Below are 144179 nucleotides of genomic sequence, written 5' to 3'. Positions count from 1 at the left end.
CTTTTACAGAAATATTTGTGTGGAAACCAGAAGTAGCCAGTCATACTTAATCAAGCAGGTAAATGAGAGGAATGGGTCGGTGAAAGTTTAAATGAATTCCGATTAAAGATAAGATTTTATTTTGTTTAAGTTGCAAACTCCCCTCCCTTCTACTCTGTACTAAAAATCAGAAATCTTTATTTTCCTTAGACAAAATTTTCAGTTATACATGCACCCTAAATATACTATTTCAAATGTGTTTTCCTATCCAATCCTTGTATGGAAGAAATCTATTCCGTCATCAACAACGAAGAGAATTAAGTTGATTACATTTTCTGAGCAAATTGGAGAGGAGTGCGGATACGCCACAATGTTATCGATAATGTAATGTCATTATTATTACTGAAAATATTATTAATGACAATTTTAATATTTTCCTTCTTAAAGCGTCTGGTAGACGCCGTAATAGAAAATGAGGAAAATAAAAGAAAATAATTGATTACATTTTTGTTTCCTACTTCATAAATGGAAGGGGTTGAGCTCTAAATCTTTCAGAGTATTGTTCAAAAATTGTATTGCATATCACAAGCCATCTGCAGAAAAAATCTCATCGAGATTTTGAGGGCTTGCAAATGTGTGATACTATCTTTAAAGACAAAATTTGGAAAATTAGCTACATTAATGCCTTTGCTTAATTGTAGTGAGACTGTCAAATTGATGATTTGTCAGCTCTGAATGCGAACACCATGCACACCCATCGATGACCTCCTGTTACCCTGCTTAACATCCGTTAGTTCATGGATGACTGATCACAAGTTAAAGAACAAAATAATCACAATTCTAACTTCAGGTCAGCGAAAATGAACAAAAAATAACATTAACAACAAAAACAAATCTTAATATCTCTATTTCATTTAATATTGACAGAAATTAAACTTGGTATATCTTGTCAGTTACTTTTATCATATTGGACCTATATGTCATGTTTGACTGTGCACAAATTAAAGACAAAATAACCATGTTTATTCCTAAAATGTATGTCATTGCTTCCTTTATTGTAGAACAATGTTTTTCAGAAGGTCGTTGACCTCCATCCATTACTTCATAATAATATTAATAATGGTGGCTTCTTATATAGCGGACATGTCTGTCACGTTGTGACGCTCCTGGCGCTGCCCCGATTATTACCCTTGCTTTAGCAAGGCGGCCACTGCGGCGCTCTAGCATTTCAACGAATTAATTCCTACCAGGTACTCATTTACATCACCTTTGAAATGTGGCTATTCCTCTCTTGTTTGTGTGTTTGTGTGATTGTATGTTTTTCCCTTAATAAACATGCTGGCTCGGAGTGTAACCTCACTAGTCATAAGGACCGCGATTTATTACGTGGAACTTCCGATACGTGAAGAACCGCTATTCATAAAACGGAAAGAGGGCCACTATTCACAAAAGCGTGAGGACTGTTATTCTTGAGGACCGCTATTCATAAAGTGAGATAAGGGTCGCTATTCATAATTCATATCTAGGGGTCATTAATCTTAAGGACCGCTATTCATAATACGAAATCGGGGTCGCTATTCATAAACAAATTGATGTCCTTTATTGTTTAATATGACATTGCATTTTTTGTATTCTATCTTTAATTTGTGCTCACTCAAGCATAACCTAATAAATACGATGTGGGGGGAAGTAACTGACTAGCTTGCCGTCTTTAGTTTCTTTCAACAACAAGAAGTAAAGAAATACCTTTATGACTTAATAATTTTTTTCCTCTGTTTGTGCTCAGTCAACCATGAAATGATGGAAACATCGTCACTGAAAAGTGGGGTGGCAACGCATATTACGGAAAATGTTTGCGTTTTAGGCCGGTCTCCAAATTTTAAGTAATATTTTAATGTGGTTATTTGTTTAATCTTGTGCTCAGCTATAACCGTTACGTAATTGATTACGATCTCAGTAGATCATTAATAAGCTTACGGTTCCTCTATGAACTGAAGCAACGACACTAATTTCATGAAGTTTAAACTGTGATTCTTATTTTATCCCCTTTACCTTGTGCTTATGGTAGGCAATGCCAGCCCACCCCCTCCCCTCCTCTGAAAATACCACTGCAAGGAGGTCCTCTCCGAGTGTGATGTTTGCATATAGTGCGGAAAATCATCAATTTGGCTGTCCTTAGCTACAGCAATGACATTGATCTTGCGAATCATTTATTTTTCGGTCTTTAAAGGGACTTGGTAACATTGTTTATATGAGAGAAAATGGTGCTAAGGCAGTGACTTCATTGCTAGATGTACAATTAAAGATAATCTGAAAGTTTGAGTGAAAACGGACCATTATTAATGATAACCATTGGGAAAAACTGATCTCACTGATCGATTCCTTAATTCTCCCAACTATATTATCACAATTTAATTACATTTCAGGTGAAAGTACATCGTCTTGTGACGATTGCAACAAACTGGCTCTTCATAACATTCCAGACATTTTAGTGTTGAAAGATTTTAAAAAGCCTGTCTTATGTCTTATTTTCATGGAAAAACGGTTTGGAAAATTCAAAAATGGTTGGGAGAATTTACTGTTAATCACTGTTAAAGGGTGTTACTCAGTGTCCGCTTCAAAGAAAACCGTGCATTTATTTGTGGTTTAAGAATTTTCTCAGGATTTTTTGCCTGTAAGTACAGTAAAAGGAATATAATAAGTAAGATTTCATACAAAAATTACACCGTTTTTTAATCAACCTTCAACAATGTTACCGAATCACTTTTTGAGTTCTTAATACGGCCGGGGGGGGGGTGATTATGCCCCCTTAAGATCGCTGCCGTGAAACGGCCGATCTCCGCGAAAATTTGCACGCATGTCAAGTGAAGTGTATTATACAATACTATGATAATTTCAATTTTTTGAAAAATTCACTTATTTGCATATTTATGGTAATTTATGCAAATAAGGTCATAAATCACATTTTACCCATAAATCATATATTATTCATATTTAAGCATCCGATTTTCAAAAACATTCTTTTAAAGATGCGCAAGACTCGAAAGAAAAAGGTCAGCGAGCGTCGGGGCGCCATCCATATGCGTTCCCGAACAATTAGAAAATCGTGGAGGGGGGGGGGCATAATGCCCAGGGGCGGATCCAGGAATTTCTTCCCGGGTGCGTATATGGGGGGCACACGGGGAGGGGGGGGGGGGGGTAAGAGAACATATAAATATTTTTGTTTTAGTCCCCCAAAACGCAACGACTCAGCCAGCCGCTGAATAAACGGGGGGAGGGGGGGGGGGGTGGTAAGCGGAGATAACTTTTTTTTGGGTACCATAAAAATTGCTGAATAAGCGGGGGGGGGTGGTAAGCGGACCCCACTTTTTTTTTGGTCCCATAAAAATCGCAGAAAAAGCGGGGGGGGGGGTTGGTAAGCGGACACTTTTTTTTTTGGTCACGAAAATTGTAAATTTGACATTTTGTTTCGTTGGAGTCAACTTTTTAGGTCAGGCATTTGTATATATATATATATATATATATATATATTTTTTTTTTTTAATTTATATATTTTTTATTACAAACAATTATTGAATTTTGGGGCCCGTGGGGCACGTCCCTGTTTTTCAGTACATTTTGGCGAATTTAGGGCTGATTTTAACATATTTTTGAGCGGCCGGGGGGGGGGGGACGTGCCCCCTCTGCCCCCCCCCCCCGGCCTTATTAGGGTTAAGGTGTGTTGAGTCAATTATGACTCAATGGCGACCTCTGATTTTTATGGAAACGTTACGTAAGAAAAACGGACACAGTTGTGTCTCGGTGAATTCGTTTAAAAGTTTGCAGTTAAGAATTTATAAGGAGCTGTTTAGGGGAACAACCCTTTTGAGCCGACTGTCCATTAATTATATTGACCAAAGAGATCACTGGTCCTAGGAAGCCGTGCGTCTAAAGTTTTAACTTAAATTTATGCTATGCTAGTGTCCATTTAAAAAAAATTGAAATTATTATATGAATTGTTAGGCTCTGTTCAACCTTAATCATTTTCATATTGGTAATATATTAGACAATGGGCTGTGGCGTAGAACCAATAGGCTCTGGGACTTATGTATTGTAATAAACGGTTGGTACAAGTCATTTACTCCACAATATGTTGGTACGTTTGATGCTTACCTTAATTTTTGCTCTGCATTGTCGTGTGTTCCTTCGTAGCTCACATTCAAAGCCCTCGTACCCATCTGCCAAATCTTTTTGCTTGACGTACATGTATCCTCCCAGGAGGAGCTTTCGCCCACCCCTCTCGCTCTGTATCCATTCCATCTTTGTGAAGTTTGACTTAATATGCCACGAGTATTGAATCAAATTCAATTGCCAGAAGACGCATGTATCAAATCGAATTCAATTGCCAGAAGACGCATGTATCAAATCGAATTCAATTGCCAGAAGACGCATGTATCAAATCAAAGTACGGAATTTACATTTCTTAGAAATTTAACAATACATTGCGCGCAGATGAGTACGCGTTACAGCTAGTCTCCCCCAAAATGGCCCAACAAAGAAATTAGGATGTAAGATTTCATTATTTATGCATCCTCTGTAACTTTTCTAATCAGCTGATAGTATATTTGTCTTTGTATGCATAATAGGCCCTCATCCACGATCTATTCCAAACTAAAGGTTCTCTTCATGTTTATAAATGTAATGTAATATATATATTTATATATATATATATATTTCTGTTGTCATGGTGAACTCAAATATGTTTTCTTGTACTGTAATTTATTTTGAAATAAAAATTGCCTTCAAGTTAAATATATGGTATGTACGGTGCCATATTAAAAGAAAATAAGTATGTCTTGTCCTTTTTTTTCTTGCTCGTTCACTAAATCAAGAAACAAATGTGCCCATACGTGTGTACATAGCTCTTGACGAATGCCAGAGTGATGCAAAATAAATAGTTTGTGAAGAATTTAAGATTGGGCGAAACTTTTCATTTCTTAAGAGGGCACTGTGTCTAACAAAAATTTGAAATAACGCTGCTCAAGAGAAATCCTTCGTAGAAAACAGCAACCACAGTGGTGTTGCATACATTATAGTTAAAGAAAAATGTGTAGTAATGAGAGGAACATCACGCGCAAGTATTTGAACGAATGTGGGTTCATGCACGGGATTTTATGGGCTCGTAGCCTTCACAACATCTCTCAATGTGTCAAATCGTCTTTTGCTATTGAATCCTGATTGTCTTCGGGGGGGGGGGTAGTTGTCCTCAGGCGTAGTTATCCATGGGGGCGGGTAATTGTCCTCGGGGGGTAATTCCTCAGGGGGTAGTTTTCCGGGGGGTAATTGTCCTCGGGGGGTTGTTTTCCGGGGGGTAATTGTCCTTGGGGGGTAATTGTCCTCGGGGGGTAATTGTCCTCGGGGGTAGTTGTCCTCGGGGGGTAGTTTTCCGGGGGGTAATTGTCCTTGGGGGGTAATTGTCCTCGGGGGGTAATTGTCCTCGGGGGTAGTTGTCCTCGGGGGGTAGTTTTCCGGGGGGTAAATTTCCGGGGGGTAATTGTCCTTGGGGGGTAATTGTCCTCGGGGGGTAATTCTCCGGGGGGTAAATTTCCGGGGGGTAATTGTCCTTAGGGGGTTATTGTCCTCGGGGGGTAATTCTCCGGGGGGTAATTTTCCGGGGGGTAATTGTCCTTAGGGGGTTATTGTCCTCGGGGGGTAATTCTCCGGGGGGTAATTTTCCGGGGGGTAATTGTCCTTGGGGGGTAGTTTTCCGGGGGGTAATTTTCCGGGGGGTGATTGCCCAGGGGGTAATTGTCCTAGAACCGCTTCCAAGACCAAATAATTACGTATTTATCGCCACCATCGGTTAACGGACAAAAAACTCGTTGCTTGGTCAAGTGGTTATTTGGTCATAAACAATTGATTTACAGAGGTAAATGGAATCACGTTACTCCAGTTGCGTGATAAACTGGTGGTTTTTAGGTTAGATGAAAACGTGAACAGGAGTACCTTTTTTGTTTAAATGAAGGCACGTGTCGATAACGTTTAAATCTAGTTCAAAAGGCACTATACTTTAAAATCACTTAAAATACACTCCCAAAAGAGGTTACTTTTTAGTGTTCTGTTTATTGGGTTATGAAGAAAAAAATATATAACAAGAATATATGGCCTACACACAGAGAAATAAAAGGTGTTCTTGGGGAGTAAAACGTAATTGGAAAAATAGGGCGCCTCTATTACAGCTATTAGGGAGTAAAACACGGAAATACGCAAGAGTGTTTATTTGAGGGATGTAATTTCATACCCTATTTTAGTCGGACGAGCTCTGATTGGTCAGTGCATATGCACATGCGCTACAGCAATGGCGCATCGTGTTAATAGAGGTACTGCCAAATGAAGAAAAATTAGCATAATTCACACATTTTAGTCATGTTAGGGGAATTATCATGTTTCATTTGGGCATATTATTTGTGTGAAAGCTACCCAATCAAGAATAAGGGGTTGTACCGAAGGTTATATTTGGTAATTTAATGAAATTAGCAGAAGTTTTTTTTACTAACTAGTACATAATTGTCTTCTTATACGTGTAAGTACAGGGAAGATATTCGGTTAGGCAGGATTGAGTATTAAGGTAATTCCATTATATTTGAACCGATACGTCCAGCCATAAGTTAGTTCTTACAGTCTGCACTTGTGTTGAGTTCACACTAATTGTTGTTTAGGTAAGCATTAAAGCCTTTCAACATATAACTCGACATTCTGGTCTGATTTCTTTAGAGGAGTGAAACGTAGACAAAAGGGTGAGAATCGGTGACTGTTGGGTGATTACACTCTAAAAATAGAGTGCAAAATTTTGCAGTGCAAAATCGCTGTTTAAAAAAGTTGGGTAAAGTATTACCCAACCTTGTGCCAAACACCAAGTCCCTTCGAAATGTCATTACACTTGCCATAGTGTCATATCAACATTCGACTGTGCGCATTTCTGGGGTAAGAAAGTAACGATGCAGATTGATATTTGAACCACGCGTTGGGTAAACACAAGTTTTGACACCTAAACGTTGGTATTATGACACAACGGATGTTAAAAACTATGATTGAAGCGCTAGCGTGGTCGGTCGTTCCGAATCAGCTGTTCGTCGAATTAATCGTGTTCAAGATCGACAGAAGATGGACGACTTTGTTCGAAATAGACTACGATCATGCACTTGTGTCTTTCCGCAGCATTTATTTGCATGAATGCGTGTAAATCTTCTCAATATGGACATGAAATTCCTCATAATTCTGGACAGTACATTATTCGTATGGAGAATGTCATCCGTGATGCAGTCACCTACTGCGAGCACGCCAAGCGAAAGACTGTCTAGCCAAGAGAGAGAGAGAGGTCTGCTACTTATACATTACACTACATATAACATGTACCTTTCCAGCCAACTCCTCGGAAAAAAATCATACAATAAGGTTGGGTTAAAATTTTACCCAACTTTGGGGTAAAAAAATACACAAGAACAAAGTAAACGAGTACCCAGGATGAGTTGGGTAAGAATTACCCAATGTTGTGTCAAAAAGGGAACATGGTTGTCGTTGGGTAACATTTTACCTTTTATATTGGGTCAAATATATTGCACATCAGTTGGGTAAAACATTAAACATTTGCTGAGTAAATTTTTACCCAACCAACCCTGTGTCAAATTTTACCCAACAAACATGCATGTTCCCTTTTTACCCAATATTGGGTATCTTTTTTTTAGAGTGTACGAAGCATGACTGATTGCTCGGGGGATGATCAATTGGTTGATGCTGTGCATAAAAAGGGTGTAGATTTACTCCCCACAGGGTGTGGAATCGATCATAAAGGGTATAAAATTCAACCCCACGGGTGTAAATTTGAACCCATTTTTCATGAAAATGGAACCAAAAGGTGTTAAATGAGCACCATTGGGTTCAAATTTCACTCGTTAAAGGGAGTACAATCATAACCTTGGGGTGCAAATTTACACCTTCTTACGAAAAAAAAAAAATTACCCCCTACATTGGGAAGTAAATTTACTCCCTGAGGGGTGTCACTTATGTGGCAAGCAGTTATTCCCTATAGGGAGTCAATTTACACCTACTTTTCTCTGTGTGAACGTTCAAATAGTGTATTATTAAAGCATTAACAGAAAAATGTAAAAACACGTTTAAATGCATCCTTCTCTAGAGCTAATATTTATCTACCATTCAGTATTAGTCGAGACATTTTTTAGTCAAATACCTCCCCATCCCTCTCCCTTCCCGAAGTACCCATGGCAACATTGTCTACGAATATAGTACACAATGTTGCCCTGAATTGATGAATTCCTCCAGGATTGTTGATCTTAACAAGAGAGCGAAAATATCAGAAAAAACTTTTGTTGAACGAGCCACACCTGCCCTTGCATGTACCTTCGATTTCGGGTGAATCTTGAAAAATTGAAATGAAAAAAAAAATGGTTAAAGTAAGCATTTATTATGAACGTCACGAGGCCCAATATCGCAACATCATCTGTCGGCAATCACTATTGCCATCCTTGTTATCAACCCCCCCCCCCCCCCCCCCCCCCCCCTCCTTCCCCACTCCGGAAACGGAGGGATCGCATCCATGTTCGCAAAATCTCCGGAAAAAGATCTGCCCGTATTCACTTTACACACCGGACTTATGGGGTGCTGAAAAGGGAGGGAACATGCATATGCGTACCCAAAATAACACTAAGTGTGTGTGGGGGGGGGGGGGGGTCATCAACACCATCATCGTCATTACAGTCACTATACCCATGTAACCCGTCGACTTGAAATCGACTATAGAGATATAAAAGAACTCGCGTGAAAAAAATATATGGGGGGCTGCTAAGGCTACCAAACACATTTCAAATTTACAAATCATGACGACTATTTACATACATACGTGGAATAAACTAAATACATTCAAATCCGTATATTGATGCTCTCCTGAGGGAAATAGAGAAAGCGACACCTTGAGTGCGATTCACAAAGCCTTTTTTCAATGACAAAAAATCGGCGGCCTTTATAGAAGATGGCCCATAAAGAGGTTTTACTATTTTCACCAACTTGCATTTAGAAAAGGCAGCAGCTTTGAAACTCATTAAGCCTGGCAAAGCTACGGAGCAAGATAGTATTCACTCAGAATTCATCCGCCATGCAGGAATTGCAGCAACAAACTGGCTTTTTGAATTTCTGTCATTCTGTATGAAGCGTGGATAGATTCCAAGGATCTGTCGAAAGGCAACGGTGAAACCACTGCCTAAAACAAACAAGGCGAAGGGTGATCCCAAAAGCTACCGTCCCATCTCACTACTTTGTATCCCTTCAAGGTACTTAAGCACCTGATTCACAGCCGCATCAACCCCATCAACCCCAGCAGGCGACAGCAGAACAGACCACCCTCCTCACTCAAGACATAGAGGACAGTTTCGAAGAAAAAGGGAAGGCATTTGTTTGTTGATCTGACAACAGATTATGACACTGTGTGGCACAGGGGTGGGGGCCTACAAGCTCCTAAAGCTCCTCTCAGAGAGGCACGCGGTGTCCTTCATCCTCCAGCTCATCTCCTACCGTAGCTTTGTCCTAAAGACCTATGACGGAAAACAAAGTAGACCCCGCCGTCTGAGAAATGGTGTTCCCCAGGGTTCTGTTCTAGCACATCAACTCTTCAACATCTATATTCATGACCTGCCAGATCTCAAAGGAGTATAGAGAAGCAGATGATATGGGATGTAATGCCGGAGAACTTTTTCCCATTTTGAAAATGACTAAAATATGAATATTTTAAAATGTATGACTAAGGCCAAGAGTTTTTATCTTTTTTTAGTAGTGTCCCTAATGGAACTGTTTATAGCTTATGAGAATTATATTTTAAAAATACAGTTTTGCACGCAACAAACGGGAGAGTTATTTGGTTCATGGCTACATCGCAATCCACAAATTGCAAATTTGAGATTCGCATAGATTTAGTGATCTCATATTTTGTAACATTCATATCTTTCATATCATTGGTGGGATTTATTTGAAACTTTCTCCATTCTGTTTCTCATGTTTGTCTGCTTTCAGTCAATTGAAGTTATTACAAGGGTTGGATTGCGCTAAAAAATGATAACAATCATAACCATTTTTTCTATTTTCTAAAGTATGCATTCTTACCACAAAAGTCGCGATAGTCATTGCAGCAATCTTTTAATCTTCTCTTTACGCATTCTTTGTTACACTGACATGACTTGCTTGCGTTGTACTGGCGGCCACACCTTCCCTCGCATGTACCATTGAGTTCGGGTGAATCTTGAAAAATAAAAATGAAGAAAAAGTGGTTAAAGTAAGCATTTATTATAAACGTCACGTAACAAGCGAGGCCTTATGTTGCAATATTATCTGTCCTTATTGTCAACATCATCATCTTCGATCATCATCGTCATCGTCATTACAATCACTATAGCCATGTAATCCGTCGACTTTAAATCCACTATAGAGATATAAAAGAACTCGCGTGAAGAAAAAATAGGAGACTGCTGTTGCTACTAAATGCATCTAAACATTTACAATTACAAATCTTGACCACTTTTAACATGCATAAGTGGTACAAACTATTTACATTCAAACCCGTCTATTGATGCTCCCCTAAGGGAAATAGAGAAAGTGACAACTGATGACGTACATGTGGCCATTGTTAACAGGTTCTATGACACAAATTTCTTTCTCGAGGGAGACAAAATACATGGCCACAGGTGGCCTTTATAAAAAGATGGCCCCTAAACAGGTTTGACTATATTCACCAACTTGCGTTTAGAAATGGAAGCAGCTTTGAAACTCCTTAAGCCTCGCAAGGATTCGGGGCAAGATAGTATTTACTCAGAATTCCTCCGCCACGCTGGAATTGCAGCAATTAATAAACTGGCTTTGTGAATTCCTGTCATCCTGTATTAAGAGTGAATATATTCCAAGGATCTGGCGAAAGGAAACTGGGAGCACTGCCTAAACCAAACAAGGCGAAGGATGATCACAAAAGCTACCGTCCCATCTCACTACTTTGTATCCCCTTCAAGCTACCTGAGCGCCTAATTCACAGCCGCATCAACCACATCATCGACTCGATCCCAGCTACCTCGCGAACAGGCTTTTCGTCGCGGCAGATCGACAGCAGACCAGGTCACCCTTCTCACTCAAGAAATGGAGGACAGTTTCGAAGAAAAACGGAAGGCAGGCGTTTGTTGATCTGACAACAGCGTATGACACCGTGTGGCACAGAGGGACCTACAAGCTCCTGAAGCTCCTCCCAAAGAGGCACGCGGTGTTCTTCATCCTCCAGCTCATCTCCTACCGTAGCTTTGTTCCAAAGACCTGTGACGAAAAACGGAGTAGATCACGCCGTCTGAGAAATGGTGTACCTCAGGGTTCTGTCTTAGCACCTCTACTCTTCAACCTCTATATTCATGACCTGTCAGATCTCAAAGGAGTATGGACATGCAGATGATCTGGCCATACTGATGACATACACAACATGGGACTCACTTGAGACCGCACTAATTAGTCAAGAGAGAGTCACACTGGCTACCTACTTACGGCATTGCAGACTGAAGCTCAGCGTGGGCAAGAACGTCTTCGCTACTTTTCACTTATACAACAGGGAGACAAAGCGAGAATTGAATGTCACCATTCGACACACACTTCGACACGGAGTGAAACTTGACAGAGCACTCAACTCCAGACAACACCTTGAAAACTTAGATATTTGTAAAAATGCAAAAGAAAAAGAAAATCAAACAGAAATAAATAAATCAAATCAAATCAAAGTCACTGCAAGAGGTGCCCTAATCTGCCGTCTAGCTGGCACTATATAGTTGGGGAGCAAGCACCTAAACCCTCCGCATGTCGACCCTGGCCCCCGTCTATGCCCAGCAGAATACTGCTCTGGAGTAGAAGCCGCCACACAGATTGGACAATAAATACATGGATAGACCAGTGGAACAAATCTTCATCCTCACTGCAGCGCTTCATCTTTGGTAAGTCACAGCCTGGCATATAGCTCCGTTTAGTCTCATTTGACAACGCCCCCTATCGTCAGAGTCCAGCAGCCTATAAACATGTTAGCCTATGGACTTTCCCCTCCCCCCCCCCCAAAAAAAAGTTTAAAATTCTTCTCTTTTTTTAAAACAAAAAGCACATCCACCCCGACGTACGTTATCACGAGCTCTTTCATTGGAACCCTCATGTCCCATTGACCTTTGAAAGTTTACCCACCACCGTAATTTGATCAAAATATGTCGCCAGCTCGTCATTGCCTATATAACACATGTGTAACAAGTCGAACTTTGGACGCAATTTGCCACTCGATTTTTACCCTAATAAGGCCCCCCCCCCCCTTCACGATTTTTCAGATTGTTCGGAAACGCATATGGATGGCGCCCCGCCGCTCGCTGACTTTTTTTTTTAGAGTCTTGCGCAACTTCTAGAATAATGTTTTTGAAAATCGGACCTATGGTTACAAGGTCACGTGACCTTTTGTCTATGCATGTCAGCCCGAAAATCGCTCATTTTCGTGATTTGTGTACAAAACATGTGAAAAAGTGATTTTTCCTAAAAATAGATCAAGCATGGGTTATTGGGTCTTGTTTAAAGTTTAGATGATTGTTTTGGGAGTCAAAATACTTGAATTGTAGTTAGAAATGAAATAAAACAACAAAAACAATAAAATACATAAGTAAAAAAAACAATGAAATACATAAGAAATTATCAAAACAAGAGATAACATAAGGAATAAGCTTGCTCTTCCAAAAATGTTGTCGTATTATTATTCCAAATGGTCTAATGAATATATATAGTGAAAAAGAATGCTTAAATATGAATAATATATGATTTATGGGTAAATATGTGATTTTTATGAACTTATTTGCATAAATCACCATAAATATGCAAATGAGTGATTTTTTCAAAAAATTGAAATTACCATAGTATTCTATACACTTCACTTGACATGCGTGCAAATTTTCGCAGAGATCGGCCGAGATCTTATGGGGGGCCATGATGCCCCCCCCCCCCCCCCCCCCCCCCCCCGCCGTACTAAGACCTCAAATAGCCCGGCCTTTTTAGGGTTAAGGTTATAAGTCAAGCACACGAAGGATAACATGCATGAATTATCATAGATCAGTTCTGATTTGTTCATTATGTCCATTTCAGCCAACCCCATCACCGCAATTTTTCCATTAAGTATAGGCAAGCATTTTGCCGAGGAAAGCAAAAACATGAATATTCATGAACACCATGGACTATTCGATTATTAACAGAGGGGTGCGATTGTGCACCACATCAAACTCCCCTACTTTCAGTCAAGTATTTCATTGTATAATGTAGTTTGGTAGGTTTATTTTACTCACTGTTTGTCTCGTCTCGGCATCTGTCTGTCTCGAAAGACAATAGAATATTGCGCTATATAGTTGTACTAGTCAGTTTCTTGGTGTGCAGCTCCTGCTGTGACTGAACAGTCCAATCCTAGAGAGGCAGGTCCTGTTGCAGTTGCTGCAGATAAAAGTCATTTGTGGCTGTGCTGTTGAAGCCGTAGCTAGCTACTGTCTTTGTTGTTGTTGTTGTCTTTTCTCCTCCCACTGTTCTACTCTCCTCTGCTCACTCCTCTGTATACCCGTCTTTACAACGCGTCTCCATTCAGGACGGTCTGAAGCATATGCTTCCCAGTTTGTAAGGTTGATTTCACTGGCCTTCATATCCCTCTTGCACACATCCTTGAAGCGAAGGACAGGTCTTCCAACAGCCCTGGTCCCGGTCGCTAACTTTCCATACATTATGTCTTTTGGAATGCGGCCGTCTTCCATTCGACTGACATGACCAAGCCATCTCAGTCGTCGTTGTGATAGAAGAGCATAGATGGTCATCATGCCTCCTTTCTTGAGGACATCCTTGTTTGGAATGTGGTCCTGCCATTTGATGCCTAGAATTCGCCTCAAGCAGCGGAGATGGAAAACGTTCAAACGGCGCTCCTGACGTGCATACAGGGTCCACGACTCACTGCCATACAGAAGAGTGCTGAGCACACAGGCCTGGTAGATCTTCATTTTTGAGTTGGTAGTTAGTAAAGTGTTCTTCCAGGCACGCTTTGAAAGTCTAGCCATCATGGTTGCTGCCTTGCCAATACGTACGTTGAGCTCGGGATCGAGGGAGAGGCTGCTGGATATCACGGAGCCGAGGTAGGTGAAGTTTTCAACCACTTGGAGGGTGTAGTTTCCAATGGAGATGTCGGGAACGCTGCGTACATCCTGGCCCATGATGTTTGTTTTCTTTAGGCTGATGGTCAGGCCAAAGTCTTCACATGCTTCTGAAAAACAGTTAATCAGCCTTTGTAGAGCTTCCTCAGACTGGGATGCCAAAGCTGCATCATCTGCAAATAGCATCTCTCTAATCAGGATGCTCCTCACTTTCGTCTTCGCCCGAAGTCGTGCAAGATTAAACAGTTTTCCATCGCTTCGTGTGTGTATGTACACGCCGTCTTGAGATGACCTGAAAGCGTGTGATAGCAGCACAGAGAAGAAGATCCCGAAGAGCGTGGGAGCAAGCACACATCCCTGCTTCACTCCGTTCTTGATTGGGAAGGGGGCCGATGTGGAGCCGTCATACTGGATGGTGCCCTGCATATTGTCATGGAAGGATACAATCAACCTTAGCAGTGTAGGTGGACATCCTATCTTCTGTAGCAGATTGAAGAGGATCTTTCTGCTGACTAGGTCAAAGGCCTTTGTAAGATCGATGAAGGCAATGTACAGTGGCTGTCTCTGCTCCCGGCTTTTCTCCTGCAGTTGTCGAATGGAGAATATCATATCGATTATTGATCTTCCAGCCCGAAAACCACACTGCGATTCTGGGTATACACGGGCTGCAAGCGTTTGCAGTCTGCTCAGGATCACACGGGCAAACGTCTTCCCAACAGTGCTTAGGAGGGATATTCCACGATAGTTATTGCACTCAGTGCGATCCCCTTTGTTCTTGTACAAGGTAATGATGTTAGCATCACGCATATCATGTGGAATCGTTCCCTCTTTCCAGCATTGGCAGAGAAGCTCATAGAGATGGCGTAGAAGATCTGTGTCCTTTCCGACTTTGATTATGTCTGAGGGTATGCCATCTTTTCCTGGGGCCTTACCCGAGGAAAGGAAGTTCACAGCCTTTTTCAGCTCTTCTAAGGAGGGTTCACTATCAAGATCTTCCATGACAGGTAAGCTTTCAATACTCTCAATGGTAGCTTCATTGACCTCAATCTCCCGTGAGTACAGCTCTTGATAGTGCTCAATCCATCTTTCCATTTGAAGCTTTTTGTCTGTGATAACCTCCCCTGTGGATGCTTTGAGTTGTAATGTCTTCTTGATGGTTGGTCCAAAGACCTTTTTTATGCCTGCGTACATACCCCGGGTGTTGCCGTTATCTGCAGCCAGTTGGATGCTCTGGCAAAGGCTCAACCAGTAATCGTTGGCACAGCGTCTAGCAACCCGTTTGGCATCCATCCTTGCTGTTCGTAGAGCTGTGAGTGTCTTCACAGATGGATCACTCTTGTAGTAAGCGAGTGCTGCTCGCTTTGCTTCGATGACAGGCTCCAATTCTGCGATTCCAGCTACAAACCAATCTGGGTTTTGCTTTTCTCTTTTGCCATATATTTCCATGGCTGAGTGATGGATAGCATCGCGAATGTGATTCCATCTCTCTTCAGCACTAGTAGAAGGACAGTCCTGGAGGGCCTGTTCGATGGAATCGGCGAAGAGATCATGCAAGTCAGGATTCGACATCTTGGCAGTGTTTATGCGGGGGCGACCTTTCTGCTTTGAGCGATGTATTCGCCTGGGCTGAAGGCGCACCCTGCTGGCAATCAGTGAATGATCTGTGTCACAATCAGCGCTGTGGTAACTACGGGTGACTTGGACGCTGTTTAAGGATGAAGTTCGTGTAATAACAAGGTCAAGCTGGTGCCAGTGATGAGACCTGGGATGACTCCAGGATACCTTGTTGCATGGTTTTGTGGAGAAGAACGTGTTCGTAATGCATAGGTCGTGATAGGTGCAGACTTCCAGCAATCTTTGACCATTCTCGTTCAGTTTTCCAATGCCGAAGTGTCCGATGCATTTGGGCCAGGAGTCATGATCCGTGCCCACCCGTGCATTGAAATCTCCTAGTAGGAATAGGTTCTCGTTGGCAGGAATGTTCGCAATGACAGAGTCCAGGTGCTCATAGAATTGATCCTTAGTCTCCACAGAGCTGCAGAGGGTTGGTGCGTAACAGCTCAGGATGTTCACTGGACCTGAGGCGGTTTGCAGTCGAAGTGAGAGGATGCGTTCTGTGCCTCTGCTTGGTGGTTCAATTGAGGAGAGTAAGGAGTTCCTTACTGCAAATCCAACACCATGCTGTCGCCTTTCCTGCGGTTCTCTGCCCTGCCAAAATATAGTGTAGTCTTCCTCTCTAATACTGCCATCTGAAGAGAGTCTTGTCTCTTGCAAAGCAGCAATGTCAATGTTGAGCTTCTTTAGCTCACGGTCGATGATCGCTGTTTTGCGGGTGTCATCAACCTCAAGTAGATTGTCTGTGATGCCAGGACACATGGTCCTAACGTTCCAGCTTGCCAAACGCAAGACTGGTGTTTTCTTTGTATTTCGTTTATTGCTTGGTGCAGTAGTTTCAGTCCGCTTGTCGAGACAATCCTCTAAGCTCCAAGCACCCGATGAAGCAGGCGGCCTGTGGCGGGTCAGCACCTAATTAACTGGGGGCTGCCCAGCTTGAGGTGGGCGGTAGCTGACCAGTGGAACGCGAAGATCCCTCCCACCGTCGAAGGCAACCCGTAGCGCCCATATCCTACGCCAATCGAAAAGGGCTTATAACTCGTAACTGCTGCCTCCCGTGTTGTTTCTGCCACTTTTGACAGTAGCACTGAAGTGTCCTCTCCAGAGCGCAAGCCTGGGCTGGTTATATGGAGATCCTGGGTAGCCCAATCGTCAGAATCCCCCTCTCGGCCTTACTGATGTGGTCCAAAGGAGAGCTGAGCAATACATTTGGCACCAATTTGGCTGCAGGAGTTGCCGGAAGAGTGTGTCGAGTTGAACACCAGACCGCCTGCGGGGCTCCACTCCGGTTTTCAGTCAGGTTTACTCCCTAGCTATTTCTCCATAGCTGGATGTCCGTTACCCTGGACAGGGGCCCATACCGGGTACTGTCAGCCGGAGCCAGCTGAGCCCGGGACTCGTGTCAGGCAGGGTCGTCACGCCCTGAAGTAGTGAACAAAGTCACTACCCACTACTCACTGTTTAATTATCAGATATCAATGATAGTTTAAAGATATGGAAAAGATTCTTGTATTTTATATTTAGCAAAGCAATCTCGCATACAAAATCACTATCAAGTGTCGTCTGATCCGCCGATTGCCGTCTGCTATATAATTACGTTCAAGGCACATTAATCTGTGGACTGTGATATGATGTACACAGTTTACTCGTCATTGTATATTTATGATTAGCCATCTGTCATATATTAGTCTTTAATTGTTGACACACATACAATTACCACACACATGAACACTCTCACTTCCCCTTCCCAACACACCATTTCCGCACACCCGGTTTACACAGCATACCCAATGGCATATACACCCTGCAACATAGTGGAACATTCTAGTTTGGTAGTGACGGCGAACTAGCTACGTTTGTGCTGGCGAAAATGAGACAACCGGAGCTAGACAAGTATCCGTTGGATTGTGACTTGCCAAGGCACGCTTTGACAAAGCTTGACCGTCTGCAAAGTGGTGTCGGCCGTTTCAAGGCCAACATGTTTAGACGGGGATGGCCCAAAGTCCAGCAGAGGAGCAAAAAGCAGACCACATCAGCACAGCCTTCCCCCTGTTTAAACCACCGAACGGCATCCATGGGCTGATGAAAGTGGATGGGACCACTAGCGAGTGACTATTTCACAGAACTCGACATACGCGAGAAAAATTCAAACTGGCGTTGTACCTTACCGCACATGTGTGTCAATTCGCTCGTGGCTGATCTACAAGAGCACATTAACCCAAATGGCTGGTAGCGATATCAATACATTAAGTAGCATCCAACTTTTCCACCCCGAAAAATATATGGTTTCTTCAGGGGCGGATCTAGGGGGGGGGGTTCAGCGGCTTACCCCCCCCCCCCCTCCTGAGCGGCCAAGTGATAAAAAAGGGGGAAAAGAAGAATAAAACAGTTAAACGGCGCGATTTTTGGAAGATCCTGGATCCGCCCCTGTTCTTAACCTTGTTGTTAGAAGCAACTGCACACGTTGTGTTCCTCTCTCGTTAATATATCATCCATGATTGTGCAGACGACTTTATTATAATCAACTTAGTAAGAATAATTCACCAAGAACACACGAATAAAAGTGGCTCGTGATAAGTTTGTACTTCCTGATAACTTAAATATATAGATCATATAGTTGCTATTGTGTAAAAAAAAAAAAAATCTTTTTAAACGCGTCCAATCAGAACTATGTATGAACCTTTAACATGTATAATAAACTACACAACTACCATTGCGCTTATAATCGTACTTGAAATGTAATTTATCTTCATTGTTTTTGTGTTTAATCGTTTGTGGAGATTTCAAAGATAAGTGATGTGTGAGAACAACTGACGAAACTGAAAACAATTTTATCATCCATTAATACAGAGCGCTGCATGTGGTTGTAGTAAAAAGTGAAGAATCGTTATGAGAATAATTAAACTTCTCGTTGTTATTGTTTTACCCGAAACAAAGCTCTCACATTTACTGCGCTGTAGATGTCTGTACTGTTATCAACTTTATGGAGTCAAAAAAAATTTAATCGGTTTTATTTTTTTTCGATTTATATTTTATGATTCATTTATTTATTTATGTATTTTACGGGGAGTTAAAATGTTTATACTAACTTTCTAACTACTCCTCCCCTTCCTCATGACACGATCATACGACAATATATTTCTATTAAAAAAATGAAGAATTATGATAGAGAGAGAGAAAGAGAGGGAGAGAGAAAGGGGGAGACGGAGAGAAAGAGAGAGAGTGGAGGAAGGGAGGATCAAGAGGGGGTGGGGGTCTGGGAAAACATGCAAGAGTGCAATGTAAAGTAGAACATTTAGGGAAACATAGAGAAAGGGAAAGGGGGTAGAGTGAGGTTAAAATGAATGTACAGGAACAGGGAGGGGCCGGGGAGCGGTAGAAAAAAACCTCGCATGAACAGCCCAAATCAAAGAGCATGCTACAGAAATTAAATATATACAACTGAAAAAATATGCTGGATTTTCAGGCATGTCAGGGGACATTCTTTTTTCTAGGGAATTCTGCCAAACAATCACCAAGAAAATAAGGAAGCTCTTAGATGATGAAACTGTAATACAAATACGAGACTTACCAGCGTCTTCAAGAGTCCGCCCTCTTAAAATAAAATCCTGACTTTGAGCGGAATCTGAAAATGAAGCTGCCATGATGACTGTATTAGATGAAGATACGAATTCATTTCCGTTATCAAGGCTTGCATTAGCAGAGAATACGTGCGTGCTGTTGCTATCATCCACATCAATTACTGTGATAGTGTTCTCCTTATCAGCATGGTGTACTCGTAGAAGAATTTTCGATTGGGTTGGGGCGTCCATCCTCCACTCGTATGTGTATCGTTCGGTTGGATTGGTAGAAACAAGAGAACAGTTCATTTTCGTCGTCACACCTCGAGTAAGATTGACCACTAGGAAGAAAACATAGATGAAAAATGCAATATATAATTACAGAGTGCCCGAAAATGTTCACATATTCTGTCAATTATTTTAACTTAATTGTAATCTAAAACTGTAATTGAGATAATTTCCGCTGTCCTTATTCAACGTTTAGCCCCCCCCCCCCCCCCTCTCTCTCTCTCTCTCTCTCTCTCTTTCTCCCTCCCTCTGTTTCTCTCACTCACACTTGCCACTGGCCCCTCACTCTTTTTATGTACACATATCAACATTTTTATCAATTTTGCTTTCTCTTTTACACTTTCCTGTCATTACCTTTCTTTCTCCAATTTCGAAGAAAATGTTCTCATTTCAAACAAGTTGCTCTTACCTATACTCATGGAATCAATAGGGAATTTACAATCACGTGACCGGTGTAATGATGTCACACCTTTGGTTATGCAAGTCCATAGAGTGTTATTCGAAAGAAGCTCATCCTCGGTGTAAGTTGTGATGTAACACACATGGGCAGGCGGCGTTTTTGGGACTAGATTAAAATTAGGAAAATATCATTTCAGAATGATAAGGGAAAATATGGAATGATGATAGGCCATTATGTAAACACCTTTTGAATATGCAATACTGAGTTTCTTTATACTTTTGCTCGTAACCGGTTACTGATTTTGTTGAAAGAAATCGAAATATCAAACGAAAATGAAGGCACCTTCAATGACCTTGACTTTATGTAGTCTAGTATGGCAACACTTATGTAAGAATAATGACCATTATTCTACCAAGAAAACATAATAGAAAATATTAAAATGGACTAATTAAATGACAGGCATTGAGAGTGGTACCAACTTAATATCTTTAAAATAATGAAATTTTGGGGCAGAGTTTTGCGGTGAAATTATTTTACAGTGCATCATACCTCATTTATTTCCTATTTGGACACTTTGTTAATAAAGTTGAGTTCTGATCGAGCAATTGCATTGCTAAAGAAATTGTTAGGTGATTTAATTAGATCACGAAGCACATAATTATCAAGTACTGGTGTAAACTGTGAGGTTTCGTAATCATCAAAATCATACGAAATTGATTCAGTGTTCTTTAAAGTCACATTCACTGCCCACAGAGATATGAACATGGGATTAGGCAAATAATTATGTGGCGTGAAAGTGTGGTCAACACAGTGGCGTACGCAGGATTTTTTTCAAGGGGGGTGTTTTAAAATCGGGCCCAAAATTCGCTCCCGAAAATTTGAAAATCGCGCCGGCCGAAAAGTCGCTCCCTTGGGGGGGGGGGGGGGGGGGGGGGGGGGGGGGGGGGGGGGGGGGGGGGGGGGGGGGGGGGGGGGGGGGGGGGGGGGGGAAGAGGACACCTTTTTTGTTTGGTCTCGAAATTTAAAAATTTGACATTTTGTTCCGTTGGGGGGGGGGGTGAGGTCACCTTTTTTAGGTCAGCCATTGGCACAATTTCTTTCTTTTTTTTATAATAAAAAAAATATTAAAAAAAAAAAATCAAAAGGAGGGTTTTTTCACGAAAAACATACACAAAACATACACATAAAAAAAACTCAAGGGGGGGGGGGGGTTAACCCCAAAAACCCCCTCCCTCCCCCCCCCCCCCCCTTATAATGTTTTGAAAGCGGGGGCAAAAGAAGGTCTCGGGGGATATTTTTTAAATAAAATCTACGATATTCTTGACGCCTCGACTAACACTGAAACAAATATGAAGAGCTTAAAGGGATAGTTGAGTTCTGTTTTCAGACCGCAAATTCCTTCAAAGTGCATGGCTATTGCTCTTATTCTTATCTATGAAATTTCAAGTGCCCTTTTAGAACCTAAATTTGCTATGAAGGTAATTTTAGACCCCAAAATGTGTGAATTTAGCCAATAATATCATACTAATTCAGCTGCACTTTAAACAAAGTACGGTGACAGTTAATTAATTAATTAATTAATGATAACAATAATACATGGGCCGGCTGGTTGTGCGTAATATAACCAACACGAAAAGCCAACACAAATGTCAACATCGGCATTGGCTGAAATACAACGTAAAAGGCGCTTTTTCGTTTTTTCACTTGTTCGGGGCAAAGAGGATGGGGCATAGTGGAATGTGTTACATAGTGATCCGGGGCAAAATGGATTTTTAATATTTTGTTCAAGTTCATAGCATCTGATAAAACTGATTAGTTGAGAAACATTGTTAGTGTAATTTGTTAGTGGTAGTCATAAAGTAAAAGTATAAACCAAATGTTTTTCTTTACTTTGCTTTGTAATCCTGTTCTGGTTGTTCCAATTTTGTTGGTCCACTTTGCCCCGGCCGGGTTCCCCTTCACAAATATTTGAAATCGTTATATTTATGGATATTTCAGCCGTCTCTAAACCGATTTTGATCAAACAAAGATGATTTTGTCACTTAAATTGTTTGTTCTTTCAAATTTGAAACTTAGTTCTTCATTATCTCACAAAAAATGATTTTGTGTAGCGCCCTCTGCAACAGAACTCAACTATCCCTTTAACAATTATTTCCCATCTTTTCTAGAACGCGACATCTTTGATTTGCTTACCTTCGTTCAGACATATTTCCCTGTAGTCCTCGCAGCAATTATCATTATCCTCATCCTGACATCTGTCGTTACATTGACAAGGCAAACGACGATCATAACCATTGTCACATCGCCCTTCACACGTTGCACCTGGGTATATCCATGTTTGTTTGTTTTTACAGGAGAATACAATAAACTTATTTATTTCATTAATTGATTAATACATTAATTTATTCATGTATTCATTCATTCATGTATTTGTTATACTGTATATTTCATTTATACATTCAATACATTGTCAAACTATAGGAAATAGGATGAGCGTAATGTTAATCTGCCAAATGACATATCTATCAACCAGATATAGCATTTATGAGAAGAAAAAACCTACCACTAGAAAACTATGGCCGACGTTTCGACTAAGTGTATTGTTAAAGCTTAAACAGAAAACTGTTGGACACGTTTCAATGCATCCCTCTCTAGAGCTATTTGTCTACCATTCAATATATATATTATTCGTGATATTTTTTTAATTATTCCGAAATACATACAGAGGTCGCAATAGTCATTGCAGCAATCTGCGATTCCGATCTGTACGCATATGTTGTTACACTGACATGACTCGCTTCTGCTGAACACGCCACACCTGCCATCGCATGTACCATTTGGTTTTGGGGAATCTTGAAAAGTAATGATAAAGAAAAAATGATTAAAGCAAGCATTTATTTTAAACGTCACGCAACACACAAGGCCTTATATCGCAACATCATCTGTCCATCACCCTTTTCATCATCATCATCATCATCATCATCATCACCGTACGTCGTCGTCGTCGTCTCGTCACGGTATTCATCATCATTACAATCACTATACGCATGTAACTCGTCCACATTAAATCGACTATAGAGAGATAGAAACAAACTTGAGTGACAAAAAAGTAGGATGCTGCTGTATGATTACTAAATACATTTACAAATTTACGTTTACAAATCATGATCACTCCTTATACATGCTTAAGTGGAAGAAAGAAAAAATTATCTGCATTCAAACCTGACTAGTGATGCAATCCTATAATAATAATAATAATAATAATAGCTAGTTCTTATATAGCGCTTTTCAGGACCGAAGGCCCTCTCAAAGCGCTTTACAGCTATATATATTATTATCCCGGTCATCGGATTCAGGTTTACGTACCCGCACACAATGTATGCACATTCTCCACTCACTGGGGAGCATTCCAGCCATGCAGGCGTCATTTTTACAAGCGCACACTTGCTAATCTAAGCACATTTGCTTTTGCATCCTACCGGGTACCCAATTTAACACCGGGGTGGAGAGTGGCAAATGTAGATCAATGTCTTGCCAAAGGACATTAGTGCCACGATGGGACTTGAAACAAGGACCTTGTGATCCTTAGTCCGGTGACATATCCACTCGTCCACGACACCTCTCTAAGGGAAATAGAGAAAGTTACCCCTGATGACATACTACAATACGCATTTTCTTTCTCGAGCGAGACAAAATACATGGCCGCCATAGACAGGCGGCCTTAATTTTAGATGGCCTCTAAACAGGTTTGACTATATCCACCAACTGACGTTGTACCTTACCGCTTATTTGTGTCGATTCGGTCGTGGCAGATCTGCAACAGCACATCAACCCAATGGCTGGTAGCGATATCAATACATGAAGTAGTATCCAACATTTCCAGCCTGAGCAATCCATGGTTTCTCAACCTTGTCCGATCCAACAACACACCTTTTTTTCCTCTCGTTGTATTATAATTATCATCAATAATTTTGCGGAAGAATTTAAAAAACCACTCAATTCATAAAGGAAACAAGAGGAAAGTGGTTCGTGATGATTTAGCGATATGGAAACATCGTCTCCAGTATCTTGTATAGTCCCTGAATTTTAAACTGCAATATTTGTAAATGAAACGTTTCTACTTCTCAATGACTCAAATTTATAGAGCAAGTAGTTCCTAGTATGTAAAACAATCTTTGTTCAAACGCCTATGCGGAAATAAGGATCAGCCTATAACATGTATAATAAATCATCATTCGCACAACTTTTACTGCACTTATAATCGCACTTGAAGTGTAATTCATCTTTATTAGTTTATTTTTGATTATTTATGGGGATTTAAAGGATCGGTGATTTGCGAAAACAATCAATTCAAGGACGAAACTGAGAGCAGTTTATGCCCCATGAAAGCAGAGCGCTGCGGTTGAATGAAATAAAAATGTCAACTGTTTGACGATCGAGAATAAATACAAAGTTCAACAGTTCTGCTGAGTTAAATGTAAAGAATTATTTTGAAAATAATTATACTTGCCGTTATTGTTTTGGTTTCTGGAACAAAACTCTCACATTTACTGCACTGTTGATATCCGTACTTTTATCAAATTTATAGACGTAAATTTTATAATCGGTTTTGTTGTTTTCGATTTATATGTTATAATTCATTCATTTATTTGTGTTTATTTTTTATGAGGGGGGGTGGTAAACAAATTCATACAAACTTTTTTTACTCCTGCTCCTCCTTCTGTTTTTCATACCTCTTCTACTACTACTGTGCCCCTTTTTCTTTCACCACTAAATGTACTCATAATGTAAAGCAATCAAGAGCAACTTCTTTATTAATTTCGCCTCAAGCTCGCTCGCTATGCTCGCTCGCATTTTAATTATCTTTTCAGTCGTTCGTGATTAGATTGTCTGTGCTTTAAACCCCATCATAATTGTTTTTCTCATCTTTATAAGATGTGGTTTTTCGCACTGCTACCTCACAAATCTTACAATTTTTGCTCGCTCGCTCGCAAATAAATATATTAGGACAATCACACCCGACGGCACGGAATGATGCTTGGACCATGAAACGAGAGAGACAAATACTGAAATCATCCCTGATATTGTAATCACGATGTAGGGATATATGCCAATGTCTAAAAATAGCATATAACTTTATGAGCCAGAGCAATATAACACTGAGCTCCTATAGGAAATCTTTTTTTTTTTAGACGGTCACATCTCAGCCAATACTTAACATTTTCAACCGTTTTTCACATTTGGGCATTATTTGTATGCTCTTTCGGAAAATGAAGAAAAATTGCGAAATTCTAAGAATAGATTTTTATGATGTCACAGCTTCGGTACTCTATTGTTTTGCAAGAATAAATAATCAGGAATAATTACAAGGGGATTACTCTTTCTCTCTATCTCTATCTCCCCTCCTCTCTCCCTCTCTCTTTCTTTCTATTTCTCTCTCTCTCTCTATATGTATATATATATCTCTCCCTCCACCACTCTCTCCCTCTCTTTCTTTATCTTTCTCTCCTCTCTTTTTGTCTCTTTTTTCTTCATTCGGTTACGTCAGTCAGTTGAATAGTAACTTTTCTCATTTACAAGCAGTTTAATTAAGGGACACATTGTGATTTGTAATTTGCTTTATTTGTATATATGGTGAGCATGTTGATATTTACAAAGTTATATACGGAACAACATATTATGATACTATAATATGGAGTTGGTTAGGATTATTACTACTATTTCATTGCTATCAGTTTAGCTGTATGATAGCTGCCATCGGGATTATCTCTACAAGTAACAAGTAAGTATTGATTTAAAATCTACATACACTTTATATTGCGTAAATTTACAAAAACACATTATCGATGCCTGTAATTATTTGTTTTGCTTGCTTCTTTGTGATACCCCAGTCACACCTGCATGGGACCGACAACAGACCGAGCAAGATATTACATTTCCCCTTGTAGTCTGTTTAGAGTCAATGTGCAACCGGTTTGGTGGTGTGACTGAGATATGAGTTTATTTTTTTTGGTCTGCTTTATCAACACAGAAGTGATCTTAATACAAAAAAAAGAAAATATAAATAAAGGGGATGAATGAGCATCTCTAACTGATAATATTTTCAAAGTCTTTGAAGTTAGTCTCAATGAGTGAAAGATTATACAAATAATACCATTCTGATGATCGAATGTAGAATTTAGAAATAAAATTGCATTTTGATAACATTAATACGAACTACAGAGAATGATGTACATAACGATGAAATATTACAATAAGGTGATTTTATATCGTATTTCTAGTGGACCTATATACATCGGATCTTAAAGATTTATTTGAAAATATCATGTAGATTTTACATCCTATCAGTTGCCATAAAACCACTTGTATAATCCATCTCATATTAGGAAGGCACACAGTGTCAAATTTTCATATCCATAAGCTGGATTAAAGGGATCGTCTAACAATGTTAAATCTGATATACACAGTCCTACGTGTTATCAGTGTCTGTGATATGATGTAACGAAGCCCTAAAACAATTGCGCTTCAAAATGATCAAGAAGTGCCTCAAAAAAGTATAAATCTTTGAGTGACCGGTTTTACCATACTCGTTTTGACCAATAGACTGTAGTGTTCAAAATGTGTAATTCCAATCATAAATATCTTGATAATCAGACAGGCGATCGGCTTGTAAAAGTCATGGGGTTCCTGACTGACCTATAATTATAATTGCAGCATGAGCTAAATCCAGAATTTTGTTTCAGAATCTGAGACGAAGTTACCGGATCCCTTTAAAACTCCCGTCACACTTATTCGGTATCAGTAGGAATCAAACAGAACGTGCTGGAATGAAGAATTTTCAAAATTCGCGCCAGATTCAGGCGGGAATTTCAAATTGACGAAAATTCTGACAGCTTTGTAAGGGGCAGTTCAAATACTTAGAATGCGCCTCACTCCCGCCTCGAATGCGACTCAAATGTAGTCGGAAAAACAGAAGGAACATTTAAAATGATATCAGTCAGATTGTAAGATTGTAAGATTTGGAACATAGTATCAACATAAAAATAGTATAACAATGATAAACATGTTTTGATATGAACAACGATAAACATAATATGATAATATCAACAAAGACAAACATGTGATAATATGAAAAATAATAAACATGTGATAATATAAACATTTTAGTATCCAGTCAGAATATTATAATGCACTTCGAATGCTGTACGAGTGCGGATCGATTGCGAACTTGTGAACAAATTGACAAAAAGCTGATTTGAATCCTCAATGCCGACGAAAGTGCCAGCGGCAGCTGGCCGTGTTTTTATGCGCTTCGGTGGTGTTGAAACGTTCCGACTACATTTGAGCCGCATTCGAGTGGGAATTTAAAGATTCCGACAGCATTCAAAGTACATTCCTGTTGGATTCTTTTAATACCACACATATCAAAAAAGATTCCGGCGGCAATCGGGGTACAATGGAGGTGCCTGCAGGACTTGAAGTGGCTTGCCGTTATGATTCTCCCTCGAATGCGATCAGAATGTTCTGAATGCTGTTGGAATGCCATTAGAGTATTTAGAATGCAGTCAGAATGCAGTAAGAATATACTTCGAATGTCATTCGATATGTGTTGTAATTCGAATGCACCTCGAAAGATTTTAGACTGAGCAAAATATTTGGACCGGCCACAGGAATAGCCCCGAACGTTCGGAATGCAGACAGAGTTTTTAAAATGCCCAGATATATACAAAGAATTTCATTCCGACGGCATTCCGGTTCATTCGACCTCTAGTGTGACGGGGGTTTAAGGACTGTGATATACATGTAGTTACGGTTGGAACTGTGACTTTTATAGTACGGTACAGTATATTATTACTAACGTGTGAGATTGGTGAATCGGATGCAATAATTTAGATCCTAATGGAAGGACTTGCCTTTGAGATAATAGGGACTTTTAGATTTGCATGTCGACAGCTTTGACTGCAACGTGTGACGTCATTTTAAGGCACTGCGCATGCGTCACGTCGTCTCAGTCGGCGATCGAGAATGCGTCAACTTTGATTTTCCTAAATCTAGTACGGTACTAGTATGGGCATGCGCATACAATATACAGTTCCTCAGGTAGACAAAGGAACATCCCTTCCATGCTATCATGTAAAAATGTGTAGACCAGGATGTTCTTTTGTCTACCACAGCAATTGTTGAGGGTAGAATGAGGAGCTGTATATTTTGTCCTCTTTCTTTGTCCGTCATGTTCATAGTGTTACTTCCTACATGCACATGTATATCGTCATGTGCAACCTAAAATATTTCTAATTGTAGTCAACATGGGCAGTTGAGTACGTTGACACGCATGATCAGTCGGCGTTCGTCGTGTTCTCGTCCACTCAATCTAAAAGTCCCTAATGCCACCCAAAACATGTGATGGTACTCTCTCCTAACCTTCCAAAAACCATCCTTGTTTCGATCTTTCCTCTATCCTGCACTTTTTTGTTTTCTTTATTTATATATAATAATTTCGTTTGTTTGTTTGTTTGTCATTGTAATCTCATTCCGAAAATGTATTTTATCAACAATTTGTATTGTTATCTTGTGGAAGGACCCCTTAAAAGACCAGCTTGTAGCTGAAAAGGATGAACCTTCCCATATGTGGAAAATAAATAAATAAATATATGAAAAATAGATATTTAATCGCGGGCGCTTTATTCCAAAACGAAAAGAAAACTCTGATAATGAGTCACGATGATAAGGTAAGCCCAAACATTGGTCTCCAACATTCACTATATAAAAGTGTTTCTGTTATGCAAAGGTCATGTATAAACTTAAGTTCTGTTCCAGATGGTTATCATAAACTTACGGGTATGTTTGCCAATTCTGTATTTGTATAATTGTATATTATTTGTTCAAAGATGGCCCTTCAGAATCCTGCTAAAAGTTGCCTCCAAGTCTCCCATACTCATTACTGGAACTCAGGATACGGGGATGATCTGGTGACGGTTTGATACAAAAAGGCCTTTGAAGATTAGAGTACCCCCCGCTCTCATTTTCCTCCTGACAGTTACCTAAGGTTTGGTAAGTGTTGACAGCATCCTCGTCAGCTCCAAGTGACGTTCGGTTGTCAACAGCACCTGCGGTCGTCTTTCTGGGAACTTCTGACGCAGTCTTATGCCGAAGATGATCGTGAACTGCGCCAAGATCCTTGACTGGATCCTCATAGTCGGATGTCGTTTTTGGTTTACTTTCTGGAGTTTCATAGTCGGGCTCCTGTTTTGATTGTGTAGCTGCATTTGTAGAGCCATGACCACTTGCATGTGCCTGCTCGGTTGGTTTAATCTCTCTTTTTGGCACATCGAATGAATGGTTAGTAATGGTGATGCCATTCCTAGATTCGTCATTCTCAGGTTGTTCAACAGGACCTGAGTTGCCAGGGGTCCCTTCTCTTTCCTTGCTATTCATCTGTATCCCTTGTGTACTATCTGGTAGGCTATAGGTGTGATAGTCACCCTGTTCTTTGCCGCCAAACAAAACATTGTAGTTCTCTTCTCCTACCTCGTTGTAGATGACCATGTTTTCAGCTGTAGAAGAGCCTGGGACACGAAGACCAGTACGAGCATTCTCTTGCAGCTGACCAACTCTGGAAGACGTAATGGGCGTGGCATTTCTTGAAGACTTCTGTACCGGGTTGGTGGAATCTTCGAGCTTATTCCGGTCACCAGTGCCTGTCACGGTAGAAGAGTCTATCACTCGATCATCTAAGCTTTGACGTTGTTGTTTTCCATTGGGTTTTAAAGACGATTGCCTAGAGGTAACCGAAGAGAAGCAAAACAGTAAGCAAATAATCCAATAGTTTGTTCATTCTTTTTACATTTAAATAGAACTCCCTGCAACGATAATCAATAAAGAAAATGAAATCACGAAAACATACGAACATACAGCAGGTGTGTACAGCTGTATATAAAACAAGGTTACACAATTACTTCAAAAAGGAAACCGACTTTATAAAATTTTTTAAAAAGCTTGGAAAAAAGAGTTCAAGAACAAGTCGATGAGTTCAGATTCAGTGAAGCAGTTTTTAAGTCATTTCTTAATATTTATAATAATAATAGGCATTTCTATAGCGCCGTCTATCTAGAAATTCTATTCCGAGGCGCATTTATTATTAACCCTGCTTTAGCCTAGCAGCCATTATAGCGCTCCAGCATTTCAAGGAATTAATTCCTGTCAGGTACCCATTTACATCACCTGGGTTGATTGTGGCAAATGTAGATCAATGTCTTGCCAAAGGACATTAGTGCCGCGCAGGCGCGTACGCAGGATTTTTTCAAGGGGGGGGGGGGGGTTAACATGTTTAAATCGGGCCGAAAATTTCGCAACGACTCAGCCAGCGGCTGAATAAGCGGGGGGGGGGGGGGGGGGGGGGGGGAGGACACTTTTTTTTGGGGGGGGGGGGTCCCAAAAAATCGCAACGACTCAGCCGGCCGCTGAATAAGCGGGAGGGGGGGGGGGGGTAAGAGGACATTTTTTAATCTTTTTTTGTCCCAAAAAATCGCAACGACTCAGCCAGCCGCTGAATAAGCGGGGGGGGGGGGGGGAAGAGGACACAAATTACAAAGGGGGGGGGGGGTCCTCCAAAATACACACATAACAAATGCCAAAGGGGGGGTTAACCCCCCCCCCCCCCTCCCCTCCTGCGTACGCGCCTGGTGCCGTGGCGGGACTCGAAACGCGGACCTTGTGGTCGACAGTCCGGCGACGTATCCACTTGACCACGACACCTCTACTTCTTGGTAAATTGTTATTGGAATCAGAAAAGAGACGAATGGAATAAGAAGAAGCACAGATCAAAACCGATGGGAAGGAAAATTTAGTAAAGTTCATGTCAGCGAAAGTTAGATTAATAGGGGAAATCGTGTTAAAAGTGGGGGGGGGGGGAATGTGTCCAAGCAATAAAGGCAACAATTAAACATAGATAATGCATGAATTTACCTTCTTTTGTACCGAATGACCCCAAGTGTTGCACCAATTATGAGAAGAATGATCGAAAGTACAACTACAATAGGGACCAAAGGATTATCTGAACCTGAACATAATAGAGAACAAAAGAGAAGAAGAAAACTGTTGATGGACATTATCCAAGTCCTGGGGCAAAAATATTACACTCTGTACATGATATATTAGTACTGCAACTTCTGGTCATCAGAAATCAGGACTGGGAAACGCTGATCATGTAGTATATAAGAATTTCGGATTTGTTATTTCTTTTTACAATGACCAACGTGATAATGGATTTACTAAATCTTGCTGTGAGTCACGTGCACTGTATAAAGAAATGTGTATATACACTGTTGGTCATAATGGTGGAATAATTATTTTTACCCCAATTTATTGACTGCTTTTGACAATGATTTATTCCTAATAAATCTAGATAATAGTATACATTCTCAGATTTTATTGAATGACAATTGGCGAGTGTTTGTTTTGCGTGACTGCTAAAGCATGTGTGTGCTACTATGCTAATCAACTAGGGGACCTACATCCTTAAGTCATAACTGACAGTAATGGGGATTAATGCCTCATAAAAGGGCACTAATATAGCACATCGACACGGCTTTGATCATGGGGGCTCACAGTAACGAGGCCATTGCTTAGCCAATGAATCATGAATGTACGCAGCGGGCGCTAGGGTACGTCGATGCCCCCACAAAAACCCCAAAACAAAAAAACATACAAATGATTCCTACAATGTTTAGCCAGAATCCAATAAATTTTGTACGAAATCATATCCACACATTATGATGAATCAAAAACGAGGGTAACCGTGAGTTTTGAAGAGATTTCCCTGATTCAAATGGCACATTTAAAAAAAACATTTGGCGACAGCTTTCAAGATAATAATTATAATATTCCACTTGAGCTTGAGCCTTTGTCGTCGGTAAAAATAGGGTTTGACGTACCTTGATATAGACACCAAAATCACGTTTCTAAGATTGATATACACTGTCGCTCATAAAGGTGGAATATTTAATTTTACCCCAATTTATGGAATTATTTTAAAAATTATTTACAAATAATAGATCTAGATAATAGTATACATTCTCAGATTTTATTGAATAATAATTTGCCAAAGTGTGTTTTGCGGGACTGCTAAAGCATGTGTATGCTACTATGCTTATTAACTAGGGGACCTACGCCCCAAGTCATAAATGACAGTAATGAGGATTAATGCCCCACAAAAGGGCACCAATATAGCACATCGACACGGTTTTGATCCTGGGGCCTCACAGTTACGAGGCCATTGCTTTGTCACTGAACCATGACTGTACGCAGCGGGGGCTAGGGTAGGGGGCAGTTTCCATAAATAAAACAAAAACACAGAAAATGCAATAAATTTTCAATAATTTATTGCATTTTACCCCGGTCCCCAAAATAAAAAAAATCTTCTGGACGGCCATGAATTATGGCTCAAGGCATGGGAACATAGAAAAAAAATTGATGTTGGGAACCGGGGCAAAATGCAATAAATTATTTTAAATTATTGCGTTTTCTGTGTTTTTTTTTATTTATGGAAACTGCGTAGTCATGGTTCAGTGACAAAGCAATGTCCTCATAACTGTGAGGCCCCAGGATCAAAACCGTGTCGATGTGCTATATTAGTGCCCTTTAGTGGGGCATTAATCCTCATTACTGTCATGTATGACTTAAGGGCATAGGTCCCCTAGTTGATAAGCATAGTAGCCTACACATGCAGTCACGCAAAACACAAATTGGCAAATTATTGTTCAATAAAATCTGAAAATGTATACTATTATCTAGATCTATAATTTTTAAATTATTTTTAAAATAATTCCATATATTGGGATAAAAAAAATATATTCCACCTTTATGAGCGACAGTGTATCATAATTTATGTCTATTTGAAGGTATTGGCGGCCATTATGGAAGCCATTACATAGGAAAATCTTTCCGGGTGTCCGATTTTCTTAGATTTTTAGTATTTTCTTTTAATAAATAGCAAACATTACCGGAAACCATTGACAAACCTTTTTTTTGCAATTTTGGGGGATGTGGTATTTCTTCCATATTAACATTGACCAGAATATTGGCTCAGGTGAAATATAAACGGGGGGGGGGGGGGAGGTGAAGAGCCATCATTTCCAGTAGACATTTAATTTGTATTCATGATATTCTTGCACACAACTGAAACAAATACAAAAAATCCCCAAACTAAGCCTTTTTCATTTAATTACCTTCATTCTTACATATTTTGCTGTAGTCCTTGCAGCAATTCTTTTTGTCCTGACATCGTTCGTGACATTGACAATCCAAATTGCCTTCATAACCATTGCCACATCGCCCGTCACATGTTGCACCTGGGTATATTCATGTTTTCACAGAACAACACAATAAACTTATTCATTTCATTAATTTAATAATTGATTGATTTATTCATTCGTTCATTCATTCATTCATTTGTTCATTAGTTTATTCTTTTACTGTATGTTTCATTTATATATTCATTAAATTTTCAAACTATAAGAAATAGATGAGCGTAGGCCATTCTGTCAAATGACATATTTATCAACCAGATATAGCATTTATGAACAAAACAATATCACCACAACATATGGCCTATCTATATACAGAATTATCTACCATTAAGTATTATTCGAGACATTTTTAGTCAAATACCTCCCCACCCCTCTCCCTCCCCGAAGTACCCGTGGCAACATCGTCTACTATAAATAGTATACAATGTTGTCCTGGGATTGTTGATCTTAAAAAGATGGCGGAAAATCAGAAAAGAAGACTAAATTTGATGAAAACTAAAAGGTTATGATTTGCTTTAAGTTGTAATCATTAGCGGCGTATGACTTGTAATGCCATAGAACTTTCCCATTTTGGAAATGACTAAAATATGAATATTTTAAAATGTATAACTAAGGCCAAGAGTTTTGATCTTTTTTGAGTAGTGTCCCTAATGGAAACGTATATAGCTTATGAGAATTTAAAAAATATATATACATTTTTGCACGCAACAAACGGGAGAGTTATTCGGTCCATGGCTACGTCGCAATCCACGAATTGAAAATTTGAGAGTCGCATAAGCGTTGGTCACATCCCACCGTGCGTGTTTTTAGTCCGTACGGTTTTTGGGGAGGCCACGGCCGCCACGTTTTCTGAAAACGTAAGAAGGGAGTGGCAAAGGCAGGGAGGGAGTACCGGCAAAGCACGTCACACGCACGGTGTAAGTACGTGGCCCGCACGCCACGCCTGGCCTAGAGCGGTTGCGTGCATCGTACGTTGCGCACGTGGTAAGTGCGTTGTACGTGCTTACAACGTGCTTACAACGTGCTTACAACGTACGGTCTCCGTGCGGTTGCCACGTTATCTTACGGAGGCCGTACTTACACGTGCTGCTCACGTACGGTGTCCTTACTCACTCGCACGTTGTAAGTGCGTGCACGTACGAAGAACTTGGTGAGTCGGGGTATGTCGAAGTATATAGGACGACATTCCCATTTTCTCTAGAAGTCCCAGCTGCTGCTGCCTCCTCAAGATGCCGCCCATTCCACCGCAGAGACTCCGGGTTCTGATGCTGCAAGAACACCTTTAAGTGGCAGCGCATGAGCACGACGTGGTATTACTTGCCTTGATACGGGAGAGAGAGAGGCAACAGAGATGCCGACGCAGGAGATAGTGGGTTCGCCCATGGATCGAGAGGAGGAGGCTTTTCGGGCAGTACGAAACGTTGTTCCAAGAGCTAGAGCGTGAATCGCGGGGGACTATGTCGGATACATCCGAATGGACCCCAATCTCTTCGCCGATCTCCTGCTCCGAGTGACCCCTCGAATCACCAAGTACCCAACGTGTGTGTCTTCATTTCTGCCATAACAAATTCTTGGTTTTGCTTTGTATTTGCTTTAAAATTTACGCCTTCCGGGTGGCACACAACAGCATATCCACGTTCGTGCCGGAGGTCTGCACCGCCGTCTACAAGGAACATAAGGAGGAGATGTTCAACATGCCCTCCAAACAGGACGAGTGGAAAGCCGTCGCCAGCCAGTTTGGAACGCGATGGAACTTTCACCACTGTTATGGGGCGATCGATGGGAAACATATCTTCATCAAGAAGCCCAATAAAAGTGGATCGCTCTATTACAATTATAAGCGCTTCTGTTCTGTGGTGCTCCTGGCCATCGTGGATGCTAACTATTCCTTCTTGTGGTGCAAGGTGGGGGCAAACGGCTCTTCCTCAGACGCACGCGTGTTCAACGAGTCCACCCTCCGGGGGGCACTGGAGGACAACACCATTGGATTCCCAGCACCGGATCCACCTCCAGGCGACGACCGGAACTTTCCCTACTTCATCGTAGGCGATGATGCTTTCCCCTGCGAAAGTGGCTCTTGAAGCCATACAGTCGCCGTGCCATGACCCACAAAGAGAGCGTGATGAACTATCGGACCTCTCGGGCCCGTCGGGTTGTGGAGAACTGCTGTTGGAGCCTCACAGGGTGATTCGTGTTGTGTTGGGCTGCCTCACCCTTCACAATTGGCTGCGAAAGCGCCGGCCCGGACTACAGGACCTTAATTTGGACCACGAGGATGAGGATGGCAACGTGGTCCCCGGGGCCTGGAGGGAGGATGTGCAGATGACCGAACCCAACCAGATGGTCGGCCAACGGGCCTCAAGGGAAGGGAAAACCCTGGGAAACTTATCGAAGAAGACCGGATTGACCGAGAAGAACTCAACCAGGCGCTCCTCCTGTTTCGTCGAGAACGAGCAGTTGGCCTTTTCCTTTGTCACACCCTTTTCATGTGACCCCTTCTCCGATCCACCAGTAGCACCCTCCTCATGATCAGACTCTTTGGCGTCACCATCTGACTCTTTTTTGCTCTTCCTCTCCTCTCTGGCCCTCTCATCTTCCGCGGCCCATTTCTGTCGGGCCTCTCTGGCCTTCTTATCCGCTGCCTTTTGAGCTGCAGATGCAGCTGACCCCTTATTCTGTGTCTTCTTCGGCGCCATCTTGGAGACGAAATGTTGGCACTCTTCCGTCGGCTTGGCTTTTGTATACTGCATAAATCAGTGCGCACAACGTGCGTTGTAAGTGCGGAGCACGTGCTTACTCGGTACGGTCCACGTGAGTTCTGCGTGCTCATTAGAAAGTTGAACTGGGGAAGAGGCGAGTAAGCACGGACCACGCGCTTATCACGTGCGCAGCACGCACGTGCTAAGTGCGCCTTCCGTAGAGTAAGTGATCGTGGGAAACAAATTTAAAAACGCACGGAGTCAGTGCGTTGTGCGCTCGTTGGCAGTACCGGGCACGCACGTCACGCGCACTGGGGGTGAATCGGTAGCCCGAACGCAGCGAAAGTTCCACGTGCACTAAAAGTGCTACGGTGTGTCTGCGTGCTCCCAAATCCGTACGGAGGCGGTACTCACCACGTACCGATACCGAAATTTTGCCCACGTTTTTGCACGTAGACAGCACGCACTTGCAAGTACGGCGGGATGTGACCACCGCAATAGATTTAGTGATCTCATATTTTGTAACATTCATATCTTTTATATCATTGGTGGAATTTATTTCAAACTTTCTCCATTCTGTTTCTCCTATTTGTCTACTTTCAGTCAATTGAAGTTATTACAAGGTTTGGATTACGCTTATTAAAAAAAGTAATCATACACATTTTTTTCTAAAATAAACATTATGTATTCTTACCACAGAGGGCGTGATAGTCATTGCAGCAATCCACTTTTCTGATACATGCTCTGTTACACTGACATGACTTGCTTGCGTTGTACTGGCGGACACACCTCCCCTCGCATGTACCATTGAGTTCGGGTGAATCTTGAAAAATAAAAATGAAGAAAAAGTGGTTAAAGTAAGCATTTATTATAAACGTCACGTAACGAATGAGGCCTAATGTTGCAATATCACCTGTCAATTATTATTTCCATGCAGATCAGTATCATCAACATCGTCGTTGTCGTTCGTCATCGTCATCGTCATTACAATTACTACATTATGTGACCCGTCGACTTCAAATCGACTATAGGGACCTAAAAAAACTCGCGTGAAAACAATGGAAGGCTGCTATGGCCACTAAATACATTTACAAATTTACATTTACAAATCATGACAACTTTTTTAGATGCATAAGTTGAAAAACTATCTACATTCAAACCCGTACATTGATGCTCTCCTAAACGAAATTAAGAAAGAGATCACTGATGATATACATGTGGCCATTGTAAACATTTTCGACGACACAAATTTCTTTCTCGAGGGAGACAAAATACTTGGCCACAGGCGGCCTTTATAGAAAGATGGCCCCTAAACAGGTTTGACTATATTCACCAACTGGCGTTTAGAAACGGCAGCAGCTTTGAAACTCCTAAAGCCTGGAAACGCTCCGGAGCAAGATAGTATTAACTCAGAATTCCTCCGATCTGGCTGATCTACAAGAGTACATCGACCCAATGGCTGGTAGCGATATCAATACATAAAGTAGCATTCAACATTTCCACCCTGAAAAATCTATTGTTTCTTAACATTGTTTGTAGCAACTGCACACTTTTTGTTCCCCCTCTCGTTGATATATCATCCATGATTTTGCAGAAGAATTTATCAACTACTTAGTATGAATAATTAACCAAGAAAACACGAATAAAAGTGGCTCGTGATAGTTTGTACTTCCTGATAACTTTAATATATAGATCAAATAGTTGCTATTGTGTACAAAAAAAAATCTTTTTAAACACGTCCAATCAGAAATATGTATGAACCTTTAACATATATAATAAACTACACAACTACCACTGCGTTTATAATCGTACTTGAAATGTAATTTATCTTCATTGTTTTTGTGTTTAATCGTTTGTGGAGATTTTAAAGATAGGTGATGTGTGAGAACAACTGACGAAACCGAAAACAATTTTATCATCCATTTATACAAAGCGCTGCATGTGGTTGTAGTAAAAAGTAAAGAATTATTATGAGAATAATTAAACTTCTCGTTGTTATTGTTTTACCCGAAACAAAGCTCTCACATTTACTGCGCTGTATCAACTTTATGGAGGCAAATTTATTTTTTTTCGATTCATATTTTATGATTGATTCATTTATTTATGTATTTTTTAGGGGGGGGGGTTAAAATGTTTATACTTACTTTCTAACTCATCCTCCTATTCCTCATGACATGATCATACGACAATATATTTCTTAATAAAAAATGGGAAATTATGATAGAGAGAAAGGGGGAGGAGGAGATATAAAGAGGGAGAGAAAGAGGGGGTGGGGGAGGATCAAGAGGGACAAACTGGGACAACATGCAAGCCTTGCAAGACTGTAACGTAAACTAGAAAATTCAAGGGAAACACAGAGAATGAGGAAAGGGGGTAGAAAATGAATGTACAGGAACAGGGAGGGGCCGGGGAGCAGTAGAAAGAAAAAAAAACTGACATGAAAAGCCCAAATCAAAGAGCATGCTACAGAAATGAAATATATACAACGGAAATAATATGCTGGATTTTTCAGGCTTGTCAGGGGACATTCTTTTTTCTAGGGAATCTTCTTCCAAACAATCACCAAGAAAATTAGGAAGCTCTTAGATGAAGAAACTGTAATGAAAAAAACGAGACTTACCAGTAGGCCTATCCTCAAGAGTCCACCCTCTTACAATAAAATCCTGACTTTGAGCGGAATCTGAAAATGTAGCTGCCATGATGACTGCATTAGATGAAGATACGAAATCAGTCCCATTATTATCGTTAGCAAGGAATATGTGCGTGCTGTTGCTATCATCCACATCTATTACTGTCATATTGTTCTCCTTATCAGCATGGTGTACGCGTAGAATAATGTTCGTTTGGGTGGGGGCGTCCATCCTCCACTTGTATGTGTATGGTTCGGGTGGTTTGGTAGAAACAAGAGAGCAGTTCATTTTCGTCGTCACACCTCGAGTAAGATTGACCACTACGAAGGAAGCATAGGTGAATAATGAAATACAAAGAATTAAAGAATGCCCCAAAATGTTCACATATTAACTTAATTGTAATATAAAACTGTAATTGAAATCATTGTCGCTGTCTTTATTCAACGTTAACCCTCCCCCTCCTCCCCCCCCCCCCCCCCCTCCCCCATCTCTCTCTCTCTCTTTCTTTCTGTCTGTCTCCCTCTCTCTCTCTTTCCTTCTCTCTCTCTCTCTCTCTATTTCTGTATGTCCATCTTTCTCGTTATCCATCGATCTTTCCATACACACACACACACACACACGCACACACACACACACACACACACACACACACACACAAACACACACAATAATATGTATGAATATATATATATATATTTATATATATCTTTAGCATTTGTTCATTATCTACACGAACGTACTGTGGCCTTCTCACTTATTTCGACCCCTCGTCTCTCTCTCTCTCTCTCTCTCTGTCTCTCTTCCTCTCTCTCTGTCTCTCTCTCTCCCCCTCCCTCTCTCTCCCCCTCTATCTCTCTCTCTTTCTCCCTCCCTCTGTTTCTCTCACTCACACTTGCCACTGGTCCCTCACTCTTTTTATGTACACATATCAACATTTTCATCAACTTTCCTTTCTCTTTTATACCTTCCTTTAATTCCCTTTCTTTCTCCAATTTCGAAAATGTTCTCATTTCAAACAAGTTACTCTTACCTTTATCCATGTAATCAAAAGGCCGTTTACAATCAGGTGACCCGTGTAATGATATCACACCGTTGGTAACGCAAGTCCATAGAGTGTCATTCGAAAGTAGCTCATCCTCCGAGTCAACGTAAGTTGTGATGTAACACACATGGGCAGGCTGTGTAAGATATTCTCCTGTATATGCAGTTTTAAGTTTTGTTTTAAGATGAAGCGGATCCTGACTAAATGATTGGTTGAGAGCGTACACGTGACCAGGCATTTATTTTGCCTAACACGTAATTTTACTAATGACCGGTCATTAGTAAAATCATGTTATAAAACATCATTTTATGAAACAAATAACATCATCTTATATAAAACAAAAACTTCGTTGAAAGAAATCGAAACAATGACCGGTCATTAGTAAAATCATGTTATAAAACATCATTTTATGAAACAAATAAACATCATCTTATAAAACAAAAACATTGTTAAAAGAAATCGAAACATCGATTGAAAGTAAGGCACCTTCTTTATGAACTATTATGCAAACATTTATGGATAAAAAATTGCCATTATTCTACAAAGACAACATTATAAAAGAGATAAACATTGACTAATAGAACGACGGTCTTTCAGAGAGGTATATACCAACTGTTATACTATGTGACGTATCTGTTACAATATCTTTAAAACAACGAATGCTTGTGGTAAATTTTTTCGTTGAAATTATTTCACAGTGCATCATGCCACATGTATTTCCTACACAGACACTTTGTTAATGAAGTTAAGTTCTGACCATGCGATTGCATCGTACAAGAAACTGTCTTGTAATTTAAGTAGATCATGTAGCACATTATTATCAAGTATTGGTGTAAACAGGCGCGTACGTAGGGGGGGGGGTGGTATGTGTATGTTTTTTTGGACCCCCCCCCCACCCCTTTGATTTTTTTTTGCTTTTATTTTTGTATAAAAAAATATATATATATAAAAATCCTTATAGATGACCTAAAAAATATGACCTTACCCCCCCCCCCCCAACGAAACGGAATGTCCTCTTACAGTTGGCATAAACTTAATTAGAATTAGCTCTTGAACTAATTATCGCCCATGTCAACACAGAAGCATTGTTATATATGTCTATATTAAGTACCATGTAAAGGGCATTATAATATGCAGATCATATAATATACATAACAAGGAAGGCATTGGTTATTATGTTTGTATTTGATATATTTTGTACATGGTTAGTGTACTACTAATCAACTTTTAACCTGTCTAATTAAAAAAACATGTTACTAATGAACATGCTTATCATTGCTAAATAATCTTTATATGTATCTAAAACAAATGCATTACTTGCAAATGTAAAAAATACTTAATAAAAACATTGTAAATCAAAATAAATTACATTAAATATTGATCTGCACACAAGCAGATAATATGCAAATTAACTGGTTTCAATTGGAACCAGTTGGGTAACTGGAAATGACTTCTAACTGGAACCGATTGGGTAACTGGAAATGAATTCTAACTGGAACCAGTTGGGTAACTGGAAATGACTTCTAACTGGAACCGATTGGGTAACTGGAAATGACTTCTAACTGGAAATGAATGCTAACTGGAACCAGTTGGGTTACTGGAACCAATTGAGTAACAGGAAAATCATCTTACTGTTTCCAGTTGAACTTCTAACTAGAACCAGTTGGGTAACTGGAAATAACTTCTAACTGGAACAAATTGAGTAACTGGAAAAAATTATCTGACTGGTTCCTGTTGTACTTCTTATTGGTTTGAACTGGAAATGAGTACCCATAACAATATTTTCCAGTTCGGAAATTGGTTTCAACTGAAAATTTTGTATTCCAATTTAAACCAATTAAACCCAGTTGAAACCAATTGAAACCAGGAGATTTCAACTGGTTTCAATTGGATTCTGTTCCTGGATTGCCACATCGCCTTTCACACGTTGCACCTGTGTATATCCATGTATTTACAGGAGAACACAATAAATTTCATTAATTGATTGATAAATTGATTCATTCATGTATTTTGTTTTTTACTGTATATTTCATTTAATATTCAATAAATTGTCACATTATAGGAAATAGATGAGCTATCACTAGAAAGTATGGCCTACGTTTCGAGAGTAGGCTAATCTTTTAACCAGATATAGCATTTATAAGAAGAAAAAAAATCTATCACTAGAAAGTATGGCCGACGTTTCGAATAGGGTATTGTTAAAGCTTAAACAGAAAACTGTTGGACACGTTTCAATGCATCCTTCTCTAGAGCTAATATTTGTCTGCCATTCAGTATTATTCGATATATTTTTAAAATCAAATACCCCCCCCCCCCCATCCCCTAACTACTGAGGGCAACATTATTTATTATTCATGTTAGACAATGTTGTCCTAGGTTCAATTTCTCTGAAATTGATGATCTTAAAAAGAAAGCAGAAAGAAAGCAGAAATCGAGAAAGTTATAATTTTTTTGAAAGTTGTAATCACAAGGCGTATGGAATGTAATGCCGAACAACTTTTAGATTTGTTTAAAAAACCCAAAATTACTAAAAAGTCAATATATCAAAAAATATTACGGAGAGTTGTTCTTTTTTGAGAAGTGTCCCTAATAAAAATGAGAAAAGAAGTAAAAGAAAATTTTAATTATATTTTTGCACACATGAAACGGGACAGTTATCCCGCCATTGCTACAGCGCAATTTACTATTACTAACACGATTGCAAAATTGAGATTCGCATATATTTTGTGATCTAATCTATTTTAACATTCATATATTTTATATCATTGGTCGGAGTTATGTCAAACTTTCACTGTTGTATTGCTTTCAGTCAAATGAACTTATTAAAAGGGTTGGATTGTGCTCTTAAATTACTAACATTTTTTCTTTGATAACAAATTATGTGTTCTTACCACAAAGGGCTCCATAGTCATTGCAGCAATCGTTGTATTGCCTCTTTTCGCATGCTGTGTTGCACTGACATGACTGTCTTGGGCTGTACACTCCACACCTGCCCTCGCATGTACCTTTGGGTTTTGGTGAATTTTGAATAATAATAATAAAGAAAAATGATTAAAGTAAGCAGTTATTATCTAAACGTCACGTAACAAACAAGGCCCGCTATCGCAACATCATCTGTCCATCACGATTTCTATCGTCATCAATCATCATCGTCGAACGTCGTCATCATTATTACAATCACTATACTCATTTAACTCGTCGGCTTTAAATCGACTATTGAGAGATTAAAACACTCTGGCTGTTATATATGATTCGTAAAATTTTAAAAATGATCACTTCTTATGCTTAAGTAGAATCATGCAACTATCTGCATTCAAACCTCTTTATTAATGCCCTCCTAAGGGAGTTGAGAAAGTGACTCCTGATGACATACATGTGGCCATTGTAAACAGGTTCTACATCACACATTTCTTTCTCGAGAGAGACAAAATACATGGCCGCCGTAGACAGGTTGCCTTTACAAAAGGGTGGCTCCTAAACAGGTTTTTACTATATTCACCAACTGGCGCTGTATCTTACCGCACATAAATGTCGATCTGGGCGTGGCTGATCTACAAGAGCACATCAACCCAATGGCTGGTAGCGATATTAATACATGAAGTAGTATCCAACATTTCCAGCCTGAAAAATCCATGATTTCTCAACTTTGTCCGATGCAACAACACACCTTTTTTCCTCTCGTTGATAATAATCATCAATGATCAATTGCGAAAGAATTTATAAACCACTCAATTCACCAAGAAAACAAGAGGAAAGTGGCTCTTGTTAATTTAGCAATATGGAAACTTCGTCTCCAATATCGTGTATAGTCTCTGAATTCCAAACTGCAATATTTGTTTACTAAACGTTTCTACTTCTTAATGACTCAAATAATAAAGACCAAGTAGTTCCTAGTATTTAAAACAATCTTTATTAACACGTACGTCTATGCGGAAATAAGGATGAGCTAGTCTATAACATGTATAATAAATCATCATAAGAACAACTTCTACTGCACTTATAATCGCACTTGAAGTGTAATTCATCTTTTATTAGTTTATGTTTGATTATTTGTGGGGATTTAAAGGGTCAGTGATTTGCGAGAACAATCAATTCAAGGACGAAACTCAGAGCAGTTTTATTACCCATGAATGCAGAGCCCTGCGGTTGAATGAAATAAAAATGTCAACTAAATAATAATAATAATAATAAGGTATTTGTATACCGCAAATTGCAAATTGCCTCTAAGCGGTTTAGAAGAAAATAGCTGATAAGTAAAAGGAAACAGAAATTGCATTACAAATTACATCAATTTAAATTACCATTAAAACTAGTTGTTTGACGAGAATAAATACAAAGCTCAACATTTCTGGTTAGTAAAATGTAAATAATTATTATAATAATAATTATACTTGCCGTTATTGTTTTGGTATCCGGAACAAAGCTCTCACATTTACTGCGCTTGTTAGTGTTCTAGTTGGTTTTTATGGCGTTTTCCTTCCTCGTTGGATGATTTTCGCAGGCAATATGAGGGGGCGTATATATTTTCTGATCCTCTCTTAATTCGTATTTTTGCTTTGTTGGATCGACGGGTACCTTAATCAACTTTACGTATTTTTTTCAATTGGTTTTAAGTAATTAGCTAATTAATTCATTAATTTATTATATAGATATATATATATATATTTTTTTTTTTTTTTTTTTTTTAGGGGGAATTAACATTTGTATCCTGTCTTTTTTACTTCTGCTCCTCCACCTCTTTCTCATACCACTTCTACTACTACTGAATCTTAATGTTTATACTGGGTATGTCTGAGATGACAAATTTCCTTCACCTATGAATCTTTGTACACATACACCGATATTGTAGAAAGAAAAATGATGCGTATTCCTATATCTCCGGAAAACGTATATCAACCCCCCCCCCCCTCTCTCTCTCTCTCTCTCTCTCGTTTCGCCTCGTCCTCCTCTGTTCTTTGCTTTCTCTCCTCTTCTTCCATCTCTTCTCCTCCTCCCCTGCCCCCTCTCCCTTTATATCTCTTTAAATGTGCAATAAAATGATTTTAAACATTGGTTTCACGTTGACCTAATTAACTAGTTTCTAGGAAGACATTTTGAATAGGTGTAGGCATGTAAATCAAGATGACATTTCGAATTTATATTTTCATAAAAGGAAGTCGAACGTCACTTTATTTAGACCGAAATGGAGAAGAAGAAAAAAAACTTTTTCACACAGACGTAAACCTACGTTCCAATAACAAGCTCGTAGTATGCATCAATATATTTTTATAGAAGCAAAATGATATTACATGATAACAAACTCGTAGTATTCATCAATATATTTTATAGAAGGAAAATGATATTACATGCAGGGGCGGCGATTTCTTTTCATGACCGGGGGGGGGGGAGTACGATATTCATCAAGCGGGCCCTAAAGTCTGGCGTGGAGAAAGGCAAACTAGTGCAGACGAAGGGGTATGCGAGGAACGAGGGAGGAGTGACGTAATGAGCCAAAACGTTTTTTGGGGGGAGGGGAGAAAAAAATCCGCATCATCATCGCTCTTACATGTTACATGCAGGCCCCGCGGAACCGTTTTTCAAAGTTGGAGGGGGGGGGGGGGTAAAGTATTTGCGATCAGATAGAGCAAAGCAATTAAGTTGGTGTAACTTTGGCGTGGGGTCCAAGGGCAAAGCCCCGGCGAGGGTCAAGAGGCGGAGCCCCATGAAGCTCAGAGCTTTTAAGCATTCAATAAGGGTCAGATGAGCATATTTTGATACCTTATTTGTGACTCTCGCATGCAGGTCACTAATCGTACTGGGGTCCAGGGGGCGAAGCCCCCAGAAGCTCAGCGGTTTTAGGCATTTAATTACGATCAGATGAGCATCCAGGGGCCGCCTTATAGGGCCCTTGGTGGGGTTTAGGGGGCGGAGCCCCCGTAAGCTCAGGGTTTTAGGCTTTTGAATATGTTCAGATGACCATCCAGAGGCCCGCTTAGGGCCCTGGTGGGGTCCAGGGGGCTGAGCCCCCGGAGGCTCAGGTGTTTTAGGAATTTAATTATGGTCAGCTGAGTAACCAGGGACAAGCCTTAGGGCCCTTAGTGGGGTACAGGGGGCTTGGGGAAGATCATTAAAATCAGTAACACTTGTAAATTAGTAACTGGTATCGAATTAGAAATAAACCACGTTTGAATTTTATTTGTCTAAATGCTGCACTCTTGGGCCCTCCAAAGCTTAATAGTGTGTTGCAGTCTTTAGTCAGTATTTGCTGTACATTAATTTTGTGTGGGGGGACAATCCCCCCTACAAAAATCGAGGGGGGGGGGGGCGTGTCCCCCCCCCCCCGGGATCGCCGCCCCTGATTACATGGTTACTGCAAAAAACAGAACATCGAAAATGATAAAAGAATATGAAGCTTTGGGTTTCTTAATTCATGTTCCTTTTCTCCAAATCCCCAACCAAGGACATACATATTTCCCATTGCTTACAACACTCTTGCTTTTAATGTCATATTCCGTTTTTTCTCCGAGAATGACGGGACTATGTAGAGAAAATGTACACACTGAAACCTGGACATTAAGACTGCTCAAGGGAGACCAAAAAAAAAAAGCAAGTCTTTGCAGACAGGTGGTCCTTATCCTTAATAGCATATAAGTTTTGATGTTAAATGATTTTTAATGGCAACAAGAAATGTGGGATTTATTCACATATGGTCTTTAATATACAGGTTCCTTGAGTGTTCAATGTTTAAGGATTCGAGTCAAGGGAAACAAAAAGTGTATAGATAGGTGGTCTTTCTATACAGGTTTTAGGAGAGGAATATTGGTTTGTGCTCAATTCCCTTATTTAAATAGTCTGTAGCTCATCTCGGTCGATAATTGGAAGGGTGGTGATTTATTGATCACCAACAACATCGTTGTCATCTTCCTCTTTCCACAAGTGAACTTTAGCCCTAGTAATATCAGGTAATCCCCGTCAACTTATATATCATTATGATAATCTCATATTACGGGTAATCAAACCTCAATGCCAACATTCTTGTACAACTATGTTCTTCGTACGGTATAGCTAGAAATTGAACACAAGTGTATTTTCCACTTCCTTGTACGTATGCAAAGATCTTTTCCTAGAATAATAATACTCAGTTCTTGTATAGCGCATCACACATTACAGGATAGCATGTCCCTATGCGCTTTAAATAGAAAGGAAATTACAAGAAAAAGTCATACAAATTAGAAAGTCCACTTAGAAGCAAAGAAGTACAATTTAGTGTTGGACGCTGAGTTCATGGGTGTACATTTTTAACATTGAATAAATACGTTTTAAGAGAAACCTTAAACTTGTTTAAATTATTGTGATTTCTCATGGAATCTGGAAGTGAATTCCATGAAACAGAGGAACACGATCACAGAAATTTTCGCAAAATCAACTCAAGGGCATTTTCAATACCAATAACCCTATTGTAAATCCCATCGAAATAATATTGGAATTACGTAATGCATCATTCCCATGTTCACATTTTTTCAATCGGTAACGCACAAGGCTATTGAAAATTGCCCAATGTTCATTTTTCAAAAGAACATGTCACTATGAACATGACGGACAAAGAAATAGGACAAAATATACAGTCCCTCATTCTACCCCAACAATTGCATTATTGCATTATTGTAGAGCGCTTAGAGACTTCTGACAAAGTAAGTGTTAGGCGCTATATAAGCACTGTAATTATTATTATTAATATGCACGTGACACCTGTTCTACACATGTTTACATAGTAGCAGTGAAGGGGCGTTCCTTTGTCTACCACAGCAATTGTTGAGGGTGGAACGAGGAACTGTATATTTTGTCCTCTTTCTTTGTCCGTCACGTTCATAGTGTGTATATGTAGTTGCAATATTGGTGTAGGAAATATCCTTTATGTTTTCGTCGTGCGACAGAGGTATGAATGGTAAACAGAGACCTTATGAAAGGGTAGAGTTTAGATTAGATTATCGTACGACAATATCTTTCTAGAATAACTGGTGTAAGGGAGAGAGGGAGAGAGAGAGAGAGAGAGAGAGAGAGAGAGAGAGAGAAGGGGGAGTTGGGGAGGAAAGGAGGGGGAGAGAGAGAGAGAGGGGGGGGGGGGGGGGGGAGGTCGAGAGAGGAAGACCTTGGAATAAATGTAAGAATGTAATGCAAAATAAAAAATTCAAGGGAAACACAGAATGAGGAAAGGGGGTTGAGGGAGGATAAACATGAATGTGCAGGGTGGGGGGGGGGGGGGGGGTAGAAAAAACAAATACCGATACACTAAAGGGTCTGCAACACAAATGAAAAAACGACTGAAACAATATGCTGGATTTAAACATGTCATTCGACCTGTATTTCAATAATATCCGTCATTCAAAAGAACCATCATAAATATCATCATGATATTCACGACAGTCGGATTAGGTAAAACAACACAAACAATTTCCATATTTCACAATTTACATTAAGTCTTTGCAAAATTCTGTAAAATATGCCCACTCATGGAGCAATTCTTACCAATTTTTGAATGGTTTCCCATGCAAACTGGTCTCTTTTTCATCTTCCTTTTGTTCAACCTCAGGAACAATATTTAACTATTTTTTATATAAAGCAGCAGACTATTCTTACATGTTGTTAAATAACATATCATTTAAATTTTGTATATGGAGAGGAGGCAAAAAAAGCCAAGTTAAACATAGATGTACACAGATCCATACCGTGAAATAGATGCACATTAGATGCACAATTAGCCAGTAACTTAATAACACCAAAGGAATAGTGATGTACATGCTTAGTCATTACTTAATCCGTAATTACCGTAATCCAAATTCTTTCACCAAGTTATTCAATAATCATCAATTTACAATTCAAATATGGTGCCAGTATTTTCAGTTGATATGTGTACCTTAACTTATGATAACATTCAAACATATTGATGCATTCTAATATAAATGTACTAAGGGAGAATCTCATAGTGCACATCGAAACAGCATCAAATTGACGTCATCTGCAATAGTTCCAACATTGCAGGCATACATGTATGTACTGAAATCCCCAAATTAGGAAAACAGAAAATAGAAAGAAAAAATTCATTGAGATCCGAATTGACAGTATCTACAAAAATGAACCCCAAATTGCAAGTGAATGAGCATTTTAGAGTTTTACATCAACAAGACAGTACTCTATGGTTTAGGAATAACATTTAAATCAGAAAACAAAATCACCTTGCTTTAGAAAAGGAATTAGAAATGAAAGCATATAAATAAACAGAACACTAAAAAAAATGTGGATCAAGAACTAGAATAGTAGATTTTAAGGGCACCATACTTGGCACATAAAGCAAGGACAGGTGACATGTATCAAAAGTGCATATTTTTACATCTTCATATCCTTAAATAGCAAAGTACAGTTACTTTATTCGTTGTTATATCATTGAAATGATCAACATCGTAAGTGATTAAAAGAAGCAAGTGTATTGTTTCAAAATTGAGCTAATACTAATTGATCTACAAATGTGTGCAACATTTGGGTGTAAACATTGACTTTATCTTTTCCTTAGCACATCCAACACAGTTTGTTATTAGTTTCATCATAAACCATCCCCATAGTTATTCCAAATGGTCGTTATACACTGAATGTACAGAACAGAAGGAATCAAATAGTCTGTCCAAAAAGGAAGCATATTCTTTCCATATATTAAAAAAAGAGAGACTGTTTTACATTTTCCCGCTAAGAATTTGCATTCTCTCTTGTTCTATTCCATCACACAAAGAGGCACTTCATATCCGTTTCTTTCTCTCCTAAACAAACAAAACTAATATTGCTGTAAATTATTGTTGTATTACTGCCAATATTATTATTATTAGTGTACCTGGGGCATTTATTATAAAGCTTTCTGGGCTTTTACTGATGCACCCTTTTCCATTTGTACTTCTACACTTTATACTATGGTTTTTATATCTTTCCTAAACCAGAAGGGGTTAATAAGAGGACACATACATATTCATGTTCGTAGAGAAAAGGCTTTTCCCAACCATCGATCTAGCCCATTATATTAAGTAATTTGCAGCAACTCGACCATGTTATCATTATCTAATACTATGGATTTGTCATTTGAATAAAACCCTGTTCATTTGCATAACAGGATCTATACATTGTAAAAAAAATACCAATAAAGCAAAACTGACAACTCATTAGCAATGTATTAATCAATCCACAATACAAACAAAATAATAATTAAAATAATAAAAACAAACATCATTAACACATAATTTTAGGAGGAAGCAAAGAGGTTTTCAATGATAGCCAGACACGTATTCCTGTTTTTTCATTCAAGCAAAACCAGAAAGAAAATGTGGGTGAAGTAATACCACACAAAAATACTGCCACTGGCATTTCCCCCAACATCTGAAGTTGTAGGATTGTAGGAAATTGCCAGAGAATGAACATGCCTTAAATTACCCATAAAAACCAAATTAGATCAGTTTCACAATGAAAATTCACACTTGGTACTATGCAATTTAACAAGGCAATTGATGGCCAAAACAGGAAATAAGACTTGAAGCTTTCCTTCGAGAAAGAGGGATTTAAATACATGGATGCGTCATTATCAAAATATCAATTATTACACACAAACAGAAATCAATAACTATCAAAGTTCAAACACGGCTATAGTCTGTAAATGCGATTACATACATGTAGCTTTATAATAATCAGCAAAATAATAAGGAATGCGTAAGTTATTATAAATTCATCATCCCCTACATTGCTAGACAATATGACAGCATAAATGGTAAACTACGAAAGTCGAGAAGTGCTAGATTTTACAGATAATACCAAAAATGCTACCAATAAATGCATAGGACATTGTCAAAATAAGTAGATCAACTATTAAAACAGAAATAATGCCAAATAAAATAAATGCGTACAATACATATAACTACTGTATGTCTATTTATTTAGGGATACTCCCATTCGATAGAAGTGATATAAAAAGGGGTTTTCTGACCAAGTTCCGTAAGATAAGAAATTGACTCTGATTACAGAATTTTAGGACATTTTTGGAAGCGTGAAGAGAGTACCCTGGCCTGCACCCATACTTCATTAGGTAATGATTAACCATTGCAAGATGAAAGTCACTTTCGTCATCAAAACATCAGAATGAGTAATGTCTGTGTGTTGTGAAATGCCACGCAAAATGGGAAAACTTGTAATAACAATTACAGCAGTTCACATCGACTGCATAGTTTTTGTAAGAGCACACAAAATGATAAGAAATAGTCTTGACAATACAGTAAATATCTTTAGAGCTCATTCATTCCCTCGCAAATGTTCAAGCGTACTGTATGTCATGCTGTAGGATTTGCACTTGACAATGCTGCACTTCTTCAAGTCCAAGCCAATGTGCCTAACTGTACGATAAATGAGCACTATACACTATAGTAATAGGTCGATGACGGTGATCTGTCTTATGATCAAAAGATTAACCCGAGAAGCATGCATCCGGGTCAGAAGGCTGAGAACTAATCTTCCCCCCAAATCATCGGATTTTCTCGCCATCCGTGTTTGCTACACTAAAATTCATTGCTTAGAGAGTTCCCTCAACTCTAATTTAATACTACAACTATAACTTAAGAATAGCCTCTCCCTTCAGTCTTTATGATACAACAATCATACACGTTTATGTAATAGATATATATACAAACTTCTTGTCATCTGTGATGGAGGCATCACCGATATTCTGCCTATACCCAAATAAAAATCTTCTGCTGCTGTGGAGGACGGGGCGGGGCTAGGGCGTGGTTCTAATACTCCTCCTGTTCTGGATCCAAGAGCTCTTCTGGTTGGTAGTCGACTCCACCGGCGTCGCCATCGGCAGCAAGCTCCTCTTCAGGGGGCTCAAAGCCATCCTGTAGACGAGAAGAGAGGAGAGAGAGTGGGGGAGAGGGGAGAGAGGGAGAGTAAGAAGGAGATAGAGGGAAGAGAGGAGAGAGAGGGAGACGACAAGATAAAAAAGAAAAAAAGTTATTACAAACAAAATGAAAAGGCACAATCACATTGGGCTGCTTGATTGAGAAATGTATTAAGAATGAACATGAACACGACAGAGAACATATCAAAAGAGGAGAATGGGAGCCGGTGAGATTATGAGGGGGCACAGTACATAATGTACATGTAGAGTTCTTTAAAAAAACCACAGTGGGTGCTTAATCTCAACATATCAGTAATTTAATATGTATATCAAACTAATTTTCCCCAACCTGTAATGGTGCCTATTTACATTTTATACAAAAGCAGTTTAAAAATGCAAATATTACAACACCTTTACACCATCTATATTCTGGAAAAAATTGCTCTTTGAGATAAAATAAGTCATCAGCGATAACAAGACATCAAATCACCTGACACATTAACAACGAAATGGAAGAAAAATGAAAAGAGCATGCATGGAACAGCTACTTGGAATTGAAAAATAAAGGTATGAAAAAGAAAACAATGAAAAGATAGGGAAGTGACATCACATTTTCAAAACTAGAACAATAACAATTTGCTGTTTGTAAAGTTACAGAAATGAGTAAACAATGAAAGCAAAGTAAGAAAAGAGACTTGAAAAGGAAAGATTTGGAAACTTTCTGCACGATTTAAAAGACTGCATGTACACCTAGCGGACCTTCTGCTTTAACAAAATGAAAAATGAAAAGTAAAATACAAGTATAAGCAAATTCAATAGCATCTATTTTTTTCTTCTTTTAAGAGATTATAGTGATGAGCACAGAAAACCTAAAGAGTTCTGATTTATGTTTGTACTGCAGTGGATTGCACAAGCAGGACAAAAAGATGATGGTACAGATACAGTAAAAATCTGGAGTCTACTGATAGCAATTGAAGGTAATAATGAAATGGAAACAGGAGATAATAATACAAAAAGACTATTTAGAGAGAAAGTAAAATATAATTTTCAGACACGTTAAATGTATTACAGCATGTAATAAACTTTTCCTCTGTTTTTTCAAAGTTGCTTAGGATAGATTCCTGAGAATTGAGATCTCTTATCAAACTCCATGTACATGTACTTGCATACATATATATAGCACTATAAAAAAAGGAAAATGATAATTTTAAAAAGGTGCAACTTGACATGTAACTACAAAGAAAATGCTTTTATTAACCAAATTAAATTCAAATGAGGACAAAATAAAAAGATACGTTAGACATTGACTTGCAATTCTTTTCATATTGATTCCACTAATATGATACAAGGAAATGCTCGAAAGAGGACACAACATTTCACAATTTGAGACCAAATATATAGCAAAAAGAATATCCTCTACCCTCGATGGAGTCTGAGGCATAGAAAATGAACAGATAGGTAGAAAAAAAAATTATATAAATAACTTGAACAAGATTAGTGAAATATATGTAGTTTACGGTGAATTCAAAGAGAAAGACAAATCAGTAAATTACAACAAAAGCATTGCATTTTTTGACAGTAGGATAAAAAAAGAAAGAGCATTTAAGACAATTCCACAATAGAATGCAAGGACAGATATTAGGAGCGCTTTTAAAGGGAAGGATCAAGAATTGGACACCACGATTAATTATCTCTACCCTAGTACTGGTCTGAGGCACGATCATCTAAATCGTCTACGCTGCCGGCGTCCGAATCCGTAGCCCCAAAGTCTTCAGGAACTGCAAAGCCGTCCTGAAGGTGCAGATTTATTCCCATGAAAGCAAGGGGAAGGAGGAGAAGATATTGGGGGAGGAGAGAAGAAAGTCCGAAGCGAGGTAAAAATTTGATGGTGTAGTTATAGGTTTGTGTACATGTTCCCTCGATTTTTCATGATTCACTTCTGTGATGGAAGGTCCTCTGTTTTGTTTGCATGTTTAGACTCCCGTAAAACAAACCCCATAACAACATTTCTTCAATATTTTCCTGGGATACATTAGCGTAACAGGGCCCAGTCTTATAAAGAGTTACGATTGATAAGTTCTCCAGTCAATCGCAAGTTCTTCTTCTTCTTCTTCTTCTTCTTCTTCAGGATAATCTGCCTCCTTCACTGCTGAAGATTCTTGCAGATGTATAAGTGCATGTGTGTAACGACATGGGGACGACCAGGTGTGCAGGTGAAATGTGTATATACACATAGTGCCATTAAAAATGTTGCCAAATTTGCTTCCCTCCTGTCTTTGCAGTCTCCTATCTCTTATGTACATACAGGAGTTGTGATCGATATCAATCGCAAATAAGTTGCGATTGATATCAACTCTTTATAAGACGGGGCCCAGGTCAATAAGATGGTCTTATGATTTATAGCAACAACGAGGTTCCCGATATAAACAAAGATTTCCAAATGCGATGTCCATCTGAAGGAGATCCAGCAAAGAAGCGGGCACTATAAACCAGGACAACGCTCCAAATGGACCTCTTTCTTCTTCATGATTCGATTTCTATTCACCATGCATGCATGCAAGCCCAATCTTAGCCTTATCCCTCACTGTTACCCGCAGCCAACCAAGAAATAATGTTTGGTGGAAAATGGTAAAAAGTCAAAGTCAAAGTCAAAGGCCACCTTGTCTGACAGACGGATTCCATCTGAGAATTCATCTGTGATCCTGGCTGCAATGGCAACTTCTTCTGACTCACCCGGAACAATGAATTGGACAGGGCGAGCTTTAGATGGGTCTAATTCGTCACTACTTTTTGGGGTATCTACCATGGGCATCTGAGGAGTTCCAACCCCAGGGCTAATCCTGGACATTTCTAGCCTGGGGGGATTGTTTTCTTGATCAGGGATGGGGCTTTTCTGGGACCGATCAACGGCCATTGGAAGAGTGTCAGGAGTTGCTGTAAGTGTCTTGGGGGGATCGTCCATTGCATCTGGCTCATAGTAAAGGGCTTCAGCCAAATTTCCAGCTCTGCCTCTTATTGCAGATATATTTCCAAATTGTTTTGGGGAATCTGTCATGGATTCGAGAGGGATTGGGTTGGAGTAATGGAATGGGGGATCCTTCATAGCCCTGTCTGGAATTGGAGAAATGGCCCTAGAACTCAAGTTCACTCTCCCTATGGTTGATGAATTTAGTTCAGACGGTCGGGTAGAGGTCCCAGAAATAGGTTCCACTGTTTTAGAATCTGGACTGGAAGCAAGGGCAGCTTGAGGGGATTTCCCAACCAAGGACTTTGTGGCTGTTTTGGATGTGGACCTTTTCTTTGCGGTGGCTGTCTTAAAAGTTCCGGAGTCAAAGTCCACGGTCCTATACACAGGGTCCTCGATCCCGGGAATTGGGCCAGCGGTCTTCGGGACCGGTTCTGCCTTCTTAGGGGGAGGAGGTCCACGCGGGATGACCTCGGCGGCCTTCCCTGGGACTGGACGGACTATCTTAGGGACAGGTCCCCGGGCCCCTGGGCTGGTGGCGGCCACCACCGGGACAAAGTGTGAGGCTCCTGAAACGGACGGGACTGCTTTAGACGGTTCCTGCCCTTGTTTTGGGGGACCGGGCTGCATTAGAATCCAGTTGGATTCTTCCTGCTTAGATGCAAAATCTTCAAACACGCCTTCTTCCTTGGGTTTGCATGGCATGATGTTAAAGAGAGATGCAAATGGATGATGGATCAAATTTGTGAGAATGTGTTGAGGATTAATATGGATAAAAGCATGATATGTACAAATGAGATGATAGAAAATTTGAGATGAATCCTCTCAAAAGCTGCATGGATATACATTTCATTGATAATGATAATTGAATGCCAGACTATCGGAATACAAATGTCCTGGTCACAATCAATAACTAAATAATATTAATAAATTATTCGAAGACAGTAAGTAGAGCCTACTTTGCATTTCGCTTGTTTTTCTGGGCATGAGACAAACAGTTAGAATACAGACAAAGATATCCAATGCTTTTGAACTGTTTGTTTCTTAATTTGCTTTTTCCACATCCAAGTTATTTAATGTCTTGTTAATTATTTGTAATAAACCTAAAGACATTGTACAGACACATTACTGTTCTATGCTCATTCTGATGTTTCCATCTAGGCTAATAGTATCTCCTCGCATAATCATCACAGGAGGTCAAACAGATATCATTATTTCTTTCTTTGTTTGTTCAGGGGATCATAAGTAAATTATTGGTTATCTGTAAACACCATTTCCTTGGTACTATTTTGACATTTTTGGGGTGCAGATTGAAATCTAAGGGGCCTGTGTGCACTGGAGGTTGCATGACACATGCTCCTGCGACAGTCGCTTCTCGGTCACATTCCAACTCTAAACAAATTTCTTAGTTCAAATCTTGGCCCAACACCATACCTTACCTTCACCATAAACCTTACCCTATTAAACCCTAAACCTAATCTTAGACAACCGCTCCCAAGTGAATCTCCTTCTCTAAACAATTTTCTCAGTTCAAATCCGTACCCAACACTATACAAATGTACTTTACCCTCACCATACACCTAACCTAAGACAACTGCTCCAAAGTAAATGTCCTACTCTAAACAATTTTCCCAGTTCAAATCTGGACCCAACACTATACAAATGTACCGGTAACCCTTACCCTAAACCTAACCTTAGACAACCACTCCAAAGTAAATCTCCTACTCTAAACAAATTTCTCAGTTCAAATCTTGACCCAACACTATACCTTACCTTAACAACCGCTCTAAAGTAAATTTCCTACTCTAGACAATATTCTCAGTTCAAATCTTGACCCAACACTATACTTTACCCTCACCCTAAACCTAACCTTAGACAACCGCTCCTAACTAAATCTCTTACTCTATACAACTTCCTTAATTGTGTTTTCCATGATTGCTGGTGATTTTGTTTTCATGCATACAATTGACAATTGAATTATTCATACTCCTTGGAAATTTGATGTTTGTTGTGGTTTTCGTAACTCAAGAATGAAAGGTGGACAGGTTGAATTAGGGCCTTTGTTGAATACTTTTAGATGTTAGCTGTTATCGGTCACATACTTAAAACATTACAAAACATGAAGGGTATGAACAATGTACTTGTTAACTGTAAATCTGGCCCTGAACGCAACCAAAAACCCTAATGGAACCTTAACCTTAATCCTACCCCTATCCCTTTTATGCAATAAATCTTAAACCATTTGATGCCGGAGCATCTTGTATCAGTCTCCTGGACCTCTAAAAGTGGCAAGCGCTGCTGATACAGTAAACCTGTGCAGAAAGACTAACCAAAAGGAGATCTGCAAAAAGCAGTCTTTACAGGCAGGTGGTCTTTATGCAAATTGTTCATTGCATAGCATCATTTGAAGGGGAATCACAACCTGTGGTCATTGTAGACAGGATGCCTAGATCTAAACAGGTAAATACTCAAGGAAGGTTTGACTGTACACTTGAACAAGATTTCAAACATGAATTTTGATAGTTTTTATCTCAATTTTCTGCATTACTGAATATTTCTTGCCAGCTCCCCTCATCTGTCATGATAAGGTACCCTTTGTCTGTCTCTTCCTCTCTCTCTGTCTCTCTCTCTCTCTCTCTTTCGTCCCCCTTCTCTCTCTTTCTTTCTCTCTTTCTCTCTCTTTGTCAACACTCCAACTCTCCCTCTCCTTCACCTCTCCCTATCTCTTTCTTTTTTTAACAAAAATATGAATTTGATCAATGAATTTTTATGAAATGTCTATATGTTTGATTATTGATTTATGTCATATTTTGTGTTATTTCAATTTGAATTGCAATTGTATTGTATATAACCCTGTGAAATGGATTGCAATTCAGCCATTGGCTGCGATGATCTTTTTAATAAAAACCATTTCTATCTATCTATCTATCTATCTAACATTACCTCTGTTGCGTATAAGATGTCTAATACTCTTGTGATGCCTGAATGGGGCTCATTTTCAAATTCTGAGCAGATGACCTCAATATCTCGTAGCTTGCCAAAGTAGAAATCCCTCTCCTTCTCAAGTCCAGTAATTGTCATTAATGACTCGTCGAGCTAAAAGTGAGGTGGAAAAAAATTATTCAGATAATTAAAATCATATATTAACACTTTTTCTCAGGTACTATCACTATGAACATGACTGACAAAGAAAGCTTACAAAATATAGTTCCTCAGGTAGACAAAGGAACATCCCTTCACTGCTATTATGTAAAAATGTGTAGAACAGGTGTCACACGCATATTCACTTTTTACATAATAGCAGTGAAGGGATGTTCCTTTGTCTACCTGAGGAACTGTATATTTTGTCCGCTTTCTTTGTCCGTCATTTTCATAGTGTATGCCCCATTTGCAGCCAACATTAAATTCTGTAGAACTTTGCATGTTCAAATTATAAATATGTCTGTGAAATTTTAACATTAGCAGTGTCCTAATATTCAAATTATGCAAGAAAACCTGTTAACTTTTTAGACTTCACTGTCAGACACTATTTAGTGATTGACTGACTTTTATTTTTCGTTGGTAATAACATATCAGTACATAAAATTAGATGTAAAGGGTACATGAGCATTTGCCTATATCAATAACCCAATTCTTGGAATGGCCAAAATTAAATTGATTGAATCTTTCCACAGCTAAAAATGTACAACCATTTGGTACGGGGGTCTGAAAGGGTCTATTACTAAATGGATTGCAATAACTTAAGTCGATTTCAAGAACTAATGCTCATTATCTTCCCACTTAGAGACACTTTCAAGCCCTTTCGTTTTGATGGAAGTTCTAAATTAGTATCATCTTTCAAATGCCGTTGGAATTTAACCCTTTTATATATTTTTGGCTTGCAAATGGGACAAAGTACCTTTAAAACGTTACAAAAGAGAAATGTCTAGCAGAAAAATGGGGTGTATAGAGGGACAAAATGTAATTTCTTACCAAAAAAAAGTTTATTGGACATCATTGTTATCTGATACGTGTACTGTACACATATCGCACATTTCATGTGAAAACTATTTGGTAATTATTCCTTCTGTGTGATGTTTAACATTTGTTTTACTATTCAATGAGAGAGTTATTACTTTAACAGAAGATTATATTTAACAGCAGGTTTGTAGCTTTCCAAAAATGAAATAGATAAATAAATTCCTTCTAAAAATTGAACAAAAATAAAACAATACAAACTAATGAATAAACTAACGGATGAACGAACATACAAACAAGCAAATAAACAAATTAATTAAAAAAAAAAAATACATGTATAAAGATACAAACATTAAAAATATTTTTAAAAAGACAAGTTAATAAATAGATGAATAATAATTAAAATGAATAAATGAATTAATAAATGAACACAAAAAAAACTAACTAAACAAATTAAACAAAGAACTAGACTGACCAAATCAATAAATTAACAAACAAATAAGTAATAAGTCTATATCTGACCTGCATTTGTAGATCTGTGACCTGCGCATTTGTTGCTCCCCCTTTATTTGACGCTCCTACTTTTGATGGTGCTTGTTTTGATGGTGCTGGTTTTGGTGCTGCTGCTTTTCTTGTGGGTGCTGCCGCCGGTTTGGCTTTCATCACTAGGGGTAAAAACAAACATACACATACCATTGACATTGACATTTCACACCAAAAGTTATCCCTGAAAATTGGAGCTTTAAATTTTCATTTTTTTTACACTGATGTGAAGTCGGGTCAATATCTTAAAGGTAAAACCCAGTAATGGAAACGCCTCAATTTCAAAAAGTGAAACGGAAGCTCTTATTACTAATCATGTGAAAGAATATGTTTTGACTAATACATGATGATAACAAATTTGCCGGGAAACCGCCTACTAATTGATATATTTGGTAAATTAGTAAATCTATTGGCCTGTGAGAGATAAATACATGTGTCGCACACGTGTGCATATAGTCCCATATACATCTTTCTGTGTACAGTGCTTGTAACTTTACGAAGACTGGGCCAAATTTCTTATCATTTTGATGATTCCAGAACCTTGCAGTACACACCAATACTTGTATGCTATATGATCAACCTTTTCTGATCGATTCCACAACGTTTCTTTCACCATACATGTAACTGGTCTTTATCTTTAACCCTTACTGTTCTAGGCTGTTTTGAGCACCTCATGACTGGGGAGGGGAGGGGGGCTGGAAACCTCTACATATTTGTCTGTAGACTTGTGACGAATTTTGAAAATGTATTGAATAAATGTTTCCTTCATCTCAAATTCATGAGGTAAAATTATTGTTATGATATTTGAAAATGCATAGGTTAATTTGCATAAATTATGAATACGCATTCATAAATATCAAATCTGGAAATATACAGGGAACTAAAATCATTACAAAAATTGTCAGACTCCACTTTTTGAAGTTAATTGAAACTCCTTATTCATATGAAACTTATTTTCTATTAAACACAAAATAGTTATTTTGATGTAATTAATAATGATAATTTATGCAAATTTGATGGGATTTTCAAATAATTATTTTCTTGTGTATTTTTTTATTTTTTTTTATTTCATATTATATCTATTGTTTTATTTCTAATGTATTCTTTTGTTCTGGAATATATCAAGTTACTTTGAGAAACATACATGTATAAAAGCAAATTGATATCATTTCATATTTCCCACTTAGGAAGAAATACATCTAAACCTGTATTCACATTTCTGCTTGTACATGTACATTGTACATGAATACCTGCAATTATAGCATATATTTGATGACATGCGCATACTAATTGAGATGTAACACCTTACAGGTATATCTGATTTTGACGAAAATGGTATCAAAATGTGCGTAAGACTTGAGGGAAAAAAGTCATGAAACGACAATTCAAAATTCCAAGCGGTTGCGGCGCAATCTCTGAAAATGTCGAGGGGGGGGGGCCTCCCAGGCCCACCCCCCCCCCCCCCCCAGTACAGTAAGGGTTAAAGGGCAAGTCTAACACATTAGAATGTTGCATTGAATAAATGGAAAACTTAAAAAAACAAAAGAGGGAAAGAATCATCAGAATCAGACAAAAATAAGAAAGTTCTAAAGTTTTGCATAATTTCATGAAACACTGATATGAGACATACATTGTAGGCTGTATGTAAATTAGCGAGTTGACGATGTTATCCCCTAATTATTCCCCATATATTTTGTTTTTTTCTTTCTTTTTGTTGTTTACATAATTTAATAGTATTCTAACAGAAAGCAGACTAGTCAGAGAACCAGACTAGCGAAAGTTTAAACAAAACTGAAAAGTTACACATTTTTTAAAGTTGTAATCACTATACGTGAGGGCAATTCAAGTTGGCTGAATCTGCAACGTCACCGTGACGTAGTGTTGGACAAAGGAGTAAAATACTCACATGCCTGATCTGAGTATGGCATTGAATGCTGGTCCAAGACCAGGGGTCTTGTTAATTATTTTTGAAGGAGGTAATTTGAATTTTATAGGAGGTACCATCACTGCGAGGGAGCGAAGCGACCAAGCCCGAGGGAGCGAAGCGACCGAGGGGGGGAGGGTGTGGGAGGGGGCTGTCCCCCCCCCCCCCCTCCCACGGTAGGGACCTTTTGGGATTTTCCACTTGAAATCGTGCAATCTGGTGCATACCTAAGAAGAAAATTTGTAGTTATCTTTCCTACCTTGTATTACACATATAAATAAACACACATATTGTTCATGTTTAATATTACATGAACAATCATAACTCATAGAAAAGTTATTAAGTTGATAATTATTTATCACTTTGTACCATTACTTTGTAATTTTTAATTAAACTGAGATGATGCACCATACTCAATCTTTCTACATCATGATTTGTTGAATACATGTACAGTAGATCTATTTAAATAATGGGCAGCAGAGGCTAGATTTTGATTTTTTTTTTACTTGTGACTTTTATTTGGCTCCCCATATGAATTCTCATTTAATTATTTTTTTTTGACATGAAATTATTGAATACATTTAAGAATTTACTTTTGAGTATTCGCGGAGCGCGAGCCTGCATAGGCCTATATCATGCGAGCTAGCTGCGGGGGTCCGCCGGGGACGGCCGTGGCCGGCCTAAACTCAGCCGAGTTCAAAACTCTGTTGCCGATTTGCGCATCTCAGAATCTAAAGTACGTTGTCTCTATACATTGCACGCACGTGTATAGGCCCCGGTTTCCGTGATCTTCAAATATCAAATCGGCAACGGATAGTTTGGTTACTTCGAGCTAGCTTCAGTTTTGTTATGATCAGTGTGTATATATTTTGTGCAGTGCATCGTCCTCTCGCGTGCACATCGGGATCGCAATGGGGTAGGGACGGGCGGGCTTGGCCGCCGCGCTGTGGGGGGAGAACTGCGATGTAACGTTAGATTGATAGGTCTAGGTAAGTATGGACGACGTCGCGTTCGTGATCGTAAGGGATTTCGTCGACTGCGGCCGTGTATGTGCGGCACTAATTATATCTTGGACGAAATTAAGGAAATTTTGGATTAGCATTGATTTAGATCTACTTTCTGTGATTTTTGCAAGGTTTATTACCGTATAGGAATTATAGCCGGTAAGAAACGAGTGAATAGGCGGCAAGTTTTACCGGTTACCGGCTTTAAACGACAGCCCTGCAAGACTTACCTGTAGTGGCGGCTTTCTTTGGAGCTGCCATTCCTGCACCTCCCCTAGCATCGGCTGCATTATATTCCTCCCCGTTATAGTTCGCATCAAAGAATTTCTTGAACCACTGTGCAAATTCAAAGTTGTCTTGAAACTTGCCGTTGACAAGCTTTTGCACGGGTATTACCTGAGAGACAAACAGAGCGTGTTTAAAATAAAAAATATTGTGTTAGAAGTGAAATAAATTGTATTTTGGTTCAAAACAAACAATATTATTAAGAATTTTTAGTTTAAGCCGTTCAATTTTTCTAATATTGTTAATATTAATGGCAGCTCACATGTTTTGCCTCTTATTTCAGACTTTTTTCTTCCTTTCTGAGGCATGAAAAGGCACTAAATATCAACAACACACTCTATGACCACTCTGAATGACAAATAATCTCAGGTAGCATATTTTTTTTGTATTTGATTACCAAAAACTTCTAAAATTGAAGCCCTTTTTCATAGGAACACGTTTATTTTTGTTTTGTCATTATAATCCAAAATGAAGGCTCGAATGTTCTGCCTCAATATTTAGACCAAATTGGTAAGTTTAAAGGCAAAGACCAGTTATGGTCATGTGATTGCATTGTGAAAGAAACGTTGTGGAATCGATCAGAAAAGGTTGATCATCTAGCATCTAGCATCTGCAAGGTTCTGGAATCATCAAAATGATAAAAAATTTGGCCCATTCTTCGTAAAGTTACAAGCACTATACACAGAAAGATGTAGGGACTACCCTATATCTCTCACAGACCATGAGAGAAACAAATGTACCAAATATATGAATTAGTAGGTGGTTTCCCGGCAAATTTTTTATCATCATGTATTAGTCAAAACATTTTCTTTCACATGATTGGTAATGAGAGCTTCCATTTCATTTTTTGAAATTGGGGCGTTTCCAATACTGGTCTTTACCTTTAAAGGCATGATAATACCAATAAACATGGACTTCATCAACTTCAAATGGGAGAGTAATACAAAGTATGGGTGTTTTTGAGATTTACAGTGCTCAAAATGTCCAATTTGGGGAATTTTTAAAGCAGATTTTCAATGAAGTTTCCCTCTTGATTGACCCATCCGATACTGATACCGAAAGCCAAACAGGTGACTCAGTCCTCCGATCCAATTTTAGCTCCTACGTTTAGCATCACTTTGACTTTTCAAATATTAAATGCTTACATGTAGTCTGTGTAATATGTGTGTTCATTGTACATTCAAGTTCATATTGTACAGTTGTCAATTCAATGAGTTCATAGTTCATACATAATTCAATGAATGCACCGATGAAAGGCTATACCCTCCTCCCCCCCCCCCCCACCTTTGTTTGCTGAGATGACCATACGAGAGTGACCTCTGTCCAGCAGTGCAAGAAAGAAAGTCATGATGAAATTCAAAGTTAAGCAAGTCTAATAACAAATCTTGATAGAGGATTAACTCCTCACAATCCATCTCCAATCCTAAAGAAAAAAAATCAACAAATGTAAGACTTTACCTTGTCCACCCCACATTTCTTGAACGCTTTCTGTAATAGCTTGAAGTTTTCTATAAACTGATGCTCCTGTTTTACATCGAACTTGACCTTCTTCAATGTAATGCAATTTTCAAAAAGCATGTCCATGAACTGACAATAAGCGGCCCCTGTGAATAAGATAGGATATGGAATTCAAATTAATTCAATTTGCAAATATGATACAGTACATGTATGTGTTTATGAACCAATTTACAGAATTACAAGAGTGATTATAATAATAGACAATTACACTAATAGTTGACAACTATAATACAAAATAGAGTCATACCGGTAATAGCTTTTGAAGTGAGTATACACAATATTACACTCATACATGTACCTAGAATGTACAGGTGTTAATTCAATTTGCAAATACAATATGATTTTCATACACTAGGTTTTTTATGAATCAACTTACAGAATTACAAAAGTGATCATAACTATATATTGAATTACACTTATAGTTGACAATTTTAATGCAATAAAATAGAGTCATAACATTAATAGTTTCGAGTACACTCAGCCATAGAATGTACAAGTGTACCCTATCCCCCCCCCCCCCCCCCCCCGCCCCAAGCCCAGATTGAACGCCACGTTTGAGAAACTTACCAGTACAGAGATTCTCCACCTTTGAAATGCTCATGCCCAGACTGTCGTTGACCCACCTTACCATTTCATGCCTGCTGATATTTTCAGAGGTCACAGACGTTGAAACAACATTGATAGCCATTGTATGTAGGAGCCTTTACGATCTAAGAGTAAGAGCGAGAGTGAGAGAAACACATGAATTGAAAGGGATAGAGAGAGAGAAACTTGAAAATAACACTGATAGCAGTATTGTGTAGCTTCCTTTTCTTTTATTTTGTAATAATAGTTATAACAATTAACAATATTCCATTCTTGTATGACAATGCCCCTAAGCGCTTTGAAAGTGCTTTGGAAAATCTTATCCTGTCTTTAGCTCTGGCAGCCGTTCACAGTGCACTTCAAGGAGTAATCTCAACAAAAACAGCTACACACGAGCATCACCTGTGTCGAGTGTGGCAAATGAACATGTACAAATATGTGTAGATTAATGTCTAGACTCTAAGCTGGTTCAGTATCGAGCGCTCATAATGTGAGAGTCTCTGTACAAAGTCAATGTGAAATGCATCATGAAAATCATCACGGAATCTGTGCCGATCAAAAATATGGAACGTGTGCGAAAATGCGGACGATCCTTATTTTTGAGGCCGCAACGGTCCGCGTTTACGAAGACGATCCTCGTTTATGCAGACGATCCTTATTCTTGGACCAGCTTACATCGGTTTTTATATATGCCGCTCTGCGGAAGTAGGGTTCCTGATCCGCGCGTCGGCAATGCAAATTATAAGGATTCCGCATAATGAATTCAAATAAAGGAGGGGGTAATCAACTGTGTACATGCAACCGAAAACTGCCTCGCTAGGCCAATAACTGTCTCGGAAACAGTGAAAATTGAAATGAATATTGTCATGGCAATTCATTTTTTTTTCTGGGATTCTTTTTTTGTTTAAATAATAATATTTGCTTCATGATTTGAACAAGAAATGATAATAAATAGGAAGTAAAGAGTACAAAAAATAGGATTTTGTCTTAAGTGGCCCCCAAAAAAACCTCCTTTACTCTACCCCAAGTTCACCGTCTACTTTTTTTGTTGTCCGTCTTCCCAAGGATTTATCGTTCATACATGTAACGTGAAACTAAGTCTCTTTGCAAAGTCAATGTGAAATGCATCAATGGGCATCATAGGGTAATCCATTTTTCGCATCGCCAATGCAGATCAGAAATAAGAATCGTCTGCGAAAATGGTTTTTTTAGGACGCGTCTGTCCTCATTCACGAAGACGATCCTCGTTTCTGAAAGTGAATGTGAAAGTCTCTGTACAAAGTCAATGTAGACCCCTAGACCCTAAACCAGGCCCCCCAAGCTCCGCCATTTTGTCCGGATCCATTAGAAGCCAAAATAAGCCCCCTTGCATAATTCATGAGCCTTATGAATTATGCATTCTGTAGGATGCTCCCCGCGAAAAGTGTACTGGAATTATGTTCACTACATGGTAAAAGACAATACGCGTATCAGCGTAATTAGAGAGGTCAAATAATCTACTGTACGGAATTATGGGTAATTTATTCATCACGCTGCGCGCTCGCAACGCAAGTGATTCAGCGAATCAGCGTGGATTATTCTGATGCGATCACCGTTAGGTGAAATACGCGCTCGAACTTGCATTATCGATCACCAGTATAACAGCCGGTGTACCCAGGATGCATCGGGAAGTGGACCTAAAGTTCCTCTCGTTGTTGTGTTGTTGTTGTTTTTTAATATGGGGGAGTGGCCTTAACTGGCATTGAATAAGAAATAATGATTATTCCCTTTTTAGTCTATCAATAACTGGGTCTGTTTTTGTTTTATTAAATAAAACATGCTATAAGCCATATAACAACTCATTCTCTGGCTATGATTATACATTTTAAATATGCTAATGTATAAAGTTTCCTTATTTTAGACAAACAAATTATGTGGCAAAGTGGATGGTTTTTCTCCACCCACTCTCATCGTACCTTAATGATTCCCTTTCTCTCTCTTTCTCTGTCTTTCGTAAATCATCTTCTGCAACCATTACGGTTTGTTGTCTTGACTGAACAACCTGTTGCAGTTCCTTTCTGTCTCACTTTCAGTCGTAGTTGTTATTACCACTCATTTACATTTACTCGTTATCAACTACGATCAACCATTCCATATTCACTCCATTACTGTCCACATTTCACTTGGATTATCTTCACTTTTCCTTTTTGCAGCCTTTGCAGGAGCTTTGAACATTTTTAATGTATAGACCAGAGAGATCGGAAAATATGTTAATCATTTTATTCAAATTTTCTAACTTGAAAACGGAAAGTGAAACATTGTTTTTCAACATCTTGACATAATTTTTGTTTAAAGACAACGGAATTTAACACTGGAAATTTTGAATTGGGTTTCCCCCTCCCCCCCCCCCAAAAAAAAAAAAAAAAAACAGAAGTGGTCCAGTACCAGGGTTAGTTGCCCATGTCCTTTATAATCTTATTTTTAAGAATATTTTTCACTTTTTTTTATTAATTTGACATTGGTATACCATTAATTTCACTTGGAAAACTACCCCCTTCCCTTACACATCAATACTGCCATTACTTCTAGCAACAGTAATTCTATAATTCAAAACGTTTTCATTTTCTAAATCCTTTTAATATAAACATATAATATTGTTTACACTTTTGCAACCTGTTACATGGTCCATGTAAGAGGATAACAAGCCCCCACCCCCCCCCCCCCCCTGTTTTCTTAAGCTAGGAAGTATCAAAACATGATTCTATTAAAATTAGCAGTTTGGATACAAAAGGCAAAATGATGATTAGCAGTTTCCATATTTAGTGCATTTAGAGGGTTGTCTTTCAAACCTTCTTACACACAATACTTGAAGCAGCAATAATGTAATAATCTAAAAAACTTCAAATACAGAAGTCCATGAATTTCAACATGTATAATTATAATTAAAATATCATTGATTAATTCAATCTTTGATATAGACTGATAGATCTTTATCACTCAAATTTCAAGGAAATTTCTTTCTGCCCAGCCCTAAGTTTCATCCGGCTATAAAATGGTAGTTGACATTGTTAAAATGTTAATGTTTATTCCTTGATGATTAGCTATCTTTAATTATTTAAAAGTTGACAAGATGATGAATTCATTAGCTTTTTTTAAACGTGGTATTCTACAAACAAATAATACAAATAATAAATAAATAGTATGTAAATATTCAAGTTTAAACCCATCTCTACTGTCCTCTTTCATTATATGAGGGTGGCATCTTTAAGACGTAGTCCCATGTAGATGTTTTCTGCATCCATCAATAAAGTTGTAGCCTAGTTTTCAGAAGAAAGGGCTGTAATGATAACCCAAGTCTGTTGAATAGAAAAATGAAATAGGATACAGTGTTATAAGAAAATCAACAATAACTAATAACATAGAGTAAAGTACCCGGTAATCGGTCAGCTCCGGTTTTCGGCCAATTGGTTGGATACATGGTAAAATCACTTTAAAATACATCGCATAATAGCATAACACATATCCCACACATACCATACCATGCCAGTGTCACTGAAGAACCACATTTGCAATGAAAAATATATCCTAAAATATCACATTTTAGCGATGTAATCGGCGGTCCCGCTACCCAAATCTGAAAAATCAAGTTTCTTACGCGTGTATGTAAGAAATATGGGTACCATAAAATGAGCTTTATTTCAAGTATTTTTCAGATATAGAGCCCGATTTTGTGCTGGTCGCAAGCTCAAAAGTATCTCATCGCATGTATTAAATCAATGCAGCCGCACACCGCGACGCACACACGATATGTCTGTCTAATTCAGATTCCAACTTCCGATCACCGCTGTGCCTGTATTCAGCCAGGCGAGCACCCGGGAGCTCCGGCGTGGGATACCTGCTCCGCCCGCTTGTGCTATACATCAGCGCAGAAACGCACGGCGCGTGCGAGCGCTTCCTATTGACTTTGTACATGCGGCCGTAAACTGAAACGCTCGACCGATAACCGGCTCCAAAACAGTGAAAATTGAAATGAATATTGTCATGGCAATTCGTGATTTTTTTTTGGGATTCTTTTTTTGTTTAAATAATAATAATATTTGCTTCATGATTTGAACAAGAAATGATAATAAATAGGAAGTAAAGAGTCCAATAAATAGGATTTTGTCTGAAGTGGCCGAAAACCGGGTACTTTACTCTACACCCTGATACCTGCTCTGACAAAATGAGGAAGGACCAAAACTACTTGGGGTTCTAGTGGGCAAACCTAAACTATATTTCCTACAAGACTATAGATACTGACCACATCTTAGATTATTTCAGATGATCCCATTAAGACAATAGGCCTGCTGGAGCTTGGATCAGGCAAGGTATGAAATAAGTAATACATGTACAATGTACTTGTACTGTAAACTCATGCTCATAATTGAATAATACTCGGTTAAGTATGGGACATAAATTTACCAAACAAGTTGAACCAGAGAATGTGCTGGAAATAATGCTACTGAAACATACGTAATGTAGACTTATATTTCATCTATATTGACATTTTATTTTTAATCAAAATCACAATTGTGATATTCAGTCAAGTATTCTTTTACAAGTCAACGGACAATGAAAAATATCTTTGTCAGATCTATAACTTTCTGCACGATATGTGTTCCACAATAGTTTATTGGGGTACCTACATGTATATTTAATAGCACACTTGCTCGTATGAAGTGTAGTAGGCCTGCATCTCTAGATATGATCCCGTCAATATCTGTTCTTTGTTCCTCTCCTGAGTTTGTAAACCAGCATGGCTTCATCATCCACTGTAGCGAAGCATCATCCTACATGAGAGAAAACAATGTAGGTACTTCAATTACAAATTGATATTAATGGCTACATATCAACCATAATACATCCTATAAACAGACTTTCATTGATCTTATTTTGTGTTCTTCTTCATCTTCATTGCTCAAGAAGTGAAAGCACTTCCAAAAAAGTAATGAGGGGTCCTGTGTATACCCTACATGTATGATCATGTAGTGCTTTGAATGTGCATTAGATATGGTTCTTCTACACACAGGACCTCCTGTAAATAAGGACAAATTTCCTTTGTAAACAAAGAAAGGAAAGACATCAATATTTGTGTGCTAAGTGCAGAACTGAATAAAATATACCCTCCCCTCAGTGGCGGATCAAGAGGGATGGGGAGTGGGGGGGCACAGGGGGCACGTGCATTTTGGGCGAATTTAGGGCTGATTTTAACATGTTTTTTGGGGTCGGAGGGGGGGGTCACATGTCAAAATCAGCCCTAAATTCGCCCAAAATGTACTGAAAAACAGGGGCGTACCCCTCCCCCCCCCCCCCCCCGCCCCCGAACAAAAAAAAAAATTATTTAAAAAAAAAAAAAAATATGCCAATGGCTTACCTGAAAAGGTGACCTTACCCCCCCCCCCCCCCTCCTCCCCCAACAGAGCAAAATGTCAAATTAAAAAATTTTGTAACCAAAAAAAAGTGTCCTCTTACTCCCCCCCCCCCCCCCCCCCTGCTTATTCAGCGGCTGGCTGAGTCTTTTTTTTGGGGGGGGGGGGGACTTAAAAATATATATATATATATGTTCTCTTTCCCACCGTGTGCCCCCCCCCCCTTTCCGGCAAGAAATTCCTGGACCCACCCCTGCCCCTGTATACGCTTGCAACATAAACTTAGTTACATTTCCTGTTTAGTGAATTACTAGGTGGTCGTTTTATGTTTGTGTGCTAAATATCCTGATTTTTTTTTTTACCTGGATGGGACTTTCTGCGTCATCTTGCAACTATAAAAAATGTTGTAATGTCTACTCATCAGCTAACTCCTTCCAGCTCTTCTTCAGTTTCAATCTGTTGGAACAAGAAGAAAAACAAATCAGTATGAAAATCAAGGCGTCCCTTTCTCCTTAACTACAGCTATTTTTTATGTCATGGTTGGCCTTAATGTTAATATGGTGTGGAAATCAACATTCCTATTTAATTGACCACAGTACAAAGTAAAACTAAATGGAAGATTTAACTTGTGTCTCAAAAAGTGCTTTAGGCCTAGGCCTATAAAGTAGTTTCAAGTAGAATTGGTTTATTAAAACAAGAAGAAAAGGTGGACTACATAAGTAAACATAATTGTGGACTAGGGTTCTTCTCTTACACACAAAAAAAGAAAGATTTATCAACATGAACTGCACAATTTGGAGAAGAAAAAAAAATCTCTAAAAATTAATAGGGGTCTAGATTCGTCTCGACTCTAGTCTATAGATCTATATTAGTTATTACAGACCTCTCAGTCTAACTACTATTACTAATGACAACTTGACAAGCACACTGGACCCACTATTAAATAAACAAATCCTAGACTCTAGACCTAGTCTAGTGTTGTTGTTTTTTTAAATATTTTTATTAATAAGTTCCAGGTTTACATCTAAATGAAATAGGATTTGGAGTTGTTTGATTATCAATGGTCACAGATAATTTTGGTCTACAGTCTAGATCTAGAGTCTAGAGTCTAGGCCTTAATATAGGCCTAGACCCTAAATAAAGTTGACACGTACGCACCGCGTACCGATGGTGCAACTACTATGAGCGAACGGATGGCACTGATGATAAGTAAAGCAATCAGGGTCCACATCTACTAAAGATTTTAACAAGAATTAATCCACTTGGATTATCAAAAAATCATGCTTCATAGATTATTTTAAGGTGTAACGTTAAATCTAGATTTAAACTCAATCGATGATTGGTGAATTAGATTCATGATGACGATCAAATCTGAAATAAAACTTGATTTGAAAGTTTGATCTTGATGCAAATGAGCACCGAAATTCCCCGCAGTGGGCCTGCCGAAACCCCGGGTCCCTAACTGGAGTACTAGGGTGAAATGACGGCAAACCGCAGTCAAACTACTTCATGACGATAAAAATCAAAGTGCAATTTCAAGAGCAATATTTTCCTAGTGTTTTCCCAAACAATCTGTTGAGAACTGTCTCAAAATGAAACAAAATTACCGTAGATCACGAAGAATATTGTAGCTTTTTCAAAATTGATGACTAAATTCACTTAAACTACTCATATTTCAATCAATTACTCACCCATTCTCAATGAACTAAATCTTCTCAGTTTGTGCGAGTGTAGTAGCGTCGTGCATAAATCTGCATAATTAAAGTGACGCAATGAGGTCAAATATATTATCCGGTTTCTTAAACGATACTATCGATAAAATACATATTCATGAGGCTCTTATCCAATCAAAAAGCCGCCTCGGGTGCTTATTTTGTCTTCAAATGATCCAAAAGAGGCGGAGCCTAATCCCATTCGTCTGCATGGTTTCCGCGCGTGCTGCTTTCCGTCTAGTAATTATATTTAAACGTCTTTGCCCTAAACACTAAAATGCACCAAGGCCAAGGGGCATCATCGCCATCGGGTAATCCGTTTTTCGCATCGCCCATGCAGATCAGAAATGAGAATCGTCTGCGAAAATGCGGACGATCCTGATTTTTAAGGATGCGTCTGTCCTCATTCACGAAGACGATCTAGATCTACGTTTGTGCTGACGATCTTTATTCTCGGACTCGGGCCAGCGCGCCCTATTTGGCTGCTGTAATTAGCGTGATTACCATCACATCTTCAGGGTTTTTAGGCCATATGCGTAGTTATCATAGCTCATTCTCATTCTCAGACTCTCTCAGACTCTCTCTGCATGCACACAAATTGCAGCAATGGCCAATGCCCGTGCGTGCAGTGCATGAGCCAGTGATGGGAACCCCGCGCCCGATGGTCCGTTGATGACCGGTGCGCAAGCCCCCATCTCCGATCATGATCACCGACGTGCAATTAATTATTATGCATAATTTTGGTCATCATTATTTAACACTAGCAAAAGTGTACGAATCGTGGCAAAGCATCACTAGATTCCAATAATCATTATCATTCTCACAAACTAATCACTTGTTAAACTTGATGTTCAATTAATAAATGTGCATACCTTGTAAAATAGAACACCCGAGATCAAATGTAGTGAGCATACACGTTCAAATTTCCGGTAATTTGGTGGATGTGCGCAGGCGCGAATGACTGATAGGTCAAAGTGCAAGTACTAAACTTGTCATGTGACCAAAGTTCCTCCAATGACAACACTCGGCAGGGAAGTCATAGGAACGTTGGCCCATCCACTGCTCTCTCACGAATTATTTCTTCTGTTAAATGTCGCAAATTCTGAGTTGATGCTGTAAATGTCATTTGTACCATTCGGCGTGTAGGATTTCAGGCAGAATCGTGGATTACTGATCGGATGTAAACATGAGTAGATCAACGCTGTAGGTCATTCAACAGATGAGTCATTCTCAATTTCCATAACCATTTCCAGGGCTTGCGTTATCGGCGGTATTGTTCTATTTGCCGAGAGGGTAAGTAACTATCCATATCAAATGTAAATGTCATATTAATTGTGGAATCAATGTGTAACATTTATGTTTTTTTAAATAAAGTAGTTTTTTTTTTACGAAAACCTGGTTTTGTTTCATTTTTTATTTTGTTTAAAGGAAATAAAAGATAATAAATATACTTTGTATTAAGGAATTGTTACCTATTATTGAATGGACTATTCCGTATATCTGACTGAACTTCCGGGTTTGGCACTTTGACTGTACGAACGTCTCCACCGAGGAATGCACCCGCGGCTCTGGGGAGTTGGTCGGGTCTGTCATGCCATGCAATACCCTGTTGAAGCCGAGCTGAGCGCGCGCGAGCCGAGGTACTGTCAGAAATATTTGCAGCAGCTAGCAGCTTATTCATTGTAAACAAAAACTTGTCAAATGTCCATCATTTGTTTATGAACCTTTACCGGCTTGTTTTCAAGGAGAAGTATACTCTCTACTTGAGCCTAGACCTACTGCTGGCCAATTAATTATTTATTTATTTAGACATCTAATAATTAGAGTTAAAATAAATAAAATAAAAAGTGAAATTATTTAATTTAAAGATGGGATTGGGAGATGTAGATCTAGTCTATCAAATTAAGTAACAAATTAAATTTAAACAAAATAAGACTATGACAGTCCCCAATTTCTTGAACTAGATCTAGGTCTAGAGTAGTAGAGAGTGCTGAACAAATTTGAAGAGACAAATTGTATGAAATTATGATGTTGACAACGCATCAAGAGTAAGTCAGTGACTAGACCGAAAGCTTCAGTCTCTATAATCGTCGGTTGTTCCACTGAGACTACGTCTGGCTCCACTAGACCTCCGGTTATAGAGACAGAACGATCGCCTATGCCAGCCTATGTTGAACTTATTCCGCTAGATTTTAGCCGTTAGGCCCCTCCCACAAACATGAACAAACTTGCCACGGCCGTATTGTTATGCCCCCAAAATCCCCCAAAATGTCATTTTACCTCGTTCATTTCCAATTTTAAATTAGGCCTAGGCTATAATACATCGGTTCCACTTACTAACTTGATTGATATAATCCGTTTAATGGTCCCTTTTAAGGAAATTATCGGTCAAAATCGACATCCATGTTGAAAATCTTGCAAGCCGTGTTAAACTCTCGCTGCCGTCAATCTCATCCCTTCTAGTCTACGCCGAAGGCAAAATGATTATGAAGGAAAAACTGTGCGCCATCTACACGTTCGTAATGGCGTTATCACAGTTTTTTTCCTTCATAATCATTTTGCCTTCGGCGTAGACTACAAGGGATGAGATTGACGGCAGCGAGAGTTTAACACGGCTTGCAAGATTTTCAACATGGATGTCGATTTTGACCGATAATTTCCTTAAAAGGGACCATTAAACGGATTATATCAATCAAGTCAGTAAGTGGAACCGATGTATTATAGCCTAGGCCTAATTTAAAATTGGAAATGAACGAGGTAAAATGACATTTTGGGGGATTTTGGGGGCATAACAATACGGCCGTGGCAAGTTTGTGGGAGGGGCCTAGCGGCTAAAATCTAGCGGAATAAGTTCAACACAGGCTGGCATAGGCAGTCGTTCAGTCTCTATAACCGGAGGTCTAGTGGAGCCAGACGTAGTCTCAGTGGAACAACCGACGGTATAGAGACTGAAGCTTTCGGTCTAGTCAGTGACACACGTTCGTTCAACAACACGGCTAAGCCTGAACTGAATCATCACAGAGGTCAGATCAGAGTCTTGGATTTTTAAGATCATTTTCATTTCTCTGTATGTAACAAGGACTGGATTTGAAACGTTGGACTTGTGAGGATTTTTACAATGGATTTAGCCAAACTTATGGAAGCGATAAGGAATCGGGCAGCTTCAGAAGGAAATATTGTTTATGAAAACAATCGCAGCAACGCAAGGCTTTCAACTACTTGTGAGTGCAGATGCATCATTGCGAGCTAATTGTCATGGGTTGAAAAGTTTGAGAATGAGTTGGTCATCGTGATCTGCAACTGCAAGATTTATTTCTTTTCTAAATTTAAAATGACGTTTCATACAGTACTTTTGTTTTGTATCTAGTGGCATGTTATTTCTTTATTTTATTTGTTTGTTTGTATTGTTTTTTGTTTTGTTTTTGTTTGAATGTGTTTATGTGATATCTACATGTACATGTACCGGTACATTGTTTGTAGATATTTTGTGCATCTTGAATCTTTTAAATGCAAATTAAAATTTAGTTCTTTAATTAAATATTTACTGTACTGTACATGTACAAGTTGAAATACATTGTACGTGTTGTCTAGCTAGGGAACCCTAATACCCTGTTCACACTGGTTTTGCTTAGCCCCGTACTAGCGCCTATTCCGGAATAAGAAAATTCAAGCTGTTCTCACTGCAATTCGTTAGCCCCGGATATCGTGAATGTTGTGATTGGACATACTTCACATCTGGCCAGCTGCGATAGGCTCCATTGCGTACAGTAGTACCAGACTATTTTTTGTTTCTGTTCTCATTCATTTGCTTGGCACCGCAATTGCAGGGTTAGCAGGAGTTAGCACCACAATTGCGGAGTAAGCCCTGCTATTTTGCAGGGTTAGTTAACCCCGTACTATAGGTGGGGTTAGCGAACTTTAGCCCACTTTGGTAAAAGCCAGTCTAAACAGAAAGTGGAATAGGCTTAACCCCATACTGTACAGTGTAGGTGAGGCTAAGACCCCCCCCCCCCTTAACCCCACCTATAGTACGGGGTTAAGCAAAATATTGCCAGTGTGAAAACTAAATAAGATCTGGCTATTTGTGTCAGTCGATATCAGTAGACTTCAACAATGATCACGGTCTGTAAACAAATAAGATAAAAGAAGATACCCTTAATTAACATCAAACTATAACATAATCCTCTAAAAACAGTATCTGTAGGCTACACATACAGTACATGTACATTGTACAAGCATGTACATGCATGTACATGTATGTGTGCTTTAAAATTTAAGCCAATAATACATGTACTTCATTTGAGAGAAAGATTAAATCTTCATTTGATAGAAAGATTTAATCAAACGTGATTTCTCATTGCATATTTTGTTTTGTTTGTGCCGAATAGCAGTTTACAGTACAAACACATACAGTGTACTTGAACCCACATTTGTAACTTTGTACATGGTTCTCCTATTAAGTACAACAGTCAGTGACCAGTCCTCCCTTACAAGAAGTTCAGTATTTGTTTACCTTGTTTTCTAAATTTGAATTTCTAAATATTACAATGTATTTCCTAACATTCATATACAATGTAGTTGGATAGAGATCTCTGCTGTTGGTAGGCCCTGTGATATTTTGTTCACCTCTTATTTGAATGTGTTGCAGACCCTACAGTACATGTAGAGATACAGTATGTGTAACATCATTGTTCAGTTGCTCAACTTTTCCTGCCTTTACAGTACAGTATATACCTTTCTTTTCATGTAAATTAAAAAATAATGCAGCTAAAGTTTACAGCATACAGTATGAGAAGTGATTACAGATCCATTTTCATGTGTCATACAAGTACCGTTTACTGTTTACAAAATAATGTAGATACCACTGTAGGTTTCTTACAAGTTACATGTGTACCTCATCTGTTATTTTGTACATATTTTTACATCATTATCTTGAACCTTTATATACAACGTGTGCATGTTGAATTATTCTCTCCAAACCATTAGTACTTTGCATGATCAGTGTTATATTTTGTTGTATCTTCTTTTGTCTCCTTCCCTGTCTTTCCCCTGCAGAGCTCTATCTCCATCTATTTTTGAGTTTTGAACTTTGACCCCCAGTCCAGTAGGGGAATCCCCCCGACTCTCCAGCAATCATGTCTGAGATCAAGGATAGAAGTAGGTCACGATGGACCTTCAGGTCGTGGCGGATGAAGTCCATGAGGAAGAAAAACAAGAACAGGCAACAGCCTTCAAGTATTATAAATATTTTATATTTTTCTGTTTGTTTCACATATATCTTCATATTATCTTGCAGCACTCACTTTTCTCATCCATTTCCACCAATAAAAGACTGACCCTACTTCTACAATCTATTCCTACTATTCTGTTTCCCATTCATACACACTTACCCAGGCGCCCACACTAATATACCGGTATATTGACAGTGAAATGTATAGATTCATCGGCCCCTAACCTTCATCATGTGATTTGTATTTCTAACATTGTACACTGTACATACATGTACAATATACAGTAAATATTGACATTCATAGAATTAAAACCCAAGTACAACATACAAACATGTACAGAGACACACACCAAACCGACATTGCCGGGCACTCTTCTTTCTTTTTTTTTCCTTTCTTTCTTTTCTTTTTCGTTTACAATTTCTTCATTTTCAATATGTAATTTCTATTTCTATTTCTTTTTCATTACTATAACTTTTTACATTTTCAAAGTAGTACATGTAAATGGCTGTCCATGTAGCACATGTACATGGCTGTCCATGTAGCACTACTTGCAATATACTGTACAATATGTGTAACTGTAATTTTTGTGGTGATGGATTTCTAGTGTTCAAACTTTCGGTCCACAGCTCGGACCTCACAATCCTGTGCTGCTTCTATCACAAGCCTACTAACAGAATTTAGTTAATTAGCACAGTGCTCACTGCTCAATAATGCTATTGTCTAAAAATTGTGCTGTGTATGATTATTTTGATGTTTTTTCTCCTCTGCAAAAACTCTTTTATTCTTCACATTTGTGTGCTAGTACTGACATGTAGACTAAATGTTAACTTTTAAAATCAATTGCACAATTTGTGGTATTAAGCTGGAATAATAACACATCTAGGTACTGTACTGTCATCAGTGGGGGGGGGGTAGGGTATTGTTTTGTGGTGATATTTAGTTGCAGTGTAGCCTGCAGGCAATGTAGATTTTTCTCATTTTGACAAATAAAATATTTATTATAAAAATATGCATTTGTTATTATTGTTATTGATTCAATCACCTACATGTACAGTGTATATAATTGACCCTCCATTGTACATTTTAAACTGCATGGACATTGCATGGCATGGAATTGAATTAAAACTAGAATTTTTAATGCTACATATTCTTTAGAAGTTTAGTATCCCTTGATTTTCTTTGCATTATTCACAAGCATGCATGAATGTGATTGGGATGTTTGACCAAACCTCAGTAACATGTTCATGAGTTGGGGATACATGTGTATGTTTGTCTTCCATTACAATAATGCTGTTCCCAACTGCTAATTCATTGGGGAAGAGTCTGATCACTCTGATGACTTTTCAATATCTCTGTTCGCTCAGTCACTAAGGCGTCTGCCTGTGGAACCAAAGATCATGTGTTCAAATCCAACCCAGGCAGATGACTGAAGCCTGCGCTGTGTGTTAACGTGCCCCTTCCCTGTTACATACTGTAGACACTGGCTATGTTACAGTGGAAAACACTCTGTACCTCAGATAGGATGTATAATGGAGGCCCTGTGTACATGTACATGTACATGCATAAGGACAATGTACACTGTATGTTGTTAATTTGGAATGGACAGACATACTTGTATACATGTACATGTAAAGCGATTAGGCAAGGCTACATTGACAAACGTTTCTCTGTATCCAATTAATGACAAACCAGATATCTTATATTTATATAGGATTATTCAGTAAGTATTTGGCAAATGAAGATTCTGTACGTGCAAGTGTTCCAGTATGATGTCTTTTTTTCTTTTGATATTCTGGTAGACAAATAAGTAATGGTGGTTTCTTCCATTACTCATCGAGGCAATTCTGAGATATTTTTCATTCATTGATCAATGTACATGTACATTGTACATGTACATGTAGGTCATATCCATGGGACCCTCACTCTCACAAAATCGCCATAGGCAAAATAAGCATAAAAGCTAGTGTGTTACTCTGCTTCACATCTCTATACATGTATCTCATAACATGTTTTTGAGAAAGCAGAAGACCTTTGTTGTGCAGAGCTACCGTAATTAACGGTGTATAAACCGCCCTCATGTATTAACCGCACCCCTCTTTTTCGCCCTAAAAAAAAATAATAACTGCGAGGTGCAGCTGAATGTGTAAGATCATTAATGTAAATTAAAAAACAATAGAGTACCTAGGATAGAACCTTGTGGTACACCATTTGTTATAGAGAGAAAAAAATTGAGGAATTATTATTATAAACTACATATTGAGATCTATTAGAAAGATTACTTTCAAACCAAGATGACAGACAAACTTGAGTGTTGTTGTAGTTTCTGAGTGGTGAGTCAACACACTGATTACTGAGCTGGGAGACATTGCCAGGCATAGCGCCATAAATCGAAACTAATTTTTTTTTTTTTTTTTTTTTTTCTGTACCTGTGTATACATGTAAGTCGCACCCCGGACTTTAAATTTTTTTCGGCGGCAAAAAAAGTGCGCCTTATACATGGAGATTTACGGTACATGTATCTCATAACATGTATTTGAGAAAGCGGAAGACCTTTGTTGTGCAGACCTACACATACCGTACTTTTATATGTTCCCTCCCCACCTGATATTCAACTCATTGAAGAACTTGATTGCAGTTTTGTTAGCGGGACAAACAGTGTGTCCAGTAAATGTATGTGAATAAGCCTTGATTGCAATATACACACATTTTATACAGTGTAAATGTACATGTTCATACATATAAATTACATACATGCCAACTGTTCAGATTAAAGAGGAACATTCCTCTTTTTGGGAGAAGATAATTATCATTTTAATGCAGGTGTTCCTCTTCCTGTACAAATTTGTCTGTAGTATTGAATAGGAGAGTTAGGATTGTTCCTTTTTTTTTTTTAAATAGCATAATTTGTACAGATTTCTGATTTTCAAATGTTGGCATATGTATGAAATTATAATGTCCATCTTCATGTAGCCTACATGTACATGTACATGATTAGATCTTGTCTCTGAGTAGACCGCCTGTAGCAGACGTACACTGTACGCAGGCATGCATGTTCGTACAATGGACACTTTTAGGCAGGGTTGCAGGAATATCTTGTCGATGCCTGCTGCTACTGGAGAAGAAGAAGAATCCATTTCTCGTTGTCAAGTGCATTTTAATGATGCATGTTTTCTGAGCCATGTTTATCTTTTGAATAGCTGGCATTCAGAAGGTACCAGCTTTATTCTTGTTTTATTTAATTAGGAATTCCCACCGTGATTGATGAGGGAAGTAAATATCAGTTGACAGGATGGTTTACAAAACCTTCAGGTGAAATAACACCGAGGTCACGCTGGGTGATTTCATTTGGAGGTAGACCAAAGTGATTGTTTGAGTGTGAGAAATGAAATATAGGCAGGTATACATGTACTGTATATCATTAAGGGTATGTTTATGCTCAACTTTTTCTGGCCAGAATCAGGCATCTGTTACGCTTTTAGTTCAAAACACGGTTGCGTCCTTTCTCCTTTTTGTAGAATCACCAAAAAACGGCGATCACGATGGCCGATCGTAAACTCACAAAAAGGTGCGTTTACGATCGGCGATGCTGCAAAATCAGCGATTCTGGGAAGCATAAACGCACAATCATTTGCAAACGCGTTTAAATGGGGTCAACGCACTGATCTCTAGTGGGTCTACGTACAGTAGCATGCGCAGTGCAGGTTTGCGAATCCAGCTGCAAGGCCACCCAGCCAGATTTGCCTGGAGGAGCCAGAGAAGTGAGCATAAACAGTACACCGTGGAACTGCGATTATGATGAGCGTTTACGATGAGCGTTTCAGATCGCTCATTCTACCTTCAAAATCAAGCATAAACGCACCCCAAGTTAAACACATTTTACTGATAAGAAGGGCCTTGGGCTTGGCAAAAGTAGCCATTTAACTAAGATTTGTTTGTTTGTTTTCTTCAGGGGAGGGGGGGGGGACTTTTAATACTTCACATTTTACAACTGTATGCATGTACACTGTACATTACATGTAAAAACTAAAGGGTTCATCTTCTCTTATTCAAAACAGAAAACGAAAGTTGCAATGTACACATGTTCAAAAACTTCCCATGATAACAGTAGTTTCGATAAAAACTATAAATAATGATTTATTACAGGAAGCTCTTGTTTTGTGCCAGTTTCTATTCTTGTACACTATGCTCCTTGTAAAAATATGACAGTCATAGTCAAAGTTTAAAGGGGAAGTTCATCCTGATATCGAGTTTTAATAGAAGCAGGACAAAATGAGAGGAACATGCCAGTGTGAGCAAAAACTGATTGAAAAGAAGAAAGTTATGATTTTTGAAGTTGTCATCAGTGAAACACAAATTGGCAACACTGGGACGTACATGTATCTTGCAAGGTCCTCTCTAATTTGCTCCGTACAGAATATTTCATAAAGTTTCATTTTCTTTAATTTAGTTACATGTAGACTTGTTTAGTGTGAATGCATGCTTGAAAAAGTATAAAGGTATGAAAAAATAGGGAAAGTATTTATTGTCTCACCCTCGTACAGACAACTCCCACTGAGAATACAGAGAAACATAATAGAAATGACTATCCCTGCATTAGATGTATTCAGACTACCAGAATTCATTGTATACATACACTGTAGCTATCATGATATGATAGGTATTGACATTCTCTTTAGTCTGAATGGCTCATAAAGAAACATTGTAGACAGAATAGTGAAACGCATACTCGATTGTCGTTTCAAACAAAAACATTTAAAATATTGTATCGTACAAGATTTATCTATTAAACAGGACCTGTCGTGATTGGCCATATGTCATGTCAATCAAATTAGTTTCTCTTTATACAGTTAATAACGTTTCTTTTGTAGGATGCTGTTTTCTAGTCTGTACTCTGAATTTTGTACACAAAATTTCTTTGTACAAGATTGGGTTTAATTTCTTTTTATAGTTTGAACAGGCTGTGAGATGTATGGAAATAAATCCAGAGCATTGAAAATAACAAATCAATGAGTCAGAACTCAGTGGTTGTATCTTTCTATACTTCATCCTCCAAACAGGAAACAGCAATGGCTGCTTTTAGAAAACCTGTCTTTAAACAGAGTCGCGTACCGAGTGGCAATTTACATTGTATGAACTACCGTTACATGAATGAATTCAAATTAGAAGTGAAGAAGATGGGAAAAGAAGAACATGTAATTGATGTAAATCTCTCTTTCTTGGAATCATACCACATCCCATGAATAATTCTGCTGTAGCACTCTGAAAGATGTTCAGCCTTGAAATCTTTCAGAGTGGTACAGCAGAATTATTCATGGGATGTGGTAAGCTTCCAAATTCACTGCATAATGACTATTTGATAAAGCAGGGTGGTGATTTTTTTCAAAGAGAAACCAAGTAACTTTCACAGTATTTGTATGTGCAATTGTGCATGTACTATACAGTAGGCCTACACGTGTATCTCCCTATAGACTAAAGTGAATATTATCTAGCAATGATGGTGATGATAATGTTAATAATGATAAAAATAATGATGCAAAGAAGAACAAGAAGACATTAACATTAATGATAATAATAACATGACAAATTTCACGAGTTAAAATGGTAATAATATCATTTTTGTATAGAAAATGTATTTATTAGCAACTCTCTGCACGTGTACATACATTAAATAAAGTCAAGATACAAAATTTGCTTGTTGTTCACAGAGAATTCCTGAATAATCAATATCCGCTCCAGGATGTTTCCTCTGTTAAAAAGTGACTACATTTTTAAAGAAGACATAGAGGGTAAAAATAGAAACAACTGGCAAATTTTCACCACACACACTCACATGTTAAGCATGTGCGCCAATTAGTCCTCGATCATGAGTTGATTCCGCAAATTGAAACATCCCTGAAGGTATTGCCAAGTAATTTTGTTTGCCCCATGTAACCTCTGTATTACATTTAATTTATAGGCAGGAGGGGCAGGATTTTATTTGTAATATCTCAATTAAATGTTATGCCTTTGGGGCTTATTAAAAGAGAACCCCCTATCCAAAGAGAGTGGGGCGTTGATTTTGTTACTGTAGTTGCAGACATACTCCCCCCCCCCCCCCCCAAAAAAAAAAAAAAAAAAAAAAAAATTAAAACTTAAAAAATTGAATAAATAATAAATAAATAAATAAATAAATAGATAAATAAATAAAATAAAAAAAAAAAAGAAGAAAAAAAAATGAAATGTTCTCCAAAAAAAGGAATATTTCTCCAGACTTCCATGTAAAACAGCAGAAGAATACTTGATGAGAATTTGTTTCTTGATTTACATGTAACACATCAGATTAGCATGGGAAATAAGGTACATTGTAAATAAAGAGAAGAAATGATTGTTTTGGTCAGAAGTATACAGTAGCCGTCTAGCAGAATAAGCCAATACAATAGTTTAACTTTTCATTTATGTTGGGTAAAAAAAGAAAATACCCATATATATCAACAACTCATTGGCTACAGCGTTGATGGTTGATGGTTTAAGAGACAAGACTGTACATGTGGAAAGCGCATTTGTGTTTTTGAAGCTATCTTGAGCATGCGACAAAATCAGAGGCGAACAGTGTATTGATTCACCGGCCGATCATTGTGCCCCCATTATGTGATTAGAGGACCTCAAATTGTCGCCTGTTCGGGCGGGCGGGCGAGAAGGCGTGGAATGCTCCAAGCCGTGGAAGAATCACTGTCAAAACATTCTCCTGTCTAGATTTACTGCTTTTGGTGCCGCCTATGTATGCTAATCACGACTTTGCGGGCAAGCACATCTGCAAGTGCGAATGCACCCTGCATGTAGACCTCTATTTTTGTAGTAAATAATGCCCCTTTCTGAAAGTGTCGACAGCACTATATCAACGCCCTTTGTTATGACAGATTTACAATTAAAGTCTCATTTAGTTTCCAAACAGGTTTTGTCGAGTGACTGGGTCAGTGCAAGTTGAAATAATAAATTTTTAGTAGTGGGTGCAGGGAAACTCAGTTTAGAAATTATGACTTTTATTCTTGCTCTAAAATAATAAAAGTGCCAGAAAGCAAAAGGTACACGTTGCAACATAGTGGCCTGTTTGTGCCTTTGAAAATACTCTTAAAGTGTAAGGTCACCCTTATATTATTAAAATTGTTGAATAATAGGATATAAATGAGATACTGTAAACAGTTCAGTGAAAGTTCGAAGAAGATCTAATGAAAAAGTTTAGGAATTGTTGATGTTTTAACTGATTGGTTAAAGTGGCAACTCTGCGATGATCTCTTTTATTCCTTTTTTTTTCTAAATTAAATATCTACTTGTAAATTGTACATTCACCTGCAACTTATAGTTCCTTTTTTTTTTTCTTTCTTTCTTTTTTCAAGCATCCCTGTAATTTTGTATAAAACAAAATAAACAAATGTATTCTTAATTAATAACTTAGAAAATGGAAATGAATATTTTTATCAGGACAGAGTTTGGGTGTATAAAGCCCAAATTGAAATTAAGGAAGATTTCCTTTTAAACCAGGTTACCCCACCTTTATCATACGTCAGGCCTTTCATCCCCAAGACATACCAAGTACATTTTGAGGTAAACCTCCAACATGGATAGCTCCCTCTCTGTCCCCTGGGCAGCCAATCTTCTTAATCAACGGGCAAGAAGGAAGTTCCGTGGGATATTCTCATTAATTACCCCTGCAGGCTTACAGATACCTTGCCTCGATACACTCCACTATAGATACACACACTCGGAGCAAAGCATCCACACACAGCGCTATCAATACACAATCTATGATACCTTAATGATGAACACTAGATTACCATACAGAGATTAAAACCCATTTTCACATCTCCTGCTTTCCAACACTTTCAGGAGAGATCTCACTTTCAGATCTGCGTTCAGACAATGTGGCTTAGAATTTTTCTCCGTCGTCGTCACAGGCGCGTTTCCTCTCGCACTAATTGCAGAGCATTTGTACAAATCCAGGAGAGTTGGTTTTAAATCACTGTGTTTTTGTTTCCGTCAACTTCGGCAGTATATTTGACCGCCACCTTTAAAACAACAAGGTCGTTTTTCGATTAAGCTTCTCGCTTGGAAATACACTTAATCTCACAAGAGATAATTGTAAATCGTTTGATCATCTTGGATTATATTATCAGTGACTTTTATTACCACTTTTTAAAGGATTACTTCATTTTTTGTCATGTGAGTAGAATTTTGTAATATTTATATTTAGTGCACATCATTTGGCAGGAAAAAATCATCAAATTTGCAATTTATGATATATGTAAGAGCAAACGACGATGATGTTAATTATAATAATTAAATTGAATGTTATTATCATGTGGCATGCACAAATTATTTTATATAGAATTCAACAATATATATGCATGCATAAGTCAAGTTTCCACACACGTTTTTTGGAAAATGGGAGCTAGATTGAACTGTATAATTGGGGGGGGGGTAGGGGGTAGGGACATGGACCTAGATTTAGGGTGCCAACGATTTACTGGGGGGGGGCCTGATAGTGTCAAACTCTGCAGTGATACATACTGTATGTTCATATTCTTTGCATGCCAATTGCCAAGACATACTGTACATGTAGTTTCTTTTTGAGACTTCATCTGCCCCCGTAGTCAAGTCTGTTCATTTTTCCTTAATTGGATTACTGATCATGCATGTTAGTGTACCAATAATCCAATTAGGGATTAAGGTTTTCTTTTTGGAAGGTGATATCCTGGATGCTTTTGCAAGCAGATCCCTTGTTTAGGACATTTGAAGCTGATTGTATACATGTACATCTACATGTAGGTCACAGGGTCCCCACTTAATCTTGTCTTTTGTTTGTTTGTTTGTTTCTGTCTTCTTCTTCTTCTTCACCTTCTTCTTCTTCCCCTTCTCCTTCCCCTTCCCCTTTCCCTTCTCCTTCTCTTTCCCCTTCTCCTTCCCCTTCCCCTTCTCCTTCCCCTTCTCCTTCTCCTTCTCCTCCTCCTTTTTTTCTTCTTCTTCTTACAATCCTTGGTAAGCGTATGAATAATTTAGTTAAGTATCAACAGAGAGTCTGTGTCTGCAGCCGGAGACGAGCAAGTAAACATTAGGCACATTTACAATGTACACATCAAAAGCACCATTTTGAAAAATCATACATTTTTTTTGGACTGCCATTTACACTAGTCTGGAAGAACCCATAAAAATACCGGTAGTCAAAGTTTGCTCATAATCAATTTTGGAGTGAGAGGTGCGTATGCTCCCATCATCGGTGCCCTGCATGCATTAGCACGCATTAGCACGCATTAGCATGGAATCGAGGGGAGTCACGTGAGCAAAAATTGAAATCTTACCAAAGTTTGCATTTACACTGCACCAAATCGTTGAAACTTCAGCAGGCATTAATTAAAAAAAAACACTCTCCAGAGGTGGATCTTTTGTCGTGATTGTGAGGAAAAAAAAAGATGTTTGTGTGCAGTGTAAATGCAACTATTGTTCTCGGTTTGACCTGGTAAAAAGTTGACCCATAAATCTGCATTGCCACTCTATTCATTAGAGGTTAATTAGACCAGTACAAATGTGCTGCTGAGACATTGCTTTTTCTCACAGAATCTTCAACTCAAAGTGTGCTTTTATCGAAGTTAAAAGCCGTCTTAAGATTATATTTTTAAAGTAAGGATGGGACTTCCTGTTAATTTGTTTTCGTCCTCTTCCTCCTCCTTCTTCTACCTGTACTTCTACTTTATTTCAAAAATCTCCTTTTTTCCCCTTCTTCTTCTTCTTCTTCTTCCACTATATTTTTGTTCTTCTTCCTCTTCTTGTGGCAAAGGCCTACGGATACATGTACAAGGATATTTCTATGATAGTGAGATGTTACAGTGAAAGGGTTGGGAGAAGGTTTTGGGGTTGGGTTTTTTTTTTGTTTTTGTGTGTGCGTGTGTGTGTGTGTGTGTGTGTGTGTGTGTGTGGTATAGGCCGTTAACCTGTACCAATTCTCTAGTTGTATGCTATTAATTTCCTGTTTTACATTTCAAACTAATTACCAGTAACACATTTTGTCTTCACTTTTATCCACTGGTGTGTATTGAACTACTAATTTTGCTACTCTTTCTTTCCACTCTTTGCACAGTGCTTGCCAAACTCTTGCAAAGCAATGCATGTTTTGTCTTGAAATAGTTGCAAATATTTGGGAATCAAAAGCATTTAAGCAATCTTAGTGTATTCAAAGCAAATTTATGTACATTTTTTAGTATTGAGTATTGAAGTATTAAGATGAGACAAACTTAGCTTAGAAAGTAAAATAGAGTTAAAAAAGAGTACCCTCTTGTTTTTGTATAGAAACCACGAGGCTGCATTTACTGGGATATCCTTATACATTTCAGTACAGTAGGTGCAGAACAAAGCTATTGAAATTACATCGGGTTGCTTTTATTGAAAGTCTTTGCAAATGCATACCCTTTGCTTGGTGAAAAAACATTGTTAACAGATCACTCTCATGTATTAAAATTGTATTCAATGTATTCTACTCTTGTCGTACTAAAGCTTATTAATTTAGGAATTGTGTTTTAAGAATACATGGCCAGCATACAATGCATTGTTGTTCTGTACAATGTTATTCTCTGTAGTAAATTCATTATGAAAAGTTAATGTAATCATGACGTAAATTCAGTAATTTGCATGCATGCATGGACAGTGAAATTGAGGCAATATTCCTATAGATGTATTTCAAATTTAATGTTTGTTTAATTTGTTGAATACAATCTACAGCCATGGTAATCTTGTAAATGTCTGTTTAGATACTGAAATGATGGCAAAATCTTATATTATAGCTTTAACAAATTTCCAAATACCGGTATTGACACATAATCTGAATTCAAATCCATGCAGAAATACCAAATTTAATTCCATACAGTTTTAAATTCCTCTCATCTATGAATTTGCTCAATGATTGTACAATCTTATCAATATACTGCTTTCGTCATTCTCAACTAATTTTCTCTTGTCTCTTCTTCCTCTTTTGTTGGAACGGTTACCTCTTTTAGCAGCTTGTGATGACAGTCAGATCATGTACAGTACAGAAACTAACAAGGATGAGGAAGGGAAGACCAGCGAAAAGATCACCGTGACGACGTCGCCCGCCGACAAGAAGTCCAAGAAGATGTCGTTATCGAAGCTATTCAGACCGTGGAAGTGGAGGAAGAAGAGGAAGTCTGGAGGTAAGACTAATGTTTGGAAATAGGCTATTTAACGCCAGATGAGCATTACATGTTTATACAACTCTTTGAAGAAAAAAAATAAGGGTAACGCCCTTTTAGCTCGAAACATACAAAATGATCTACTCCTACCTATTGCAATTAAGAACGAATGAAAATCTAGGTCATGTACAGGTTATATCCAGGTCATATACAGTACATGTAGCATAGCAGGGCCCGTCATATAGAGTTGCAATTGATCTGAATCAATTGCGATTTTACAGTCTCCCTTCTCTCATAAATTATGTACATGTACATGTATTTATGTACATAATGTACAGTTCATAACAGGTAGTAATACATTGTGATTAATCGCAACTGTTTTGATTTATCGCAACTGTCTATAAGACAGGGCCCACAATGTCACTATCTTCCTATTTCATCATTGTGCTGGATGAGATGAAACTTAACAATGAAAAGAATAGTGTCTATTAAAGGGGCACTTTGTTTCCCAAGACTCTTTAAGAAAAAGGCCCTTCCCCCAATAGGAAAACAATTCCTGTCATTCAAATAGAGCTGTAACATCAGTTGCATTTTATGTACCATTGGAAGTGATAGCATTGTTCCTTTTGTCTAATATTGACTAAAAATTAGCTCATGAAACTACATGTACATGTTCATGGTTCTCAAATCATGTTGTTTTTATTACATTTGTTTTAGCTTGCTTGTTTGTTGTTGTTGTCGTTGTTTTTTGGAGAGGGGGTAGTTCTTTTTTCTTTTCATCTCCTCTTTTTGATTTGGAAAATAGCACAACCAAACACAAATTTTCAGGCCCCGACACTCTCTCAAAGGTTATGGTCAATCACGGGAGATAAATGTATATTGACCAGAGAGTGAGAAAATGGCAGAAAATAGAACCCCCCTCCCCCCAAGAAAATAAAAAAAGGTACATGCATGCACTCTGTACTGATTACAAATATACCGCAAAGAAACCGAAGAGGAAGTTCCCTTCCCCTCTGTTAGAGGCAATAATAGCTGACAAATTGTAATTTGGATTCCAATATTCGCGTGGTCACTGGGTTTCCAATCAAAGTGCCTCATGTCACCATTATGTGAGTAGGAATCAAAATCTGTCTTACGCTCATGGGCCGTTCAGACCGGAAGTAATGTTTGCGAAACGCATACAAAGAAATGTCATATAAGGCGTCATCGTAGAGGGAAAAGGGCGTACACACTGGATAACAACATCATTTTATAAAAAAACGTGAAGAAACTAGTTTTGAAGTGGTCAGCTGACGCATACAAAGAAACATCGTATAAAGCGTCATTTGATAGAGAAAGGGGCGTACACACTGGATAACAACATCATTTTATAAAAAAACTTGTGAAGAAACTAGTTTTGAAGTGGTCAGCTGACGTGACAGCTGGCCAATCACCAGTGCTAGCTCACGGCAAAGAGATATCTTTGCTCACGTTAACCCCTGCCCAGCTATGAGGTTTTTTGTACAATAAGACTGGACTCTATTTCTTCAATGATAGTGATAAAACGGTGCTTATAAAGCGCTTTCCACCGAACTCTTCAAGCGCTATACTTTATCAAGTATTTGTTTGAAACGAAGCTATTAGACATGTGTTTCACAATATGGTGTTTGGTTTTATAGACACTTCATTATACAATATTTAGATTAATTAGAACAAAATTATTTATATCGTAGAACTAAATTCAGTTTTCGTATAGCCATATAAATTTGGGTTGTCTAAATGGGGGTAGTGCTCACTGCCTGTACAATCCATAAATATTGCTCTTCTGTTCCGTAGGGATTGACTACATATTAAACTGTCATTCATTTGATGAGCCTGTAATACGATTGTTTGTTTATGTACGGATGTGTAGGTGTTACTCGAAGCATCCGTTGACAGGGATGATTCCCGACGTCATTAGAAATTCAGATGAATTAAAATCAGATATTATTTGTTGATCATTCTGCTAGATTGTTTGTATTATTTGACATCCAAGAAAGCTGAACTGATTTTGATAAAATGTACTATTCTTCCTTTAATATAAAATAGGTATTAAAAATTATAAATGATCAGTTGGAAAAAGAAAAAAAAGTGGGGCGGGGGGGTTGCAGCATTTGGAGTCTGAGACAACACAAAATATACTCATGTACATACTTGTTACATACTCAATAACACTTTCTGCATTGATTATATTGTTGCTTTTACTCTGTTAATTTTTCAGAAATAACAATAAAAACAGAAGAAATTTTTTTTTTTAAAACACTTTCTGCATTGCATACTGGTACAGTGTACATATATCAGCAAAATTTATTGACTCCTTCAGTAGCAAACTGCTCATTTAAACACGAGGTGATGTGAATATGAATGGTACACTCTACATAGCCTTCATGTCCAAATCACACAAGTTATGTGTAATTCTCTTTTTATATTTTATTGACCTTATACTTGATAATTAACAAAAGATATATTTGAAAGATTATCCTCGACCCCATCAGGATTACCAGGATAGAAGTTCGTGCAGATGTTTTTCTATAAGGCGGGAAACACATCAAAGGACAAAAGAAATTACATAAAAAGGAAAAGATTATGAAAGCATTGAAAAAAAGAAAAAAATATAGTCTACAGTGCTGATGTGAAATTATCGACTGAAAGGAGACAGTCGTCCGTTTCCATGGCAATACAGAATGTCATTCCTTAACACCGTTGCCTTAAAAGAGTTTTCGAAAGGGCAGGAGAAATTTTCTGAAAGGCTTTAAGGCATCCATGTGAGTGACTAACGGGTGAAAAGCACGGATGCAGTGTAGTGTTATAAAGACAAGATTGAGAGACGGTATTTCAATATGGGTATTTTTTATAGTTTTAATATTTGATTTGAATAATTGCTGTTATCAACATCAATGTGTATGTAAGGCGGGTGTAATGGTTAATGGTATAGATAAAGCGATGTGTGAAGTTTCAAACATACACGATGTATAGGAAGCTCTCTCTCCCCAGTATGTTATTGCCATTCTCCTCCTCTTGCTCGTCTTCCTTCTTCTCTTCTTTCCACTCTTCTCCTCTTTACCATTCTTCCTATATTCTTCTCTTTCTTTTTCCTCTTTTTCTTCTATTATTTCTTTTCTCCTCCTTATTCTTCTTCTTCTTCCCCTTTTTTTTTCTTTTGATTTATTCTTGTTGAACTACTTCTCCTCCATCTACGCCCATTTCTTCTTTTTCTTCTTCTCCTTGCTCTTCTCTCCACCTATTTCATCTTCTCCTATTTCTTCTTCTTCTTCTCTTCTCTTCTCTTTATCTTTATCTGTATTATTTTAAGAAGTAATCTTTTAGAAAAGACAAGAAGTACAGTGTATGCTCCACTAGAGTGCTCTTTATCATTATCAATATGAAAAGTACAGCAAAGGCAAGAACTGTATATACATGTACATGTAACAAAGAAAGAACTGTGTTTTTAACCTAATACAAACATGTTGTTAATCAGAGACAGGAAATTGAGGTTGAGGTTCATGTACAGTACATAAAATGACATGACATATATGTATAAGATAAAATTAGACTTGTTGGTACATACTGTACAATGCTTCAGTATGACTACACATGTACAACATTGTACAGTATGTCATTTTGTATTCCTTGTGACTGTTCATGCACATGTGTATTATGCATGGTTATGGAAATCTTATCCATTGGTCTGTCAAATAAACAAATTGGTATTTGCAACTCTTTGTTTGTCGTAATGTTGTAAGAAAACTCTGATTTCATAAAGTATTGTGCTTTGTGGATTTAAAAGACATTTTGATGGACGTGTACACAACTCATTATTGATTTCCCCGTGAATCAATCATATATACAAGATTTACAATACATATCAAGACATGACTTGAACATAGCTGTGTTCTGTTTCAAATTGAATGTTTTCTTTCTTTCTCTTTTGTTAACATTATCCCTATAACAACAAGGAAGTAAACAAAATATTCAGGCTGTACACAAACTTCCTGCCAAGTGTCAACGCTTTTGTTTTTAATTTAATGTGATGAGTCTATTCTAATCTGTCATTCTTGTGGTTATGACATGCCATTATCAGCTGGTGGAAAGTTTCAGTTTCATTCTTGTTTTTTTGTTAATGTACAATGTAGTTTTAATTCATCGACTACTGGTTTGTCTAATCCCTATTGGTTCAGATACAGGGAGCACCCAGTTCCCAGATGCAAAGGGTTAAATTCGGTCTTATTCACTCATAGAATGTTAATTGCAATTATGTAAACCATGTTAACCATCCAGGATATATGTTTAAATAACTTCTTTTTTTTCTTCTTCTTCTTCTTCTTCTTCTTCTTCTTCTTCTTCTTCTTCTCCTTCTCCTTCTCCTTCTCCTTCTCCTTCTCCTTCTCCTTCTCCTTCTCCTTCTCCTCCTCCTCCTCCTCCTCCTCCTCCTCCTCCTCCTCCTCCTCCTCCTCTTCTTCTTCGTCTCCTTCCCCTCCTCCTCCTCCTCTCTCTCTCTCTCTCCCTCTCTCTCACTCACTCTCTCTCTCTCTCTCTCTCTCTCTCTCTCTCTACAGATGATGGAAAGCAAGCTGAGACTGAAACAGAAAATCACAGTAAGTTCAAGAACCTTCAAAATATCTTCCTCGTGATCATTATTCATTGTCAAACTGTTTGTTTTTATACATGCATAGATCTTTTTAATGAAGTGGCTACTTGAATTTTACATAAATGTACATGTAGTTGTACAACTTGTACTGTGCAATAATTTACTAGATACATCTATCATGTAAAAAAAGAATACAAATTAAAGTCCATCTACATGTAGGTATTGATCAACATTAATTAGCATCTTTCATATCAGCATATGTAGATCTTTACATTTTTTCTTAAATACTCTGTATATGTATTTTTTAACAATTCCATGTTAATTTAGGCATCAATGACTTTGTGATCAGGCCTGACAATTACTCAATTTAATTCTGTTCTTACTCAAAAGGGGGGAACGTTGTTGATGCCATTTTTTTCTCTCCCGAATCCTCTTCTCTTTTTTTTTTTCTCAAGGGGGTTATGGTTGAAGAAGAAAAAAAAACTTTTTTTTTGGTGCTCACTATCACCCCTAACAACAATCATTGTTGGTGTATTTGTTTGTTTCTGTAGTTCCCGGAGAGAATGGAGGAGCAGAAAGACTTCAAGGAGGTAAGACTCAAAAGCTTGATAAATGTCGCCCCCACAGTCAACCCTTGAACAGGGATAGAGTTTGTCCGGCGGTGTCACTTCAGATTCAAACGTGAAGCTCAAGATAGTTAGCACAGAAAAAAAAATCCCCTGTTTTGCTTACTTGCAACAAATATATTTCCACAAAATATGACCCCTTTTGCAAAAGAAGCAAGTACCTGGTATAAAATTGCTCTCAATAAATTGTTAGGCTTTATCAAGTAGTAAAAGTACACATTCACAGAAAGTACTTTATTCTTGCATCATAAAAGCGTTCACACGGTTCCAAACATCATTAAACTACATATTACCTCTTCGGGGGTAGGGGATATCTCACTGTCTTTCTCTCAGAAAAAAAGGGTTTTAAAATCTGGGATTATTGAAATTTCCATGAACATCCTCTGAAATTGTTTTACACAAAATTTCTAACTAGTGAATGCATTAAAAGTCAAGAAGAAGTGGCACCTCTGAGAGATGCCATGTACTCTTGTGATACCCTGTACATGTATTGTCCTTATTTGCTGGTAATTTTATTTTTAATGGTAAATGAGGGAAACCTTTGTTCATCTAAGATTACATGTACCTGCAGTGTCCACTAGTTGTATATGAATTTCCACATGGTAGGATATCCCTTTGGAAAGGGGATGGTGGGGAGGCAATAATATTGAAAAGAAGAAAGAGTTTTAAAGGCTTTTACTATACCAACAATCACTAGAATAACAACTGTTGAGGATATTTCTTGTTTATTTTTGTTTAAGCTCTATACAAACAATCTATTGTTTTACATTGAGTAAATTGAGAACAAATCAAGGTAAGTGGAGGTACTTGATTTTGAATGCGGGTTGCATTGCCGAATGATGAATTTGGAGAAAAGATATGATTTCTCGTGGAATCTTAGTAGGAAGATGAACTCCGTGTTCCGAGGTTGGCTTCTTTGAATATGTTGTTCTTGATGTGTTAGATTACTCTTCATTCATTTTCATCACACATTGGCTTGACTTTCATGAAAACATATATGAATATGATGCGGTGTTTGGCCACAAGCCTTTAGCATGGCAGGGACTGAGTGCATCAGATTTCTGTATTTCGACTTGGCTTTTTCAAGGCTCTAGTCTTCACTGATACTCTTTTCACACTGGTTTTGCTTAACCCCGTACTTTGCTTAGCCCCGTACTATCCTTAACCCCGGACTATTTTTTTGGCTTTTCACACTCGCTGTTTTTAGTCCCGTACTAGCGCCTATTCCGGAATAAGAAAATTCCTGCTGTTCTCACTGCATTTCGTTAACCCCGGATATCGTGTATGTTATGATTAGACATACTTCGCATCTGGCCAGCTGCGATACGCTCCATTGCGTAGTATCGGACTATTTTTCGTTTCTGTTCTCATTCATTTGCTTAGCACCGCAATAGCGGGGTTAGCAAGAGTTAGCACCACAATTGCGGAGTTAGCCCTGCTATTTTGCAGGGTTAGTTAACCCCGTACTATAGGTGGGGTTAGCCAACTTTAGCCCACTTTGGTAAAAACCAGTCTGAACAGAAAGTGGAATAGGCTTAACCCCGTACTATAGGTGGGGCTAAGACCCCCCCTTAACCCCACCTATAGTACGGGGTTAAGCAAAATATTGCCAGTGTGAAAACAGTATGAGTGGATCTGTATTTCGACTGGGCTTTTTCAAGGCTCTAGTCTTCACTGAGGGGGTCATGTTTACCCCCTCCTCAATCCCTGATCTTGTGGATTGGTTAAAGGTCTACAAGGTCAAACATCGGGAGACTCTTGAAAGGAAAAGGCTGGAGGAAAGTGTGCTGGAGAAAGGTGTCCTTTTGAAAATAATAATAATAATAATATTTAATTTGTATATAGCGCTTAATACAAATGTCTCTAAGCGCTTTGCCTACTGTGATCTTTTTAGTGTAAACTGAATGTATCAGAATTGATCAGAATTGATAATCGTAGTGTGTGTGTGAAAGCAGTAGAGACTCATCATCATGAAGCAACAGATGTTTCATTAGCACTATAACAAGATACAGCACCTGTAACTAGATCTACCATCATTTTAATGTATGAGATTGATCAGATGAAAAACAATTTATACTATGCAATGTTTACTCAATATTCGTTACCCATTGAACATTTGAGACCTGGAGGCCAGTTTAAATCTTTGTTAAGCACATACCGTATTTGCCGGCGTAAAGGCCGCAGTATTTTTGGAAGAGAAAATATCAAAAAGTCGGGGTGCGGCCTTTGCGGAGAAAGAGTAACAAAAAAAATTTTAAATGCAAGTCAAAACCATGAAACACAGCACGAATTTGTATAAATGGGACAACAATGAAAGGTGATTGACATTTCTAGCGATCGCGCGAGCTAAGCTATGGCGCAATACACAAGAGAGAGGCGCAATGTATACATCCAAGAAAACTGCAGATGATAGCATTAGTGTGGGATGGCCGAGCGGTCTAAGGCGGTGATTTTAGTCGCATCAACATTTGTACGCAAGAGTTCAAATCCCGTCTTTGACAAAAGTTTTTTTTTTTTTTTTTTTATGTCAAAATCGGGGGTGCGGCGCTGCGGCCTTATCGCCGGCAAATACTGTAAGCTGACAGCATCCTGGTTCTTAAATTTGAGCAAACAAGATATGTATGTACAGTGTACACAACTTATATCATTTATGTGGATTGCATTTCATAGTTATTGAGTTCATTTTGAGGAAAGTGGCAGCTGCATCAATAAATTATGTCTTGACAAAAATAATTTGCCATAAAGATGGTGCAGAAAAATGCACATGTCTATACTCTACACATGTGGCACGTATGTCCTAAGATCTGTGAAATGTAAATGTTAGCAGTGTCCTATTATTCAAATTATACAAGGAAACCTGTTTACTTTCTAGACTTCACTTTTAGACACTATTGACTGACTGTCTGACTTCTTTTTTTTCTTTGGTAATAACGTACAGAAAATAAGCTGAAAAGGATACATGAGCATTTGTCTACATCAATAACACACTTCTTGTAATGGCCAAAATTAAACTGCTTGAATCTTTGCGCAGCACAAAATGTACGACCATCCGATACAAGGGTCTGAAAATCAGACTATTACTAAAGTGAATTTGAAATGACTTCACCATTTTTACCAGGTCATCGGGAGCTGGGTCAGAGTCTCATTAATATATTCATATAAAGTATGCATATTCTCAGTTAATGCCCCCTTTTACTCTTAAATTACAATATTTACAATGTGACTAAAGGTTATCTGCAAAGAGAAGGATTATACTCAGTTTATACACATAACTCTTCATTTTATGAGTCAAAGAAGACAAAAAAGAGGATAAGTCTGTAAGAAAGTAATATGATTTAATACCCTTCCTACTCTTAAAAAAAAGCCAATAGTTGATTGATGATTATCTGCAAAAGGAAGGTTCATACAATCTACTTTAATACACAGACCTCTTCACTCACTAGCCTAAGAAGAAAAAGATGATAATAAATTAATAATTCTGTATAAAAGTACTTTTTAACTATGAGTCAATGCCCTTCTCAAAAGACAATAATAACTGTTTTATAAACTGCAATGGGAAGGTTCATACTTTATGACACAAAACTCTTCACTTACAAGCCAAAGAAGACAAGGATGGTTAACATTTCATTACCGTGGTGAAAAATCTAGCCTGACGTTTTTACTGATGAAATGAAAGCTTAGGTCTGCAAATGGCATTAGTGTGTTTAATATGGGGAACGCTATTAGGAAATGGGGTGAAATCGGTAATGCGTTTTATAAGGAGAGCGCTAGTCCAAACGTTAATGCTAAGTATGTGGATAGCTCTGTCTGTGTGTCTGTCTGTATCTCTCTCTCTCTCTCTTCCTTTCTTTTTCTCTCTTCCTTTCTCTTTCTCTGTCCGTCTTTTGACAGTTTTATTAAATCTGAATCTGAAACCATTGCTCACAGTGCCATATTCCTAGGATAGAAAGCATTTTTCTATGTACACTGTACCTACTGGGTTTTTTTTCTTCCTAGTTTTCTTGTTTTCTTTTTGTTTAATTTAGCTACACCTGTACATTAGTGAATGTTCTTTAGTTGAAGAGAAAAATAACAATGCTCATGCACATACATGCATTTCTTTCCTTTCAAATCAGTGGATTTCAAAATGCTGACACTGACACGGACCTTTCAACTGATTAATTACATGAAGGTTAATCTTTTTTAGTAAGTACTTGTACTTGCAAAGTTGCCAACATTATCCAGCGGCCAGACATTCTGCCAATCCACACTGTGATTGGAGTAAAATCACGAGGCTATTACCATTAGCAATGTTTACATGGGCAGGGCGCGACAAACCCGCTTGCCCGACGTCCCGGGGCAACCAAATTGAGCCGTCGGGCAAGTAAATCAAATTATCACTTGCCCGATTCGGGCAAGTGATACTTTTACAGTAATTTCCTAGTGTCCAAGAACTCTACCATTCACCCGTCAACTTCTTACCCGTCGTCAAAATCCAGAAGCAAAAAAGCGATCGTTCCGATTTCGAAAAAACTTCACAGACAGCTAGCCAGCTCAGCTAGCTCAGCGCGCATGCAACAGTGACACTTCAAGCCATGAATGCCGCTCCGCCTCCACGCACGGCCGGCCGTGAGCTAGCTAGAGACAGCTAGCGCGATCGTACCAGCTGCGAGCTTATTCGCGCTCTCTCTCTCTAGCTCTGCAGGCCGCACCGACAGGCCTTTGCTATTCTCTGATTGCCGATTGGTTGAATCACGCCAAATATGACGTCATTATTCTAGGGAAATGAACACGTGCGAATCGGAATGGAATAAACAACAGGGATTTTCTAGTAAGTACAAAAAGTCCTGTTGCATAAATTTCAATACACAATCATGTGGAATCCTTGTCATACTGCTGATCATGTGATGTTGCACCATGGTACATGTGGCTACCATTAATGACATGTTTGTATCATATTTTTTACAACAGGGTCATTATGCTTTTTTACATGACTGAATATTAAAAACTTAAACCTGCTTGAACCATTCTACCTTGCCGAGATTCATGTGAATCTGATTATTTATGGAGAATCAATAAAATGCGTTTTTTAAACCTTCAACCATCCTTTGTTGACCATTTTCTTTGACATATTAGGTTATTATTCAGTACAGTTACACTGTACATGTATGTGCATTAATTTGCTATCTAAAACACTAACTTATCATTACGAGATAATAAATGCTTTAACCTCGAGTCCTTTTTCGCTTTAAAGTTTTGGGCAAGTGGAAATATTGTTTGGGCAAGTAAATTGAAAACCCACTTGCCCGACAGGGCAAGTGGTGAAAAAAATTCTTGTAGCACCCTGATGGGACTGCCGTAGTTTTAAACTTAAGTTTGCGAAACCTCGGTTATTAACCATGATGGACTATCAATGAAGAGGGCCACACGGGACCAAAACAACAAGCTTTATACTACAAACCAAGCTAGTGTCATTTTAAAGACAAGCTGGCGGAATCTCGAAACCAATTGCATCCCCACGGAGCATTTCTTTGAGCGAAGTCCCAGGCCGCTTTTATTTATTGAAGATCAAGATCACCTGTCGTTTATAACTTTGAGTAAACTTTAAAGGTTCATGACCAAGAATGAATCCCCATGTTTCTAACTTTAAGATAATTTTCAAGTTTAAAACCACGACCTATACTTGAAGTTAAATGACTGTCGTGTAAACCTATCCATAGTCCCTTAGGCAATCTTTGGTGATTGTGATTTATTTCCGGGATCTGTCACAAACTCTCATAATACCATTGCCTGTTGGTGAAAAAAAGAGGGTTGATTGATGTTCATTTGACAAGATTGGATGTAAGTAAGCATTTCCAAACAAATTACCCTGAATCAAACCATCTATCTGTCACTGTTTTAAACACCAGTACCTCTTTCACACTGAAAAATAATAAGGGATATCTTTATTCCAGACCGTTTGTAGCTTGAAGCTTCTTATTTAAAAATATTTAAAAAATGGGTTGATAGGAGATTTTGTTTAGACCATATAAACTGAAAGTTAAGAAAGGCGACTCTGATAAAGAAAATAGTCTCCTCTTACTAACTAGTGGGGGAAAAATCATAATACATTGTAAGACCTACAACATCGCCTGACATCTATTTTAAAGGGACAAAAATGTATTGCATTGGGGCAAAAGACTGGTATCAGTAGTGGAATTCTGTCTACGATGTAAACTGACCCATATTGAATAGCCATTCTTAGGCCCTTCTGCCAGGCATACAACTTCAAAAAGATTATGAATGAGGAACGTTAAGAGCACCACTTTGTGCTAAAATCATGTAGGCCATTGTGTGAAAGGATGTTCTTCAAACTTTCAAGTTCATTATCTTGTACTACATGTACGTGGGAACATGCTCTTGAGCCATGTTTCCATGTTTTGGGATGCGAACAAAAGTGGAAGTCATACCCTTCCCCCTTCCTTCCCTCTCGCACACAGCTTGTCTTGTTGATATTCCATATGTCAGTCAATGGTCTAATTGGACGATGGAGAAAGTATACAGCGTATGACCCATATGGAATGCTCCCTGCTGTATCACGTGTGCTGTACGTGATTGGGGGTGGAATCACTACAGTCACTTCCAGTATATTCTCTGGATTTCTACATCTTATTTCCAGCCGTACATGCTCATTGTACGTGTGGCACTTGCATTTGGTGATGTCATTTAGTTAATATACATTTCCTCATGTCACCATCTTAACAATTGTAAGAATTTTCTCTTTCTTTCTGTCTCTCGCTTTCTTTCTTTCTTCCTCCTCTTTCTCTCTCTCTGTCTTTCTTTCTCCTTCTCTCTCTCTCTCTCTCTCCCGTTTTTTCTTTCTCCTCTCTCTCTTTCCACCTTTCATCCTCTCTTCTCACTACTTCTCCCTTCCATCCCTCTCTTTCTCTCATCCTTCTCTTTTTGCCCCCCCCCTTCTTTCTCTCTTCCATGTTCCTTCTATAAACTCTCCTTATTGATTTGTGCTTCTGGTTTAATTCTTTTTGCCTCTTGTCTACTTTTTACACAACAGTTAAAGATAAACTTGAGTTCTGGTAAAAAAAAAGAAAATGAATTCTCACAGAATCTAACGAAACTTACACTGAATGTTCAAGATTACAAATAAATGTCATGTGCCAAACAATTTTGGAAGAAAATGTATACTGGCTGAGTAATGAGCATAGAAAGATAAGGAAATCGGGGTAGTACTAGCCCCGACACCATGTGGGTTGTCCCATATACATCTTTCTGTGTAAGTGACTGTTACTTTACCAAAACTCTGCCTAATTTATGATGATTTTGATGACTCCAGAACCTTGCATTACACACCATTACTTACATGCTATATGATCAACTTTTCTGATCCATTCCACACCTTTTCTTTCACAATGCAATCGCATTACCAGAACTCAAGTTTATCTTTAACTAATTTCTGAAAATCAGCCTTATTTTATTGCAATAGCCAAAATGTATCACCTATTGAAATGTGTGAACATGACAGAGACGTATTACATAATCAGGACATGACTTCTATTAAAGGGATGTTTCACACAATAAGACTACATGTATTTGAATTGCCCTATCTGACACAAGCCTTGATGAAGCAATTAGTCCTGTTGATTTGTTGTTGCCTTTTAATACAGGTAGATCAAAAGACTCGCCATCTCTCTCTGTGCTTGTGTTTTACATGAAGTACAGTTTTGACATTCTTCCCTCTGTACAGCGCAATTATGCCTGCACCATTTTTCTCCTAATGAGCGGGGGAAGCAACATCTAAAAAAAACACAGACAGATCAATGAAATCTAAGTCGATAAAAAAGTGAAAACTCAATAGCATGCTCATTATCTCATTGATTCTACCCTTTTCTCAGTTTTGACGTAATTGACCCAAATCATGAGGCAGAGAATCGTAAGATCTGGGCAGACGTGATAAAAAGACTGGCGCTAAAGGCTTTTTGCCCCCCACCCCCTCCCCTCCCCCTCCTACCTGTTAAAAATGAAATAAATAAATGAACTGTTATGTCAATCGATTGCAATCTATAAAAGTGCTGGTGGCCATTGGTCTGACTTAAAAGAAGGCCTTGTTGTCCCCCCCCCCCCCAAAAAAAAAATAAAAATAAATAAAAAATAAAATGAAAAATCATACAATTACGTAAATACCAGTATTTTGATTGATTGTGATTTGAAATGATTTCATCGTTTTGTTTTATGTTTTGGTTACAGAAATAAAAAATTACCCTACCTGTATGTTCATGGCCATCAATTATCATACGGTTTACAAAAATTAGCCATCTATATTATTACTTTCAACTCCATTGTACACAGAAGGAAGTGGATGTGTGTACATTAGAGTTGTTCATGTACTCTACTGTATCTACTTTAAAAGTCATTGTACAGTGTTATAGAATAGTAGAAATACAAACAGTGTATTGGATTAATTGCTGTTTACGAGTGCCATCACTAATTGATTTATCATTGAATATGTCATCTGAATTGTTATGAGCCATGAGACTATTTTAAGCTAGGGTCATTTTGTCAATCTACTGGCAGGTAGTGTTAGATCTACTTACGGTACATAATCTGGGTTTGAAGATGTTTTGAGAGGCCAACAACAGCCAAATGAAAATTGCATGTTTGAATGTAAGCACTATTGAAGCAGGAAAGAAAAGTCAGACGAATAGATAAAAAGTTGATAAAAGAAGAAAAATAAGCGCAGTTATAGGGAAATAATTATATAATATTGACTGGCCTTGAGGGGTATATCAGAAATATTGACCAAGCTCAGATCATATTGCCCCGAGTCGAAAGACGAGGGCAATATGGTCTTAGCGCGGTCAATATTTCTGATATCCCCCGAAAGTAAAGCCAGTCAATATTTTTATTGTTATCCAAATCAGACATCTAGAGCAAATACAAACATCCACCATGACAATCTCAAGAACTGAACAAACTTTGTCAAACCAACACTGTCCATCCAGTGCTTGACAAAATTTTCGATACACTGCAAACAGTGTGTATTTGGTGTGATTATTACGTCACAATAGAGTGCGCGCAAAGTGCGCAGGTTCTCGTACGCATAATAGATGCGCAAACAATGCGACGCGGTCAATACAAGATGCCCAGATGCGAGACCGTGGAAAATACCAAGGTATATTTTCACTCGTCTCTACATGCAAAGTCAATACGCGCAGGGAGACCAAGGAAAATACAAAGAATATACCCCTCCGTTCCCACTGCTAGTGAAAACTAGGGCAATACGGTTTTGTAAATGACCAGCTCAGATGTCTGATACGGGTAATAATGATATTTATTTTGTTCCCCTATACACTGTATGTATCGTAGAGACAAATGGCAATCCACAATATGAGACTGTATTAATGCTAAAATCCTCAATTATGAAATTACCCAATGTGGATGGTCAGTTTTCAGGCAATTAACACAGTTGAGGAGTTTTTCAATATTTTTTTTTAATGAATAAGCAAGTAAGCAATAGATTTAGAAACTTGACTTTTGAGAAACAACAGAATTTGATTGGCAAAGATGTCACTCATTTTTCAAATGGTTACTCTTCTGGAGACCTGAATGTGCAGCACTGGTTTTAATAAAAACTTGCACTGAATCGACAATTGATTCAGAAACTGAATTTTTGAAAAACTTTCCAAAAATTAATTTGATCAGCAAAGACCTTTGTTGATTTTGTGGAAAAGTACATTTCCAATAGTTTCAATGAAAGATTACAGTGTGTAAAAATTGATTCGGGAACTCAATTTAAAGACAAAATATTGAAAATGTTTGATCGGTGAAGATCTTTGTGAAAAATATGATGACTTTTGGACCGAAGGCCTCATGAATTTCTAGGTTCACCTAGCAGAATGCATGCATCATTAACCCATCAATATATATTGCCCTTATCCAAGGTTGGTTCAATATAGCATACATGATGTAATATGTGTGGGACTGCATGGCACATTTTCAACTCAAAGCAAAACCAATATTGAGCGGAGTAATTCAAAAAGCTAGAAAATACTTGTATATTATGTGTGGGAAATTGCCACCCACATGTACTAAAGTCTTGAGACTAGAATTTAAATTGAATATTGAAGGTTGTGGCTTTAATTAATTGCAATTTTAATTCCAATTGTGTTTTATCCAAAGTACATTGTAAGAAAAGGAATTCCAACTGGCCTGATGACTAATTATGTTTATCATCTACATGTACTCTACATTAGTAGTACGAAAAGACATTACTCACTTCACACTTACATGTAGCTTGTGTTTATGCCAGACTGTGTTAGCACAATTATGGGGCATTTAATAAGGGGTGCCGGCTTGAGACAAACAGTAGCATGTCATTTTGTGATAGAAAATATATAGATATATCTATGCATTTAAGAGGTGATCATACACATTTTATCTAAAATTGATTGTGACTTCAATTTTTTAATAATAACAGTGTTATAAAATAGTGTAAAGCTTAGAATTTGAAATTTGGCTTTGGGGGTGACATTCCAGGTAATGGAAAAGATTTGTACTTTTTTAATTCTTAGTGATAAAGAAATTGGTTATCATTCTATTCTTCCAAAATATGCTTCCTCTGTGAATAAATTCAGGGCCTCGCACCCCCCCCCCCCCCCCCCCCCACTCAGTGTTATTTAGGGTACGCATATGCGTGTTCCAACCGAGCCCCCCCCCCCCCCCTCCCCCCTTTTCAGCAAAAGTCCGGTGTGTAAAGTCAATACGGCTCGACCTTTTTCTTTTGTATACAAGCCTTTTTCAGCACCCCCCCCCCTTTTCAGCAAAAGTCCAGTGTGTAAAGTCAATACGGGTCGACCTTTTTCTTTTGTTACGAAAAGGACATTTTGGCAACACGCATGGGGTCCGTCCGTTCTCGGAGTGGGGGGGGGGGGGCCGGGCTCGCACCTATAGTGTTTTTATTTGCATTTTTTTTTTTTTTTTTTGGCAAAGAGGGCTTTAGAATGGAATTTTTAGGGGGGGGGGGGGGTTGCATATGTAACCCCTGTTTAAATCCGACAATATGGGGGTCCACAGTAAAAAAAATTGTGTTGGGGCATCAGAACTCTACTTGTGTTGAGCCCTGAGAAATATAAGTTGAAGAGTTCATCTACATTGTATATATACCGGTATAATTATCCTTGACGGCATGGCAGTTGGGGAGGTACATGCAGAGGTGTTCCTAGACATCCCAGTGATCACACACTTTTCCCTCTCGCCTCGCCTCGGTTTCTTTGGTCCGGTATCCACCAGCTAGTATTTAAAGCCAAGAGAAACTTGCTCATGGACCACGTAATTGCAAATTCAGCCATGCTTTCTGTTTACTCCAGCGAAGCGCATCTGCGGTGGTTGGAGATAGCGACGTCGAATCGGAGTTGAGATACGCTCATCAGACAAGTCAAGGTCATTAGGTCGAACAAATGTGATGTCCATGCACTGCAGGCCTTTGGGGAGGAGGGGGGGGGGGGTTGATGAAAAACATGAAAATTAGCATTACACTTAGATATTTTCATATTATTAATTCATTGGAGTATTTCCCTACCTGTGGATCCACACTGTATTTCTCGTCCACCCTGATAATAAGTTTTGTCTGTTCCGAACCAGAAGGGAGTTTAATTATTAATGCGAATTTAACGTCCTTCTGGCAGGTTGTTCTCATTTCTCATAGGAGAAAAGAAAGGTGAGAAGAAGATCGGTAGAAGTTGAGGAAAATCTGATTAAAAAGACGAGAAAGTTATGAATATTAAGGTTGGAATCAATCAAACGCAAATTGCGAACATGGTGTCCCACCTCCCCCATTCGCTCTGTACAAAAGACAAATTAAATTTCCACTTTCTATAAAGAAAATATACACCGTATGTATGCCTGCCCTGTATACACACTGAATGTGATTACTGCGCATGCATACTTTACTTTACACAACCCCTATGCAGTTGATGTTTGCAGTAGAATTGAGAGCATTAAATTACGTTATTTTTTATAGGAATTGACAGTTTGTGACTGTGTGATACTACAGTAGGGGAAATGAGGGGAAATTCCCATTTTCCCAGGTATATGTTTTCTTCAGTGTTGTTTGTTGTTCTGTTGTTGTTGTGTTTTTTTTGCTATTCATGTCTTTTCTCTTCTTGTTTATATGTAATTCTCAACAAAGGTGTTTGCCTTTGATTACCGTATTTGCTGGCGATACGGCCGCAGCGCCGTATAGGCCGCACCCCCGATTTTTGACATTTTAAAAAAAAAAAAAAAAAACTTTTTGTAGAAGTCGGGATTTGATCTCTGTGTTCAAATGTTGATTTGACTAAAATCACCGCCTTAAACCGCTCGGCCAGCCCGCACTGATGCTAGCTTATGTAATTTTTTGTTATGTATACATTGCGCCTCTCTCTTGTGTATTGAAATGGATTCAAAATAGCGACTTCGCGTGCTGGATGCTTCGCGGCAGCTCCGTTAAACGGGCCCTTCTTTTACTTTTGCAATGCATTGGCATGAACTTAGATCAAGATCTATCGGCAGATGTTGTTTTTGGAAGTTGATTTTCGTCTTAATGTCAACAATGCAAGATAAAATTGTCGGTAAGATGTGTGGAAATGTATAGTTATTGTACCGTTCGTAGATCTAGTCCCATATGCGCAAATTTGTGCTGGTTTTGACTTGCTTTTTTTTTCTTTTTTTTTTACTCTTTCGTCGCATAGGCAGCACCCCGACCTTTAGATATTTTCTCTTCCAAAAATACTGCGGCCTTTACGCCGGCAAATACGGTATACACACTGCCCAATGCGTTCTTTCAATTGTCACTTGGTTTCGTGTGAACACAGCCGAAGCCTCCATCAACATGGGGTTCTAACTTTACCAAGCCTGCATGCCATAGATATGATGTCGGGTCTGGTTCTCTCTATCCGCCATACATAATTATAGATGATGAGGAGGTATAGAGGCTGAACAGCAATTAGGAGTAGCATGAAATATCATCCGCTATTATAGCTTCGAGGTACATCTGTACATGTTACTCTTCATACAGTTTACCTATATATCCTGTCTAGCTGTATCAGAACCTGCACATTACGGATCTAGTTGTGGATTAGAGCACGAGCGGTGCCAATTTTGTGATGCCTTTTTGTGTCGAGAAACACTGCAGCTTTGTTTTGGGGGATTTGTAGAAGTTCTGGCTTTGTTTTGCGTCCGTCTGCCGAGCCCTTTGGGACAGCATCTTTATCGCCATCTTTGTCGTCTTGAGACGTTTGTGTTTTTGTGAGAGAATGAGCATCTCCCATGCGTGAGTGTGTTGTGGGATGATGTGCTTGCTTTCCACAGCTGTTTACAAACTCATTGAGTAAAAAAGTATTGGAGAATCTTAGCTCGGTTTTGCATGGAGAAATCTTGAAATTATTCATCATTGTTTGTTTTGGGGACAATTGTGGAGCAGTATGATTATGCAAGGATTGTCATTCCACTATAATTCATTTACCTTGTCTTCATTGTGTGGCAGGGATGTCTTCTATTTTATTTTAATGTATTTGATGGATGTGTACATGCATTGCTTTGATATGGGTTGAGTTTTTTGGGGGAGGGGGCTCGTAACAACATCTCATCAACAACAGAAAGTTGCCCCCTATGTAGGAATTGGTACTTTAATGTCATTGTAAGAAACAATTTGCTAGGAAGGCATTTTTGGTAGTTCCCTATTCTGGGGGCAAAATGGCCCTCAGCCTTTTGTAACGTGACTTAAAGTGCATTTGTATGCTTTTATCTTTCTTTAAACTTTCTTTAAATCTTGATTGTTCTATGTTTAAAGAGAGATCAGTCATTATGCATGCAGTCTTGAGGATTGACATTTAGAGTGAAGACGGCACCATAATCGTGTGGTTTTTCATGCTGGCACCCATTCTCTATCTCTCTACATCTCTCTCTCTCTCTCTCTCTCTCTCTCTCACTTTGTCTCCTTCCCTCCCACTCTCCGTCCCTCTCTCTTTCTCTCTCTCACTGGATTTAAAGCTGAAAGTATTTATTTAACGAAAATATTTAACAAAATATTCCCCATATTGCCATAAGATGCATGAAGTTAATAATATGGTATATGTAGACTTATATATTTTTTTTTTAAGCATTATGTAATTCCAAGGTGTTTTCTCTGATATGTTACCAACAACGTCAACGAATGTTAATTAACCTGAGGGAAATGGTTGTATCAAGCTTGCAGCAGAGCAAATATCAAGTATACAGGTAATGGCATATTTTAGTATTCCATTAAAGTATTAAACATAGTTTGTAATATTGGGGACACACGAAAGGACTTTTCCAGATAATTGCATTTTCTATGCACTTTCAAGGAAATCGTATATCTGGTGGGTGATTTCTACGGAAGCAGAATGAATTGATGACACCTCAAAAGATACTCTTCCGTGGCAGGAGCAGATCAGCAAACATATTCCTAGTAGTCAATCGTCATACACTTTGTGTTGACCTTGCCTAAGCTATCCCAGCGTACTGCTGTGCGACGGGGCACGACCTGCTGTGCTATATCTTCCTGTGTTTATAATCGCAGGTCACATCGGACCGGTGTCCTCACTAGGCCTGTTTTCATCAGTTCGAGATTGCCAAATAGCCTGCTATTTCTGATTTGGGAAATAATCCTGAAGTTACAAATCGTGTCTTCATCAGCTCAAGATATTTGCTCATCGTTCACGCATAGTGCGAGTCAATGGGCTGGTGAAGACGCACCGGAGAAAATAGCAGGATATTTTGCAAACTAGCCAAAGATATTGTGGGATGATTATCTCGACCAAATATCCCACTAATTGCACCTTCGGGCTGATGATGACGCAAATTACAGTAACTGGATAATTTTCGATCGGGATAGTTTAAATAGCGGGATATTTGGCAATCTCGAGCTGATGAAGAAAGGCCTACTGTCCTGGCATCCCTGCCGTTTCAGCAAGGATCCGGTTTCGTCTGCTTGCCTCGACTTTCACCAGTAGCATACCAGACCGCTGTGTCAGTATATTGGGTTGTTTGATCCATGACGTACCTGTACCTGTACCTGTGAGGCAGGTTGAACTGATTTTTCTCACATGCTACTTCAGGTCGAACCCAAGATGCAGTGATGCAACATGTAGTCTTCGGCTCTTCGCTTTATAATCATTTTAAAAGATAATTGGTACTTTAAATCAAAGAAAGAACCGGGTTTTGTTACGTTGGTTTCAGTTTTTGTTTGTTAAGACTAATCGCCAAGTTGGCAAGTGCTTTTCATTTTACCGATTGGCTCTTTACATACTGTACATGGCCTTCTGACTAATGTCATGAACCCTAGATTGAAGACTCCTCTCCATTTCCAAATTTTTGCATTAAAAAGTATAAAACATGGGACTGTATTCCTAGATTTGTATTCCTACATTTGTCTTTCGAGATTCTCAACTTTTGCTTTCAGAGGTTGGCAGGTACAGGTATAAACAGACATGTCTGCATGTAAATTTGCATGTTAAGTCTACATCACATGTGTACAGCAAAAGAAATACACAGGAGAGCTATCGATCATGATGGTGAAAAGCAATAAAATATTAAGATATGACTATGAAAATTGCAACAACAAAAAATGAATCCTAAAAGAGCTTCCTCCCTATAAAACAGATAATTATTTTTAGCGCTTCATGACAGATTTCATTTCCATGAAAACCATATGGTTATCCAATTATCCTTCAGTTAGGAAAACAAGCTTTTTCCTTATTAATACTGGAGACTAAAATAATCTTTGAACTCTGACTGAAGGTATCTTTCACAAACAGAAATCTAATTCTGTAGAACCTATAGTTTTTGTTTTTGTATAAACAGTAGGCTCATTTACATTACAGAAAGAAAACAAATTTTTTTTTTTTTTTTGTGAACATGTGCAACTTGGCATTGCTCAGCATTTATTAGCCCAGAAAGGAGGAGAGTCACTCGACCACAAGCCGGTGGAGATTTTGGCTGGCGTTTAAGAAACCACACTCCAACTCTAAGGCCATGTAAAAAAAATACATGTTTAGCGTCCCCACCCGCTTCCTTTTTGGGGGCCGCCTCCCATTTTTTTTTTTTTTTTTTTGTTGACATTTTTTGATTTTTTTTTTTTGAAATTTTTTTTTGAAATTTTTTTTGAATTTTTTTTTTTTCAAAGAAGAAAAACACTGCTAAAATGGATCTATTTCTGATTTAAAAAAAAAAAAAAACATCGGCGGCCATCTTGGAAAATAGCCAGAATGTCAGGGAAAATGTACCGAGCGGCCATTATGAGCGGCCATTTTGAAAGAAAAAAAAAAGGGCCTCCTCCTTCCTATTTTTCAAAAAAACAGGACGCTAAACATGTTTTGTTTTTTTATTTAGCCTAACTATCGAAATTGAGAAAAAAATGAAGGTTTTTGCTTGCCGTGTAAATGATCACATTTTTAGGATTAAATGGAGGTCTGCAGTGTTCATATTTCTACCATTGTTGGATTTCCTTGTAAAGGTTAATGGACGGACGTGGTAATCCCACCACGGATATAGGATCATATAGACTTACCTGTGGTTCTGTTTCATATAGTAAACACAATGATCGTGTTTGGATGAAGACAATAACGGGTCAACAGCAAAATACCGCTTCTATTATGATTCATCAAACAACATCATACATGTACTGCTATGCATGGGTTATTTATTTGTTTGTTAATTTATGTATTTACTTATTCATTCATTTTGTCAATGATTTGCACATCTTTTAATGTATTTATTTATTAAACTAAATATATATCACACATACAAGTGGAGTAGGTACATGCACAGGTACATCTTTTTATGGACACTAAAGGAACAGAAATGACAAAGACATATAAAGAAAAGAAGAACATAATAAGAAAAGCCCAGGGCTTGACCTGATTAATGGTCAAGGCAGGGCAAACGTACAGTAATAACAACAAATGCAAATCATTAAAAACAACTTTTAATATTTAATTTGGTTGGTATTGTCTATTTGTAACCCACATGTATCTTTAATGTTTTCCATGTACACCTCTTTGGGAAGAGGCAATCATATTTCTCATAACAGCTTAAATAAAACATGCACATACATGTATGTACAGTACAGAAGATTGTATTTGAACATTCCAACCCTCTTACACAGTGTTTGGGCATCTACTGATGTAAATATATATGTTATTATAGCAGGTACATGTATCTTCGTCTTCAACTTGATGACTCACTATTAGCAATGTACATGTACCTCTAGTCTCCTCTAGACCTCTGAAGCTTTTCAGTCTTAATATATTTGCATTTGATTGACTTGTAATTCTTGTATGACCTGTATTAAAGGTCTCTTCTGATCAATATTAGATATTAGAAGTCCTGTAATAATACACTCTCCATATAATATATTTTGAGTAGTGCCCCAAGGGTGAAGGCACTTGGGAGAAAAACAGAAAGAGTTATATATACATGTACGTCACTCTGTCACAATCCACTGACAAATTGCCAATTAGGGATTCGCAGGGACTTTATATTCATAGCTTTCTTATTATTAGTCAGATTTATTTCAAACCTTCACTTGTCTGTTTCTCATATTGTTTTGCTTTCATACAAATGAGCCTAAATCAAGGGTTGGATTGCCCTTCAGGTATATGAGTTTATAAACACCTTATGTAGAGGTGTTGTGGACGAGTGGATAAGTCGCCGGACTGTGGATCACAAGGTCCGTGGTTCAAGTCCCGCCGCAGCACTAATGTCCTTTGGCAAGACATTGATCTACATTTGCCACTCTCCACCCAGGTGTTAAATGGGCACCCGGTAGGATGCAAAAGCTAATGTGGTTAGAGCAAGTGTGCGCATGTAAAAATGACGCCTGGCTGGAATGCTCCCCAGGGAGTGGAGAATGTGCATACATTGTGTGTGGGTAAGCCTGAATCCAATGACCGGGGTAATAATATACTTATCTGTAAAGCGCTTTGTGAGGGCCTCCGGTCCTGAAAAGCGCTATATAAGAACGAGCTATTATTATTATTATTATTATGGCTCTAAACAGACTGATCGTTTGCTGAGAGCCAGTAGGATACGCACTACATGTACATGTACACGTTTTGCCTCTCAGACGATCTCCTGATCAATGCAGTTTCACCATTTTAACCCCTTGCGTATGGGAACCGAATCGGTCCTGTGCAATGTCTATGTGAAGACAAAAATTCAGTAGTCGGTGGGTTAATTTAGCTCAAATTTCAAAGAACTTAATTATCAGTTTTTTCTTAATGTAAGAGGTTAATTATTTTAATTTGTACATGTATATGAGGGGACAGCAGTGTTCCTTTTAAAAGTGGAGAATGATTTTTTTATTTTTTTATTTCATCTCGTTTGCTGTGGATACGACATGCTATCTCATGCTTTGTTACCTACATGTACATGTACCATGCTGGGCACTTGGAAATGTGCATGATATTGGTACAAGTTCCAGCACATGCTTCAGTTTTGACATTGACGCTGACATACATGTTTAATTGCGTTTCATTCATCTACTGATTTCCTGTTGCATTTCATCATTCCATCTTGGATGGCGTTTCCTGATTTTCATTTGAAGTGAACATTTTCCTGGCATGTCAGATCCATCATCCCTTGCAGTCTGTTCTTGTCTCTACATTCCGTAAATAGGGATATATAATTTCAGAATAATTTTCTTTACGCAGTCTCAAGGAAGTCATTTGCCCCTTGGCAGTGCACTGCAGTGAATAATAATTTTTCATCAGCTGGATTGGGGATCGAGGTCCACAATTGAAACCAGACTTTACAGGAGGAGTCGTGGCTGGCAATCTGGTGAAATCTGTTCCAAGTTACTAAGATCAAACTTGAGCTTGAATGAGCTGGAATGTTGGATAGATACCTGGTAGGAGAAACGTTCCAGATTCTTTTTTTCCGCGGACAGTTTTACTCTTCAATCAACCCAGTCTCACCTTAAAACAATTAGCAGGAGGTTGGTTTCACAGGCGTTGTCTTGGTATATACTTGTGAAACCTGGTCCAAGTCTAAATCTATACGAATTGGTATGAGTCTGCTGCTGCTCAACACTCAGTGTGTATAACTATAGAGATACCGGTAACTATTCGGCCCTACTATCTCAGTTGAATAAGGAAGAACAGTGAGTTGTTGACAGGAATCTAGCTGTTATGGCGTGGTGGGATAAACTGCGCTCTGTTGTGGCATACCCTGGCAAGCTGGTACAGGACTCTAAGAAGTGGATGTGGAAAGGTAACCGATCAAACAAGTGATTTTTTTCTTTTCTTTCCCGCATGCACTTGTTTGAAAATGGGCAGTCCATGTCTTACAATTTTTACATGTGGTTATTCCAAGTAAAGTATTGTATTTGAATAAAATACAGAAATCATTATGGTTTCACTTTCAATTTTGATGTTGGATTATCGATATCATCATAGGGAAAGATGATATATGAGTTATTGAGAAGCAGGCTCCATCTTACAAAGAGTTACGATTGATCCAAATCAATTGCAAGTCCTCCAATCAATCACAAGTTTGCAGTCTCCTATCTTTTATCTACATAGTTGCGATTGATATCAACTCTTTGTAAAACGGGGCCCAGATATTGTGTTGAGTATTACACATCAAGATAATGATGCAATTACATTATTGTCAGTATCATCTCCAAGCCAATTGTGAAGATGTATTTTTATGAAATTCTCTTTCCTTCTATTTTCTCTTAATTTCTCTACCACTAGATGGAGGTGGAGATTCTTCCGATCCTGCCGTCACTCAGGCTGAAATCAACAACGATGTTGACCCAACGAAGACAGGCGGTCAACCCGTTGCCAATGTGACCGCATCCGGGGATAGAGGTACCGGTACCCCTTCAAAGTTCAAGGGTCCTGTGGCATTACCCGTATCTTCAAAAGGAAAGAGCTCCCCCTCATTACCAGCGAAAAAGGGCAAACCGATGATAAAAACGCCAGGTAAAAGTAAATATCCAACCGCTTACTTTTTCTTTAGATACTGTATGCATCTGTTTTACTATGGTCCATGATATAATTTTGTCCAAGTTAGGAAGAAAAGTTTATTTCTAAAGCTGTTATACCTTCAATCACAAAAAGGAAAGGCAACCCAATGATTAAAACACCAGGTACATGTAAATTTGAATGTCCAGTCAGCAGCTTTTTCCTAGGAAATTGTATTCCTGTGTGATTTCATTGTTTCTTTAGAAGATGAAGAAACCTGAGAAGTCTCTTACGGTAATAACGTTCAAAATCCTGAAATTGACAACTCGTTGAGATAAAGCTCACAACCATTCAATTTTTTAAAGGAAATATATAGTATTATAATAAAATACTGTAGCAATTACAGAAAAACATTATTGTTGCCAACCCAAAGAATTAAATGTAATCGATTTAGCCTCTGAATATTCCTGCCCTGAAACTCTGAAAGGATTACTGTAAGTAGGTGTAAGGAGGTCACCTAAGTGTACATTAACCTACATGTACATAAAATGTAGCAGCATCAAAATGATTTCAAGTGCATTGCTTTGGTTCTTAGTTCAGTTTTATGGGAGTTCAGTCTTGGATACAGAAACTAAAATATCATCCTTATTTCTAAACAATCCCATTTAATAGATCTCAGCTTTACACCAGGATGTCTCACAAAGCATTCTACTTTTGGCACTCTCGGTTTTGATTGTGATCACTTTTTTTTAATTAAAACAAGCAAGTCACTTTCAATCTTCTATCTTCAAAGAAGGCCAATTATTAGGTTTTAGTTTCTTCTCTTCCTGGATAATTTAAGTACATGTAACCTTGAGACGCTGTGCAGAAATACTTTGTCGCTCCTTTTCTAGTCCCATTGGTTTGTTCCTTTTCATATTGAATACAGCTTTACCGAGGGATGTACGAGGGGTGCCCTCATGTGGGATTGTTACGTGAGGAGAGCTTTATGGAGGGGTAGATGTACATAAGAGGTGTATGATTTGTCCCTCATGTACCTCTTACACGTTAAAGACGGCTTCATTGAGGGGAACATGAGGAATTCATGACGTACTCTGTACCCCTCATTTGCCCCTTTCAAGATGGATACAGATTCATTGAGGGGTACATCACACACCCCTTGGGTACCCCCTTGTACCCCTTTCTTGTTGGAGACAGCTTCATAAAGGGGTACCTGAGGGGTGCCTGATTTCCCCCTCATATGATATTGATGGAACCATTTTTTGTTGACGGCAGCTTTATCGCGAGTTACAATACATGAATGGCTCATTATGTACCCCTTTCATGTAAAAAAAACAGCTCCATTAGTAGGGCATGATGTACTATACGTGTACCCCTTAAATATCCCTTCCATGTTGAAGGCAGCTTGATTGAAGGTACATGAGGGGCGTATAATATTCCCCTCACATATCCCTTCCATTACCGGTAATACAGCTTTATTTAGGGGTGCATCACACACCTATCGTGTACCACCCCCCCCCCCCCCCTAAGATTAGTTGGGCATGATGTACCTCTCAATAACCCTTCCATGTTCAAGACGGCTTCATTGAGGGGTGCCTAATATTCCCCTCATATGATTGATAGAACCCTTTACCGTCGAAGCCAGCTTCATTGAGGAGCACAAAGTACACAAGGGGTATATCACACACCCCTCCTGTACCCGTTCATGTTTCAGACAGCTTCATTGAGGGGTACAGGAGGGGTGCGTGAGGGGTGCGTGACTGTTGGGAAGGAAACATTCTCTTCCCAGGGACGCCCCTGTGTTCATGTCGTTCCAAAACGGAAGTCTCAAATTGAAGACTTCCAGAGACTTGGTGAAAAGGGCTGTAATGGAAAAGAAAATGTGCTTGCCAAGAGAGACAGAATTGGGGGCAATTTTTAACCACTTTCACCAATATGCCATCTCCTGTGATAAGCAGCTGTTTGTGTGATTAATAATCGCAAACTTTGAAAGTTATATTTGCCCAGGGCTTGACACGTATGGGTTTTTGTGACATAGCTTCGATAACTTAAAGGTAAAGACCAGTTATGGTCATGCGATTGCATTGTGAAAGAAACGTTGTGGAATCGATCAGAAAAGGTTGATCATCTAACATCTAGCATCTGCAAGGTTCTGGAATTGTCAAAATGATAAGAAATTTGGCCCACTCTTCGTAAAGTTACAAGCACTATACACAGAAAGATGTATATTGGACTACCCTATATCTCTCACAGACCATGAGAGAAACAAATTTACCAAATATATGAATTAGTATGCGGTTTCCCAGCAAACTTGTTATCATCATGTATTAGTCAAAACATATTCTTTCACATGATTGGTAATGAGAGCTTCCATTTCATTTTTTGAAATTGGGGCATTTCCAATACTGGTCTTTACCTTTAAGCAATCAAATCATTTTGGCCTAGATGTACACAATACTCCACATGTATGTGTATCTTGATGTACGGTAGGAACAAACAAAGTACCGGTAGGCCTTTGTCTTTTCGCTATGTTGTAGATTACCAATGGGAGAAAAATTGTTGAATGTATTTGCAAAGGACTGTTTTGTTAGAGCTTCTGTAAATTTATGTCTTTTCCTTCGCGAAAGGTTTGGCACACTTTCTCATTTTTGTGTGTTTATCTGTCTTTTTCTCTCTCTCTCTCTCTCTCTCTCTTTTTCTTGTCTCTCTTGAGTTTTGCTCGCCCCATAGTATTTCTGTATCTATTCCCATCATTTTCAATTCAATTTTTTTTGTCATGGTATAATTTTGAAAACTTTCCCCTTTTTCGTCTAGATAACAAAGCCAAAGGAACACCACCCACTGTGAAAGGGAGAGGGGCCAAAAACTCACCAGCAGTAGCCCCAAAGAAACTCAACTTTGACACGTAAGTTCATCTAGATCCATCACTCAATAGTGTCTGCTAACGTTTAAATTTTACAGATAGGACATACATGTACATGACTTATTCATAATTCATGCAAAGTTCTACATAATTTGATGTTGGCTGCAAAAGGGAAGCACTGCCTTTAAAGACACTAAAAAGGGGAGTCTCATGTTTTTAGTAAAATGAGGACATTTGAAAAGTTTAGACCAAACTTATGTCACATGTATGTTGCCCCACACACCCATTTCTGTGTGCAGTGCAGGAGCAACTAAGATTGAGGTGATTCTTTTTTAAGCTTAGAGTACACATTGTTCCTATCTACTACACGTACATACATGTACATCGAGTCAACTATTCTAAATATTCTAGACAGCTTCATCTTTCAATTTCATTCATAATACAATCACAAGAATATTCAACTTCTTAATATTTTGTTTAATTCGTTTTTGTTTATTTTGAATGAGGTAGCGAATCCAGTATTGCATAACTAATCATTATGAATATTATAGACAGCTTTTTTCTTGATTTATAATACAATCATTTGAATACTCAACTTTCTTCCTTATGTTTTTTGCATACTTACTACTTTATTTCCTGTTCGTCTGTTTGTTGTTGTTTCTTGTGTTGTTTTGTTTGTTTTGTTATTCTTATTCTATTTTTGATTTATTTTTGTTCTATTTTTTTTTTTTTACTGATATACAGAGGAGTAGAATCCATTCCAGCCCAATGCAACGGAGACGTATCACACGACAGTAGCTCCACCAGCGACTACGATAACCACGCAAGGCAAGACGATGATGACGATAGTGACATAGAGGAGGAGTATTGCAGTAAGTAGTCCCTTAGCACTTTGGTTGCTTTCTTTGTCTCTTTGTACAGTCGCTTGTGTCCCACACAAGCAATTTTGCACAATTATGCACTCGCATAGAATAAGGCTTGCATGGAACCCATGTCGACTGGTTCTGTTTTATATTGTTCTTTTAACATTGTTCTTTATTTTCTTCATACTGTACTCCTTATCTGCTGGCCTCTTAATTTTATAAAGTCTGTCCGTGATTATTTGTCAGGTGGTTGGGACACTTTTTTCTTTTTCTTTTTTTAACCTCTGTTTTCCCTTGGCAAGCTTGAACAAATCTTTATTCATTAGCCCAAGATCTCAACATACATGGAGCCCCTAATTGTCATCTGGGGAAATGCTCCTGCTCCCAAATTTGCTACGTGTAGAGCTAAATGCAGAATGATGACACAATTAGTGGACTATTTCACCATTGTCCTTAAGTTGATTTTTTTTACCCCCAAGCAAATTAGGGCTTGTTCACTATTAAAATAGCATGCTATTTGACCAATTAGTGGGATAATCCCCCAGTGGAGATGCACTCGGTTTGATACGCTCTGAAATCAATGACTAACCCAGTTGTTACTTTATACTAATTGTTGTTTGCACCACTCCTGCCATCTTATTTTGTTGCTACATGTATCTTATTCCCATAATCTTTAGTCCTCATATTGCAATATAATTTCTTTTTCAATAATGAAAGATTTAACTGTGATTAACTCAATTTTCATTCATTTTAGCTTCACTCGCGGCCAAAGTTAAGAGGAATAACTCGCTTGCCATCAAGCTTGAAAACAGACCAAGCATTAAGATTCTGGAAGAAAGGAATATCATCCCGAGGAGAACAGATGATGCTAAGAAGATAGATAAGGATAAGATTGGTGCTGCACTTGTAAGGTTAGTATTGTCACCCTTTGGTTGTACTGGGGAGTGTTTCACAAAGACTAAGATTGACTTTAAGTTGGCCATTCATGCCACTGTTCGCTCTCACCATCTACTGGCATTGGTCTCTACAACAACAAAAATAATAATAAAATAAGACCACCCCCTAGCAAACAGAATTACCAAAATCACCAAATGTTTGCCACTATAAAGTTAATGCTTTTCATAATGCAGCTCATTGAAAAGCTAATGTTTTCAAGATATATGATTTATAAGGGTTGATTGGAGATGACTAAGCTTTTGATATGACAAAACCTTGAAGTTTGAAATAGAAGAAGTGTTAGAAGGTAGGGGGATGTTGGAAACAAAAGCAGACTAAGAGACAGGGGCTGCTTTGTTCAAGTGAAACAAAAGCAGGTTAAGGGATAGGGGTTGCTTTGTTCAAGTGAATAGAAACAATTTGCACTTCTCTTTACAAGTGATCCCTAACAGGTGGTAAATTCATATAGTGAGTTCAATCCATGTGTAGCTAACACTTACCCCAAACCTTTGTTCAAACAAAAGCATCCCCTTCCTGCAGTATAAAGCCCCAGAACTTCCAATTGATTACATACCGGTAATGAACACTCAATTGTTTTCGTTGATAAACATATTTACAGTATACAAGGAAGCCTAAGTTTAAAAGTGCTTTTGTAATTTTGTTTGCTAGGGGGTGTTTTTTTTTAAATTTTGTAGACACAATAATAAGATAACGTATATGTACAATCAACTTCGCAAAAATTGAGGTTGACTGTAAGTTCAATATCTTCTCTGTGAGTGTCTTCTCAAGTTGTAATCATTAAAATAAAAAGTCTTCATAAATGTATTTCATAATAAACATGAGCAGTAGTGGCACACAGAGCTGGAACGAAAGCTTGTGTTTCTCTAGGCTACCGTATTTCATGTTTTTCTCCTATTTCAATTTTCTTTCTACGTTTGCAGGAGGCTGAGTCAAAGACCAACCCAGGAAGAGCTGGAACAAAGGAATATATACAGAGGTAAGCTATTAGGATAGTAGACAAATTATACGTATCAGTGAGAGCATTAGTAAGAATTACCCACACGAGGTACCTTTGGAACAGTCTCGTACGCCCGAAGCGATAACCAAGGGTGCTTGGACTGTTTCGAAGGTAGTTCAAGGTACCGAGTTTGGGTAATTTACTAATGCCCAAACAAAACAATGTGTATTATGTGTTTTATAAGATGATGTTTTATTTATTTCATAAAATGATGTTTTATAACATGATTTTACTAATGACCGGTCATAAGTAAAATTACCTGTTAGGCAAAATAAATGCCTGGTCACGTGTACGCTCTCAACCAATCACTTGAATAGGATCTGCTTCATCATTTTATAGCACGTGATATCGAATAGCATTTCACTTCATTATGCTTTAAGAAGTATCAGAAAGAAATTCTCCATGGTCCATTTTCATCAATTTTCTGACACGGTAAATATGTGAGCTCTGTGCATTGAAGAGCAAGAAACAAGATGTGATATGATGACTTGTCATGGGGGAACAGCTAGAAATATATGAAAGTTCACAGAAGCACCATTTACATTGAGGGATTCCTTCATAAAAGAACTGTCGTGTATCTTCGGAAAGAGTTCACTCTTGAAAAACATAGTGCACTGTTCGAAACATTAGGACCCTCTTTCCTACAACAGTTCTATATATAAACTCTGTCAAAAGTTACAGAATGGGCCTTTAATGACTACGTACATGGTACTTGTATGAAGTATTACATATTTCAAGATGTGTTTGTTATTTGATGTACAAAAAGAAGAAGATTGTTCTAAATGCTCTATAATTTCAGGTATTTGTAATATGAATTTTAGAGGGGGGAGGGGGGGGGGGGATTGGTAAGAGAATAGATTAGTCATCAAAAATCTGAAAAGAACAGTGCTTTGAAAGTTTATTCTCATGACCGAGCTCAATTATTGCTATATTTAACTGAGACATCAAAACAAGATAAATAATATTTCTACATCCTACTTCTTCATAGTTGTTTTCATCCATCTGTTTAAATTTGTAATGCTCTCTGTGACACATATTTATCTTAATGTGTTTTTATTTATTCCCTGTATAATCACAGAACAGTCACAAATTGATGCAGCGAAAGCGGCAAGGGAGGAGAAAAAGAAAACACTCACAAGAAAGGTATGATTCATGTGATCTGTGACATTTTTATTGAATTCCATTGAAAAGTAAAGAGGCAAGTATAATAATGTTCCACAATGTAAACTTATATTCTCTGTATTAGAATACATGTATTACCCAGGAATACAGAGTAGGCCTACAGTCAAATTTGTTTATCCAGACAATCCAAGGAAGGCAGAAAAGGGATTGACAAGAATAGTTTCAAGTGTAGACAAATGGCCTTTCTATACAGGTTATACAACATATATTCCCCTAGAGGGACATATTTACCATTTTTGACAGGTAGCCTTTATAAAGAGGTGACCTTTAGGAAGGATTTGACTGTTAATTAAAAAGAAGAATAAATTTTTTTTTTTTTTAAACATGAACCTGCATGGATATTAGCCGTGACGAAAGAGCAGCAATTGATAGTGTGTGTGTGTGTGTGTGTAATTGGGTTTTTACAGACATGTATTTGTCAGATATGATTATTTACGTATGGTGACCGACCTTTAACAACACCCTCCTATATCTGACTACTTCTTTTTTTATCCCTGTAGTTGAGCGTGAGACCAACAGTAGACGAGCTAAGGAATCGAAATATCATCAACTTTAACGAGTATGTGGAGGTTATAGAAGCAGTAGACTACGATAGAAAAGGAGACAAACCGTGGACGAGGTTAACGCCACAAGACAAGGTTAGTTGGGGATGCAAAAGATGTTCCAGTGACGGTCATTCTGTCAAAGATACAGGTTTATGGCTTGGGTTGCCATTGAGTTTTATATTAGTGTTGTAGAGCCCCGAATTTGCCAAAGATTTGATGTCAAAGTTTCACTTAAACTGTATCATAATGTGAAAGAGGATGTCATTTGAGACAAACTTCTGCAAAGATATCCCCCTAAAAAATGTGTTTGAAGACAAATGTGGTATGAAAGCATTATTTATCGATCCTTAGCATTGAAGAAGTAAGCGTGAGAAAGATAGTGAAATATGTATGAAAATGTTTTTGTTTGTAAAAAGGGTGTATAAGGGTGATAGCAGTCTTTAGCAGAATGATTATCTGAAATTCTCTAGCGAACATCTTTGTGATTTTTTTTTCCTTTAAATTCTAAAATAGAAGTAGTATTTATGATACATCTGTCATATTTTTTTCTTTAATGTTTGTGTTTTGTTTCTTTCTAGGCTTACATCCGTAAGGAGTTGAACGACTTCAAGAGCACTGAGATGAATGTACATGAAGATAGTAAAAAATTTACCAGGTAAAGTAAAAACTAAAATTACCAGGTAAAGAAAGAATAAATTACCTGGTAATCTTTAATCGGATGTTGTTCATTGTTTAAAGGTTCCATTAATTGAATTTGTAATCCATGGATTTAATGTACACATGGGAACACTGCATATGCATTTATGGTTAAATTGCTAGTATATACACTACATGTATATTTGTGATATATGATTATGAACAACTTTGATATATATATATATATGCAATTTAGCATGTTTCACTGACAATGAATAAGCTTCTTACATTGTTAGGCTACATTCAGTACTGCATACCTCATGTAGGATGGGTTTTTACAAACTACAGTTTGATACCAATTATCAAATTTGTAAGATTCATCAAGATTGAATTTAACAATTCTTATTCGATGTTATAATGGTTCTACATGTGTTTTTAAAACAAATTGCTTTTAGTTGATATTTCTTACTCTAATTCATTCTCCCCTTCCCTCATTTTCTATTTCTTTGTTATCCTGTGCAGGTTCCATAGACCTTAGCCCATGGAGCATATTGACAAGAAACTCTTACATGCATGTGTGTCATGGAACAATACAAAATATGACGCCATACATGATTGGACCATACAATGTATGGTGGTGCCTAGGGCTGTAGTACGCGATTTGTGATTGGTCAGTGTGGGAGCAGCAGCACAGTTCTGGAATATTAAAGTAGGGGGAGTCCTGCGAAGCATGAACTCTTGAATGAAACAGAGCTTCTGATTGGATAAAAGCCCTGCTTAGAGCAAGATGCTCTCGAGATCGACACATGCGATTGGTCACAGCTAGGATTATGACGATGCCATTGGATCAGACCAAGAATTGTATTTTTGTGCGTGTCGGTTTGTTTGTGCGTTGTATGCGAAAATAAGAGAGACCAACAGATTTTTTACGAGACATTTGCAGAGCTTCATCACCGAGCCTTGAAGAGCCGCTGGTGCTGATTTAGTTGCAGACTGAAGAAAGATATTTGACGCTGACCAGCAATGGCATGAAATGTATAAATTTGAAACAAAAAAAAGTGTGTCCAATGTTGTTTTAAAAGTCGGCAGCAATGCAGTGCTGAAAAACTTGAGCTCTACTGATGAACTTTTTGTATGGTAGTAGAGAATTCAACAGTATGAAGAAAAAAATTGTATAAAAAAATGAGTTTTTAAAGAATTTTCAATTACTCCAGATTATAATCCACCAATAGAATAGATAAGGTAATGCATTTGTACATGTAATATCACGTTTGAAGGTTTTACCTACTGGCATTCGTTATCTTGTTCAATGGTAATTTTTAGAGATGAAAGAACAAGATGGCCGCCTCATCCGCTAAAACGGTGCAACAGAATAGAGACTTTTGCAGCGTCCTACCTGAATGAGACCATAGTGGGGTTATCAACTTGGAACACTCAAACATTCATTGTGTTGTAGTTGGTATTAAATGTATTGAACAAAGTACCTATTAGTTTACAAGCTTCCATTACAAGTTACATAAAGCAGTTTATCAATGAACTGCATTTCAAACTATGGCTTTAAGGGATGCATATAAACCAAACAGTGGAGGAAATGACGAAATTGTGTGCTTCTTTCCTGTGATGGTAATAAATAGGGAATACATCTGGCGGAAGTAAATTTGTGAAGTGTAATTGCAAGTGTATTTGTATACTGTAGTAATCATGAGCATCGAACAATCATCCAGTAAATATAGAGTTTCAGTTGAGTGTTAGTTACGGGCAAACTTGCTTTTAAAATTTTACCCACTAAAGTACACATAGATTCTGTTGATTTTAGAGGATTTATAGGCATAATTTTGATAGCAACATTTTACAATGCAAGCATGTACATGAGGCTTTTGTTTATAGGCCTTTGCAGTAAAACTCTGCTATTCGAAAGGTTTGAGGGGAAGAAAATAGTCCCTCGACTTTGCACAATTTGCAGCCCTTTGCCAAAAACATTGACTCTTCCACAACAGTGTAATCCTAAAATTCATGAAATATGTTTAATAATTCTCTTCTCCACTCTCTTCATTTAAAAAAATTGGTTTGTATTGTTTTGTTTCTAAAAAGGGTATTTGTAACAGTTGTATATTGTGGTGCCACTGTCTTTGTTTTTGTTTTGTTGCCTTGTTCATCCATGGTTTTAAGGGTTTACTGAATTCACCTCCCCTTACATGTAGCTCCGTAAAAGAATGTTATCAATGTTTAACTATTAAGGTAAAGCACTAGGATGCAGGAAGACTTACAAACTTTAGGTGCAAGAAGGGATACCATGCAGAATGAAGTGTTGAACTGTTTACTTCCATGCATATATTTTGTACACCTCGCCTTCATGTACGCGGTGCTTTTTCAATTATGTCTCCCCAAACTTAATTGCATCTCTTTCAATAGATATTATACTTAGTAAAAGACACAAGAACGTCCACTCAGTTGTGTGTCTTTATGATCGTAGTTTGGCTAGTTATTCTTGGGTCCAAAGGAAACCAGAATCTTTCAAAAGTCTAGTATAATAATAAATAAAAACTGTACCGGACTCATACAATAAAATCACTTCTGAAGAAATTGAGAGATAGATCTATTTACTAAAAGTAAAGGTATATTTTCCTGACACCGTCCTAAAGTTTATGTTTGTATAAAAAGATTGTATATTTTGTTTATATTATCTTCAGTTATTTAGTTATCTACATGTAAAATAGTCCATCCATTGTCATTTTGTAGGTTTTATGTGCTTCCTTTTGGAATATGTATGTGTGTGGCATTGTATTAATGTAGTTATTCTGGATGTGTTGGTTTGCTCAATTGCTCAAGTCATTTCTCAAGTTTCTCCTGTTTTGCGTTTTGTTTTGTTGTTGTTTATCATTTGCTTGTCCTTCTAAGCTTACTTTGTTTCTCCTTTCCATTTTCTTTTTAATCGTCACTTCTTATTTTATTCAGACATGTGTCCTATTCAACTCAAATTTATTTTTAAATTTTCTTGCTGGTTTCTTTGATTTTACTGGAAATTACCTTACACAATTCAATGCCTTTTCTTTATGATCTGGCTGTTTAAATTCTGTCATGTAGTACACATTTGAATCAACACTTCTATTCACAGCTCTGGCTCCCTCTTATGTTTCATTTTGTATCATTGTCATGTGTGTACTCCTATCCAGAGCAAATACTAGATTAAACGCCCTATTCGATTTACCCTATTGTAATCTAAATCTGAAAGTGAAACTTTGGGGTTGTATTTACCAGATTTTGACAAGCCTTTTTAGTTGTTTGCATGCTTAGCTTGATCTGTTATTATACACATGGCTTGCAGAAGCTTGGTTTGAGTGAGGTCTATGCCTGTAATTAAAAAAGAAATCCATATACATTTACCCATTTATAACTTAACCAAACAATTCAACATCTTAAACTCATAGGAATATATTTTTTTTTTAATTGAAAGGGGGTCGAGTAACCCTCAAAAAAGTAATGATAATGATAGGACTAACCCATAGTTGATATGTACTTGTACTTGTAGGATTTTAATAACCTTTTAACACCATATGCGGAACCAGAATATTACTTTATGTACATGCAAATTAACAAGGGAGTGATTGCTACATATACGGCATACCACATTAGAAATGAAAATACTGGTGGTAAGCCAAGGTTATTATCCATGAGTACATGTAACATCAAATACACCACTGCAAAATTGTACTCTTTACCAAATACCACAATGAATGTTGGCTCAAAGTTGCAGTGGCTATAAGAGAGGGCTGGCTACCACACGTATATGCATATGGCTGCATTGCCCATACACACTGTATTCATAGCATAGTTAGCCGACCTAGAGCGTATATATAATCTTGTTCGTTACGGCCTTATGTGTATATTTAGTCGGCGTCTCTGCAGTGTATTATTCAGATTTGCATATTATATTTATGAGCTTCGACAGATTTCATAGACGCAATGGACTGACATGTACAAGCTTTTCTTGCGATGCCTTTTTCTTTGTAGAATATAGTGAAAGACATTGATTTTTTCTGTTTCTGCCAATATCGTGTTTTGTTTCTTTGAATTTATATTTTCTATTTTGAAATAACTAATTTTGCTTTTTGTTTCGCTGTTATTACTATTTTTCTTTTATCTGTATGATTAGCTGCTTCCATAGTACATGTTGTGTAATATTTTGTGTTATTTGCCCATTATGGAATACCATACTAATTCAATCAGACCAGTTCAGGGTTTTCTAAAAAGTGTTAAGACTTTGGAAATTAATCCGATTCTCCTCCTCAATTTAAGCAACAATTTGTATTTCCCACCCTTTCATTTTTTTATTTTTTTTTAAATGTGCATTGAAACATGAATTTGTTTTAAAAACTCAAATAGAAGTTGCCAATTTGTACACAAAAATAGTGATTATAAATTTCACATGTTGCCAATTTCAAGACTTCATTTCTCATTTTCTACTAAATCACTTGAATCACTCTAACTCATGATTAGCACAAGTTTGCATGAATTATATCTAGTTAATACAGTAGTATCAGCCACTTTTCTTGTCTTTTGTTCTTTTTCTGTTCGCATAATGGGCTGCATACATATACACGACTTGTAGCTGCATTTTATTAATGGAATAATGTGTGTACTTGGATCATTAAACATCATTGATTCCTTTACCCTGCCCCTTCCCCAAGAAAAACAATTAAATAAAGAAAGAAAGTAAGGATGACTTAAGATGTAGACGTCGATTTATATTTAAGAGGTTTTTAAAGGACTATTTTGATGAATAGTCTTACCGTAAGTTAGTTTTGTTGGTCCAAATTTGATTGCGAGTTTGTAAATGATGTATTTGATTGTATTTTAAAAGGTTCCAACATGCCATCGTTTTCCTTCAATTTTAATCATATTCAAATGTATGCAAATTTCTGATATATATATATTTGAGGAAATGTACTTTGTAACAAAATGTAATATAGAGTTCAAAAGTGTGTATAATAATTGCATGAATTTGGGGAACAAAGTGGCTTTTTTTTTTTAGTTGAGACTTTTCGATGTTTACGGTCTATTACAGACGACTTTCAAGACGGTTTTATCTATTTCATGAGCTTACATCTTGCAGACAGAAACTGGATGAAATCATCGGTTCAGAGAAAAAAGGGCATTAACTCTGTGATAAAGTACATGAGTTAACACCCTACTGGCTCCAAACAGAAGGAATGTGAAGAAGTATACACCCTAAAAAGATGTAGCACATTTAGCATGCAGTTTTTATAGAAGTATTTTGCTGAAATTAAACGTAACAGCGCACATCATCTGTTCACAATCAAACTGGCGTCGACTCTGTGTGAAAGTGAAAGAGTTTGCTCCCATCTGGCACCTAACAGAAGACATTTTTACTATGTCCCTTTTGCAGGACTAATTGTCGTGAAACTAGTTAGCTCCCTTCTGGCACCTAACAGAAGACAATTCTTCCTGATGAACAAATACCACTAAAACAACCATTTTCTATAGATGCCTATACAATGTGGTCTTTACAGAGAGGGTGGGCATTGATTCAGGCAGGTTTGGCTTCAAGTTTATCATGGTGTAGTCTGTAGAAAGAACTATTCAAAACAAAGCTTCATATAATTACATCAAAGCTTCATATAATGATATAAGTCAAACAACACTCGCCTTTTTGGAGCTGGAAGAGCTTTAACTCAGCGTAAGATGATTTGAGTCCATGCCATTCGGGCTCCAAACAAATGAAGCATGTATCATATATTTGGTTCCGCTGGACACGATGTGATTTTTAAACGTAAGATGCTGAAACACACCGGTTCACTTTTAACCAGTCATAAGGGCATTCTCCACTTATGCTATAGAAACTACATAGAATACATAAATACATAGAAGGAAAGGAACAGGAGTGTCTTCTAAATCTGATTATAATATGAAATACAGATTTGTTTGTCATGGTAAAGATATTCAGGAAGGAAATTGTTTGTAGAATTTAGATTTGACATTACTAACTCATTACCAATATCGTGCATGATGATTACCGATGATTAACAACTGTTTCAACCCAATATAGTTTTGAAATTACTTTGTACAATAGAATTTTGATTTGTTGATGTAGCTATTTTTAATTTCATTTGTAGTCATTTTGCAGCAGTTGTGGTATATTTTTATTGCTTTGTTTAGGGGATTGATCCTGCTCAGACGCTGTACTGGAATGGATGATTATCTTATCTGTAATATCTATGATTGTATTTTCTTTTTCTTGTACTTAAGCAATGAGCCAGCCAGTTGGGGAAAAAGAAAAGCCTTTTAACAGAAAAAAATCACAACTTGTCTTTCTGCCTCATGCTGTTATGTTGTGTATTGTTTCTTTGCTTCTAAGTCAATTGAACATGACTTTACAGACTTTCAAAATAATCAATTTAGAGTGCTTTCGATCTCCTATTTTATATCCCATATAAATCGGGTTTTGATTATGTAATACCGGCCTGTGTATTGTTATTATTAATTAATGAATTAACGGTCACCGTATTTGTTTCAAGTGGAGCTTAATTAGTATGATCAGATTTAAGCTAGATTTCACACATTTTAGGATCTAAAAATACCTTCATAGCAATTTTAGGTCCTAAAAGGGCACTAAAATGTCATAAATAAGAATAAGAGCAATAACCATGCACGTTGAGGGTATTTGCGGTTTTAAACAAGAACTTGACTGTCCCTTTAAAGATGACCAGAAATTTAGGTTGATTTTTCGAAAGTCTTTACGATCATGTTTTGATGGATAGTTCAACGATTCGATGACGATGGAATGGTATATTTAATGATGAATGATCCATCAATGGATGATTGTTAGATTGTTTTTGTTCTTTGTATTGATCATTGATTGTGTTTGGTTGGTTGAATGGATGATAAATGATTCATTAGGCGGTGTCACACAGAAAAATCCCGACCCATCTTGAATAAACCATGACTGACAAAGAAAGCGGACATAATATACAGTTCCTCAGGTAGACAAATTAGGAACATCCCTTCACTGCTATTATGTAAAAATGTGTAGAACAGGTGTCACCTTTTTACATAATGGCAGTGAAGGGATGTTCCTTTATCAACCTGAGGAACTGTATATTTTGTCCGCTTTCTTTGTCTGTCATGTTCATAGTGTCATTTACGTCGGTGACAGACTGGTGACAGACAGGCTACGAATAATCTGGATAATTAAAATCCGGATGTTTGATGGGCCATTGCGCATGTGCCGTTTAGGTAGATAAGCATTGTGACATCACACGTTCAATGATAGCGCGTTAAAAACCCTATGCCAGCCAATCACGTTAAACTAAGGGCGTTTTCATGCTTCACTTTTTCTGGCCAGAATCAGGCATCTGTTACGCGTTTAGTTTAAAACACGGTTGCGTCCATGCTTACTTTTGTAGAATCACCGAAAAACGGCGATCACGATCGCCGATCGTAAACTCACAAAAAGATGCGTTTACAATTTGTAAACGCGTTTAAATGGGGTCAACGCACTGACCTCTAGTGGGTCTACGTAGCATGCACAGTGAAGGTTTGCGAATCCAGCTGGAAGACCAATTAAGGCCACACACGGAGAGTTGCCTCGATGAGCCAGAGGAGTAAGCATGAACAGTACACCGTGGAACTGCGATCACGATGAGCGTTTACGATGAGCGTTTCAGATCGCTCATTCTACCTTCAAAATCAAGCATGAACGCGCCCTTACACTGACCTTTAAAGGGATTATTTCAACATTGGTGTCAGACAGAAAAATCCCTTCAAAAAACCCTTTAAAAATCCTTTCAAGAGAGAATTATCTTGCTTCATATGAGGATTTTTGAAGGGATAATTGGTGACAGACAGCCAATTAAGAGGGTAACTAAAATCCGAATTTTTGGCCTCTGTGTGACACCACCTTTGTGACACCGCCTATTGAGGATTGAATGATGATGGAGTGCTGGAACAATTGGATGGTTGAATGACTGATAGATTGAGATGGGTTAAATTGTTGAATAATTAGATAAATGATTCATTCAATGATCAATTAATTTGAAAATGTATTTATTTGGTTGGATTATCAAACGATTGCTTGTTTGCAAGCTTGTGAGATTGCACCTGTGATTCAGTGTAAATAAGCAATTTCACAAATTCTAAATTCTATGGGAAATTTTAGTAAATGAGAGTTACAAAATATTGACCATGCAGGAAGGAAACGAAATTCAGTTATATCAACTTTTAGGTTATATCATACATTATGACATAAATGCCGCTGTCAGCACTATCTCCTCTCCAATCACATTATCTTGTCAATTTTGGGCACAATATTTATTCAACACCCTTACTGTACATATTGAGTATGCCCCTGACATTGGACTTTGTTTCAATAACGCTATATTATGATCACGTGTTTGATGTTCCCATCGACCTTTGAGTACTCCATGCATATATGAAGACTATTTTTAGACTCGTGACCCATTTAAATGATGCTAAGGCCATCAAAACAGTAAATGGTGACCCACAAAATGAATGAGAGCACGTAACTATATCACGTGAAGCACTTATCACCTTTGTTATTATTTATGGTATAATGCGCTGTAAAAAGTATAATTTGTTGATATATTTATGTAATGCCAATGGCCAATTGATAACGTACATCGATTCTTAACAAAGGTCCCTCGGGTAGGGTTTTAAGCCTAATAAGGCCGGGGGGGGCATTATGGCATTATGGCCCCCCCCCTCCCCCTACACGATTTTTCCGATTGCTCGGGAACGCATATGGATGGCGCCCCACCGCTCGGTAACTTTTTTCTTTCGAGTCTTGCGCAACTTTTAAAAGAATTTTTTTGAAAATCGGACCTACGGTTACAAGGTCACGTGATCTTTTGTCTTTGCATGTCAGCCCGAAAATCGCTCATTTTCGTGATTTGTGTACAAAACATATGGAAAAGTCATTTTTCCTAAAAACAGATCAAACATGGGTTATTGGGTCTTGTTTAAAGTTCAGGTGGTTGTTTTGGGAGTCAAATAGTTGAATTGTAGTAAGAAATGAAATAAATCAACATAAACAATGAAATACATAAGTTAAAAAAACAATGAAATACATAAGAAATTAACAAAACAAGGGATAACATAAGGAATAAGCTGGCTCTTCCAAAAAAATTTGTCGTATTATTATTCAAAATGGTCTAATGAATATATGTAGTGAAAAAGTATGCTTAAATATGAATAATATATGATTTATGGGTAAAAATGTGATTTGTATGACTTTATTTGCATAGATTACCATAAATATGCAAATGAGTGAATTTTTCAAAAATTGAAATTATGATATTATTCTATACACTTCACTTGACATGCGTGCAAATTTTTGCGGCAATCGGCAGCTTAGCGGCCGAGATCTTAAAGCTTATCTGCCATAGTTTACAGGAGGAATTAGAGCGCCCTGCAAGGTCACTGGACAGGTGGTTATCTCATCAACTCAGCTCTCAGTTAACATAAGAAAAAGAGGATCATGGGGGACCAATGGTCACCGATTAGGCATTGTTTTTTTTTAAGAGGGCGCAAGTAGCTACAAGTAGTGCAGTGGGCCTTTAAGGGGGGTCATAATGCCCACCCCCGGCCGTACTAAGACCTCAAATAGCCCGGCCCGGCTTTTTAGGGTTAAGCCGCGAGTCGCGTTACTTGACCACGAATTGTTGCTAAAAACCCAATCTTATTTTCACCTGTAAAATGGCTACTGATACACATAATAAAAGCACTTCTCCTTCCCCTTGGGGAACTTGTGCGTTTCGTGCAAATTAAACGAACCCTATGAACAAATATAAATCGATGGGGTACTAGATCCACTATGAATATGGCGGACAAAGAAAGCGGACAAAATATACAATTCCTCATTCTACCCTCAACAATTTCTGTGGTAGACAAAGGAACATCCCTTCACTGCTATTATGTAAAACATAGAACAGATGCCACATGCATTCACCTGTTCTACAGATTTTTACATAATAGCTGGTCGCGCCCCCCCCCCCCCCAAAAAAAAAAAAACCCGCCGGCCAAAAAGAGAGAGAGAGAGAGAGAGAGAGAAAGAAGAAAGGAAGAGGACGCAGGAAGAAAAAGGATTAAGAGTCGAGAACGGTACAATGAATCAACTTCTTTCTCTAATAATTTAATGAAACGTGAAGGCTTCCGCGCTTCGCGCGGGAGGGGCGGAGGGAAACTGAATTCAGATAAGGATTAAGAGTCGAGAACGGTACAACGAATCGTCTTCTTTCTCGAATAATTTAATGAAACATCAAAGCTTCCGCGCTTCGCGCAGGAGGGGGCAAACTGAATTCAGACAATGATTAAAAGTCGAGAATGGTACAACAAATCGTCTTCTTCTTTCTTTAATAATTCAATAAAACATCAAAGCTTCCGCGCTACGCGCGGAGGAAGGGAACTTGATTCAAACAAGGATTAAGAGTCGAGAACGGTACAACGATAATCGTCTTCTAATAATTTAATGAAATGTCAATAGTACCTGAATTTAGACAAGGATTAAGAGTCGAGAACATCAAAAACATCAAAGCTTTCGCGCTTCGCGCGAGAGGGGGGAAATTCCCCGCTCCCTGCACCCACCCCCTAGGGAGCGCGCTACGCGCGCTCTGTAAGTGATTTGCACGCTTCGCGTGCTCACTACCGCCCCCCCCCCCCTAAAATAAAATCCTGGCTACGTGCTTGGCTCTGACAAGCCTCTTGAGTTTATGTAATTAATTAATCTCTATATAACTACTAAGTTTATTAATCAGCGATTATGTCACGATCATCCTTTGCGCTTTAAATAATTGCGTAAACATGTATAATGTTGTCATAGCAACCAGAGCGAGAGTATATTCCGTTTGGTGACATTATCAACTATTTATCTAGCACACGCCAATCATATTCCGTCAGTTCAAATCAGCATTTACAAACCGTGGTGACCATGGTAAAACAATTCTTAATCAATACTATATTTTAAGTTTCCACTCGTTATTTCGTTGTTCACGTTTAAAATAAAACTAGGCTCTACCATTGATGTACACGTGGAAGTGAGTACGGGTACACACTATGCAGCTCTCTGATTGGTCCGATGGTATTCAACATCCACCACACGAGATGAGCCAGCCAATCATACTCCTTCAGCAGGGACACACCCGCTCTATAACATCTCAAACAGAAATCAATTGCGACCAGCCGCCAAATTGAAGTGTCGTCCACGAAAAGATCTACATGTACTTTCGCATCTATTAATTTGTGTGCAAATAAGCACCCTTCCACGCGTTTCAAGATAAGAGCAGAGTACATTTTCTATGAAGGTAAGACTAATCAAGGGTCAAATAGGGTTTTATCAAAGAATCCGATGAGTGTGACCAATTGTATTGGATAACAAATTTATAGATAGCTGCATTTTATACATGTTTATTTTCAATGAAATACAAATAAAACTTAAATGAAATTAATGTCTTTTTTTAAGGGGGGGGTAACTTTTTGCATCTTCTTTTCTCATTTATTAGAAGTTTCTATTTTGTTATTTCTATCTATCATGTTTAGTTATTAAATAAGATCTGGCTATTTGTGTCAGTCGATATCTGTAGACTTCAACAATGATCACGGTCTGTGAACAAATAAGATAAAAGAAGATACCCTTAATTAACATCAAACTATAACATAATCCTCTATCTCCCCCAAGTCTTTGGTGCAAAAAGAAACGAAAGGCTAACGGTTCGAAAAAGACTTAAATACGACCCAATGATCAACGACAAGTAAAATGTAAGAACAAGAAACGTGAACGCGGACCAGGCTAAAACGAAACCTAACGCATGACGGAATCTCATCAGAGGATGTCACTGCATGTGTCCATCATCACTATTTGGGACCGTGATCATAAATAAGATCTGGCTATTTGTGTCAGTCGATATCTGTAGACTTCAACAATGATCACGGTCTGTAAACAAATAAGATAAAAGAAGATACCCTTAATTAACATCAAACTATAACATAATCCTCTAGTTATTAAAATCATTAAGAACATTCGCAAAGCGTTCTTTGTCAATTAATATTCCTTTTCTGTAAATCAATCCAATAGTTTCAGGGCTTCATCTTCATTTGTCTACATAATTTTTTCGTAAGAGTGAGAAAACGCTATTACTTTTACAGTGCTGAATATCTTGATCTTTTCTTTCATACCATACTATAGATGCAAAGACATCAATCCGTTGTCACCCTGAGATACATGATCATACTATTCTGCACTTTATCCGTGACTGGTGAGAGTTTAAAATGAATTAATTTTTTTATTTTAATTAAGTAGGAGGATAATCGCGGGCTAGATCCGTTACCTTGGAGGCAAACTCCAATTAAGGGTTTTGCGACATTGGATATTGTAAAAGTTTGTTTGGTATCAACAAGGAGTTTTAAGAGCTGGAGTCGCACTGGCAACAAATTATTCCAAGCAACTGCCGTTTTCTACTCTCTTAAAAAAGAGTGAATTTTCACTCTATTTTCACTTTCTTGGGAGTGACGTCCGTGATCACTTGTTAAGGAGTGAAAATCGATTGATATTAGAGTGCTCTCTAAGAAAAAAAGAGTGAATGTTCACTCTATTTTCACTACATTTTCACTCTCCAGAGGAGTGACGTCCGTGATCACTCGATTTTTTTTTAGAGAGTAAGGCTGCACACTAGAATTTACAGATGTGCTGTTACCTTTAATGTCCTTGGTTCGAAGCCGCCAATATAATTGGAAAGCTTGAGTGGTGATTTTTTTTTTCACAATTAAATATCGTTAATATTTCATTTTTTATTTGAACTAACAAGGGGAAAATAGGATTACAAAAGCAGAACTGTGTCAAGGAGTTTGCATACATTGTATAATAGCAGTTTTAATTTGTGAAAAACTATTTAAATTTTACAATCCTAAAACTCACACCCCCCCCCCCCCCCACCTTGAGCCATAATGTATGGCCGTACAGAGGATTTTTTTAATGTTGGGGACCAGGGTAAAATGCAATGAACGGAAATTCTTTTGTCAATTCTGTTTGTTGCTACGGCAGGCAGCCAGTGAACACGAATTCGTTTAATCAAGTTATGGAAATACAAGCATTACTTTAAACAAACCAGAATTTTGTTATTCCTGGCTCAGTTTTCCTAATTGAGGTGTCATATGAAAGGGGCAGAAATGTAATTTTCTGGAAATGTGATTTTCTCTTTGAAATTCAGATACCGCCCGCCAAATGACTTTTTGGTACCCTCTCGATAAATTATTTTTAATCACTTATGCGTGAAATATACATCATATAAGTTGCATCAAATGCTAAGAGGAGGATCTAAGCTCTACAAATATGTGTCAGTTATTAGTTATAATTATGATTAAGTCATAATAAAACATCGATAATTCTCGGTTACGGTTTTTTCTGGGACGCACTGTATATCGGTTGTTAGGCATACTGTTACCATAGAAACGTGACATAAGAGAGATAGAACCTTAAATTACAATGAAATTGCATCATCTGACATCATACTGCCTATCCAAGTAGTCATTTGCGCGCTGATGACACCTATATATATATATTCTATTATTCACGCCACCATGTTACCGTTGCTAAGGAGTAATCAACGCTTAGCAACATATTTACCACTATGGCTCATACTAAATAAAATTTTAGAGCGCTATAACATATGTTTTCTTGATAAACAATGCACTTGGAATATAGATATGATATTAAAAAAGGTTTTTAACAGTTTTTTTCAGAAAGTCTATTAATTCTGAAGGAATAGGTATTTTTGGAAAAAAATGTTAAAAATAACTTCTTTTTTTTTTACTCGAAACTGTTATGCAAATCGTCCCCACAAGTCTATTGAATGTGGTATCATATTGTATTTTTTTCCTTTCATATGACACCTGACACATGGTAAAGTGAGGTAATGTTAAAAGTGATCCCCAGAATTGTACAATTGCAGAGTAATTATACATGAAATGGCCGCCATTTTATCCAGCAGTATATTGTCAAGGTATTCCCCCCTAGAAATTGTGCAAGGCGGTCTCCCGCACACGTTGAGACCACATGACCTTTTAAAACATCTCCTGTCTCAAGACCCCCAAAATTTGTAATACTGTATATTTGTATGTGTTTAGCTCATGCGCGGGGGTCTACAAACATGGCCGATGAAGGTTTGTATACAAAGCATAATTTTTGCCAGCCGGTTCTTATCAATGGTGAATGGATGCCTACAGAGCCAGTTCTGGAGAACATGCCCTCGTGTCCCGTCATTTGGAAGGGTACTCAACAACATGTCGTTTGCAAGTTATCTGGTGAGTTTTGATAATAATAATATTGGATTCTTATAATAGCGCACGTATCGACCTTGCAAGGTCCTCAAGGCGCTCCAACTGCCGATTTCGACGCTCACAGCATTTCAAGAAATTCCTTCCTACCGGTACCCATTTAACACGTGGGTGGAGAGTGGCAAGTGTAGATCAATGTCTTGCCAAAGGACATTAGTGCCGCGGCGGGACTCGAACCGCGGACCCTGTGATTCACAGTCCGACGACTTATCCACTATGCCACAACACCTCTACAGGTTTTAGGTTTATAGTGATGATTGTGACAATTATGATATGCCAGTCCAACTTGCAGACTGATTTAACATGTCATAAATCATTGGAGTGAAGGGAAGGCACTGTAAAATTATGATTCTCGAGCAATGAGAGTAATTATATCATTAAGAACCTAGTATCGACTAAAATATAATAATAATAATAATAATCTTTTAAAGTTCACTCCAAATTTTATTAATTTAAACCGAAAATGAAAGTTCTTTTTGCCCAATTGATCGTGAGCATGTGTAAGGAAATTGAGACCTTTCTGAGGTCAGAGAGGAGTTAGTTTCGAAACATTTTCAGAAGTAGAAATATGCAATAGTAAATAAAAGATTGAACAAGGCAGTTAAGAATCATGATTTTTTTTCTTCTCGATTCTCTCTCTCTCCACTTTCAAGTACATGTAGGCAGCCGCCAAGGTGTCAAAATATAGTAATTTATTATAATGTGATAAATTCTCCTTTTGTCATTCTAGTTTTATTTTCCTGCGGGCTTGTCAAACAATTACAAAAAAGAGAATAATTCCCATATGAAGTATAAGATGAAAATCGTTCGGAGCTTGGTTCCTTTTTTTCAGTGTCTAACATTGATTATAAAAACAAATCACAAACATTTAAACAAAATCTCTTTCTTAAATCGATGAGGCAAATTTCTCATTTGTTTGCTTGTCTATGTATGTCTTTATTATCATATATTCCGATTTGTCAGTACTTAATGATTTCTTACAAAAAGGCGTTAACCGTTATCATATTTGTTTTTCTTTAGCCCCGACAACTATTTCTACGACGCCTTCAACCATATTAAGCCCTTCAAATTTCGGTAAGCAATTTCCATTGCACTCACTCCTCCCTTTCTCTCTCTCTCTCTCCCCCCCCCCCCCCCCCCCCCTCTCTCTCTCTCTCTCTCTCTCTCTCTCTCTCTCTCTCTTCTAAATCAGTTCTTCCATATCCTTTCTTTCTTTTTATTTCATGGATATTTCTGCACGTTTGTTTACTGTTGCTTCCATAGACCAACATTGTGATGGTTAATTTCACAAATTTGTTGAATCAGGATGCAAAACACACGGCATGAGATTATGTTTTTTTTTAAATGAATTCTTGATATCAAGAAATCGAACATCAATAATTCTAATTCTTGATAATATCAAGAAATAGGAATAAATGTTAAAACGGCTTGCCGTACGCGCCTTTTGCGAATTCAAGATAAGCGACGACGTCCTTGTGAGAAATTATGGACGAGGCAACCAATGGTTATCCGGTAAAATAACCGAGCGCACCGGTCCAGTATCGTATGTGGTCAATGTCAGTGTCGACGGCGCAACACTGAAATGGAAGCGTCATGTTGACCAACTCAACTTGAGTTTCCTCATCATCGACCACGCGGAAACAAGATTACGCGAACGAAGGTGTTGGCGTACGCAGGGGGGGGGGGGGGGGGGGGGGGGGGGGGGTAAACCCCCTTGATATTTTGTATGTGTGTATTTTTAAGAAAACCCCCCTAAAACCCCTCCTTTGGTAATTGGTTTTTTTTCTTTCTTTCGTTTTTCTTCCTCTTTCTTTTAATTATTAAAAATTAAAATTTAAATTAAAAAAAAAAATTATGCCCATGGCTGACCTAAAATAGGTGACCTTACCCCCCCCCCCCCCAACGAAGAAAAATGTCAAACGTCCAAATTTCGAGACCCCCCCCCCCCCCCCCCCCCCCCCCCAAAAAAAAAAAGGTCCTCTTATCGTGCGCTCTTTGCATGTTTGTATTAGTCAATGAAAGAAATCGCTACCTTACTGAATTTCTTCAGTATTAATTCAAAATTCGAGTTAGTCATTTTGTAACTTTTAAATCTAAGGAAGTCAATCGATATAAAGTTAATGTACTGATAAAGTATACTAAATTTGTTAAAAATTTAATTTGAAACTGTTAATGACATATGGCTATATTGCTGGTATTTTATTTTAATCCCCGGTTTTAAACATAGTTTTGATTACCTAACATAGATTTTTTTCTTCATACAATCGCTATTTCGGAATTTTAAGAATGTGTTTTAAACTAAGGGGGAGATATGATATATATTGATAATGTCATACAATGAGTCAAAGTTGAAAATGCGCCATGCGAAGTAAACTTGGTTTGGAATCTTATACCAAGTATCATACGTGTGCTATTATCTGTCTCAAGTATTCATCTGTGTAGGCCTACCTTTGAATTAAGGGTACATAATAACAATTTTGTAGTGCATAATCACCTGTTCTAAACAGTTATTTCGCAATATTAAAATAATCGGATTACCTCCACTAATTTCTTTTTTTAAAGTATCAGTGTCATAATTCTGTGTCAGCGTTTTAAAGGTAAAGACCAGTATTGGAAACACCCCAATTTCAAAAAATGAAATGGAAGCTCTCATTACCAATCATGTGAAAGAATATGTTTTGACTAATACATGATGATAAAAATTTGCCGGGAAACCGCCTACTAATTCATATATTTGGTAAATTTGTTTCTCTCATGGTCTGTGAGAGATATAGGGTAGTCCCATATACATCTTTCTGTGTATAGTGCTTGTAACTTTACGAAGAATGGGCCAAATTTCTTATCATTTTGATGATTCCAGAACCTTGCAGATGCTAGATGCTAGATGATCAACCTTTTCTGATCGATTCCACGTTTCTTTCACAATGCAATCGCATGACCATAACTGGTCTTTACCTTTAAGGCAACTTTGTGGAATAAAACTATCTTCTTTTCACCTTTTTATTTTAGAATCGACTCCAAAGATCTTTGTGACAGGTAAAGACGGGATTTTTGTTGCAGATCTACAAGCTGACTTAGACTTCACTTCTATACCATCCACTGAAGATGACAGTGCTGTTGCCTATGACTCCGTGGAGAAGAAGATCTACTGGATTCACCAGGCTGAAGGACGAATTTATCGTGCAGATGAGGATGGAGGAAACAGGGAGGTGGTCACTTTTGAAAGCAACGATGGTATGGTGTAGAAAATATCCCGACATAGTTAAGCCATGGAGATCTCTTCTTATATCTCCATGGTTACGCTTAGAAATACGCTTAGACGTAAGGATAAACTTGTAGTTAAGCTTTGAAATACGCTCAGACATCAGGATATACTTGCTCACTATTCAATGATTAAACGAAATACAGAATCATAATTATCATGAATTTAGTATATACGAATACAAAGAATCAAGGAATCTGACACGATATGTAACTGAAATAGATCTGACGGCAGTGTCACAGCATATTTCTTTATGAGAGAAATATCAAATAACATTGAATGTATTATTGATTTGTAATACATATCAGGCAATCTTTGTTTGTTTGCTCATTAAATGATATTGTCTTCTTTATCTATTTCGAATCGAAAACATATAGATATTCGAAGTAAACCAATCGTTAGGAGCCCCCCCCCTATTTCAAGCTGTTTTTTAATTTACGATTTCATTTTAATCTTAGAACCACGAGGACTTGCGATCGCTGTATCATCACGCACTCTGTACATCGTATACAGATGGCAAGCGGACATAACATCTCTGGACATCGGACAAGGTATCGCATTTCCAAGGAAGGGGGCGATTTATTTTACTGGATTAACCGCTAAACCTAATTCTATAAAGGTGGATGAAGAACAGGGGTAAGTTTAATCACGTAATCATACTGATGGTTCAGAAGGAGAGGTGGGGGTTGACCCTCCGAGACCCTACCAAATAGTACCCCTCATTATGCGTGCAGGTCAATTAAAAATACCCTGCTGTTTTGCATTCACTGTTTACGTGATTTATCAAAAACATGATAATACAAATATTTATGACAATAATAATAACATTCAGCAAGTACAGGGAATTGCGAGGCCCGCCCTTTTATACAATTTTCAATACTGATATAGCCATATAGGCCTACTTAAGAGGTCATTTTTTTTATTGCGCCACAGCAATACTTGACATTTTTAGTTTCGGGAGTTTCTACCAGGTTTACTCAAACAATAATAAAATGCAGGAAACGTTTCATTTCTATCAATGGTCATTCATATGACAGGTTAACGTCAAAATTTTCCTATTTTCTTGATGCTGTTATGAATTTTCAGGACACGCTCTTGATTTTTCAGATTCTTGTATTGGACAATGGAACGTGTCAACGAAATCGTACGCAAACCTCTCAATGGATCTGGAAGCACGGAGACTGTATACTCTAACTCCGCTCTTCACGAGTTCACCGGATTGAGCATTGATCTGAGCCGTGCGTATTTAGAAGAGTTCAGTAAAATGACATGTCATTTCAGATAAATGAATGGAAATTTAACAAGACAGTTTATCTATGCATGGCTCCTCTCCAGCCAGATGTTAATGTGTGACTTGTATAATTCGAACGTCATTGTGCTTGGATTAGCACTTTTTACACTCTCATGGAGTGGAGAATGTGCCCTGTAATGTGCAGAAAGGTGAAGTTTTAAAAACTAAAACTAAAACAAAGGTAGTTTTAGACCCCAAAATGTATGAAATGTAGATTAAATTCGTTAATACCAATTCATCTCCACTTCAAAAAAAAAACACGGTGACCGTTAAAGGGATAGTTGAGTTCTGTTGCAGAGGGCGCTACACAAAATATTTTTTTTTGTGAGATAATGAAAAACTGAGTGTCAAATTTGAAAGAACATAATATTCAAATGACATAATCATCTTTGTTTTGATCAAAATCGGTTCAGAGACGGCTGAAATATAACGATTTATAATACTTGTGTACCACCACAAAATCTATTAGACATTTTGAAAAATTTGAAAAAAACGTTGAAAAAAACAAATTTCGCCCAGGCACCGAGCGGCGGCCGCCCGGGTACCGCTTGTTTTTAGGACATCGCTCGGTCGCTGCTGAAGTTTTAGCTCGGAGTTAAGATTCGGGCGGCGCCTGCTCACTTTCACTCGCCGCCCAAAGTTCGTTCGTTGCCCGGGCGGTCGCCGTCCGGGCACCGACCTAATCGAGCGTTCGCCGTCGAGCGATTTAGGTCAAAAATCGAAGCCGCTGGGTCAATGGCTGCTGAACGTTCGCCGCCCGGTCGCCGCCTGGTCGCCGCTGGAAGATCAGTCGGGCACTGGGCGGCGAGTTCAAAATCGGTCAGCAATCTTTGACCTAGCGGCTTTGATTTTTGACCTAAATCGCTCGACGGCGAACGCTCGATTAGGTCAGTGTCCAAGCGGCGAAAGCCCGGGCACCGAGCGTATTTTGGCGCCCCGCCGATCACTTTCCTTAAAAATAGGCGGTGGCCGGCGGGAGACCGCTCTGGTATCGATGGGTCATCGGTCGATCACTGCCGGCACGCGCCGCCCGGAGAAGCTCTCCGATTTCGCCCAGTTTTGAACTAAAATCGACCGGCGACCGACGGCAAATCGACAGGGCACCGCCCTAGGCATCGCTGGGGCTCTACAGCCTGCTCGAATTGTCCAAACAATCGTTGGGCGATGCCTAAATTCCAGCGGCGACCGAGCAGGCTACTAATCGGTCGGTCGCTGCTCTGATTTGTGACCATATAGCTTTAAATGTTCAGAAATATGAATGATGCCATGTCCTTCTTAAGGCCGATTTAACACTGTAGTTGAATGTCATGGACTAGCAAAAAGGAGAAACTATAAACTCTATGAAAAACGAGATTTTAATTCAGTTGAAATGATCTTTTATAATATAATACGCCTTGCTAACAACACACATGCGGCTTGTTGTTCGTAATCTTGTCTTAATTGTCTTCTCAGACTATGATTTCTTATCCCCGTTGATTGTTATGTGTTTTCAGTGGCGGATCCAGGGGGGGGGGGCCCGGGCCCCCCCCCCCCCCTTGAGAAAAAATTCACGTAAAATCACGTGATTTTTACCTATTTTGGGGGTTGGGCCCCCCCCCCTGGCGCTCAAGGGGGGGGGGGGGGGGGTGCAAATTGAATTTTTTTGAGGATCAAAAATCAAATGTGCTTACTAGCACCCCCCCCCCCCCCCCCCCCCCCCCACTGAGCGAATTTTTGGCCGGCGCGTTTTTCAAATTTTCGGGAGCAAAAAAAAAAAAAAAAAAAAAAAAAAAAATTGTGCCCCCCCCCCCCCCCCCCCCCCCCCCCCCCCCCCCCCACTGAGCGACTTTTCGGCCGGCGCGATTTTCAAATTTTCGGGAGCAAAACAAAAAAAAGTTGGGCCCCCTCCCCTAAGAAATCCTGGATCCGCGCCTGTGTGTTTTGTCATGCTTTGTTGTAAAACTAAAGCTTACATTCGAATAATATTTGTCTTGTTTCCTTGTTAGATTTGCTCATTTTCTATTTTTTCGGCAGGAGATCCACGACGCCTATTTTTCATAGACACAAGTGAAGAACGAACTTTCTACATTGACGTAAACCAACCTCCCACAATGGCTCACGAGCTCACAGACTACACGCATGACACTGACTTCAGTGAAGGAGAGCAGCGAGGCAAAGCGATAGATATGAGCTACTTCAATGGCACACTATACTGGGTGTGGAGATTCGGACGCCAGGGCCAGATAGCTGTCATGACTGATTACGATCAAACAAACCGATCATTCGACTTAAAAAAACAACTTGAGATTGACCGACCCAACAGAATGCTCATCACTAATGTAAATCCATGATCAATGGGTAACAGAAAAGGAGCATTAATTTTGTTTTTCTTTCCAATTCGTGAGAATTTTTTTAGCGGCGAATAAGCCCCCCCCCCCCCCCCCCCCCCCATCCTCTTGAGCAATAACAACAACAAATTATCATTATTATTTGTTTTTGCCAGTGGGAGGGTGGGGGTTTTATTTTTTGTTTTAAAAAGGTCAAATTAACGTTACCATCTTTGTTAAACTTGTTTTGTTGCCCCCCCCCCCCTGTGGATCAGCGCCTGGGTATCCTGCCTGTCAGCCCCTAAGACTTTGCTATTCCCAGCTAAGACCTCATCTCAAGAATATAATGCTAACAATTAAGAATGATGGAAAAAAAATCTTAATTAGAAACACTGACCAAAAACGTTGAATTGGAATCGAAACATTGCGCACTGCAATTAGCGCTATACGAGCGCCAAGCAGAGGCGGGCACAGGAGCTATACGAGGAGCAATCATCATCATTACCATCATCACCGTCACAATCATCATCATTATCAAACTGATTGTCTCTATAAGCCATCCTATTGTCACGTAATTTGAATTGTCCTCATGATTTCGGTCACGTAGGAGTGACTGGGTTACAAGCTTTATTCGCATGCACTAATAACATGGACAGTAACAATCAGTGAACCATGCTCCAACAACTTGAAGGTGACAGAAAGACAAAGGTCATTATAAAGACGTGTTACAAAGTAGGCTGCGGGTTTAGGAAGTTAAACAAACAGGTAAAGGGTTCGAAACCTTAGCATGGAAACAGAGGTCATTCGTAAAGTGCATAAATGTACATTTTACAATCGTGACGATAAGGTAGAGAAGGAGAGAGAAAGAGCGAGAGAGAGAGAGAGAGAGAGAGAGTGGGGGGGGGGGGGGCGTCGCACGTTAATCTAGGGCATACGCGACAAATAATTGGACAGGGAGCTGCTCCCATGCATTCCCACGCCAATTCTTCATGCAAACATGACTGTTATATCAATATTTCAACAGAGGGGGGGGGGGGGGGGGGGGGGGTGCAACTGCGCTATTGGTGACTCCAAACCCTGAAAAAAGGACGAGATTAAAATGTTAATGCTTATGGAAAGATTATCTTTGATAAGTGGTTATTACGTTAATAAGTTTTACGTTCCTCGTGAAACAAACATGAGCGAAATACAAGACCCCACAATTATTATTATGTTTTATGGGAGGGGGCGGGGGCTAAATAGGCGTATGCGCACATTTTCGCGAGGGGGCAAGATGCCTTAGTGGCCGTTTATCATCCAACACTGTTTACTCGTTTGCGAGCAAGTGAAGCTAGCCACAGAACCGTTTTCGCTAAGATGGTATTTCATAACAATAATAACAATAATAATAATAATATTAATAATAATAATAAAAATAATAATAATAATAATAATAATAATAATAATAATAATAATAATAATAATAATAAAAATGATATGTCTTGTTTATCCAGGGTAGCCTCATCAGTATTCATACTGTTCTACCTGAGGGTCCTCCAATCATGTTATTACCCCGGTCATCGGATTCAGGCTTACCCGCGCAGAATGTATTCTCCACTCCCTGGGGAGCATTCCAGCCAGGATTCATGTTTACAAGCGCACACTTGCTAATCAAAGCACATTAGCTTTCGCATCCTACCGGGTACCCATTTAACATCTGGGTGGAGAGTATTTCGTCATCAAACGATTATATCACCTTGCTGCCCAAATATAATTCATTGGGGGCACCACCCTACCTGAATATGACTGTGATGACGGTTGGCCGAAAATCGGAACGTAAGAA

At 38.3% G+C, this 144179-nt stretch overlaps 2 protein-coding genes across 9 annotated transcripts; one reads left to right on the top strand and one right to left on the bottom strand.

The window, feature by feature from the left end:
* Window positions 1–48048: 48048 nt before the first annotated feature.
* On the bottom strand, window positions 48049–72506 carry LOC582925 (microtubule-associated protein RP/EB family member 1). The gene is made up of 7 exons (XM_030982965.1): window positions 72387–72506; window positions 64398–64540; window positions 63771–63916; window positions 62258–62423; window positions 59079–59221; window positions 57543–57695; window positions 48049–51632 (listed from the first exon to the last, which is right to left on the bottom strand). Exons 2-7 carry the CDS (start codon window positions 64516–64518, stop codon window positions 51528–51530), a joined length of 834 nt encoding a protein of 277 aa, XP_030838825.1. The 5' UTR covers window positions 64519–64540; window positions 72387–72506; the 3' UTR covers window positions 48049–51527.
* A 30-nt stretch (window positions 72507–72536) lies between these two features.
* On the top strand, window positions 72537–126295 carry LOC100893438 (phosphatase and actin regulator 2). 8 transcript variants are annotated; one of them, XM_030982956.1, is made up of 14 exons: window positions 72537–72807; window positions 74594–74735; window positions 87767–87940; window positions 92494–92532; window positions 93077–93115; window positions 112879–113115; window positions 115906–115996; window positions 116699–116826; window positions 117572–117728; window positions 118695–118750; window positions 119850–119914; window positions 120454–120591; window positions 121077–121153; window positions 121657–126256. In XM_030982956.1, exons 2-14 carry the CDS (start codon window positions 74633–74635, stop codon window positions 121670–121672), a joined length of 1320 nt encoding a protein of 439 aa, XP_030838816.1. In that variant the 5' UTR covers window positions 72537–72807; window positions 74594–74632; the 3' UTR covers window positions 121673–126256. The 8 variants fall into 8 exon arrangements, with proteins under 8 accessions (XP_030838816.1, XP_030838822.1, XP_030838824.1 ...); XM_030982962.1 differs by lacking the exon at window positions 74594–74735 and adding an exon at window positions 76570–76749 and having other exon boundaries at window positions 72539–72807; window positions 87770–87940; XM_030982959.1 differs by lacking the exon at window positions 74594–74735 and adding an exon at window positions 76570–76749 and having other exon boundaries at window positions 72540–72807.
* The last annotated feature ends 17884 nt before the right edge of the window (window positions 126296–144179 follow it).

This window comes from Strongylocentrotus purpuratus, unplaced genomic scaffold (genome assembly GCF_000002235.5).
Source record: "Strongylocentrotus purpuratus isolate Spur 01 unplaced genomic scaffold, Spur_5.0 spur5_scaffold_13, whole genome shotgun sequence".
NCBI classification, from domain to species: domain Eukaryota; kingdom Metazoa; phylum Echinodermata; class Echinoidea; order Camarodonta; family Strongylocentrotidae; genus Strongylocentrotus; species Strongylocentrotus purpuratus.
The sequence above is the reverse complement of the archived record's forward strand: the minus strand, read 5'-3'. Positions and strand labels throughout refer to the sequence as shown.

What these genes read in the sequence shown, in the direction of transcription:
- LOC582925 (XM_030982965.1), bottom strand. Translation starts at nt 64,518, where the DNA reads ATGGCTATCAATGTTGTTTCAACGTCTGTGACCTCTGAAAATATCAGC. An exon ending in AAAGAAAGCCGCCACTACAG is followed by an intron (nt 59,222 to 62,257) that starts GTAAGTCTTGCA and finishes TTTTACCCCTAG; the next exon opens with TGATGAAAGCCAAACCGGCG. An exon ending in ACATCTTATACGCAACAGAG is followed by an intron (nt 51,633 to 57,542) that starts GTAATGTTAGAT and finishes TCTCGTCTACAG; the next exon opens with GATGGCTTTGAGCCCCCTGA.
- LOC100893438 (XM_030982958.1), top strand. Translation starts at nt 74,633, where the DNA reads ATGGATTTAGCCAAACTTATGGAAGCGATAAGGAATCGGGCAGCTTCA. An exon ending in GAAGAAGAGGAAGTCTGGAG is followed by an intron (nt 87,941 to 92,493) that starts GTAAGACTAATG and finishes CTCTCTCTACAG; the next exon opens with ATGATGGAAAGCAAGCTGAG. An exon ending in ACAAAGGAATATATACAGAG is followed by an intron (nt 118,751 to 119,849) that starts GTAAGCTATTAG and finishes GTATAATCACAG; the next exon opens with AACAGTCACAAATTGATGCA.